Here is a 142,570-nt window from a genome sequence, read left to right as displayed (position 1 = left end):
AGTTTCTGGATGAGATTCAAGATGCTGGTTTTTACTTAGAGCCTGAAACAGTTTAGAACCAAGGTACCTTAGACACCTCTTTCCTGTGCATGAGACTGCCCACCCCACCCTCCAAAGATAATCTGGTGGGCCCCTCTTGCATGCCTCACAGCTGCCTGAGTCTCAGCTGGCAGTGATACACAACAGGGCCTTCTCTACTGTGTGGCTCCCACAATTTGGAACTGCCTCCCACATGAAGAGTGGCTGGCACCCTCTCTGTCAATGCTCTGGCATTTGCTGAAAAACTTAGGCTGAGTCTACATTCCGATTTTTGATCAGATTTTCATTTTCCGCCCCATTTCAAGTGAATGCTTTTTCAAAAATTATCCAGGCCTTAAGGGGAAATTCTCCTGCCCCACCTATTTTAGCTGTAAGCTTTAACTGCTGCAATTATCTCAGAACTGCCAACATTTTGTGTTTTCAATTGTAAATTGCTTTGCCAAAAAAAAACACCACTATTTGAAACACAGTAAATATGTTTGCAGTAAAGACAAAAATGAACCTGGAAAAACCAACTAGCCATTTGTTTTCTTTAGAAAGATGGTTTCTACTCCCATGCAGATGCATTTATGTCCACACACACACACACACACACACACACACACACACACACACACACACACACAGAGTATACAGTTGTGTGCCGCTTAACGGCAGGGATTGGGACCACAATCTCCGTCGTCAAGCAGGGCTTGATGCAATCTGATCAATCCGCAATGCGTAGGGGAGGGTCCTCTGAGCTTCCCAGAGGCAGCGCACAACTGCTCGCTGCCTCTGTAGAGTTCAGACTGAGGGAAATCGTGTCTCTTGTGCGACTTCCGGTTTCACAGACATGCGCTGCCTCTGGGAGGCTCAGACAACCCTCTGGAGGGGAGGGGATCAGAGCTCCCCTTGCTTTTGGTGGGTTGGGGTGTGTGCCCGCCAAAAACCACATGACCACATGTGGTCGTTGGTTATGCGATCTCGGCGTAAACCGGAATGCCGCAAAGTGGTGCACACTTGTATATGGATCACACTTTTTTAAATTAGCACAAACAGCTGGCCCATTTATGAGGTCAACAGAGGCAGCAGGCTGGAGGGGGTGCCCACTTTCAACCGGCCACACTTCCACTGCTTCTTGTTCTCCCACCTGGAAAAAGAAGAGGAGGATGTGGAGGATCCTCCAGAGTGGAAGATGAAGGATGGCGGAAACAAGAATGGTAGACTAAACTGTTGCAGACACCCTCCTCTCCTCCACACATCCCCTCTCTCTCTCTCTCTCTCTCTCTCTCTCTCCCACCCAGAGCATAAGAGAAGCAGAGGTTGGCACATCATCAGGTAAGGGGGCAACACTGAACAAGCTACCTCAGGCACTAAGGTGTCTTGGGCCACTCCTGTCCACTGTTCTGCTCCAGACAGCAGGTGGCAAATTTTATTTCTGAATCCTCAACTTGCTGTTAGTAAACCCAGGAAATAGGAGCGGAGAGAAGGGATTCTCTGTCAAACTGTTCCTCCAATATGCCTATTTACAACACACAGAGGGAATTTTTTTTTTTTGAATAGGGAAAACATTCCAAAATACCACCCTTCAGAGACCAGAATCCTGCCACCCCTGCTGACCTCACTCTAGGCCATGTGCAGACTGGGTCAAACACGCAGTTATTCCTTGACTGATACAACTGATCTGCCAAGATTCCTATCAAGAGCAAGTGTCCAGTGGCAGAAGGCTGATACTTCCACAGTGCTGTAGAGGGATGCCCCCTTGCAGGTTAGCATGCTTGGACTGGCTGGCTGGCCTCACATTGTTTCCTAGTGCAACAGTGCTCCCTGCTGCCTCAGTAGAAGCATGACACAATCAGAAGCCGCGTATAACAACATTCATGTTCATTCTGTACCCTGGTCCTAAACTGACTTCCTAAAAACAAGGCCCTGTCTGCCCTAAAATAATTATTAGATATGATGGAAGAATATTTGTAAGCCTAATGGCTTGCACACCCAAGACACACTGCAGATTTCCACAAGACCCCCAAAAGCTGGGGAAGGCTTATTTTTTCAAAGCAAATGTTACTAAGTGGGGAGGGAGGAGACTGAGAAAAGCAGAACATTAAGAGGCCATTCCATAGTGAGGGTTGAACTAAGGAAGGTAAGTATTGGCATTTAAACAAGGAAACAGAATATAAGAGCCAGAAGGTTCCATGGAAGCCATCTAGTCCAACCCCCTGCTCAGTGTAGGCGACTGTTACAGCATCCCTGACAGGTGGCCGGCCAGCCACAGCTTGGAAGTCTCCAATGAGGACAGTCCAACAATGCACGAGGCAGACTATTCCAGTGCCAGGCAGCTCTGCCTAACAAGGAAATTTTGTCTTATGCCTGGCCTCAACCTCTTTCCCTGTATTTCAACCCACTGGTTCTAGGTCTGCCCTCAACATATCAAGCTCTTTTAACTGTTCCTCGTACAGCCTGCTTTCCAGAGCTCTCCCCATCTTGGCTGCCTGCCTCTGAACCTGCTCCAGCTTAACAATGTCTTTCTTACCGTGGGGCCCAGAACTGGACAGTCTTCCAATGGCACAATCTTATGCATATCTACTCAGAAGTCACTCCCATTGTGTCCAATGAAGCTTAGACCCAGGAAAGCACGTACAGCAGGGGTGCTCAATAGGTGGATCGCGATCTACCGGTAGATCGTGAGGCAAAATGAGTAGATCGCGGAGTGCCGACCCCCCCCTTCAGGTGCCTCTGGGAGGAAACACCGGGAGTAAGGCCCATTGTACTCAATGGGGCTTACTCCCAGGTAAGTGTGGCTAGGATTGCAGCCACACAGCCTAATCCTAGGCATGTCGTCTCAGGAGTAAGTCCTGTTATACTCAGTGGGGCTCAAGGTACACCAACATACATTGTACACATAAATGCTATATGTTATGATGGCGCGAACATTGTAAAAAAAACTCTGGTAGATCTCTGGGCCTTGCTGGGTTTCAAAGTAGCTCTCGAGCCAAAAAAGTGTGAGCACCCCTGACGTACAGGATTTCAGCCCAACTAGTGCAGAACAGAGTGAAACTTTCTGTGACCTAGGCTCTATGCCTCTGTTTATGCAGCCCAACAGCACATTGCCATTTTCACCTGAGGGCTAGAGAGGCAACGTGAAACGTGCACTCAGGCCACACAGCCGCCTGCAAATTAATTAATTTGAAGGATTTAGATACCACTTTTCTGGGACTCGAAGTGGTGCGCCACATACAAGTTAAACATACAAAAGACAAAAACATTTAAATTAAAAACCATTACGATAAAACCATTAAAAACAATACCAGAGAAGATTAAAATATAGAACAGATGCAAAAAGGAAAAGCAGTGGCAGCATCGGCCCCTGCGACTGGACATTTTTCCTGCTGCTCAAACCGCAGCTAGGTCCAACATACCGGCATTAAACTGTGGTTTCCATATATTCATAGGCATCCAGAGAGACAAAGAGGTAAGGAGATCAAGGGTTGCACTTAAGGAGTGACAGTTCATTGGCAGAGATCTGCGCAATTTACGACCGTAGACCCTTCCCTAACCTTGTGGCCCTGGCATGCAGCGACTCTCCAATTCATTCATTAATAATTGATGCCAACTCCCAGAATATTATTTGCAGCAAGTAACGTGAATACCTCAAGAGTAGCCATTGAGCACACTGGTAGGATCTCAGACTTCACAGGGCTCTGGTGGGGAAATTGAGTCCTTGTGTGTGTCCTGGAGCCAGGCAGTGTAATAGGGCAACACAAGGAGGCTTATGTTGGAATGCCTGGGCCAGGAAGGAGATCAGGATTTAGTGGCAGAGCCATCATACATACTGCACCAATACCTAGTTAATGCTTAGGTGTCAGGCTGAGACTTAAATCAGTTGCTCAACATTAGTTAACAGATGTGGTTCGTGTAGTTGGAAAGAAGTAGAAAAAGAATATATGAACAACAACAAAAAATGCTTGCGGACATCTGCAGTAGTGACTGTTTCATTTCTGTTTAGCTCCTTGATGAAGAGTTAATGGCCAACAATGCATTGGGATTTATACTGCTGAGATTAGTAGACTTGTTTGTTTCTGTCACGTGATGCATACACCAGATTTTAAAACTGTCCCAATGATTTCTGGACACCTGGGCTTTGGTGCCCCCTGCCTGAATTTGAGAAAGCATTCAGAAAGCTTCAAACGTACCTCACTGAAGTTCACTGTGGGGAGCTGCCCTGGTCCAGCTTTCAGGGGCCTTGTGGCACTCCTCCAGGTCTTCCCAAAGAAATAGTGGTAGGTGGCATCAAAGAGGGTAAGCCGCAGTTGGAATTCTGCCTCCAACGTATCCTTCAGTACTTTCTGCAAAGTGGAAGATCAAAGCAGTGAGCTGAGTTAGTTTGGTCTGAGACCATCAGCATGAGGGGAGCATGGATAGAGAGACTATACAACCCAAAGCAGCAATTTTCAACCTTTTTCCATCTCACAGCACGTTAACAAGCTGCCAAAATTTTCAAGGCACGCCTTCAGTTTTTTGACAATTGACAAGGCACACTGAGCAGCTAGTGGGAGGTTCACATCCCCCAATGGCCCTACTAATAAATGACCCTCCCCCCCAAACTCCCACTGCACACCTGCAGATCATTCACAGCACATCAATGTGCCACCATACACTGGTTGAAAATTGCTGCCCCAAAGAATCAGAAAATTGCGCAAAACACCTTGCTGTCATTATCCCCATATCTTAAAGAAGACATAGTCCTGGATTCTCGCCCACTCTGATCTAATGAGACAGTTTTGTGTTAGCCCAATGACACACAGTGTAAAACTCAAAGACTTGGATTTCATGATATATGTGCCTGAAGGAAGCATCACCTGGAAAAAAGGGTGCATGCAGTAGGGAGCCCATACAACATCAGAAAGCAGGCCATCAGTATCGCACAAAAAAATGCTACACATTTAATCTCACAAAAAAATGGAAATTTTTGCCTTGTGGGTCTCCAACAATCATAGAAAATTCACAGGAAGGGTCTTTGAACACCCCCCCCCATTGCCCTCTTGCTCCCCAAACTGTCAGCAAGGCCAGAATTAGAACAAGGAAGCATTACCCTAGCAGCAAGGCTATGAAAGATTTAGTTACTCCTGCATTATTTAGCGAGCCAGTGCATCGACCCGTTGCACCACGCCAGCCTCCAGAGTCACCGGATGGGCTGTACACATCTCTGTTTGCAGGCTAGGAGGTGAAATGGAGGGGGGACTACAGAACCTGAAAAGAACAGTCCTAAAATCCTCTCTCAAGATGGTCCAGAGGGAGGGAGGTGCCCCAAATACTCAGGGCTGAGAGTCGGGCGAAAAACACATTAAAAGAACAAGAAAGGAACAGGAGGGACAACGAAAAGTCCAAAGAGCAGGCAAAGGGAATCTCTGCTGTCAGCATGCCCTGATTTTCTTCTATGACTGAATAGAGTCTGGGAGGTCTAGGAAGATACATTCCCTGGCTAGGTTAGGCCCCAGCCTCAGTAGGTTCTCTGTTGGAAGAAGTGTAGAGGAGAGGAAAGTGGTGGGTCAGAGCATCTCAAAGAGACAGTGTGGACTCAGATGTTCTAGCTCAGGGGTGTCAAAGATAAGGCTAGCAGGCTGGATGCAACCTGCAGAAGCTCTTGATCTGGTCTCCTGGCTCTCCCAGCACCACCACCAGCTACTCTCAGCTGCCAAGTTGGGCTGCGGTGTCAATGCTGAAAGGGCAGCCTGCATGATATTAGGCTCTTCCATATCTTAATATGGAATTGGGTTCCAATATATTGGGCTCTTCCATATCTTGAAAATATGATCAAGATTTCTGTATTTTCTCTTCTGTCATTTGCAGCCGAGTTCCTAAACGAGAAAAAGAAGGGCTTACTTCTGGTCATGACTTGCTTAATGACAGCACTTCCTGTTCAGGCTCTCAGCAGGCATCACGAATGCTATTCCGCCCACTGTTTGAAACAAGTTTGACACTCCTATTCTAGCTCACCACTCTCCCACTTCATTCCTCTCTTCCTCTTCAAAGCCCAGGAGAGATGGAGGTGGTCAGTAGCTGCCCCCAGCAGTCCACTTTCTGAAGCCTTGTGGCTTCCATTTGATCTACTGGATGGACCAGCCATAGTCACAAGCACAGCTGTCTCTGAATCCATCTCAAGTCTTAGCCATGAGGTGACCAGGCCCTAACCATTTCTGTTGGCAGAAATATGTCAGAAATACCTACACTGTTAGGCTCTGTAGAAAAGTCTGATTTCAAATGATGGTTTGGGAAGTGATGGCTTCTCTAATGACAGTAGCCATGATTGTAGTTTCAGTGTGCTGGAGAGGTGGGGGAACCCTCAATTGTCAACTATCAAGGACTAGATTAAATAGATTTGGAAGACTGTGTATGCTGGCTTCCCAAGGAATGGATGTCAGAGTTACAGATGGCTGTGTACAGGCATAATACATCCTTCCATGCCTTCACTCAGGTGCAACAGCACTGGGTCAGCAAGGGTCAGCTGTTTCAAGCTACATGTGTCTGAACTTCAGATCTCTGGAATGGAACTGGTCCATGTGAAGGAACTGGGAAAAATTAGTGTATCAAAGGAAGTCAAAGGAAGAGGACACAGAAGATCCACTTGTACAAAACTGGGTTTTACTGCTAAATTATTGGAAGGACAGCTTGGAAGAGAACATTTTCCTACACAAATTATTCTCCCTACTTTGCTGTATACAGGATGATTTAACACAAATAATCCAGCATTAGTTTCAAATTTGTTATTAACAATGTTTGTGTTCTTTGCACCTTGTACTTGCGTATGTATGTGCGCTGTGTGTGTGTAGTTTGCATTTCGAAATAACAAGACCTTCCATGTGCTTTCAGATCAGTGTTACCATCTTGCATTTCTGACTACAAATATTCTCCCACCTTCCAAACTGATATCGTTTCTTGCAAATTGGGACCTGAAAGACTCCCATACCTGCTTCATTAGATTCCCTTCCACACACTTCAGGGAACACTGAAACGGTGTAGATTCCCAGGGTGTCAGGGGCCGTCTCCTCTGGCTGTGCGGTGGCACCGTCAGGCTCTTCACGAAGACCCTCTGCCACTCGCCCATCTTGAGGCATTCAAACATTGATGCTGTTTCAATCCAGCCGCAGAGACGTTTGTCTTGAAAAGGGAGGAAGATAGCCGATCTGAGGCAGACTCAAAATGTCTGAAGGTTGAGGTTAAGGATTGCTAAGCTCACGCTGCAGTCACGTTCTTGGGGCAAAACCCCTTCTGCACCACAGGGGCAGATTTGCAAATACATCCATAGGAAGGGTGGCCATTTGCCTTGAGAGGAGAGTTTGTGCTAAATGTATCTTAGGGTACAATCCTAACCCCTTATGTGAGTACTTTCCAGCACTGGCATAGTGGTGCCAATGGGATGTGTGCTGCATCCTGCAGTTGGGTGGCACTCACAGAGGCCTCCTCAAAGTCAGGGAATGTTTGTTCCCTTACCTCAGAGTTGCATTCTGTCAGTGCTGGAAAGCACTGACATAAGGGGTTGGGATTGCAGCCTTAGCTGCTCTAGCCCACCATTCTCCTCTCTCCACACTTATTCTTCTGTTCCTACATTCTAGCCCACCACTCTCTTTTCCTCCATCTTCATTATGCTGCCCTAGCCCACCAATCTCCACTCCTGGTTCATTTGGATGCTCTACACACGCTCCTCTACTCCACACTTTCTCGTCTGACTATATTTCAACACACGAGCCTACACACACAAGCCTGTCCTCCACACTTCCTCTTCTGACTCCGTTCTGCTGCTCTAGGCTACCACTCACTTTTCCTCCACACTTCCTCTTCCACTCCATTCCCCTCTTCTTTTTTTGAACCAATAGAGAGGGAGGAGAAGTAGTGGTGCTGTGCCACTGTCTATGGGGCTGGCTGGGTGGTATTCATCGCACTATCTAAGAGAAGTGTTGGCTTTATCCTAAAGGCAGAAAGTTTGGAAATAGCTATATTACCTCTTTATCCACACTTTAGCATGGAAGTACATCACTCCTTTCACAGGCTATCCGCTGAACCTGGGAAGAGAAGGAAAATAAGATGTTTGGCTTCAAGGCCCTCAGAAGTCTGTAGGACAGCAAATATTCTCACAATGCTTCTTCAGTTGCTTACACTCTGCTGAAAGTGTTCAGATCATATGAGTAAAACTCTCTTGTATTAATTATTATGGCTACATGACTCTTCTCAGATTTCCTTCATTCTTTATGAATTCTCACACAAAAATACATTCAGAAAAAGAGAGACTGCAAATCAAGCTGAAACATCTTTACTCACAAGTAAGCTGCAAAGAGTTCAGTCTTTCTCCCAAGGTAGCCTGCCTGTCCCGGAGACATGCATCAGAGGCCCAGTTCTCTGGTCTGCCATTGGCAAGAGACCCAGTCGCTGGACACAAGAGGCAGGGCCTTTTCAGTGGTGTCCCTTCCGTTGCAGAAGTCCCTTTCAAATACAGACCCTTGCAGCTCCCCCACTTGCAGTTTTTAAGGAAGATGATAAAGATATTTCATTTGGCAATAACCTTCTCAATTCTGTAATCATGATCTTTTCTTTTTTTAAGCCATTTCTGCTCAACGTTGCATATACACAACAGGGACCAAAAGTGTACACCCATGGGCCGGGCAGAAATGGATTTTTAATGCTAGTTCTCTTAAGCCTTAATAAGCATCATTTTAACTATGTATCTATGATAAACCATGCATCTATTTCCATTCATTCCTTTGGTAAACCGCTTTAACTGTCTTGGAAACAGCAACCCAAATGCCAAGCAAAATAAAAAAAAAAAATATTAATTTAAATTAATCTCATTCCAGGTTTCAATTATGTGTCTGTGTTCTTCCCACCTGCAAACCCGATTCATACACCACATTCAATGCATGCACCATCTACATGAAACTTCTGATCTGTCTATAGCTACAGAGGTTCACGCTATCAGGTTCGACAACATGCATGCAGCAGTCGATTTGCCCAGGGTGCAAAAGGGAGCCTGCTTCCTTTGAACAAACAGGTTTCCTACTCTACATGGCCGAGCACTGAATGGCCAAATGTGGAATCTTAAACAGAGTGTTGGAAAGGGGAGGGAGAGGACTCCACTCTGCACAGGTCCAGAGGCACTCTTTTTATCAGGCACATGGTACTTGCTACCTCTTGAGACCAAAATGACTCCCTCTTGGCCTGTATACCAGAAGCAACCAAGAACCCAATTTATTTCTATCGCATTTGGGGATTGCCTTGGGGTTTTCCTCTTCTCTTCACCATGTTACGCTTATTGCTCTGTACATAAGAGCCCTGCTGCATCAGGCCAGGCCCATCTAGTCCAGTGGCCTGTATCCCACAGCAGCCCACCAGATGCCTCAGGGAGCACACAAGGGAACAAGAGACCTGCATCCTGGTGCCCTCCAGGAGGTTGCACAAGCCCTTCATGGCTTGCAACCTGTGATGGACTTTTCCTCCATGAATCTGTCCAATCCCCTTTTAAAGGCCTCTAGGCCAGACGTCTTCACCACATCCCGTGGCAAGGAGTTTCACAGGCTAATTACAAGCTGGGTAAAGAACTATTTTCTTTTGTCTCTCCTAACTCTTCCCTTCCACAGGCATCAAGGCCTGACTCCATCATCACATCCTGTGGCAAGGAGTTCCACAGGCTAATCACACTGTATTTGGCTTCCTAGGTAGGATGCTACAAAAATGAGTACACTCTGCACATGTTCAAAGGCACAGTTCCTGCCAGGTTTCAGGCACTTCCTTTACAAGGGGGGTTTCAGGCCTGAGGGAAAACCGAAGGGGGGCCAAAGGAACATTCTAGAAGCAGGCAGAACAATGTGGAAGGGGCAGCCCCACATGGCAGTTTAAAAAAAACAGTCAGGTTTATTGAAAATGAAAATATTACCAAAATTAATGTTTTTATTCCAGAATATTCCGATTATTTTGAAGAGAACTTTTTTGAAGAAATGAATAAAATTACTACAAAATTAGTCTGGCAAGGTAAAAAATCGAGAATAAGATGGAAATTACTTCAAGAGGATAAGAAAAAGAGCACGATCTGAATTACCAGGCTGGGAATTATATTATCAAGCGGCAGCCCTAAACTAGATTAAAAATTGGGAGCTCATACCAAATTCTAAAATTTTAATTTTAGAAGCACATGATCTACAAATAGGCTGGCACACATTCCTGTTTAATGATAGTCAAACAGAATGGATATTTTAGACAACACATTTTAAGAAGATCTTTAATTCGGATATGGGAAAAGATAAAATACAAGATATACTCTAAATTACCCAGATGGATAAAACCGCTTGAAATAGCAACTAATTCGAACTGGATTAAAAAAGACCAAAATAAATCATACAACAATCTGTTGAAAATTAAAGGAGAGATCTTAAGTAAGTTTGAGTTAGAAGGGAAAGGAATAAGATTGGACTGGTGGAATGAAATGCAAATAAGAACAAGATTACGAGAAGATCAAAAAACAGGTCTACTCAGCATGTGGTCGATCTGTGGAACTCCTTGCCGCAGGATGTGGTGATGACATCTGGCCTGGATGCCTTTAAAAGGGGATTGGACAAGTTTCTGGAGGAAAAATCCATTATGGGGTACAAGCCATGATGTGTATGCGCAACCTCCTGATTTTAGAAATGGGTTATGTCAGAATGCCAGATGCAAGGGAGGGCACCAGGATGAGGTCTCTTGTTATCTGGTGTGCTCCCTGGGGCATTTGGTGGGCCGCTGTGAGATCCAGGAAGCTGGACTAGATGGGCCTATGGCCTGATCCAGTGGGACTGTTCTGATGTTCTTATGTCTTATGTTCTTATGGGTGATTTGAGCCAGCTACCTTCCTCACAGAGCTATTGTAAGAGTGAAAAATGACAGAACTGAGCATGCTGGGGAGAAAGTGGGACAGAAAGAGATTCCAGCCAGGCTCCGCCTCCAGGACGTCAATAAATAAGAATATGCTTCTTTACCCTGCGTGTCATTAGTCTGTGGAACTCCTTGCAACAGGATGTGGTGGTGGCGTCTGGCCTGGATGCCTTTAAAAGGGGATCAGACAGTTTTCTGGCCTCCAGGGCCACATCCTTATGTGTCACCCATGCAGTACCTGCCAAAGTCTAACCCATTTTCCTCACCTGTATCTGTAATAAATAAATAAAATATGTAATTAAAAAAAAAAGACAGGCAATCAATCAGCGGGCGCTAAGCCTTGCCCAAGGGGCGGGGCAAGCACGGTGGCCCCAAAGTCTATGACGTAAACCGCGTCAGCCAATCACAGGGCACCCATTTTTGGCCTGCGACACTGACCACTCCCTGGTGTGCAGCAGAGTGAAACTGCAAACAAAGCGACTGTATCACACGAAAAAGGAAGGAAGACCTCGCATTGATACCAGCAAGACCCGGGATCAGAGAAAAGTGGAGGAATTTGCACAAGTGCTTGAGGAATCTCTTCCAGGCCCGGCCGACGCAAACGCATCCAACAGATGGGAACATTTCAAGAATACCGTTTACAACACCGCCTTGTCCATATTCGGCAAGAAGACCAACAAGGCGGCAGACTGGTTTGAAGCCCATTCTGAGGAGTTGACACCAGTCATTGAGGAAAAGAGGAGAGCTCAAGCAGCATACAAGGCCTGTCCCAGTGAGCGCAACCTGCAGGTCCTCCGAACTGCTCGCAGCAAAGTCCAACAGACTGCCAGGAGATGTGCTAACGACTACTGGCTCCAGCTCTGTTCCGAGATACAGATAGCAGCTGACACGGGCAACATCAAGGGGATGTATGATGGTATCAAGCAGGCCCTAGGTCCAACACAGAAGAAAATTGCCCCTCTGAAGTCTGCCACAGGCGAGGTCATCCAGGATCGGGCGCAGCAGATGGAACGCTGGGTGCAGCACTACTCTGAGCTATATTCCAGAGAAAATGTAGTCACCGAAGAAGCACTGAACAACATTGAGTGCCTGCCTGTGCTGGAAGAGCTTGACAGTGAACCAACCCTAGAAGAACTTCAGGTGGCCCTGGACTCCCTTGCCTTTGGCAAGGCACCTGGAAAAGACAGCATCCCTGCTGAAGTCCTAAAATGCTGCAAAGAGATCATCGTCACTGAGCTGCATGAAATCCTCTGTCTCTGCTGGAGAGAAGGTGGAGTACCTCAAGACATGAGGGATGCAAACATCATCACGCTGTACAAGAACAAAGGTGACAGGGGTGACTGCAACAACTACCGCGGCATCTCTCTCCTTAGCGTTGTAGGAAAGTTGTTTGCCCGAGTTGTACTAAAGAGGCTCCAGGTACTTGCAGAGAGCGTCTATCCAGAATCGCAGTGTGGATTCCGAGCCAACAGGTCCACCACTGATATGGTATTCTCCCTTAGACAACTGCAGGAGAAATGCAGGGAACAACGACAGCCACTCTTTATAGCCTTCATAGATCTCACAAAGGCTTTCGACCTGGTCAGCAGAGACGGCCTCTTCAAGATTCTCCCCAAGATTGGATGTCCACCCAGGCTCCTCAGCATCATCAGATCTTTCCACAAGGACATGAAGGGCACTGTTGTCTTCGATGGCTCCACATCAGACCCTTTTGACATCCGAAGCGGAGTGAAGCAGGTCTGTGTTCTTGCACCAACCTTGTTTGGGATTTTCTTCGCTGTCCTGCTGAAGCAGGCCTTTGGATCTGCAACAGAAGGCATCTATCTCCGGACCAGATCAGACGGAAAGCTCTTCAACTTCTCCAGACTGAGAGCAAAATCCAAAGTCCAGCTGAAATGTCTGCGTGACTTCCTCTTTGCCGACGATGCAGCTGTCACTACCCACTCTGCCAAAGATCTCCAGCAGCTCATGGATCGTTTTAGCAAGGCCTGCCAAGATTTTGGACTGACAATCAGCCTGAAGAAAACACAGGTCATGGTTCAGGATGTGGACTCACCTCCCTGCATTACAATCTCTGAGCATGAACTGGAGGTTGTCCATGACTTTGTGTACCTTGGCTCAACGATCTCCGACACTCATTCTCTCGATACCGAGCTAAACAAGCGCATCGGTAAAGCAGCTACCACATTTTCCAGACTCACAAAGAGAGTCTGGTCCAACAAGAAGCTGACGGAACATACCAAGATCCAGGTCTACAGAGCTTGCGTCCTGAGTACACTTCTGTACTGCAGCGAGTCATGGACTCTTCGCCCACAACAGGAGAGGAAACTGAGCGCTTTCCACATGCGCTGCCTCCGACGCATCCTCGGCATCACCTGGCAGGACAAAGTTCCAAACAACACAGTCCTGGAACGTGCTGGAATCCCTAGCATGTATTCACTGCTGAAACAGAGACGCCTGCGTTGGCTTGGTCATGTCGTGAGAATGGATGATGGCCGGATCCCAAAGGATCTCCTCTATGGAGAACTCATGCAGGGAAAGCACCCTACAGGTAGACCACAGCTGCGATACAAGGACATCTGCAAGAGGGATCTGAAGGCCTTAGGGATGGACCTCAACAAGTGGGAAACCCTGGCCTCTGAGCGGCCCACTTGGAGGCAGGCTGTGCAGCATGGCCTTTCCCAGTTTGAAGAGACACTTGGCCAACAGTCTGAGGCAAAGAGGCAAAGAAGGAAGGCCCATAGCCAGGGAGACAGACCAGGGACAGACTGCACTTGCTCCCGGTGTGGAAGGGATTGTCACTCCCGAATCGGCCTTTTCAGCCACACTAGACGCTGTGCCAGAACCACCTTTCAGAGCGCGATACCAGAGTCTTTCGAGACTGAAGGTTGCCAATATATATATACATTTTTGGGGGGTCCAAGGGGCGGGGCAACACACAGAATCTACGAGACCAAAGAAAACAACCAGCCAATCGGCAGACGCTAATCCCAACCGAAAAAGGGCGGCGCCAGACCAGGGGCCCCGAAGTTTATGAGGCGATATTCCGGCCAGCCAATCAGCAGGCGCCACCCCCTTTCCCAACGAAAACGGCAGAGGGACCCCAAAGTTGATGCGAGGGAGGGGGGCTCGCCAGCCAATCAGCGCGCTCCTCTTCGCCAGCGACCCAATAGGGTGGAAGAGGGGTGCCGTCCGCTCTCTCCTTCCCGCCTCCCCTTTACTTGCCGCTTTCGCGCTCTCGACTTACCTTTGGTGTACAGCCGCCATCTTGGTCGGGACAAACCATCCCAGAAGTTCATGGGGGGAGAGAGAGAGAGTGTGGCAGAGAAACACGGTCGCTTCAGGCCGCCGCCTCTACGACCCCCACTGCCAGCCTCCCTGCCACTCACGTCTCAGTCCCCCGTTTTCCGCTACGAGTCTTCTCTAGCGCTCTTTCCTCCCCTCTCCCCCTATACCGAATGGTACGACCCAAGCGGGCTCCGTGGCCGTTGTAGCATCGGCGTAGCTGTGGCAACAGGGAGGGGGCGTGGCCTACGCCCAAAGGCCGGGCTTGAGCAGCGGAAAGCCCGCGCGCGAAGAGGCAAAAAGGGGCGGGACCGAGCGCTACCCTGGTAACGAAAGCACCAATCAAGTGCTCCCTCATTTTCCTGTTGCTTTTCATTGAGGGCTGTTCACACCCACCAGGTGTCCTTAAGCGGTTCACCGTCACAGCCCGCACAGAATTGCAACCTCAGTCAGCCTCAGCACAGAACCAGACTACAGTAATTAGCCTGTGGAACTCCTTGCCACTGGATGTGGTGGTGGCACCTGATCAAGATGCCTTTAAAAGGGGGTTGGACTAATTTCTGGAAGAAAAGTTCATCACAGGTTCACAGACCACGTGGTGGGCATGTGAAACCTCCTGGTTCTGAAAGGAGGCTGTCTCAGAAAGGCAGGTACAAGGGAAGGCACCAGGTTGCAGGTCTCTTGTGGTCTTGTGTGCTCCCTGAGGCATCTGGAGGGCCACTTTGGCCAGATGCAGCAGGGCTCTTCTTATGCGCTTATGGACAGAGTGGATAGAGAGATACTCTTTATACTCTCACATAACACCAGAACCATCGGACATCCACTAAAATTGAGTGTTGAGAGAGTTAGAACAGACAAAAGAAAATATTTTTTTACTCAGCATGTGGTTGGTCTGTGGAACTCTTTGCTGCAGGATGTGGTGATGGCGTCTGGCCTGGATGCCTTTTAAAGGGGATTGGACAAGTTTTTGGAGTAAAAATCCATTACGGGTTACAAGCCATGATGATTTAGAAATGGGCAATGTCAGAATGCCTGATGCAAGGGAGGGCACCAGAATGAGTTCTCTTGTTATCTGGTGTGCTCCCTGGAGCATTTGGTGGGCCGCTGTGAGATCCAGGAAGCTGGACTAGATGGGCCTATGGCCTGATCCAGTGGGACTGTTCTGATGTTCTTATGTCTTATGTTCTTATGGGTGATTTGAGCCAGCTACCTTCCTCACAGAGCTATTATAAGAGTGAAAAATGACAGAACTGAGCATGCTGGGGAGAAAGTGGGACAGAAAGTGCATCAAAAGTGGGACAGAAGATAGGGGAAAAGTTGAAAGACTCAACAGACATCATCTGAAGATGCTCAAGATCAAGGAGAATTTCCTGCTACATGCAGAGGGTTGGACTAGATGACCTTGTGTTGGTACCTTCAAGCTCTATGATTCTACAAAATGATGAACTTCCTTGCAGACATGTTGCAAGGACTGCAGCAAAGTTTTTACACATGATTACACTGCTGTTTGTTTTCTGTCTGGTGTGCTGCTGTTAGGAACAGAGGGGCAGTAAAGCAAAATCCAAGCAGGCTATGCTTTTCCCCTGTCATTTGCTGCTAGAGATATATTTCCCTGACACTGGAAGCTCCATTATGCAATCATAAACCTCTCATCCCTTTCTCTGTGAATGTACCCAATCTTGCAACCGTGCAACCTAATCCTTTCTGTATTTGCACCAAAGTAAATCCAAACACGTACACATATGCCCTGGTGTTGCAATGGGATCCACCCAACACACACAGGAAGCCCCGCTGCCAAAGAAGCTCACTCCCAGGCAGTGCGCAGTTGGAATACAGCCATGCATCTAATTTTCTGAGCATTTACTCAAAAGTAAGTTTCACTGTGTTGTATAAGAATCACTCCACAGGACGTGTGCAGAGAATTTCAACCTGATCCTTAGAAGCAAGTACGTACAGGTATGTACCATGGAACTTACACCCAGAGAAACATGCATAGCCTTACAGCCCATCCTGCTCATGGGAGGCTGTTCCATTTTGTTCAGCTAGACTCATTTTCCATGTTCTTTGCAAAATGAGTGTAGGCCAGTCCTATGTATGTGGACTCAAAAGTGGTCAGCTCTATGGCCTGTCCATTGGGGCTTACTCCCAGGAGTCCCTGCCCAAGACTCTCAAGTGTAGCTACTGCCAATTAGGGCAGTGCAAGAAATACTGAGCTAGATGATCTGACTCAGCTGGATTCAAACTACAAGCTGCATCCAGCCTGCCAACACATTTTGATGCGCCTGCCAAGCCCACTGGCATTATAATACTGTGTGCCTCCCATTCTTTCCTTTCCCCCCACCCACCAAAATGCACCTTCTTCCTCCTACTGGATGAAGCAACTCTTGTTGCAAGCCCAGCTGAGTGAGAGAGATCAGCCCTGCAGCTGCAAATATTTTGCAAACGTTTAGGAAACAGTTTTTCTGCCATTATGAAAACTCTTTGGAGTAATGCATCAACTGCATAATTATTTTCCACAATTGATCCGCTCTGACCTACTTAAAAGAGCAAAACTGAGCTAAATATTCCAGAAACTGAAATGCTGAGGGCTCCTGGCCTGACTTGGAAAAAAGTAATTGCTTCAAACATTTTAAGTATTTATACTCCTGAGGCCTGTGCCTGTTTCCTGGGTGTTCCAGTTGGTTCATTAGGCCTTTTTTTTTTTTTTTACTGTATTCTTTATAAGTGCCTAGTTATAAGTGCCTTGTTTTTGTTTTTTTAAGTGCCTTTGTGTTCATTTGAATGATTATTTTGCTGGTCAGAGGATTCTTCTCAAGTGGTGATGGAAGGGAATGTATATACAGGTGTGCACCTCTTAACAATGGGGATATGGTCTCCAATTGGATCCTGTTATATTGTTATTAAGCAAACATTCCACCCAATCTAGTGCCTTTGTTTTGTAAACAGACACACTGCTGCAGGCTATGAGAGACCTGATTGCCTCATTAAGAGCCTCTTGGTTGTGCTTTGACCACCATCATATATGCCAGGGGTGTCAAACTCATTTCAAACCAAGGGCCAAATAGCATTTATGATGCCTACTGAGGACTAGAAGTGATGTCATTAGGCTGTCATTAGTGATGTCATAATGATGTCATTAAACAGGTCATAACCAAAAATAAGCACTTTTTCTCACTTAGGACCTCATTAGCTGCAAATGACAGAAGAGAAATGACAGAAGAGAAAATATGCAAATCTTGATCAAATTTCAAGATATAGGGGAGCCCGATTTTCATGTGGGCTGCCGTTTCAGAAGTAACACCTCAGCACTGCTTAGCGGATAAGCACTGCTTATCTGGCCTGAGGACCAGATAAAAAGCTTCTGCAGGCTGCATCTGGCCCTGGGCCTTAAGTTTGACACCCCTGATATATGTGATCTGTTGTTATGTGGCCCGTTTTTAAGCAGCACACACCTGTGTGTCTGTGTATAAAACAGTGCAAGCCTATGCATGCCTACACAGATGTAAGCCCTATTAATGGGACCTACTTTAAGGTAAATGGATATAAGATTGCAGCCTACCATAAGTAACTACGCAGGGCATGCTTGCCAGGTAAGGGCACCAGAGACTGCAGCCTCAGCCCAGTTCTGGCGTGCAATGGCCACACACACACCCTGTCTCTGCAGGGGGCAGTGCAGTGCAATGCAATGTCATGCAGTGCACGCCTCAACCCATTGCAATGGCCACGGGGCCGCAGGGCTGCAGGGCGGCAATGCAGCGCGCCGGGGCTGATGCTCGCGGGTGGAGGGATGCAAACCACCTGGGTACCAATCAGCCCCGGGAAGGATACTGCTGCGGAGGGGATGCAGGTTGCCAGGTTGGCTTTGGTCCCTCGGCCTGTCGGTCACCAGGCGACGCTCCCCGGGCCAGCCAATCCCCGCCCGCCAGGAGCCCGGGCGATTTGCATGCGCTTGATTGACAGCGCCCAGAGACCAACCAGCCGTTCGGGGGGCGGGTTCCACTTCCACGAGGGCGAAGATGGTGTGAGGTGGCAGGAGGCTGGGCGCTGCTCGTGTTGTTGCCGCTGCAGGTGAGGGGGGGAAGGGGCTGCTGTGGGTGTTGGGGCTGGGGAGGGATTCCGGGGGGGGGGAAAGAGAGGGGTCCTGCCTTGCTCTGCCAAGGAGGCATGGGGGTGTCTGCAACTGGTGGGGAGATCAGTATGGGAAGGCTGCCTCTTGCTTTGCTGGCGTGGGTGGAGGTGCTTTGCTCGCTCCCTCTGCAGGCTGTGCCGGGGATGGGGGCTACCTGGGTGCACCGCAGCAAAGAAACTGCTGCATAGGTGAGGGCTGGAGAGAAAGGCTCCTGGTGTGACATCTCACTTCTTACTCCATTGGTGCTGCAAAGGCAGGAGACCTGTGTGCAAGAGTGTGAGTCGACTGCTAGGGTCTCCTGCCTCCCCCCCAAAAGCTGCATCCTGCCTCCACTGCAGTGCCTCAATGCAGAGGCCACCACGGCTCCAAAAACCAGAGGGGCTCTGCGGAGCGCTGTGACATCACGCCTTGCTTTGGTTGCCTTCCTGGCATTCTACACCTCTGTCTACCCAGTTTTCTTTCTCCTGTCTCATTTGCAGCTTGGAAGGCAACTCTGCTGAGGCTGGAGGGGCTCAGGTTGTGCGTTGCCTCCCCCGTTGCCTCCAGGGACCGCGAAGGTGGCAGAATGGGCATGGTGTACCTGGGCAACTGGCACGGGGTGATGGGTGCGGTGTGAAAGGCCTGTGGTTTCTTGCGGCAGCTGTGGTGATGGTCCCTGGTGTAAATGACACTTTGGGGACAGGACTAGTTGAATAGATGAAGGGTAGGTCTGTGGGAGAGCGGTTGGACATGTACCCCCCATCCCCCTCAAACAGCAGAATGTCTTTGTTTGGCTTACTTTTGTCTGCGAGGTGTTGGACTGACAGCAACATGGGGTGTGTATCACCCGTCGTGTTTGTTCCTGTGTTTTCTGCTTGACCTCTGAAGGGGTACAGAATGGATACAGCCAAGAGATTCTTAAGACTTCTGTGGCTTGGAGGGAGTGGGGGGGGGAGCTGGTTGTATTGCACTGGCGCAGTGATAAAAAATTGCTGGTGGAACCCAGGGATGCTGTTTTTACGGAAGTGTTTTGCGGTGGGGGAGAAGAGAGATGTTGGCATGTTTGGGGTATGTGTCAGGATTCACTGCAGGGCCAAAGAACCCATTCTGCGGTGTTTTCCCCGATTCAGTTGCAAAAACTCTGACCAAAATTCAAACAAGCCAAGGTTATTTAGCAAGCCAAAGCATGTTTGTTCTGGTGTGCGTGCTGCACACAGATACATCCTTCTTGAATGGTGCTACTAGAACTTCTAGATTGGGAAAAACGTATATTGGTTTGTTCAAAGAGATCTAAAGCCCACAGATAATTTTTCAGAGTGTGGAGAGCAACCCAGCACAGTTTCTGGGGCTTGTGCATTGATTGCAGCATTCACAAGCTCACCTATGGAAGCTCAAAGCCAAGACAAGTCACAGAAAGCTTATTGTATTGTTGCCTCGATCATGTGATCATAGTTTCTATGCTGTCCTGGCATCTTGTATAATTTGGAGACCGCACAGAGGCGGTGGGGTGGGGAGGGGAGGGGAGAGGTCTACCAGAGTGCAGTGGAAAGGAGCTGCAAGAGATCTGCCCTTGAGACTGTGGACACAAGCTTTTTTATGGGGTGGTGTATATGCATGTACACATAGCCCTCAATGTTGCAGAACATCGTGAGAGTGTCTCTGCCCTGAGGAGCTTACAGTCAGAGTTGCAGCAGAGAGGGGAAACAACAGAAGGAGCACAGAAAAGGGAGGAACTAGGGCAGCAAAGGGTGAAATACATGTCTCATACCTGTGCTATCCCAGATTAAAGGGAGTTTAACTCTTGAGTGGGATTATTTGTTTGGTAGGCACATCTAAGAAGATTAGCTATACTGATGTGGGATATTGATGGTGTGGGGTAGATAGTCCATGGGGTTAATATTTATCATACCTAAATAAGAGACTCCATGCTCAGAGACACTCTACCTCCAAATGTTGGTACTAAGCAACAGGGCGTTTTGAAAGGCCTTTCTCTTTCAGACCTTGCTTGTCAATTTCCAGAGGACTTTGTAAGATATAACCCACTCCCATACAATACTTATCCAGGCATTGATACCTTTGTCTGAGGCCCTCTTAAGAACAAAGGGAGCTGCTGTGGCAGCCACTCTCCAGAGCTCAAACAGGAGTTTTTTTCTCTGCCTTACTCTGCCTTACCTGGAGATGCTGCTGCGGATTGAACCTGGAACCTTGTGCATACAAAACTGGAGTTCTACCACTGAGCTATGACCCCCCACTACTGAGGGTGCTCCTGCTTTCATAGACAAAGTGGGTGATAACTGGGTCTGCTTTGTTAAGGTTGAAGTGCCCAGTTAAGACCTTCTTTTCCTAAGCTTTTAATAAACAATGAGCTGGGTTAAATCCACTGCAGTTGTAGTGTTGTTTATATGCCACTTTTCAGCAAGCCCGTTTTGACAGGGGAGTTTACACAGGAAAAATAAATGAGACGCCCCTGTTCCAAAAGGGGGTCATAGAAACACAAGGGAGACACTGGGAAGGTTGCTCTGCTAGGGTGCATCAGGACACTTCCTGCCCCACTGGCTAAAGATAAGAGAGTCATCACTGCTCATTAGAAGAGATGTTCAGCTTTTGGTGTTGTTATAAAACTTGTTTATATTTTAAGCAGTGGCTTTAAAAAATGATTTCAGATGAACCCCACTTTGGACGCTCACAGAGTTTTAGAAGCAGGGTATAGACTTGTCAGATTTGAATAGAAAAAAGTATTTCTTCTATTCAAACAGCAGTGTTTCTTTACCCAGTGCATGATCAATCTGTGGAACTCCTTGCCTCAGGATGTTGTGATGGCACCTGGCTTGGTTGCCTTTCAAAGGGGATTGGACAAATTAACAAAGGAAAAGTCCTTCAGGGATTACAGGTCAGGATGACTGCATGCAACCCCTGGGTTTGAGAGGTATTCTGTGACTGCCAGGTGCAAGGGAGGGGGAATAGGATACAGGTATCTTGCTGTCTTGAACGCTCCCTGAAGTATCTGGTGGGCCACTGTGAGATACAGGAAGCTGAACTAGAAGGCTCTTGGCCTGATCCAGCAGGACTTAATGTTCTTTAAGGGTGCAGTCCTAAGCAACTTTCCAGCAGTGAGGTAAGGGCAATGCAACTCTGAGATAAGGGAACAAACATTGCCTTACCTTGAGGAGGCCTCTGTGCCTGCCCCCCAGCTGCAGGATGCTGCACATTACCCACTGGCACAGCTATGGCAGTGCTGGAAAGTTGTTTAGGATTGTGCCCTAAGTCAGTTACAACACAATCCTATGTGTGTCTTCTCAGAACAAAGTCTCATTGTGTTCAGTGAGGCTTATTCCCAGAAAAGTGTGCATTGGATTGCAGCCTTAGCCTGCAAGGCCATGGGATGCAGACCTTTGCTCCGATCCTTCAAGGCTGATCTTGTTCCTGATCCTGACACAAGCGTGCTGCTTTCTTTCCACAAAAGTGTGGCTTATTTCCTGTAAAGCCTCACATGACTTGGAGAAGAGTCTCCTTCAATACCAACCTCTCCTGGACTCTAGCGCGCAATGTAGGAGGCTCTGGACACAATCCTAACCTGGTCTACTCAGAAGTAAGTCCTATTGTGTTCAATGGGACTTAGTCCCAGGAAAGTGAGGTTAGGATTGCAGCCTTTGTTTGATATACTACCTATGACAGGTGCCAGTGGTGGGGGATCCAGCAAGGCCTTCTTAGTGGCACCTCCCTGGCTTGACCCTCTTTCACAGGAAGCTGAGCTGACCCTGTTTTTAGACGAGCAGTTACATTTATTTTATTTGAAAGATTTATACCCCAACTTTCTTAAGTTGGAGCACATGCCCAAGGCATTTAATATAAGCTTTTTCTTGAGCTTTCTTTTTCCTGAATATTGTCTCATTGTCCTGCTTTTGTGCTCTCCTGGTTTCCCCAGTTGTGATTTTGCTGGTATTTTCATTTAAGGTAGCTCTTAGTTAATGTCAGTCACTGCCTAGAAATTAATTTAAATGAAGAAGCCCTTAAACAACAGCAGCAAAATCTTTTTACAACTGATGGTGTCCACATCCTCCCCTTTCCATTCATCTGTGCCCTAGAACCTCAGTTCTTGATGGGAGGGAGCAGAAAGAAAGAGAAAGGGTGAATGCTGTTGTCCTTGAACGACCCTTCCTGCTTTTCTGCCCATATTGGAGTTTCAAGGTTGTCTTTTCTGCATGGAAAAGGATTGTTTTTGGTGCCACGTTTAAAGGTCAAAGTTGCCCAATCTGAAGAGGAACCCTGCTCAGATGCCTAAGTATCTGCTTGCTAGTTACCTGTGGCGATGTGACACTCGCCTCCAGATGACCAAGACTGACCAAAGTTGGATGTATTTTGTGTATTTATTTGCTGCTAGCGGGCGAATACAGATACACATAGGCAGATGCTGTGGGGAGGAAAATGCATGGGCAAGACATAATGTTAAATGGTGTCATCTCAGTTATTTGCAGGATCCTTTCTGTGTATAGAAGGCTTTGCAGAGAGCTAGTGGTTCTGCATTCGCTGCCATCCCCATTAACAGTGGTTTTCCGGCTTGCATTGCCAGTTGCCCTTTTGCACACAGCAGACAGAAGTTGATCTGGCTTTTTTTTTTTTCCCCCACCCCTTACTCAACTTCCGGCTCAAGCATACTCAGTCTTCCTCTCCCTCTCCACCTCTGCCTTCAGCACCATCCTGCTTGTTGCAAAAACAAATTGGCAGGAAACAGGCCTGGTTTCTAGCTGGTGTCACCATGTCAGTTGCCTGCTGCAGCTGGCCCATCTGTGTGCCTTCCTAGGCCCTTGAGTGAATAATTTGAAGTCTGGTGTCACGTAAAAGGAGACAGGTGGGGCGATGGAGGTCATTGGAACAGGGGTGCCTGCTTAAAGGGAGAATGGAGCCAAGAGAGTAGCCTGGGCAGTTGTTCCAGAAATTGCTTGGGGATTGAATTTATACCCTCAATCTTGCATTACTTTTATCTGAAGCAATGCAGGGGGTGTGCCAGGTGCTGAGCACTCATGCTTTGCTTTTGCAGCCTCAGAGATCTGCTTTCTGAGTCAGAATTACTCAGAGGAGGAGTCCACCCCCTGTGTTTCTGAATGAGTCACTGTTTTTTGGGGAGTGCCTCTTAGTAGGAGGCAAAATGAGAACTGTGACTCATGAAGAGGGGCGGCAGCCAGCCTTCTCCACAGGTGGAGAAATCTGCTGTGCCTCGAGTGATTTGGATCATGCCGTTGTGCAGGCTGCAGAATAGCTCTCCCCAGTCTGGGCTGGTTTGCAAGGATGCAGGGACTCATGCAGGGATCCTTAGGGTAACCTCCAAGTTGGTGGGAGTTCTGGGGAACTTTGCAGCCTTTTGTATTTCCCTGGCATGCTCGTGTGCCAGGGCTCACAATCTGGGACTGACTAAAGCCATGCATATTTAAAAACGGAGCCGGTGCCCTCGAACTGTGAGTTGCACTTCGCTAAGGCTCTAAGATGGCTGAAATATCCGACATGCCGAACTCAGGCACGGGAGGGGACTTTGCAGGCATTTCTGCCTTGTAGCCTGATCCGTGCGCTTGCTTGGAGTTAGCTAGGTGCTGGGGTTACCATGTGGCAGTGCACCACCCCGGCCTGGAATTGGAGATGGCTGGGGTGATGTGGCAGCAGTGCCCTGGTGTAGCTGTGAGGCTTCTTGGCCCTTCAGAAGAGACGGTTTGGGGAAGGAGGCTATAGCTGTAGAGCAAGCCTCCTGCTCTTTGGCACATCTCTGCTGGCAGCAGTGAGATTTGCAAAAGGTGGTACTGGGAAAACCAGCCATCAGATGTCATCAGGACCCAAAGCCAGGACATTCTTCAGGGGAAAATGAGTGCTCCACGCTGAGCAATGGCATCTCACCCAAGTCTTCCTACATGGCATGGGACTATCTTGGGTCAGTGTGCTTAGCTCTGGCATCATGGATCTCACTAGGTTGAATATATCATTTTGTTGTAAAGTGAAGGATATTTTCATAACTGTATAAAAAGTGTCCTTGCAAGTGTCCTGATGTTTCAGGGAGAACCCCTAATTTCTGGTGCCTGCCCCAATAAAATGTTGACCCCATTGTGTCTTGTGGGGAGGTGTTGGGACCCCAGGATATGATCTTGTCTCTAGGAGTCTGCAAGGCTCCTAGAAATTAAGGCTGCCATTGTGTACACATATACTGGGGAGTAAGCACTGTTTCCTATAAGTTTCATGATAGGTTTGTGCAAGTTCCTGATTTTAGGGTACCTCAGAATGCCAAATGCAGTGGAGGGCAACCAGAACGCAGGTTGTATCTTGCTGTCTTGTGTACTCCCTGAAGCTTTTGGTGGGCCACTGTGAGATACAGCAAGCTGGCGTAGATGAGCCCTTGACCTGATCCAGTGGGACTCTTCTCATGTTCATGGCCCCATAGCTCTAAACCGAACTCCATGTAGCTTGGAGCTCAGCTCCCCAGAAGCCAGCAACAACAGTGATGTCATTGCCAGCGATCTGGAGGCGGCCCCGCACAGCCACGTAAGGGGTCAGCGCAGTGACACAAAGCATTAGAATCAATAGGGGAACGATATTCCCTGTTAGGTATTGGACCACTTTGCTTGTTGTGGGGCAGGCCGGTTTCTGGTGTTTGGTGGTGATGACATCAGTTCATGGATCGGCTTCAACCTGCTCGGCCGCACCACTGCAGAGTTTACCAGGAACAATGACTAAGTTCTGTTGAATTACATGGGACTTGGTTCTGAGTAGACATGCATAGGCGTGGTCTCTTAGCAGCTGTGTTTTGGATCTGGTGCCAAATGTGGCGTCTGCATCCCATCTATCACCACAGCACCTCTGCTTTGTGTGTGGTGTGTGTACATGCACCGGTGTTCTGGTACCAGTAGACTGCAACGGCAAAACGTTTCAGCGGTTTAGAGGCGGAGCTGTGACCTGAAATTCCCCAGGTCGAATTTCTCTGCCATGAACACACTGGGTGGCCTTGGCCAAGTCTCTCCCTCTTGACCTCAGTCTTCTCCATCTGTGGTATGAGGATAAGGCAGTGGTTTCCAAATTGTGTACCATGGCACCTGAAGGGCACTGTAGTGAACATAGGGGTACTGTGGGATGTCACCGATGGCCTCTACTTCTGGCTATCCTGGACACTGTCATCTTGGATTACATGAGATCTTGCATGATCCAAGATAGTGGTGCTTAGGAGAGCCAGGAAGACGCGGCTGCTGAAGAAGAAGAGTGCTGTGAACACAATAAGTTTGGGAACTACTGGGCATAATACATGTGAAAATTTTGCAGGCTCAGAAGTCACTGTTTAATTGCAGAAGTATTACCATTCGAAAAGAGCCAGTTGAGTGATTAGAGCATCATTTTAGCTATTAATTTTGTGTGTGTTGATGGAGAGCTCCATCACTCAGTCTTCGAGCATGTGCTTTAGGTACAGAAAGTCCAAGGTCTCAGGCATCTTCAAGAAACTGAGCTGAGTCATCTTTTACAGAGTTGATCCTCTTATATTTAGCAGGGGGAGAGCGACTGTTCCCCAGTTTGTCCCAGCCCAGCAGAGCATCTTTCCCAGTGTCTCTTTGCTAATTCCTCTTCTTTTTTGTCCTTTTTCCTTAAATTTTAGTGTTTTACATAAACTAAACAAAAACAAAGAGTATAACATCGATACGTGCTTATGAATTACTTAAAAAAAGGGAAAAAAATATTTATACATATACATGACCAGAGTGTCTACATTTCAACACTTCATGTGGCTTATGTTATGTCAAGGAATGGCCTCCAGATATCATCTCTTTGCTGGTTCCTCCTTTGTGCTTTTGTATAAATTGCAAACCCTTGGAGAAAGAGAATGACCTTCTCAATCCTTTTGCTATATGAACAGTTTTTTGGGGTTGAAAATCTGTATTCTTAATAATAAAGTAGGCCTACAATAAATTCTTTTTTAGTTGCCAAGGATGTTTGAATGAATTTAGGATATTTTTTGGGGTGCTGAATCAAAAAATGGCCTGGCTTCCTCATGAGGAAGCTACTTGAATCAGTATAGAAGGTGGCTATGCCGTACCCCCAAAACTAGAGCCAATTGGGCAAAATCAATGCCATTTTTGGATTCATTTTTGGATTCCCTAGCATGTATGCACTGCTGAAACAGAGACGCCTGCGTTGGCTCGGTCATGTCGTGAGAATGGATGATGGCCAGATCCCAAAGGATCTCCTCTATGGAGAACTCGTGCAAGGAAAGCGCCCTACAGGTAGACCTCAGCTGTGATACAAGGACATCTGCAAGAGGGATCAGAAGGCCTTAGGAGTGGACCTCAACAAGTGGGAAACCCTGGCCTCTGAGCGTCCCGCTTGGAGGCAGGCTGTGCAACATGGCCTTTCCCATTTTGAAGAGACACTTGGCCAACAGTCTGAGGCAAAGAGGCAAAGAAGGAAGGCCCATAGCCAGGGAGATAGACCAGGGACAGACCGCACTTGCTCCCAGTGTGGAAGGGATTGTCACTCCCGAATTGGCCTTTTCAGCCACACTAGACGCTGTTCCAGAACCACCTTTCAGAGCGTGATACCAGAGTCTTTCAAGACTGAAGGTTGCCAACAACATTTTGGATTCAGCACTCCCAAAATACCCAAGAATAGATCTTACTCTTTTAAGATAGCAAAATGTGTAGGCCTTTGTAATGGATGCTGGCAGCACAGCTGAGAGAGATCTTGGGGAACCCTGGCCCATTGGGGTATGCACATAGATAGAAAAAGCAATTGAATATGTGGATCTTTGTGACTCCCATCCCAAGTTCCACATTTTGCATGTGCAGATGTGAAAAACCGGCTGATGGAGATGTTCTGGTGTTGGCTCTGGTGTGACATTTTGCAACCACATAGTCACATAGACAGCAATTCTGTAGTTGCACCGGATTGGGGGTGGAAGACCCGGATACACCTGCTTTCCCAAATCCCCAGCACACTTCATGGGATTGGCAGTGAGCAATGTATGGGCACAGTCTGCCTACACGATGTGCTCTGTGCCACAAGATGCACCCCAGGCCAGGGGTCCTGAGGTTTCTGTCGAAAGTTGCCCTCAGGTGACCTGAGGGGTTTGCCTCCTGGCCATGTAGCAGCCCTGTTTTCTGACTCGGGGTCCTTCCTCCTTTGACTCCACTTCAAGGACACACAGCCACTGTGCGTCAGCTTCATCTCTTTCTTTCCTTGCCCGCCAAGCCAAACGCGGCAGGCTCTTCTGTCACTCTGGTGTGAATCAGCTGCTGCAAATCTTTGTCTCTGCGCGTCTGAAAGCGGAGATGATGCCGGGAAGGTGAAACGAGGTCCTCGGTGATCTGAAATGAAGAGCTCGATACCCTCTGTGTCTGCTGTTCAGATTCTCTGTATCTGCTGATTCAGATTTGTGCCTAGCAGCTAGAGCTAATTGATACCTTCATGGGCAATAGATGTCATGAGAATTCACCTAAACAAACGGTCATCGCCACGTCCTGTGACAGTGTGTTCAAAAGTCATTTGGGCACAGTGTAAGGAAGTTCCTTCTTCCCTCATGCTTGCATGCCTGCTGGTCACTTTGGCTATCCCTCCTTTCCGGTTGCAAGGGTAATCTCCCCAGTTGTTGGTTTGAACTGCTTCTATCACCCAAGTGTGCTTGCGTGAGTGTTGAACTCTTTTGTCCAATCTGCTGGAAAGGACTTGGAAGTAGCACAATGAGAGTTCCTTAGCCCCATAACTGCAAGGCTAAGTGTGGAAGTCACAAGGCAGGGTTTAAAGATTCCAGATAATTCTTCTTTCTAGACCATTGGTTCCCAAAATTTTTAGCACCGGGACCCACTTTTAAAAACAACACTCTATCACAGTGTTTCTCAGACTGTGGGTCGGGATCCACTAGGTGGGTCATTTCAGGTGGGTCCTCATTCATTTCAATTTTATTTTTAATATATTAGACTTGATGCTACCATGGTCTGTGACTGCATTTGGGGAAATGTGACAGACCTGTACTTTTAACAAGCCACTATGTATAATCTTTTAACAATGATAGTAAACGGGATTTAATCCTAGGTAGGATTGCAGCCTAGGATTGTTAAAAAATTTTCTGCCTGATGATGTCACTTCTGGTCATGACATCACTTTGGGTGGCTCCCGACAGATTCTCATTCTAAAAAGTGTGTCCCGATGCTAAATGTTTGAGAACCTTCTCTATCGGCATCCACCCTAGGTTTACAAGACTTGAAAAAAAATCTAGAAACAATATTTTTACTTATTTACACATAATTTTTTTTTGTTATTATCATCTCCCTATATTTATCATGCTTGCAAACTGTAGGAGTTCTTTCCAGGGCAATTCAGATTTTTAAAAAGCCTCAGGGATGGAGGCAATTGGCTATCTGATCCGTCTATCACCTGTGTTTTCATTGGAGGCTCTGCTCAGCTGCTGTGGGACCTACCAAAAATCAGGTCGCGACCCATCAGTGGGCCCCGACCCACAGTTTGGTACCCATTATTCTAGACTATTTCAGAGTGTCTGAAGTGGCTTTGGTGACTTTTTCTTTCCAGCCCAGACAAGCCTATCTGGTTCCCTCGCAGTCATCCAGACAAAATAAAGCTGGAGAGAAAGGGAGCTGCGGGTGACGATCACGGCTTCACACCTCCAGATCTCTGAGCCAATTATAACTGGATAAGGGATGAATGAGATCCCGTTTTGGAGCTGAGTCACTTCCCTTACCTGCTCTGTATCAAAGCAGTTTAGCATTTTGGGTGAGAGGGGTCTAATTGAAGTCCACTCCCCACGTGGGATGAGATTCAGAGGCAAGACAGTGAACATAACTGTGTATGGATGTAACACAAGCCCAGCCTAAGGCTAAATGCTACTAAAGGCTGCCTCCCTCTTATCAAAAGCATGCCTGCTGCCCCCATTTAAAAAAAAGGTGAGAGTTGAAGAGGAAGTGTGGAGCAGATGAGGGTGTAGAACTAGAGCATCTTGCTCTCCTTTCCTCCACACTTACTGTTGCACCCCATTTGCCTTGAACCTAGGAAGTGTGGAAAGGTGGATGTCTCCACCACTCTGCTGCTTGCAGGGTCTCTGGGCAGAGCTTACAGTCGTCCCTCAAGTGTTTCGGGAGGGGAACAAGGTTCTTTTGCGCAGCTGTACTGCACCTCCTTCTCCAGGCTTAGTTGTCTCTTTGCTCTGAATTTGTACCTCCGAAAGCCATTGCCCTTCTTTGCAAAGTCAGTGCCCGGACATCCTAAACATTTGTTTTGCCTCCTGTGCTGTTTTTCCAGGATGGTTAGAATCTTTTTTTTTTTTTCTCTGAGATGCTCTTGACAAATGTTGCTGCTTAAGTGTCAGGGAATTTTTTAGAGGGGGGTTTAAAATAGAAAGTTGGCAGCTCTGAAGCTCAGGAGTGTGGCTTCCGCTGTCTGCCTTCTCCTTCTACCAAAGAAATTCAGGAGTGAATTTTTCCTAACCTGGGGAAAGGACCAAGGAAAAAAGAGTGATTGCAACCTGAGAATGGCAAACTGATCAGGGAGTCCTTGTGCTCAGCAAAGACGTGAGTGCTTTGGAAGGCTCTTGACCCTGGGTGACAGCGGCCAGCCGGGTGACTGCATGAAGGAGCACTCGAGTCACTGTGAAAGATTTGCCCAGAGGCAAGGACGTTGTCTCCAGCCGAGCAAATTAAAGGCCCACGTTGCCTCTGATTGCAATATATTCAAGGAAATGAATAGCCGAGGAGGCTGGCTGTCAAGCAGTGTAGCAGTGAGAGGGCCTTGGACTCTGCTGATCCTTCAAGCTGGAAGGGCATGAAGTTTCCCTGCGCAGGACTTCTTGGGTCAAAGGGCCAGATCCCAACTGGAGGAAATGGGGGTGGAGTTGAACTTGCAGGGGCAGCCTGGGTTATTCCAAACTGGAACAGGTTGTTTTTGTTGTTGTTGTTTTTTGTGGTGGCATCACTGCACAGGGAACTTTACTTAAATCAGTGGTTCCCAAACCTCTTTGACGCGTCCCTTTCACCTACTGGGCCATTGGCTGCGGCTCTCCATTAGGGCTACAGTCCTATATTGTATAGGGCGACTGGTTTTTCATGAGGTTTTTCGCAGCTCCCCTGGCTAGTTTCCGTGACTCCCCAGGGAGCCACGGTTCACAGTTTGGGAACCACTGACTTAAAGGGAAAGACATGGTCTCTGCCCCAAGAGGTGTACCGTCTAGATGTGGACACTGGAAACAGTGCATGGGTCTTTCTCAGCTCTGCTCCTGGAGGTTTTTGTGGGGTACGTAACACAAGAGTTTGAGCCTCGTCCCTTCTGCGTGGACATGTGCACTACCTACCGAGCTACAACCCATTGCTAGGAGAGCGCAATAAAGGAGCGGTGGGCTAGAGTGTTAGGGAAGCAGAGGCTAGCACATCACTGGGTAAAGGGGGCAGCATTTGACACACTGCTCCATGTAGCCGGGAGGTCTTGGCTTGGCCCTGCTTGAGATGGTGCACCAGCTGCTGCTATTCCTCTCTGAATTTAATAAGAGGGTACAAAATGGAAGAGGAAGTATGGAAGAAAGAGTTGCCAGGGGAGGAAGAAGTGTGGAAGAGAGGAGGGTGGTGAGCCAAAGACTCTTAGCCGCCTCTCTTCTCTCCTCCACCTTTCCTCCTCCGCCCTATTTGAATCCAGGAAGTAGAAGGAGGGATAGAGGCAGGCATCCCCTGCCAATCCAGTGCCTGAGGCCAACACCTCAGTTGGCCTCGCAGATAGGCTAGTCTTTCGTCCTAGAAAGTTCAGCATTGCTGCACTTTTTTCCAGAACTCAGGGATTTTCTGGTGAGGTTTTGGAAACTTGGAAGAAGCAAAATGGCTTTGTTGGCTTCTGTGGTCCAAGGAGCCCTGACTCTGCAGTGCCTGCCTCTGTGGCAGAGACATTACCAGACCAAAGGGTTCTCAGAGTGCTGACTGCGATGGGCACTGCTTTCCAGGTACGTGGGTGGGCAGCCAGACAGCGCACCATCAGGGCGCCTTGAGTCTTGATAGATGAGTACACCGGTGTGCCTGTGAAGGCTTGCCAAGTGCTGATGCGATAAGCAATTGGAATCCTGAAAATCTTGGATAATTTTGTGTGTTCCCCTCTCTGACCCCATCACACTTGTTTTTTGAATAAGAGTGTTATGAGAGCCTTGTTGGAGCGGATCAAAATTCAGTGTAGCCTAGTTTCCCATCTTTGGCAGTGGTTTGAAGCCCATAAGCAAGCCATTAAAAAGGACAGCCCTTTCCCTGTTCTGCCCACCTTCCAGCATCCAGGTATACTGTTCCTGGAGAGGGAGGTTCCATTTTCCGATAGAATTCTTATCCATAGGCACATCCCAAATAAAACTACTAGTGAATTCATTGCCACAAGAGGTGGTGATGGCCATTGGTGGCCTTCTCAACTTCTTATTTTTTGAATAGGTCCACAAATCCACAGACTAATTCTATGGAATTGGGATGACTTTGAAAGGGGACTGGACAAAATCATGGAGGGTCACAGGTCTACCAGTGGCTACCAGTCATGATGGCTATGCACCAGCTCCAGGTGCAAGTATGTTCTGTCTCTGAAGAGCGGTTTTAGAGGAGCAGCAGTAGAAGAGGGGTCTACCTTCACCTCCTGCTTTTGGGTTTTCCCATGGAGGCATCGGTGGAAGACAGGATTCTGGGCATGATCCAGCTATGCTCTCCTGAGATTCTGAAGAGAGCCTTGCTGCACCAGCCCAAGGTCTCCATCTAGTCCATCATTCTGTATGCCGGCTAGGGACTTGGGGAAGCTTGCAAACCAAACTCGGGTCACAGTTTAAAAATGCATGATGCAGCCCCCTAAATGAAGCGACACCAGTCAGTGTCTGGGCAGGAGAGCATTTTGGGCACCCCATGGACACTGCTCTCCTTGAGCTCCATTTTGGAAGAAAGATGGGAGAGTAATAATGCAGCAAAAAGTCCTCTGTTGTGTGTTTTCTGGTATTTGGATGTTGCTCTTGGCTATGGAAGTTCCATTGTCTGGTGCAATGTGAGTTTTTGATTTAAAAAAAAGATATTTTAAATAGGTACAGAACAATGGATGGCCATTGGCTACTTCCTTCCTGCCCAAGGAGTCTTTCCATTATCATCTTTTCTTCCTAGGAACCCTTGCCCCTCTGCCCTGGAGCAAAGGATTCTAGGGTATATTCTAGAATGCATTTGGACTTCGCAGGGGATGACCAGCCAGTCTTCTTGGTTCTCATGTGAACGTGAGCTCAAGAGCAGCCCGGCAAATGCAAGAGATTGGGAGTTAATGGCAAATGGTGCTTTTGACCAGACACTTTTGGAAACGGGGTACTGGACTAGGTGAGCCCACTGTGGTCTGATCAAGGAGGGCTCTTCCTAGGTTCTTTAAAGGAAGCTTGTCCATCAGCCTCCTCAATGAGGAGGTCCAAATAAGCTCCTAATGAATCAGGGTCATCAGGCTCCCTATTTGAAAACCCATCAGCATGGAGCTGTCCACATCCAGATTTAGCTGTGCTCTTTGAGGGCTAGCCCACCTTGAGGCCAACTGGTCAGTCAGCATGAGTGCGTCCATTTCTGCTTGCCTTTCTCCCCATCTCCTTCTTGGATTTAGAAAGAGTGATCGGAATGGTGAAAGTGGACATGTGGAGGAGAAGCGAGTGGTCTCCCAAGAGGTGCTCTAGCCCACCATTCTCCTCTCCATACGTCTGCTCCACTCTCATCTTCCTTTTAGAATCCTGGGAGTAGGAGCGGTAGCAGCAAGGCAGCGAAGGGATGGCAGCATTTGGTGCCCTGCTGCAGATACCAGGCTGTCCTGGGCTGGAACAACCCTCCTGAATCAGACCAAAGTGGGCCCACCTAGCCCAGTATCCTGTTTCCAACAGTGCACTGTGCCCTCCATGTACACAAGCTGCCAAGTTCCTTGTGCATTCCAGCACAAAAATCTCTCCTTGACTTCCTTTGAAGCCAGTTATCATTTTGAGTCCAAAGACTAGCTGTTTTGCCAATCCAGTTGGCAAAGGCTTTTCCTCCTTGTTAGGACACTTACTTATTTTTAACTAATCAGAAATAAGTGGAACTGTCAACTGATTTAAACCCCAGTTAAACACTCCATTTTTTTTCAGTGATGAATTCATCAACAAATCAGTCATACACAAGCATCCTGCCTGGCTTTTATCCACCTGGCTGAGCGGGTTTTTAACCTGGGTCTTCCTTCTCCAAGTCCCCCCCCCCCATGCTCCAACCATTACACACATTGCCTCTGTAATGAAACTGATACTCCTTGGCATTGATATAAAGCAGGGGTTTCCAGACCCCAGTCCACGGGCCACATCTGGCCATCCGGAGCATTTTATTTGGCCTGTGAGGTTCCCCAGTGTCTTAGAGCGAAAAATGGCCCCAAAGGTGCGCTTCAGAGTTTCCCAGCATGGGTATATACCGCATTCATCCGCTAGAGGTGTTGAATGTAATGGAATGAAATTACTCCATTCCATTGCTTTACATTCAGCACTTCTGGTGGCTGAATGAGAGAGATGCTGATGCTGGGAGACCTGGAATATAAATATAAATTAATGACCATGTTAAACTTACATGGAGCAGAAATTAAGACAAAAACTAGTTTGTGATTTGTGTCGTAGGTTGCTTGACGCTTTTTCAAAATCCATTCCCCCTCTTCCTCTGCAAGTCAATTTTGCCCTCTGCTCCCCTCATTCTTCCACCCCCACCCACTTAATGTATTCAGTCAAAGACTCAGCAGATCAGTTCTCCATGTATATATTATTTATTTTCCAACCCTCTGACAACAGGTCAGATATATGATGTCGCACTCATGCCGAAACGTTTCGAGACCGCTGATATCAAGCATTGCCTGGGTAATCTTTACAACAACCTTATAGGGCAGGCAAGTGTTGTCATTGGGATTATTTTATGTACCCCTTTTCAACTCTCTAAAAAGTTCACAAATGTTACATAGCATGGTGATGTGGTTCCTTATCCCCAAAGGACTCATAATCTGGAATGAGGCAATTGATAACAGCGACACAGCCCCTGGAAAAGGCATCTCTGGAGAGGGGATGGAAGAAGGACAATCGCTCTCCTCTTGCTAGATATAGGAAATCACCATCTAAAGATGCCTCTTTATCCAGTTGGCAGGCTTAGGCCCATATTGTAGATGGGAAAACTGAGGCAGAGAGGGACTCATTTCTCAAAGGGCACCTGGTAATCTAATGGCAGAAATGAAACTTAAATCTGGAATTTGTGATTGCATTTAAATTTTGGACTGCAGTTTTAAATGTACTTCCTCAGGTGTAAGCCCATGGATCTCAGTGGGACTTGCTTCTGAACGGGCATGCTTAGGCATCTCAGAGGTGGATATAAGCTGGAACCGAGGTGCCTTTTTGAGCCCCCTGAAGAAAGAAGTTAGCACCATCAAGCTGTTGACCAATTTCGAATATAACCAGCCTTTGCTTTTTTTCCCCACATGGAAAAGGGAACTGGCTCCTTCTTTATGGTCTGGCATGATGACAAGCACTGCCAAGAGTCCAAATTGTGTTTGCCAGCTCCATTGATCCATTGGAAGGAAGGCCCAGTTCTCATCTGCAGATTAAGCCTTACAGGAATGACTGGCTGTCTGTGCACAGGCCACTCACCTCAGACAACCCCAGGTGATCAGCACAAAATGCAGGCCAGCTATATCTCTCTTAATGTGCTTCCATGAGGAAGTGGCAGACTTCTGTGAGAACCCTTGGCTGGATTGATCTGTGGTCCAGTCCAGCATGTTTGCTCTTATCTGTTTGCAATGTTGGCATCCCCCTGGGCAGTGGGAAGCAGGGGGTGACTACTTGGAGAGAGAGGCCCATTGGTCTCCTCTGGTGCCTTGCAGACTCTTGACCCGAGCGGCGGTCCCCCGGTCCTCTCCATCGAGCAGTGTGAGCCAGCAGGAAATTAACACAAGCTCTCACCTGATCCCCCAAATCGTAAGTACCAACGGCAAAGTGGCTTTCCGCTGAGTCATCTTGGCGTCAAGGTCCCTGCCTAAGCACATCAGGGAGATTTTTCGCTGAGTCGCTGCATCCACTGTGGGTGCTCATTTTGGAGCACAGCAAAAACGCTTGTCGGAGCAGCCCAGCTGGCGTGATTTGCGAGTGACTGGGTGGAGATATTGGCCGTGTGCATTTTGTGCTGCAGTGATCGCCACATGTTCAGGGGAACTGCTCTGCTGGCCCCTGACTGGTTCAAGGTGCAAGGCTGTCAAGCTGTGTCTGGCACGCACCACACCTCACCCTTTACTTTTTGGAAGGCCCTGAATGTTAGTGCTTTCCATTCCAGCTCATCCCTTGTCGCACCCTGTAGGAGCAGGAAAAGACTTACTGAGTACTTGGAGTCCCAGGTGAACTAGGGAGGGAGCCAGCAGTCCACCAATGTTGGCTTGGCTTCTTAACCAACCACTATTTGTTGTAGCCCCCAAGCCCCTTTTTTTCCTCCATGACATCCTTTGGCATCCTCAGGTGTACTGGAAAGAGAGAGGGGAAGGGCAGGGTTGTCTCTGATATGCTGGTACATGGAGGGAAGTGAGAAATAGCAGCAGTTTCCTGTCTTCCTTGTGGAGACCCCTTCTCCTGTGTCTTCTCCAAAATGGCAGTGGGAGTGAGATTGCTGGGGCGGGGTTCCAGATGCCCACTTGCCAGGGGACATCCACCACTTGTGAGGAGTTGTCGAGGCATGCAGGGAGCCATGCAGCAATTTCAGTTCAAAATGCGCAGTGTACAGGGAAGGCTGCCTCTGTACCCAAGATGGGGTGCCCTGGCCAGAGAAGCAGCAGAAAATTTGGCCCCCGCAGTACAGAGCTGAGCTTATTTTCTCCCAAGAGGAAAAGCATCCATTTGACAATAGCGTTTGTGCAATGGATGTTTCGGTGTGGTTTCCAATAGTCGCGTGCAGAGAACATGTGCTTGCAGTTGCCCTTGGTTTGAAATGTGACCGTCGTGTGTTCCCCAGTTGATCTGGGAGAGCATTGGGGGGCGGGCAGCAAGTGTTGGTTGAGACACTCCTTGAGCCTCAGGTTTGAGATGCACCTCCGCGAGTCTGCTTGATTTGGCTTCCTGAGCGAGAAGGGTTTGGTTGGTGTCCTCCATGGTGGGACAGGTGCCATTCAGGGGACCTGAGTAATGAAGGCCAAATAGGGAGGAGATGAAAGGCTTCTCCTCTCACCTTGTTTTCAGATCGCAAACATGCCTGCTCTCCCTCTTTGGCAATCTTTTCTGGGAGTGGGGAGGAATAAATGGGCTGCTAAACAACAACTCTGATTTCTGCCACTGGTGATTTGACTTCATGGTGATGTCATTTCATCACCTGTACCACTTGATGATCTGATGACAACTCAAGCCAGGAGCTGGCCCAGCCATCTCAATAACCTGAGCTGGAGGGAAAGGCGATAAACCTGTGGGTGACTTCTGAAAGCATGCGGTAAGGCCCTGCTAGTCCAGTCTTCCCAGTCACTCAGCGCAGCCATTGGGGTGAGTGGGATGACACAAAATACCTTAAGCTGGTCCTGACTCCAGGTACAGCATAGAAAACTGCCACCTGCTGAGTAGGGTGTATGGTCTGTCTAGGTTATGATTGCCCACACTGACTGTCCAAGGAGTGTGTTTCCCAGCCTTACCCTTAGTTGCTACCAGAGGTAGTAGCAGGGGTCTACTATGTGCTTATTGGGGTCTCCTCTCCCCACACAGTTGTGGGAAATAGCCCTGCCCCATTTCAAGTCTGTTTTCAATGGGGGGGGGGGTGATGGAGTGGAGCAGCCTGGCAAGCTGTCGACAGGCTGCCGGGTGTTAAATACCATTTTGAATGCTGGGGATTTCCCGGGGTGGAACTCTGAGCCCGTCGCCAAGTAACTGGTGTCCATGGGGGGGTGGGTTTAGAGGCTTGTCCACCATGCTGTAGGAGCCGGCAGGGCTCTGGGGGGGGCACGAAACCACAAAGAAGCGCGACATGGATCAGTGCTTCAGAAAAACGTGTAGTTGTACTGCAGAATGCTCTTTCTGGGACTTAGAGGTCAGGCCCCATGGCCACTGCCTGAAGCAGAAACCTCGGGTCCTCTCTTCTCTGGCAGTGCCTCTTGGAGCAAACTGCATGGCCTGACCTCTCTGCACCGAAAATTTCCCCACCCTTTTATGCAGTAGCCAGTGGGGTGGGGGGACTCCGAAGCACCATGTCAGCCCTGCCCTGTGTTTTTAAAATTTATTTATTATGACATTTGATTTATTTGAAGAAAGGAAAGAGTCTCACGGCTTCTCGCGGCTGATTCAGAGTGGCTTGCGGTAATCTGAATGAAGAACAACAAGATGACAATCATGTGGGGTGGGAGGGGGGGAAGCACAAAATTGCAAATGACAAAATCGGCTCAAGCCCGAGAGTTTGCCAAAAGACATGCCGAGGCCCACTGAGACTAAAAGGCCTTCAGTTGGCGTTGGAATGCTGGCAGGGAGGGTGTCCGCCGCATCCCAAAGGCAGGGGATTCTGCATTTGGGGGGCTGCCACTGAGAAGGCTCTGCACTTAGTATGTTACCAGGTGAGAGGGGGAGAGGATGAGGAGGAAGAGGAAGAAGCAGAAGAAAACATTTTTGACAGCAAGTACATGTCTCTTGGAAAAGGCTCGTTCCCCCTTCTTCCTCGAGAGTTTAAGCCGCTTCTCCAAATTGCTGCGTGCCGATGCCTCCAGCAGAAATAAGCAGCCACACGAACCATAATTGCACAATTATGGGAAGAGGCCATCTCAGCAATTGTGCCAAGGCCCGTGCCAGTTTCCCTCATTGGAAATGGGAGCGTGTCATCGTACAGAGGAGGGGGCCGATAAATTGAAAGAGGACGTGCAGTTGGTGAAGCTGTTGGTGTGTAGGCTTCCCCCCAACTTGTGGGGAAAACAATGATCAAAGTGTGTTAGATGGACAGGCATGCCGTTTTTGGGAATCTCTTGTAGGGGCTTGGGTGTGGCAACGTCTATGACATCACCAGACACAAGCCTTGTCTAGGGGTGTGGGTGGGTGGTTGACCTTTCCTTTTTTCCACACCTGTTCTGTCCTATTGAACATGTATACATTGAGTATTTTAAATGCAGTGCTGTACAGCAGGGCTCCCCAAACTTCAGCAGTCAGAACCCCGTGACTTGGTTATCTTCTTAGGGTGGATCAGAGTGGCTGAGAAAACACTGGGTACTTCATGTGCATAGGACTTTCTAAGGACTTTCACAACAGGAGCAAAATGGTTGCAAAATATTTGCATCCACAGGGTTGTTTGCTGCCATTTTCTCTCTTTCTCAGCTGTGCTTTTGGAGAGAGCAGCTCAGCTCAGCTCAGCAGTCATTTCATTCAACAGGAGGAGGAAGGCCATGGTGGTAGGTGGGGAAGGAGGAGTGGGGGGGCATAATTATAAAACCCCTGGGCTTAGCAAGCTGGTCAGAATGTGGCCACTGCCTAACCTCTGCTCTAGAAAGGAAGTGCAGAGGAGAAAAGAAGGCTTGACTATAGAGTGTCGTCCTCCACTCTAGCCCACCTCTGTCCCCTCTCTTACCTTATTCCCCTTTTTCTTTTGGAATCAACCAGTAGGAGGAGCAACAGAGGCAAGCGCTCCCCGCCAAGCTGCCTCACTCACAAAGTCCTAGCCTGAGCAGGACGCAACATCCAACATCGCGCAATAGGGAGTGTTGCCGTTCTGAGGACACACTGTAAATTCTGTAAAAATTGATGGGTAGGCAAAGACCAAGAGTGTAATGAGCAGGAGACCCTGGACCATCATGGAGGATCATTGTAATTTTACGTTTCCAATATGTCATCACCCGCCCTTCTAAATTTGGAAATGGCAGATGCATTTGCAAGTCAAACTTCAGCCATGAAAATCAGTTAACAAAACTGTGTCAAGTGAAGGTTGTTATCGGTGGGAATGATTCACTGAGCCGGGCTCCTCTTTGGCTTGTCTCCTGGAACAGCCGGATGAAGTTGTCATTTTTGGCTTGTTTGATTTTTTAAAATTAGATTTAAAGTGAGACACGAACACGGTTTGCAAGTCGGTTGTTAAAAGGAAGGTTTGTGAAGAGGTACAGTCATTCAGGCATTGTGGCTTTGTTGGCTATTTGGCCATCTAACCAACCTGCTGAGTTCCTACAACAGGGAAATGCCCAAGGCCACCCTTGCAAGTTGGCGGCAGGGGTGTCTCTTAATCATCCACAATTCTCTGGCCAGGCAGAAAAGGAGAGCTGACCTGAACTCTCGGTTGCTGGTCCCTCTGTGCGCATCCTTGGCTTGGAAGTGTCCACCTTTCATCAACAAACCCTCTACCTCCCTGCCGTGAGATCTACTTTTCTCCTTTACAGTAAAGGAGGTATTGGAACTCTCACCTCTATTTCAAGCGCAATTTAATTATAGGGCCATTTTCGCTCTTCTCTTCCAAACCGCATGGAGCAGCCGCCAATGAGTAAAGAGACACCACTGGTCGCCAGCCTTGCTGCGGAGGGCCTTTGGTGCTTAAGAGAGAAGTTGGCATCAGCCTCCTTCCGTTCGTGGCATGGTAGTTGGCACATGGCCAGATCTGGGTAGCACAGGGTTGCAGAGAGGTGAGGCATGATGTCCTTGGGCAACTGGGAAGAGAGCTGACCTTAGGAGCTGTGGGGCCCAATGCAAAGCATTTTTGCAAGGCCCCCTCCCCTGCAGTGCCCCCAACTCACCAGAATGAGTGGTAGTGACCTGGCAGCAGCACCCCCCAACTGCTTCCCACCAATGTAATATTCTATATATTCCTTGAAGTAATTTTGTGTGTGTGTGTGTGTATTCTAATATTTCTTGAAGGTTCCGCTTTCACAAAAGAGACTTTGGGTCAGTGATAGAGCCCAGGAGCAACCCCTGGTACTATGTCCAGATCCGGCCAGGAAAAACTTGTGAACCTGGAACCCTTGAGAGCTGCTGCCAGTCAGTGTCTGGGCAGTGCTGAGCCAGGGTCCGACTCTGAACTGCTGTGATCATCTTCTTGGCTCCGGCATCCTCCGTTTAGCCGCAATCGAGCACGAGATGGCCCAAGAAGCCGGCCACAGCTGCAGGTGCGGTGGTTGGGCATTTGCTGTTAGGGCTTTTTTCTGCTGAGTCAGGCCTCCGCCGTTGCGGCAAAGAGATCAGAAGAAGCCAGGGAGCGTGGAATTGGTGGGCGGGGGGATTGTGTTTCTCCTGCCCACGCACCATCAAACAGATTTCAGCTCTTCTTTTGGACTACTCTGAACAGTTTTTTTCTTAAAAAATATATATATATATATATATTCTCAGCAGGAATGAAGTAAAAAAAACACCTGCCTGCTGCTCTCCCCCCCCCCACTGCTTGTCTTTCACTCATTCAGCAGTCCAGTTTCAGCAGTCCGGTTTCTCACCATGCCTGCTTGCTAGCTCCTTCATCTCCTCACCTCTCCACTTGACTCGCTACCTTGTGGTGGCATCCAAAAAATCGCTGGATTTTATTTTATTTTTTGCCATGTAAAAGCAAGCAAGCAAACAACCAAGCAGCAAGAGGAGAACCTCAGGTAGGTGCTTCTAAATTTGGCTGTTTGGTTTGGAGCCAACACGTCCCTCGTTGAGGAAGGGCTTTGCTCCACGAGCACTGGGAGGGAATCAGAGCAACCGATTCCCCGGACACTTGCCCGGCTGCAATTGTCGGTGCGCTTGTGAGACAGACTGCCCGAACTAGGGAGATTGACCACCTTGGGAGGCAGAAAATCCCCCCTCCCCCCGGCCTCTATTCTTGCCCCAGATCATTTTTATTTCCTCTGCAACCAGTCCTATAGGGTTTGGAGGTGGGGGGGCACAGTAGCACGAACCGGGCTTGCTTGATGCAGCCCCAGGGATGTAAGTGAGTCTCTGTGGCGAAACATGGCATGCCACTGATTGCAGGGCATAGAATCCGAGATGGTGTGGGTTTCCAGCTTGGCTGGATAATCGGTATTCCTGTTTCCATGGCAGCTGGAGGAATTGCCTGCAAAAACAGGGTTTGCTCCCCCTTTTTCCTATGATGCTAAAAGAATATTGTTTTTCCAAAGGGGGGATTTTAATGCATGGAGCTGTCTCTCTCTTTGTCCTTTGCTTCCTTGTGGTTTCTTCGAGGTGGGATCAAAGCAGTAACTGACTTGGGATGTGGGATCCCTAACCCGGGAGGTTTAGGAAGCAGATGACCTGCAGTGCACTGGGGGGGTAAGACCGCATGTGTTGGATATGGGTGTTGCATTGTGTCTCTGTCCAAATAAACAGCACTTGAAAGGGCCTGGTACAGCTGCGGTCCTCTGGTCTCCCGGAGAGGCGCTTGGAGAGAGCCGACTTGCAGGGGCTGAAGGCTTCCCTGGCCCAGATTGCGGCGGCCACATCTCGTGTGAGGAGGGCTGTGTTGGCAAGTTGGTTGTGGGGCTGACTCTGCGTGGGAACGGGACAGTCCCAGAGTGGCCAAAAGCCTGTGGTGTAGAGAAAGAGGGCATCAATTAGCTATGTATAGATAAGGGCTGCTTGTTTTGCCTGAATTTCTCTTGCAGCAGGACAAAAGCCCTCCTAGGGCCCCCCAGTAGCACACTACGCACCCATGCTTTGACAGCAAGAGCACCTGAGTTGTCTAGCCTCTCCACAGTGCCCAGGAATTGGACAAGAGAGAAAGGCAAATCTACATTTGACAACCGCTGATGGCACTTTTGGCCTCTCTGCAGCCTATACAGTGGAGAGGCTTGTCAGGCAGGGAGCAGGTGGCAGAAGTAGGATTTCCCCTTTCTTCCTCAAGCAATTTTGGGGGACCTGGGAATTGTGGAATGGCAACAGAGGAAGATGAGGATAATGATCTCCTGTTTCCCATTGGCCCTGGGGGTGGAGAGCAGCAACAGACCCTCGCTGCTTTGGGTGGTGGCTGGGCATTCGTGGAGCCCCCCCATACCCCAATTTTCTTCCAGTTCACGAGAAGTCCTAACCCCTAGAATCTGCACTAGTCAGACCTCACTTGGCATCCTGCAACCAATTTGGGGCACTGCATTTTAAGGAGGACGTTGATGAGCTGGAGTGAGTTCAAAGCAGGGCAACGAAGGCTGGGGTCTGGAAACCAAGCCCTGCGGGGAACAGTTGAAAGAACTTGATACATTTAGTGTGGAGAAGAGGAGACTAAGGGGAGACCTGATAGCCAGCCTCAGGTATCTCCGAAGGGCTGTTGCATGGAAGGAGGGGCAGTCTTGCTTTCAAGGGCACCTGACGGCAGGACTAGAACCAGTGGTTTGACGCTGCAGAGAAAGCGATTGATGATAGACGTGAGGAAGAATGCCTTAATGGTAAGAGCTGTCCAACCCTGTGCAACCCTGTGCAGTCATGGGCACCTCCTCATTGGAGGTTTCCAAACAGAGACTGCAGGGCCACCTATCAAGGATGCTGCCGCAGTTGCAAGCATTGTGCAGGGGGTTGGTCTTGATGTCCTCTGAGATCCCTTCCAAATGGGTCTTGGATTCCCAAATGATCTTAACCTCCCTTATGGAGTTGTTGCTCTGGATGTCTCAGTTGCAGAGACTGGAACTTATAACTTTTAGTAATGTATGATTATATTGAAATAATTCTCACCTTTCTTTAAATGCTGTGTAGCTGTCTGCAGAGGGGGTACGGCCTTTGACTTACGGGTAGAGGTGTTTGTTTACAGTAGAGGTGCTTGTTTCTAGTAAGACAGAATTACAGTGGAAGTTTTACTGAATACATTAGGCTTACTTCTGAGTTAAATACATATATCTGTACTTATGGGGTCCTGTAGAATTCCATCTTGTTCTCCATATTTTTTTAACATCTGCATGAAGCCGCTGGGGTAGGGTTTGGAGTTTAATGTTTGCCAGTGCACAGCTGGCACCCAGCATGCTCTCTTTTTCATCCTCATCTGCTCTGAACCAACAGTAATGGGCTGGGAGAGGGCAAGCAAGGCAAAATTAAACCCAGACAAGATGGAAAGGCCATTGGCCAGGAGGGCTGTGGGCCACCAACGGCAAAATCTAGGTCAAGGCCCCCTTTTAAATATCCCAGACAGTCTCCAAGGGCAGCCACCATTAAAACAATGATACAGTAATCTAACCTCAGTGTTAACCAGTGCGTAACACTGGATGTTGAAATTATGATTGCTGGCTGGGTCTGTGCCCCCCCCCCATGCAGAAGTGCAGCTTTGGGGTGCTCTTTGACTTGGAGCTGCTCCAGGATGGCCAGGTGTTGGGGTGTCTTTGCCCAGCTTTGGCTGGTGCATCTGCAGCTCCCAAGCCTGAATCAATCAGACCTGGCTATGGGGAAATTAATTGCACAAAACAAGGCTGGAGATAGAAAATTGTTTCTGAGTTTATTGCTCAGCTGCTTGTTGAGAGGCCTAATGGTGTCTGTCTACGAGGAAAAGATTCAAACAGTTCTTATAGCACCATTTAGCAAAGAGATAGCAACAGGAGAAGCACACTTGTCAATCATCTTAAAAATAAATAAATAAATGGGCTCTGGCTCCAAAACACCTGTTGCCTTAAGGAGGGCTGAGATTATTTTTCCCACATTTCACATCTTTCTCAAGGGTGCCGTTACATGCCAGGCTTGCGCTCTGGGAATGGTGGTCCCCTTTTTCCATGACTGATTTACCTGTGTTGCCAACTGTGCTTGCTTGCACTGATAGCAGGGAGAGGCTTTTGCTTAGTGGTGGGGCCCCTGCTTTGCCTGTGGTTCAGTCTGTGGCAGCATCTCCAGGCAGATCTGGGAATGACCCCAATAGAGCCCCTGGAGAACTGCTGCCCAAGTCCATCAGTGCTGAGCAAAGATGGACCATGGGTCTGTATGACAAATGGTTGGTTGGCAACCTTCAGTCTCGAAAGACTATGGTATAAGCCTACAGCACCCGGTATTCCCAAGCGGTCTCCCATCCAAGTACTAACCGGGCCTGACCCTGCTTAGCTTCCAAGATCAGACGAGATCACAGTTTCCTATGCAATGATGAGTCGTAGCTCAGTGAGCAGTAGATCCCGTGTCCTGCATGCAGAAGGTTCCAGGTTCAATCCCTGGCAACATCTCCAAGTAGGGCTGGGAATGTCTCCTATCTGAATCCCTGGCAGAAGGCTGCCAGTCAGTGTGGGCAGTACAGAATGAGATGGGCTGGTGTACTAACTCCCAGGCTGGCAGCTTCACTTGTTCACTTGCAGGTACATGTATTTCTTTGCATCAGGAGGCAGAATCAAAGAATGGCTAAAGATTTTGGCTGTGAATTGGAGCTTGTGCAGTTTGAATGTTAATAGGGTAGAAAGCAAATCTAGGCACAAATACAAGAAAATAGGAACTTTGTCTGCAAAATAGGGGCAGACAGAAGGTATTTTGTATCTGTTGAGTTTACATAGACTGAAAGCGCAGGTTCTCTTCTCCAAGCGGATTACAGTTTAGGCATATTCTATGTCTGAAAATTTGAAGCACTGCTGCCAGCCTAAGTAGATAATACTGGGCTCAGTGTTTTACCAATCCTGACCTTGTTCCAAAGTCTTTCGACACCACGCCATAGTCTGTTTTTCCCTATGGCCACTCAGTTTAAGTACATGTGTGATCAAAATGATCGTGCATCTGTATCCAACTTAACCCATTTTTGCCCACCCCACAGGTGTAAACTTTTGGTCCCTGTTGCATATATGCTATGCTGAGGAGAAATGGTTTAACCCTCTACCTCCAATTCCCTCCCCTTCTTTATTTCTTTCCCTTGTGTCAGTGCCCAGACTGTAAGCCTCTCAGGGCAGAGACCTGCCTTCTCACTCCTGTGCCTTGACAGTGTATTAATAATATAGTAATACTTAGCAGTTTGTTGTTGCCACCACCCCGACTTCAGGCACGTCCAGTGAGCTTGGGAGACAGGCAGGAGTCTCCTGTCATTTGTACCGTAATATGGAGATTATTTTTATACAAAGGGCGAGTCTTAGCTATTGCTCCAAAGGGACTCCTGCTGTTTTTTTAGCTTATTCGTCCGAGGTGGCAGTGGAAATAAGTCTCTGGGAAGGGAGATCTATATGGCATTGGGTGTCCCGATCACCAGGGGGCTAGGGATACATGCCCTAGACGAGCTAATGAGTGAATCCTTAGCAGGCTAGTTGATCATTTTCTCTTCCCCTGTCCCTATTCCATTAATTCATGAGGATGTCGGCATTACCCCAGCACAAGGCGACTTTCTGTGGACTTCTGTGGTCACCCAGGAGCAACTATGGAGCAGTAGAGAATCAAGGAAAGATTGTGTTGTGTTGCTGAGAGGTGTTTGAGTGTGTGTTCGGGTTTGTTTTTTTTCCCTTCCCACTCATTAAAATTCCTGCTTCTGTGAAATCTCCACTTCTGCTAGATATTTTAGGCGTTTTCTTGACATCCCACCATTTCTCAGCCTGGAGAAAATGCGTCTAGAATGTGAATTCTGTTCACGCAAGACAAATTCTTGCCTAGTGACATTTTCAATTACATGGTTAGCGTCTGAGCCGGAGGGACAGGATAGTTCTGCTGGTTCCCAGTAGATGAGCAGTTCTTTTCTTCCCTTTACCCCAGACCCTGATATGCCCAGAACACACAATAGTGCAGCCTCACTTAGAACACCACTCTCTGGTCGCCACACCTTAAGCAAGGATATTTGTACAGCTGAAAGTGGAACAGAGGAGGGCAGGCCAAACTGTTGTGGGGTGGGAAGGGGGAGGCTGAGACACCTCCCTTGCAAAGAAAGGAGACATGGGGGGGGGGCTTTTTAGCTTTGAAAGAAAGGCCCTTAAGCGGAGGAATGATGGATATTTATGAGATGATGCATAGTGGAGAGAGAAGTTCCCCCCGCTGTTTCACATTGCTAGAATTGGGAATCAGCCAGTGAAACACCACATGATGTGGTGATGGCCACTTGCTTGGGTGACTTGTGGTGATGGCCACTTGCTTGGGTGACTTGGGTGAGTCCCTGGAGGGACCAGAGGTTGATCAATGAGTAATAGTTGTTATGGCTATGTGCTTCCTGCAGGTTCAGCCACAGTCTATCTCTGAATCTCAGGGGAGCAGTGGCAGGCGAGAAGTATGCCTTTCTTTCCAGCTTGCAGAGTGTCCAATGGCACCTGAGGGACACAGGATTCTGGACTGGATCTCGGCTCCCCCAGATGTGCTCCAGCAGAACTCTGTTCTAATCCCAAATTAATGGGGGGTAAAGATAGGGTGCACTGTAGAGGAGAGTGAGCAGGGAAATTATTCCATGGCATGTTAAGACTGTGCAAAGTGAAATTTTAAGCAGAGCCAGTGGCGTTGTTGGGGTGCAGAACACATCAGGGGATGCACTTGGGGGTGGGAGGTGACACCGCTGCTGGCCAAATTGTGAAATCTTGGGGTTTTGAATATGCCATCATGTTACATATCCTTCGTTGTGGAATTTCATGCAGAGTGCAATGAAACAAGCTACATTTTAATATGTGTATTCTATCAAAACCTGTGGCCAAATAACCAGGAAACGAAAACGCAACTGCCTTGTGTAACGAAAAGTGGATTTTTCTTAACCTCAAAACTAACCAGTGAGACTGATTGTTCTGAGAGCCAGTGAGGTATGACACAGGAGGGAACCAATTAAGTGTTAGTATGAGTCAACTCACATTTCCATGTATTAGAGCTAATATTACAGCTCTTATTCGATTGTGTGAATGCCATCAAGTTGGCCACTGGCTTTTTGTAGGTTACTGATGTGTTGAGTGGCCTGTACTGTTCTATATTTAAATTAATAAATGAATGAATAGGAGTTGCACCACCACTAGCAATGCCACTGCATTTGTAATTTATTCTGTATGGTCTGGTACCGGTGGAGGTCCATCATGGGGCGGGAGGTGACACAATGAGCTGTCTCACCGGGTGACACAAACCTAGGCAACACCTCTGAGCAGAGCATTGTACTTGACTGTGCCCAGAAGCACAGTCACAAATCTGCTTTTATTACTTAAGGTTATGGGTCTGTTTGGAGGCACGGAATGCAACCCTAAGTGCACTTATTGGAGAGTCAATCCCATGGAGCTTGACTTACTTCTGAGTAAACATGCATAGGATTGTTTTGGCAGTTGCCTCCAAACAGGTCAGAATGATGCCAGACCAGGCATGGTGTGGCCGTATTCTCGCGCACTTTGCAGCTGGGATGAGGCTGTGCATTTCTGATTGGTTGCTGATGGACAGATGTCACTTCTGTCACCGTAAGGAGACATGACAGCTCGTGCGATGCAGTTTTTTTAGTGAGGCATTCCCTGGAGATAAAAAGAGGAGGAGGAACAAGGGGACTGAAAATTAGGATAGGCCCCAGTAGATAGAGGCAGCTGGAGTGCCTTTTGCCCCCCTGAAGAAAAACATGGAAAAGAGGATGCAGGGCAACTCGGGTTTCCTTTGGCTCTGTGCGTTAATGCTCTTTGTATGTGCTTAAGCAGTGTGCCAGTCTCTGATCTTGCTGGGCGCTGCATCAAGAGCAGTTCCGTTCATTGCGATTACTGTGGCAGAGCCCATGTGTAACACACAAATGAGCTTGTCCACTGTTTTCAGCATCGCTGCCTGCTTGTGTGGGGGAGCCCCGCCCCCCAACTGGACTTTCCAAGCTTGGGCTCGCTGCTGTTCCTAGTTGCTGGAGACACCATGTGTACCGCAGGGTTTCCCCCAAGAGCTACAAACATGTGCAGAGTAGCTGCTTCAAGTTACAGGGCTCTTCCAAGAAGTCTAGGCGCCAAGGGGAACAGAAGTATAGAGGAGAACAGAGCGGATGACTGAGCCTCCTCTCCTCCACACTTCCAGTTCAACTTCTTCCTTCTTTTCTGTGTCAAATCACTCTCGCCATGCTTCTTGGAGTCCCTCCTTTCCCAAGCTCCCCCCACCAATCCTGAAGCCAACCTGAATGCAAAAGAATCTCCTCTTTTTCTCTTACCCATTGCGCCTTTCACCCCAGGGCCTCGCTATCTTTGGCCTGGAGAGTTTGACAGGAGAACTTGAGATGTGGTTGATTTCTCTCTGGCAGAAGTGTTTAGCCTCCTGAAATTAAAGCTGGCTGTTAATGGGCTTGAAATCAGGCCACAGAGAAACCAAACCCTCCTGGGTCAGAAGGGGCAGAGCTTTATCTGACACATGCATTTCATGTACAGGCTGATAACGGAGGCTGCTTGCCGGTTGGGAAGGCTGCATGGCTCACTGATTTACAAGCGCCTGATCACAGGGGTCTAAAATGAGTAACCTGTGGATTTGCACCTGACCCCTGGGCAGTTTGATCTGATCCCTCCAAGGCTTTACCACCTTACTGAGGGAAGAGTAGGGGGGGATTAGCTAAGCTTCACTAGTAAGGAAAAACAGAGCAGGGCTTTTTTTGTGGTGGCACCAATATGGTGGAATTCTCTCCCCAAGGACATCTGCCTTGCAATCCTTCCTTTGTGTCTTTTAGGCAATTGCTCATTGAAGCTACCTTGGCTGTCAACAGATGTCTGTGTTTCGGAGCTGAACATGGAAGCCCAGAGGAGTAGATAATTCCCCTCCTTTCTGTGCTCTTTATGCACTGCTGTGAAACCCAGAAGTGCAGGACTTTCTGCACTTCCAGGTTTTACAGCAGCATTCAAGGAGCACAGTAAAGGCTCTGATTTTTCTTTTTCATAGTGCAGCGATGGCAGACCCACACGATGTTCCAGATCACGCCACCCCTGAGCACTAACATGTGCTTTCCAAAGCATGGAGAGGGGAACTCGCAGGGCTTTTTTCTCAGTCTCCCCAGAATCTAGAGTCTCCACCGTCTCTGTGCATCTTTGGATGGATGTGATGCCCACCTTGTATTGTATTGGCAACCTTCAGTCTCGAAAGACTATGGTATCGCGCTCTGAAAGGTGGTTCTGGCACAGCGTCTAGTGTGGCTGAAAAGGCCAATCCGGGAGTGACAATCCCTTCCACACCGGGAGCAAGTGCAGTCTGTCCCTGGTCTGTCTCCCTGGCTATGGGCCTTCCTTCTTTGCCTCTTAGCCTCAGACTGTTGGCCAAGTGTCTCTTCAAAATGGGAAAGGCCATGCTGCACAGCCTGCCTCCAAGCGGGCCGCTCAGAGGCCAGGGTTTCCCACTTGTTGAGGTCCATCCCTAAGGCCTTCAGATCCCTCTTGCAGATGTCCTTGTATCGCAGCTGTGGTCTACCTGTAGGGCGCTTTCCTTGCACGAGTTCTCCATAGAGGAGATCCTTTGGGATCCGGCCATCATCCATTCTCACATGACCAAGCCAATGCAGGCGTCTTTGTTTCAGCAGTGAATACACGGGCTTCAAATGCAAATTTAGTGGCTTGCTGATATTTTGACAAATTCATGTGTCCTTAGGGTGGGTGCGCATTTCCGCACGCAAATGTATCTTCCATTCATTTTTCCTGCCAGGAGGTACCTTGCGGGTATGTTTGTTGCTCAACTGGAAAGGTGAAGCTGAAATGCAACTGTAAATAAAAGACTTTTCAGAAGGGCAGTGACAAAGGTATTCCACACACAAGAGCGTCATCTCTTTGCTTTTATATGTAATATATCTGTAAACATATGTGTGCAATGTTTGTTGCAGTGCCTTGCTCCGGAACAGGAAAGGCTGCTAAGGCCAGTTGTGTGGCAGATTGATGCGTGGGGGGGGGGGGGGGAGGTTGGCACTGGCATCTGCCGGTCACCATTACCACTAGTTCTGCTCCCTGCCTTTCCAATAGGAAGTGTTCAGGGAACGGAGAATGGAATGGGGAAGACTGGAGGAGTAGAGTGGCAGGGTAGAGTGGGGTGGAACATGATTGGGACTTACAAAATGATGCATGGTGTAGGGGGGAGAGAGGGCGGTTCTCTCTCTTACAATGCTAGAACCAGTGATATCCATTGAAACTGATTGTCAGGGTATTTAGAATAGACAAACGGAGTTAGTTGTTCACATAGCGCATCATTTCATTGGCACATGGTATAGTGGTGACTGGCAGCTTATATAGCTTTAAAAGGGGTCTAGTCAAATTCATGCAGTACTAGTCTTACCATGGCTATTTGTCATGATGGCTCTGTGGAACTTCCAGGATCATATGCTTTCTACCTCCGAATAGTAGTTGTAGGAGAGCAATAGCGGAAGAAGGGTTTTTGCCTTCATCTCCTGCCTGTGGATGCCATTGGGGAACAGGATGCTGGCCTAGATGGAATCCAGCAGGGTCATCCTTGAGCTCTTTTTATCAGAAAGCATCAATGCCCATCTACATAGCACATTTCAAGTGTTCAGAGTGTTTTGACCTGTGCTTGCTTTGCAAGCCTCACAACAACCTTGTAAAGTAGGCTGGTGATTTGTCTATGTGTCAGACCTAATCAAGGCCTCATCTGAGACAGCCTTGAGTTTTTGACAGTGGTTAGTTTTTGTGGCAGGGCTGGATTTGTCCAGGGGGAGGGGGTTGCCTTGACTCACAAGTCCACAGTTTCCCACCACATGGCAACACATGGCCTTCTTTCTGTCTTTTTCTTTTTTAAATGGGGAATGCTGCTGTTGGGGTATTTGGGATGGAAGCTGGAAGAAAGAGAGCTTCCAAAGAGTTTGATATGGTAATTAGAGCTCATTGTAATTAGAACTACTAGAAAGAGGATGATGCAACAGCTTAATCATGTCCCATTTGTGGAAGGCTCTCCCAAGGTAGGAAATACACCAACCCAAAGGGTTAGCCAACAGTACAGTTTGTCTTGCAGTTCTTAAGGGGAAGTCCGGTGCAGACTGGGGAAGTCACCGAAGAAAGAAAAATGAGAAACTCCCTTCCAGGAAGAGGGGAATGGAGCAGAAGGGACAGGGCCGGTCCAGCAGTTAAGCCAACTGAAGCTTCCGCCTCATGCTGCAGATTGGCAAGGAGGTCCTACTTCAGTCCACTCACTCATCTCCACTTCACCACCTCCTCCTTTTGCTCCCTGAATTGGAAAAGGAAGTTTGGAAGAGAGAAGAGTGATGGGCTAGAAAGTCTTCCAGGCTCTCGCTCGGTGGTTCCCAAACTGTGTGCCGCAGTGCACTCTCAGGGGAACTGTGCAGCCTCGTCTTCCCAGCTTGCTTGGCCAAGATTTTGTGCATTTTTTGTGAGTTCTTGCGCAATGGATGATTCAATTCTCTGCGATGTTCTTGCGTGATGGGTGATCCCTCCGATTCTCCACCTGAGGCAAACACCTCATTCAGCCTCTACTAGCTGGCCATGCTTCATCCATCAGTATAGATTTCCAAGAGCCTTGTTGTCTTGGTTGTTGGTTCCTCTACACGTCTCCGGCCTCTGTGTTGGCGACTGATAAGCTAACTGGTCTTCCTCCAAAAGGTTGGATTTGGTCCTGAGGCCTCTAGGTCCTGATCCCAGTGGATGTTACATTCCCTGCACCCATAACATGCCAATCTCTTTATAGGTTAGTTGAAAAGTCCTGCAAAGATGCCCTGAATATTGCTGACCTGCAGATGCCAAGCGGAACAGGAATTTTTCTCTCCCAGACCTGGAGATGCTGCCAGGGATTGAACCTAGACCTTCTGCATGCAAACAGAGGCTCAATTGCTGGGCTGCTTGTTGCTAGGATGTGTGGAGGGCATTGTGCCACCATAATTGAGAGATGGAGTCAACTCTATTTTGCATGCAGAAGGTCCCAGATTCAATCCCTGACAGCAGTGCCAGGTAAGGCTGCGAAAGAAAGAAGATTTGCCTGAAAATTTTGGAGAGCTGCTACCCAAGTCAGAGTCTGACAACACTGAGCTGGATGAACTCAGGTTCTGACTCTGTATGGTAGCTTCATACATTCACTGGAACTTTCTGCACTCTCTCCCATTGCGCATTAACTCGGGCATCCAGTTTCTAGTTTTTAACTTTCCCCATTGGGCAAAAAAAAAAAAAAACATTGGTGATCATAAAAAACCTGACACATCACCTAGCATGTTTATCAGCTGATGTGAAAATGCAAGATTTGAATGTAATACTGCCAGTCTGTGTAGCCAATCCTGAGCTAGAGGGAGACCAACCTCGTGTGGAGACGCGTGTGGCCTCTGGGAACCAAGTGCCTCTGGGAACTAAGTGCCAGGTAAGGCACAAGAGTTTAGCATCTGGGCGAGGAGAAGGCAAGGAGACCTCTGAGTTTTGGAGAAGGAGAGGAAGAGGAGCAGGAGGAGGAGGTAAGTGTACTCATTCTAACGCTTTGTCTTTCTAACTCCCTGTCTTCTAACCTTAATCTTACCTTTAAAGCAACCTTAAATCAAAATTGAAAGTTAGCACCTAAGGGAGGTACATAGGGCTACTCGTGAGCAGGAGCAGAGTCCTACTCGTGAGCAAGAGCAGAGTCCTACTCGTGAGTAAGAGCCCAAGGGTCAGGCATTTAAATCAAAGTTGAAAGTTAGCTGAACCTAAGGTAGCACTTAATCGAAGGAAGGGAGGAGGATAAAGTGGAAAGCAGGTTTTTCTACTTGTTTAAATTAAACCTATACTTAACCCAGGTTAAACCTAATCTAAGTTAGAACATAACCTAAACAGGTCAGTAAATTGGGACACAGGATCTAGAGAGCAAGAAATAATTAAACAAACCCAAATAAAAACTAGCTTGAGGTTACAAAAACAGTCCAGCCTAAGAGAACAGAACTAGGAGGGAAAGGACCTAGGAAGGGCCAATTCCCAACCCATTAAGAGCCCCATTAGGCTAATCCAAGCAGTCCATTCAGGAGCCTGCAGAGTAGGTCACGCCCATCAGCAGCCATTTGCCTTCCTGAGCTTTTGTAAACTCACCTGGGAAGGCCAGCCCCCTTTCAATCAGGAAGAAAGGAGGGGGGAGGAGCCAGCCAGGAGTATAAAGCTAGGCGGGCCATCGCGTGAGGCTCTCTGCAGACGCGTGTGGCCTCTGGGAACCCAGTGCCTCTGGGAACTAAGTGCCAGGTAAGGCACAAGAGTTTAGCATCTGGGCGAGTTCAGCAGCAGGGCGAGGAGGCCAGGGCCCCATACACTGCCCTTCCTCTTCCCTTGAGAAGAGGGCTGCTATCCAGTGTACGGTTTTTAAAAGGACCCCTAAATAAAACAACTACAACAACAACAAAAAAGCTATGCAGTCAGACAGCCAGCAGCAGGGTGGGGGCTATCCAGTGTTCTGCATCGAGTGCCACATGTATGATTATATGCCTCTGGGGCATAAGTCATGGGTGTGTCCTCGGTGCAAGGAGCTCCAGGCTCTCAGGGAACGCGTCCGCTCCCTTGAAGCCTTGGTGGCCGACCTGGAGAAGCGCAGGCAGCCAGAGGAGGACCGTGGGGAGACTTCCGGGGACGATCAGGCTTTGTCCCAACCTCAGGCGTGCAGCTCCTCGGCTGCCCGGGTGGGAAGTCTCGGGACTGGAGGACGTCATCCTGGAGAGGAGGGAAACAATCCCCTAGGGGGGATCCCTTCTCCAGGGGATAGGCCCGTATCCGAGCGCACTCGGGATACTCCTCGGTGGGAGGGGGGTCGGGGGCTTCTTGTAGTGGGGGATTCGATTATTAGAAACATAGAGAGGGGGGTTTGCGACGGATGTGAGGACCGCATGGTGACTTGCCTGCCTGGTGCGAAGGTTGCGGACATCACTTCTCGTCTAGACAGGCTAGTAGACAGTGCTGGGGGAGAGGTAGCGGCTGTGGTGCATGTCGGCACCAACGACGTGGGCAAGTGTAGCTGGGAGGTCCTGGAGGCCAAATTTAGGCTTTTAGGCAGGAAGCTGAAAGCCAGGACCTCAAAGGTAGCGTTCTCTGAAGTGCTACCTGTTCCACGCGCAGGGCCAGCTAGGCAGGCGGAGATCAGGGGTCTCAATGCGTGGATGAGACGGTGGTGTAGGGAGGAGGGGTTTAGATTCGTTAGGCACTGGGGAACGTTTTGGGACAAGCGGGGCCTGTACAAGAGGGACGGGCTCCATTTGAACCAGAATGGAACCAGACTGCTGGCGTATAACATTAAAAAGGTGGCAGAGCAGCTTTTAAACTGATCCCTGGGGGAAGGCCGACAGGAGCCGAGGGGCATCCGGTTCGGGACTCCTCATCCCTATGGGATGAGGATGGGGAGGTTAGAGAACAACAAGACAAAGGCAGGGTAGGAGAAGAAATTGGGAAAGGTAGGGTGATGGGATGTGATAGACGGTTTGGCACAATGAGAGGATGCGGGGACAAAGGAGCAAATAAGCAGCCCATCCTGGGGCATTCCGTGTATAAATGCTTTTATGCGAATGCCCGAAGTCTACGAGCAAAGGTGGGAGAACTGGAATGTCTGGTGACAAGGGAAAATATTGACATAGTGGGCATAACGGAAACCTGGTGGAATGCGGAGAATCAGTGGGATACCGTAATCCCGGGCTATAAACTCTACAGGAGGGACAGGCAGGGGCGTGTTGGAGGTGGGGTGGCCCTTTATGTTAAGGAAGGGATAGAATCCAGCAAAGTAGAGATTGAAGGTGGGTCCGACTCCACCGTAGAATCTCTGTGGGTTAAATTACCAGGCTTGTGCAGCAATGTAATACTGGGGGCGTGCTATCGTCCTCCAGACCAGAAATCTGATGGGGACCTTGAAATGAGGAAACAGATCAGGGAGGTGACAAGGAAGGACAGGGTTGTAATCATGGGGGACTTCAATTATCCTCATATTGACTGGGTCAATTTGTGTTCTGGTCACGATAAGGAAACCGGATTTCTTGACGTGCTAAATGACTGTGGCTTAGATCAGCTAGTCAAGGAGCCCACCAGAGGACAGGTGACTCTGGATTTAATTTTGTGCGGTACGCAGGACCTGGTTAGAGATGTAAACGTTACTGAGCCATTGGGGAACAGTGATCATGCTGCGATCCGTTTTGACGTGCACGTTGGGGGAAGAATACCAGGCAAATCTCTAACAAAAACCCTTGACTTCCGACGGGCGGACTTCCCTCAAATGAGGAGGCTGGTTAGGAGGAGGTTGAAAGGGAGGGTAAAAAGAGTCCAATCTCTCCAGAGTGCATGGAGGCTGCTTAAAACAACAGTAATAGAGGCCCAGCAGAGGTGTATACCGCAAAGAAAGAAGGGTTCCACTAAATCCAGGAGAGTGCCCGCATGGCTAACCAGCCAAGTTAGAGAGGCTGTGAAGGGCAAGGAAGCTTCCTTCCGTAAATGGAAGTCTTGCCCTAATGAAGAGAATAAAAAGGAACATAAACTGTGGCAAAAGAAATGTAAGAAGGTGATAGGGGAGGCCAAGCGAGACTATGAGGAACGCATGGCCAGCAACATTAAGGGGAATAATAAAAGCTTCTTCAAATATGTTAGAAGCAGGAAACCCGCCAGAGAAGCGGTTGGCCCTCTGGATGGTGAGGGAGGGAAAGGGGAGATAAAAGGAGACTTAGAGATAGCAGAAAAATTAAATGAGTTCTTTGCATCTGTCTTCACGGCAGAAGACCTCGGGCAGATACCGCTGCCTGAACGGCCCCTCCTAACCGAGGAGTTAAGTCAGATAGAGGTTAAAAGAGAAGATGTTTCAGACCTCATTGATAAATTAAAGATCAATAAGTCACCGGGCCCTGATGGCATACACCCAAGGGTTATTAAGGAATTGAAGAATGAAGTTGCAGATCTCTTGACTAAGATATGCAACTTGTCCCTCAAAACAGCCACGGTACCAGAAGATTGGAGGATAGCAAATGTCACGCCTATTTTTAAAAAGGGAAAGAGGGGGGACCCGGGAAACTATAGGCCGGTCAGCCTAACATCCATACCGGGTAAGATGGTGGAATGCCTCATCAAAGATAGGATCTCAAAACACATAGACGAACAGGCCTTGCTGAGGGAGAGTCAGCATGGCTTCTGTAAGGGTAAGTCTTGCCTCACGAACCTTATAGAATTCTTTGAAAAGGTCAACAGGCATGTGGATGCGGGAGAACCCGTGGACATTATATATCTGGACTTTCAGAAGGCATTTGACACGGTCCCTCACCAAAGGCTACTGAAAAAACTCCACAGTCAGGGAATTAGAGGACAGGTCCTCTCGTGGATTGAGAACTGGTTGGAGGCCAGGAAGCAGAGAGTGGGTGTCAATGGGCAATTTTCACAATGGAGAGAGGTGAAAAGCGGTGTGCCCCAAGGATCTGTCCTGGGACCGGTGCTTTTCAACCTCTTCATAAATGACCTGGAGACAGGGTTGAGCAGTGAAGTGGCTAAGTTTGCAGACGACACCAAACTTTTCCGAGTGGTAAAGACCAGAAGTGATTGTGAGGAGCTCCAGAAGGATCTCTCCAGACTGGCAGAATGGGCAGCAAAATGGCAGATGCGCTTCAATGTCAGTAAGTGTAAAGTCATGCACATTGGGGCAAAAAATCAAAACTTTAGATATAGGCTGATGGGTTCTGAGCTGTCTGTGACAGATCAGGAGAGAGATCTTGGGGTGGTGGTGGACAGGTCGATGAAAGTGTCGACCCAATGTGCGGCGGCAGTGAAGAAGGCCAATTCTATGCTTGGGATCATTAGGAAGGGTATTGAGAACAAAACGGCTAATATTATAATGCCGTTGTACAAATCGATGGTAAGGCCACACCTGGAGTATTGTGTCCAGTTCTGGTCGCCGCATCTCAAAAAAGACATAGTGGAAATGGAAAAGGTGCAAAAGAGAGCGACTAAGATGATTATGGGGCTGGGGCACCTTCCTTATGAGGAAAGGCTACGGCGTTTGGGCCTCTTCAGCCTAGAAAAGAGACGCTTGAGGGGGGACATGATTGAGACATACAAAATTATGCAGGGGATGGACAGAGTGGATAGGGAGATGCTCTTTACACTCTCACATAATACCAGAACCAGGGGACATCCACTAAAATTGAGTGTTGGGCGGGTTAGGACAGACAAAAGAAAATATTTCTTTACTCAGCGCGTGGTCAGTCTGTGGAACTCCTTGCCACAGGATGTGGTGCTGGCGTCTAGCCTAGACGCCTTTAAAAGGGGATTGGACGAGTTTCTGGAGGAAAAATCCATTATGGGGTACAAGCCATGATGTGTATGCGCAACCTCCTGATTTTAGGAATGGGTTAAGTCAGAATGCCAGATGTAGGGGAGAGCACCAGGACGAGGTCTCTTGTTATCTGGTGTGCTCCCTGGGGCATTTGGTGGGCCGCTGTGAGATACAGGAAGCTGGACTAGATGGGCCTATGGCCTGATCCAGTGGGGCTGTTCTTATGTTCTTATGTTCTTAACCAGTGGTCAGACTCAGTAAATCAGTAATAATGGGCAAAGGGACTTGGCATAAGGCAACAATATGTTTTTCCGACCCCTTATTGAAGGTCTGGAAGTTACTCTTTTAGGCTGCAATCCTAGCCACACTTTCCTAAGAGTTAGCCCCACTGAACACAATAGGACTTACTTCTGAGTAGACATGCATAGGCTTGTGCCCCAAGTCTCACATTCTGGAACAAAATGTCAATTGGGGTTGACTTGTCCCTCTTGCATGACGACTAACGCCCCCTTCCCCCGTGCCCAGTTTCCATGCCCAAATGCGAAAGCAACAGCTCGGTGATTAGGAAAATTCACTGGCTTTCTTTCCTTCTCTTTCCCACATGAAAAAAGGCAGGAGCTCATCCTGTGAGATCACCTTGAAGCCTCCTGGTTTTGGTAGCATCTCTGATGCCCCCTTTGCCCATTACCAAATCCCCTTGCCCAGGGCCATGTGTTCTGCTTCATCTTTTTGCATTTCTTAGTGCAGTTTTTTGCATTTCTTTAATTTTTGCCTGTCATGGAAGGAGAATCTGCACTGTGCTGAGCTGTCAAGAGGACAAGATTCTGTAGGACCAGAAGGTCAAGGGGGTGGCAAAGACCACCAGTGGGTGGCGTGATGGGGTTTTAACAAGACCCAGTGCCGATTTGTGGAGCGCCCAGAAGGGGTGTTGGAGAATTTGCCCGCCCTACTAGGGACTCCCCTAAATTCCAGTTTTATGTTTCCGTAACAATGCAGGATGAAAGTTTTCCACCAGCAGCCTATCTTTTTATTCTTCCCTTCCTGCTGCACTCCTGTCAGGGCTGACCTAATTCCTGCCCTGCTAAGGTCTGTGGTTGTGACACTGCTCTGGAGCAGAAGTGTCAGGCATTTTCTTTGCCGTCTTCTTTCCCAAAAAATCGACACATGCATGGCCGAGCTTTGCCTCGCTGTAGTGGAGGGTGACATGTGGGCACGTCTCCGGCAAAGGTGTGGAAATGTGTTGGATGCTTTGCCACTCAGCCAGTTTCCTAACTGCTTCTCGCGCTCTGTGCGACGCAATAAGGTCACCTAGAATGTGGGCTGAGGGAAGGTACAAGCTCGGTGCAGAAGCACTTCCTGTTTTCAGCTGTTTCCAACACACATTACACCTATATCCATGTTGCCATTCTTTTCCATCACTGTCCATGGCCTCCTTTGCCCTCACTGACCTTTAGTCCAACATACTCTTGCGTCCCACACAATCTTGTCAGTCATCCTGTGATGCTCGGTCAGGCATGGCGATGCCACTGGTGCCTACCCTCAAGCTTGAGTGGGTCACTGCAGTTCACTAGGTTGGGCAGCAGTGTGGGCAAATGAGGCCATGGGCAGTGAAGGCAAAGGGGCAAGAAGGAAACTAATGGGGAGCTATTAATGGGGAGCTGGGGGAGGAAGGGCACCCAATGGCATGGAAACAGCTGAGGTGATCAGCAAGGTGAGTGTCGGGCAGAAAAAAGACTGTTATAAATTATAACATAATTGTATGTACTTACAATTTATATTGTACGTAATATTAATTTAATATTTGTGATTATATTTGAAATATAATGTAGTGATATCATATAATTTAATAATGTAATTATAATATAATCGCATACATTTTGGGGACTGGACTGATAGTTCTGTCAACCTCCAATGCTGCTAAAGAGATGCCAACTTAATGCCTGGCAAACAGTGGGTGGGACTTGACTTTAACCGATCTCCATTGGTGACTTGAAATTTCTGGTAGGCGAGTGGCGGCAGCGAGCCACTTTTTATAGGCTTTTAAAAGATAAAGCACATCTATTTTTCATGTGCAACAGCAGCTTCAGCAACACTTCACATTCTGATTCATGTTCTCCCATCCAATTCCATTTTTTTGATTTCCCTCCCGAATGTGCCGGAAACCAGCTCTGCATCGATGTTGCCCATTTGATCTGTTGCACTGAGCTGACTCCACAGTTCAAAAACAACATGTGTGCTTTTGAAAATCAGCCTCTTGAATTAGTGTAGGAAGGCAGAAATATTTCTAGGAAGAAAGGGACCAATTTAGTGCGTACCTTGAGTTATTACACATGTACATGCCTGTGTGTGCTTCAGTGCAAACACTGTTAAAATGGCCTTGATGATAGCCTCCTTGATTCTGTCCTGTGCATGGTGGTGATGAGAGTGTGTGGAAGCCACAGGTTCAGGATTTTAACGTGGGTGCAGCGTGCCCAATATCTGATGAATCTGCCTGCTTTCTCTTTTTACTTATTGGCATGAACAGACATCCGTCCTTGGCCAACACAGACCTGAAGACCTCTTGCTTTCTCCCATTTGCTCTCCCCCCTCATCTCTGCTTTGGCAGCTCTCCACACTGCTTCTCTTTTCCGACCTGGCGTTTCCAAGATGATGGGTCTCTAGAGGGACCTTTGCACTCGATGGATGCAATTTTATTGTGATTGGGTGGTGTTGGTGCAAGAACCTGGTAGATTGCCTTCTGGGTAGGTTGCATTCTGGAATACTAAATGGGAGGCTCTGGGGGGCACCTGGAGAAGGAGGTGGCTGCAAGTCAGATTGTGAGATTGCAAGAGAGCCCTTGGGTGACGTAGTTGGGCTGATGTCTCTGCATGTTTCCTATCTGTATGTGGGAAGTTCGGTTAGGGTGGAAATGCTTTGAAGGCTTAAAAAATATTTCTAAAATTCTGTCTTTTCACTGTGTGTCTTAAACAACAGAAATCTCTATTGGCACAATAGTCTTGGTTACTACTGTGCTATGAGCCGGCCAATGTGTACACAGTTTGGAGCAGGGAGTCAAGTGCCCATGGACACTTTACTCTTTGTGTATGCTCTTCAATAAGTTACTGTCTTAATCTTGTTGTGTTGTGCACCCTTCCCTGCCCCCGATTTTCAGACTGTTTCCTTTCAGTTGCTTTCTCCTCTCTCAATCACTGTGTTGGCTTTTTGTTTCTATAAAGGGGTTGCATAATCATAAAAAAGGGAAGTACTAAAAAGAGTTGTGTCCATCCGAGATTGCCCAATCAGCAAGATCAAGAATGGGGGGGGGGGAGACTTTTAAAATGCAATCCCTGTTGGTGAAGATGGGAGCAAGGGACCTTGTAGAATCTTAGCACTGGAGAATCAGCAAAAATGTATTTCAGAATGCACTGATAAACAGCCTTAAAATTAATTGCCATGTTACTAGTTCTCATTGAACATATTTTGCATTAGGCATATAGATTTCCTGCTAGCCCATTTCTGTATGCGGTTAAGAGTTTTTTGGGTGCAGTTTAACTATAATCTTCAGGGCCCTTGTTCATCTCGCACTCTCTAGTCATTTGCCTGCCCACTTAGATCAATGGCGATGATGTCATGAGGATTTGTGTCTCATCTTTCAGCAGAAGTCTTCTCAAAAGAGATGTGTGTAACCGAGAAATGAGAAGCTGGTTCTCTGCCCCAGAGGGACTCTCAGACTGACAAGAGAGGCACCAGCAAGCAGCCACTGGGAGGGATGCTCTGCTAGACGGAACTGGGACCGATGCGGTTCCCCTCTGACCTCAACAGGACTGACCCATCCCTGAGGCCAGCTGAGATTATTGCCTCAGGCAGTAGATTAGGGAGGGGGTGCACACCTCCACTGCCCGCTGCTTGATCGGATACGGAAGAGGGAGATGGAGCAGAGGAGGAAGTGTGAGGGAGAGGAGGGTGGTGGGCTAACACATCTCTAACACTCTAGCCCGCCACTCTTCTCTACACTTCCTGCTCTGCTGCTCCTCTTCCTTCCCCAATCCAGGAACTGGGGTGAGCAGAGGCTGGCTAACAGGGCCAGCATTTGGCACATGGTCTTGGGTGCTAATAGGTCTTGGGCCAGCCCTACTGCTAACTATGAGAGAGCTTCTATTTTAAGAGGTTCCTTGTTGCTCAGTTAGCAGGGATGGCCCTATCTCCCCATTACACAGATTGCAGCAGGAGTTCTGGACTAGGCTACTGCAGGTTGAAAGTGGCATGTTTGAGTCATAATTGTGTGATTTTTTTTTTTAACCTGTAAAACACATGCACATGCCTTAGTGTGCGCACAGCCCTTCCCTGCATGGTAATCCTTGCTCATCAGGGAGAAAGATTTACAGTGCAATCTTTCGCAAGTGAGTTCTACCAATTTCAATAGAATTTCCACCATGGTAAATATACCTAATATTGCAGCCTTAGAATAGTCTTCTCCCTGAGGTGCTTGTTTTCTTCATGCAGGGAACTTTGTACTTGAAAAGGGAGGTGAAGGGAAGGTTAAAGGCTAGGAAGAAGTGACCATCTGAGTTACCATCACAAATGGAACTTGATGGTGGAGCTGGGACATGTGCTGGTGTGGTGCAGCTTCTTGTGTGGGCAAAGAGAGGCACATAATGTCATTTTCGACTGCACAGGTGCGTTTGGCCAGTGTATGTGTTGTCTAACTCTTTCTCTTCCTGTTGCCTTCAGTGGGCATTGAAGTTTGACCTGGAATCTGGAGGTTGGCTCCATGTATCCGGAATCCACCACGGACTCTCCGGCTAGATTTTCGAACAGACAGACGGGCTCCCCAGGCATGATCTACAGGTGAGCTTTTCAAAGCATCTTCTGGCTTAGGCATGCGAGCTGAGATTCTGCAGGGGTGCGGGGAAAGTGCCAAATATGCAGGGCTCAGACTTCTGAAAACCTCAGTTGTCATTTAAACAGCTCCTTCCATGTGCTTAGTCCTCATGGCTGTCAAGTTATCAGTTCCTGTTAGTATCTCAGGAAGCCCAGAGGAGTGGCTGAAATGAGATGCCCAGAGGGGCAGGATGCTGGGAGTGGCTCCTGTTGTGACAAGCAAAACCAGAACGTGGTACACAACATAGGAAATGTTGCAGAATAGTCCGGTGGAACTGGAAAAATTCAGCCAACCAGTTAGCAGAATTTACCTTCCTACAGCGCAAGAATACGGATTCCCCAATACAGACTGTAATTTGTTGGTGCATTTTGTGAGAAGGGCTTATGACTCCGGCAGTCCATCACACATCCTGTTATGTGCAGCTCTTGCGGAATCCAGCAGCTTGCTGTGTGCTTTTTGAATGGAATGGCCCAGCCCTTAGCTAGTTGGTACATATCTTCAACCAAATCCTATGGAGATAAATGGTATGCCAGCTTTGAGTAACACGTCAGCTTCAGTTATAATAACAGCTACCTGCACACTTGGATTAGCAAATTAGGAGCCAGCCTTGGGAATGGACACTCCTTTTCTCTCCCCTCTCCAACACAAATTTCCTCTTCCCCTTCCCTTGTTGGCATTCACCATGAAGTTGCACTGTAGCTACACTAGTTCTTCCCAGAGCTTCCATCTTAACGCGGGTTTGAAGCTGGTTGGCAAACCCTGGTTAAGTCAGAACCAGGTTCAGTCCCTGGCAGCATCTCCAGGTAGGGCTGGGCAAGATCCTTATCTGGAAAACTGGAGAGCCATTGCCAGCCTGTGCTTGAAAAGTACATAATGAGGTGAGTCACATTTCTGACTCAGTAAGAAGCTACGTCCTATGGAACCCTTGTCCACACAGTGGAACAGTGTGGGGTGGATTCACCTCAGTCTCTCTCCACTCCCTGGTGATTAGCACCCTGCCAATGGAGTTCCATGTGCATGGGAATGCTCCATATCAGGGGTGTCCAAAGTTTTCGGCAGGAGGGCCACATCATCTCTCTGACACTGGGCTGGGGACAAAAAGAATTAATTTACATTTAAAATTTGAATAAATTTACATAAGTTTACATAAATCAATATACTAGAGTTGGAACTTGTATGAATGAATGAAGGTCTTGCAATAGCTCAAGGCCTATAAAAGGCCTTGCACAAAGCAAGGCTGGCCTTTTCTTTGCTGCCACTGCTGCATCGCAGACATGAAACAGCAAGCAGTGGAGGTAGCCCTCACCCCACAGCTAACGTGAGATGTCAAACAGTCGCCCTCACGCTGAGAGCAGTTGCGTCAGGCCAGTGCGGGCTCCAGCAAGTTTCCGGAGGGCCAGAGGCTCATTGGAGACTGGGGGCTCCCTGAGGGCCGCATTGGGAGTCCTCGAGGGCCACAAGTGGCCGCAGGGCCGGGGTTTGGGCACCCCTGATCCATATGATGGACCCTGTCCACATGACTGTGTTTGCACGTGTCCTCTTTTGGCACCATGTGGAAGAAGCTCTGAAGCTGCTGATGGCATCCACAAAGGGGTGTCTTGGGATTGCTTCCTTCTGGCTGGCTCGATGTTCCTATCTCTAGGCCTTTGTGTTACTCAAAGCGGGCATCTGTACAAATCCGAAATTGAATCGAGATGAGAGATTTGTGTTCCATGCATGTCTTTTTCACTGGATTCAAAAACCTGACACCCTTATCAACACTGTCCATTGTCCTTTTGTTTCCATGCTTGTGCTACTTTTCAACACCATTCCCCCCGCCCTGTGCCCTCATTGGCCTTGCCTTCACTGCCCTTTCATAAGATGAACTGCAGTGAGCCATGTGCTTATTTCTTCGTCAGTGCTGCTGAAATCAGTATTAGCAGCACTAGATCTAACGTGGTAGCATCACAGGTGCCCGTTTTTTAAAAATCATGTGTGTTGCCACTGGCCATCGGATTAAAGGGCAGTGAGGGCAAATGAAAGGAGGTAAAATAGCTCAGAGAAGCAGCAGCCAATGGGTACTGGACAGCATTGAATCCATGCAAATATTTGGTGCACTGAATCTCTCTCCTGCCATTCTGGCTACATTGAAAAGGTCCATTTTGAAGTGACAGCAACTGTTACCCTGCACATGCCCGATCTCGTCTGATTGTGGAAGCTAAGCAGGGTCAGGCCTGGTTAGTACTGGGATGGGAGACTGCCTGGGAATACCAGGTGCTGTAGGCTTATACCATAGTCATTCGAGACTGAAGGTTGCCAACCAAAATTTTGAGGTGAGCATATAGAGTGTGGCGCTGCTTGCAAAGAGTGTGGAACTATGAATGGCGACAACTGTCAGCAAGATTTTGCCTGTCTCGCACAACGGTCACTCCTGTAGCACCTCTATCCCTTCTTCTCATACCGCATGCACGCATAGCTTCAAAATGCGGCAATGCCTGCGCATCTCTGAAGGAAGTGCAGTGGCTGGAATGGGGGCTTCAGTCATCAGGCTTTAGGATGGCAGCAGTTCAGTGGCGCATGGCAAGGCAGGAATGCCCACCCCACCCCTCTTGCCATTCAAGGCTTTGATTTTGTTCTCAGTGTCCACAGGAGAATGGGTGTACAGCTGAAACTAAGGTGTGGAACTCCTGGCACACTGTAACAAGTTGCATGAATGTTGCTCAGTCTCTGGGATGTTGCCCTTGGGGATGTTTGGATACTGGGTGGCCAAGCCTTCCTTGATATAACCACTGCAGGAGAATGCAAGGGGTCTCCTCTGTCTAAAGCATGTGCAGAGGTTCATTGCATCCCCTGTCTCCTCTTGGTGGAGCTTTGCAACCCCCAGCTCCTCCAGCACTTCAGGAATTCTGGTTCATTGTTGGGAGAAGTCCAGGTTAGGTTGTCGGGGTGCTGCTTAATTTCTAGAACATGGGTCAGAATTTCTGAATAATGTTGATCAGAGTGGAGGGGGGAGGCAAAGTGTCGTCTCCATCATTCCAGATTTTGTGGGATCTTTCCTCCTTTCAAGGTCTCCTTTCCCTCAGCACTGAGAGTGCCCTGCCTTTTGAGAGGCCCAACCCTCCCAACCCCCCAATGCACACACAATTCAGCAAGCACAACCAAGTTGTCAAATCCACTACATGCAGGAGCACTAAAAGCCCTCGTGCAAGAGTGACAGTTGTGCAAGCTTCCGTGCATGGGGGTTTATTCACAGAATTGTAGAAATCAGAGTTGAAAGGGGGGTCTTCGATATCATCAAGTCCAGCCCCCTGCCAGTGCGGGCCGTCCGCAAGTACAGCACCCCCAATAGGTAGCAATCCAACTGCTGCTTAGACTCTCCTCCAATGGCGGAGAGTCTGCCAGCTTCCGAGGCTGACCATTCTGCTGCCAAGTGGTTTGTACCCAACATTTAATTGAGCGTTAATTGAGCTGGGGATATGAGGGTTTCCTGATGCTTCTGCATCAGAAACTCAAGGAGTCTGAAAGCCCCTCGCAGTCGCTGCTGTTCAGTACGTGCCAACTCCCAGTTCCCACCCGATCCCTCCTCCCCATCTTTTGGCGCGACAGTAGCCCTCGCTCAGCTGCTACTAACCTGGTTTCCCCCTGAAATGCAAAACCGCTTTCTCCCACTTGGTGGCGATGTTGGGCAGTTTTGAACAAACCCTTCCTCCGCAGAGAGGAAGATGCTGAATGTAGACTCTGCTGTGGAAAGAGCTCCGGGTGAAGATGGAGGTGGGTGGGTGCGATGTCATGTCTTTACCGTGATCTTTGGAACATGTTTCTCCTTTCTTTCCCTTTTGCTGTCGGAAGTGCTCGGTACGGGAGTCCTAAAAGACAACTCCAGTTTTACAGGTAATGGTGGCGCCCTTTTTCTCTCTCTTACCCGCGCACCTTGTTCCAGAGTCACAAACAGGGATGAGTTGCGGACAGGTGACTTTCCCCCGATTGCTGTTTCTCCCCATTTTTTTCCCCCTTTCCTGGCAGGGCCCCTGTGCCTTTACAAGCTGCAGGCAGGTACAAGTCCAACAGGTTTGTCTTTCCCCATCCCAGCATCTCTGTTCCTGCAATTAATGTGCCACTTGAATGAAAACAGTCATAACCTCATCAGCTCCCATTGTTCTTGTGGTGTGGCCAGAAGCAGTGGGTGTACTTCAAAAACTCTTTTGAATTGCTCAAGAAGTGGGAGTGTCTCATTTTGGGGCGCTCTCATGCTGATGTACCTGGTTGGTTTACCAGTCCCTGGTTTTCCAAAGTTGTCTATCAAATGCTTAAAAGGGAGACACACTAGCTAGTCATGAGCTGGACAAAACGGGTTAGTAAAATAAGTAGCAGATCACAGTACTGCAACAACAAGCAAGAGAAGGGTAAAAGTGTTGCAGGAAAGGAACCCTTTGAACCCCTAAGCCCGGCAATGGAAGGTGCTTTAATCAAATGTCAAAATATAAGAAAGAGGGCCAGGCAACTGTACTGGGGCAAGGAGTTCCACAGTCTAGATGTGGCAGCCCCAAGAGCCCCTCTTTGCTAAATGCAGTTCAGCTTTCCACTAATGCCGTGAGTCATTTGAGTGACTCACTCATTCCCAGTTGTCCCAGGGACAACACTGTCCTTCCAGACAGTGGCGTAAAAACTTCAGCGTTTCAAATAGTTGGCTGTTCCCTGGGACAACTCTTTTCAGGGATAGCCGAGACAAGCCCAGAGCAGTTTCGTGTGTATTTAATACAGTGCATCTTATTTAGAATGGGCACCCATGTTCAACTTGTACAGAATTGAGCTTGTTTAGCAAGGCAACACAGGCTACCACTGTGATGGCAACTGAGATGTCTCCCTGTAAATGTATGGGAAGGGATACTTGATCTACTCTCAAGTGGCCAGGAAAAGGTGATTTGTCTTGGGAGACTCCCTTCTAAAGAGGATGCACACTTCAACTTTTTAAAGTCCACTGAATCTGTAAGGGTAAGGGACTTTCATTGTGGCTCTCTCCATGACGCATTGCGTACTTAAGTGTAAAAAGCAGAGGGGGCAGGTTTAGGATTTGTGGTCTGTCAATATGTGCAATGCTCTGTAGAGTAATATGAGCAAAGGGAGAGGGTAAATCCCTACATTGTGGCTGTGTGTCAGGAAGAGAAGAGGCGAAATCAGCACACAACTAACATTGAGAAATTGATTTGAATATATTTATGTTTTAAAGCAACTGGGGATGAGGCCCTTAGTCCTGATGGAGGGTTATGGGATCCAGCCAAGGGCTTTATGAGAGTGGTGGATTTTCAGGTAATTGGGAGAAGCACCATATGTTTGAGACCTGTGAAGACTGAAGGCATAAGGAATGTCAAGGGAGAATCAATATGTTTATTGACACATAATAATATTTTACCGTTATAATAAGTAAAACATAAAAGCAGATGTGAGCATCTGCAATGTTAGTTTAATGCACAAGATCTTTCTGAACATTATGGGTCAGTGTAACATAGTGAACTAAGGGCACAATCCTAACCAGGTCTACTCAGAAGTAAGTTCTGTTTTGTTCAGTGGAGTTTACTCTCAGGAAAGTGTGGTTAGGATTGCAGCCCAAGGCCCAAGTGTGTTCCTAGACACACTTACGTAGGGAGTAATGGCTGGCAACCTTCAGTCTCGAAAGACTATTGTATAAGCCTAAGTGCCCTTGAACTCAGTGGGGCTTGCAGAGGCTTGCTTAGTAAGAGACAAAGTTGCCAGTCAGGACTTCCCTGGTTTGGAATTTGCCTCTGCTGTGAACTCATCAGGTGGCCTTAGGCAAGCCCCTCCCTCTCGGCCTCAGTGTTCCCCATCTGCAGTATGGGAAGAATTACTTGCCATACAGGGTTCTTGCAAGGACAATGTCAAGGTGATACACGTGAAGAACTTGGCACACTCAAAATTGCTGTACAGATGTGGTTATTATTCAAGGAAAATATTCCTGCAAATAATCTGGAAGAGGCAAGCTTTGGGGGCCAAGAGTTCAGACTGAATTTGTGCATCAGAGGGAAGTCACGACTCCCTGTTGTTATCCTCTGGAAACTTCACTTCAGACCCCCTGTTTGGGAGACACCTGGCTGGTTCTGTTGTCCTGGGCCAGGGGTGTGAACAGACATTTCACGTTTTGTCTTTATTTGGTGGGGGCTGGTGATAATTGTGCGGCGCACCCCTTCGAGTGCAGGCTCCGTGCGGCCAGAGACTACCCTGGCAACATTCACTCTGCCTCCTCTGGCCAGGCGTGCGCTGGTATGTCTACGATGATGTGTTGGCAAAATCCAGACCAATTAGCTGGTTCCCCAGAGTGGAACAGGGAGGTGGTCCAGGTCCCAGTTAATCTGGGAATATGCATTAAGAGAGGGATGAAAGGCAAAATTACCTCTCCCTGTTGTTGTTGTTGGTTGTTTTGCCAGCTCGGGCAAAGGAGTCACTTCACCTTGGAAGACTCCACAGTCGGGGCAAAGCCACTGGGAGGGGGTGCTGGGGGAGGAGGGATGCCAGCAGCCGACCCAGTGGAAGGAAGCAGCTGAGGGGAGCAGGGTGTAAAGGCTGAAAGCACTCGGAGCTCATGGGCATGTACATTGAGCACTGTTTCTCCAAGCAATGATCTTATCCGCATACAAAAAACTGCTCCCCGGCCATCTCTCTGCTGATTTTACGGCCCACGGCTCATGATGATAATTGGAAAGCGCTTATTTAAAAGGAAAAAGAGCCATAGAAGCCATTGCCCAATTAAGCTCAGAAATCCTTCTTCAATGGTCAGCACTTTGCTTCATTAAGCTCAGTATTAGGAGCATTTATGACGGTTTGGGCAGGAGGAGTGGTCCAACCCCCTTCTCTCCCCCCCTCCCCCGTTCCTGAGCTCTGGACCTGGGGCTTCCCAAGCCTTCATGAGTTCCCAGCTCGCCTCTGCAGTGCACCAGCTCAGCGGAGGCTGAGATTCTGCATACCTGCTCCTGCTTTGCTTCTGAGAATTGCACCCCCAAGCCGCCTGCAAAGCAGCCATTTTCTACAGCTCCATTCCCAAACGGGACACAGGCGCTGGCTTCCCTCCAGGAAGATCCCGACAGCAGGAATGAATCCCAGGCTGTCCAGACACAAAGGTTGATCTGACGGGATCCCAAATGGATCCTGGGATTCAACCAGGGCTCCAGAATGGAATTCAAAGTGGCTCCCAGGTGCCACTTGGTTGGTTGGCTGACAAATGTCTTTCACAGCTTTCAAAATGGGGGTGTGTGAGATAAAATACCCCATGCTTTTGGGTATGTCAGTGAGAATCTGGAGGCCTTGCAGCAATCACAGAAAGGACATCCACTACCTGGGGGTGTTCCTGCCCTTGTCAGATACAATTAGAGCCCTTCAGTGCCATCTAGGGTCTGATAGTGTCATCAGCTGGAACATAGCTGTCTTATATGTGATCAGACCCTTGGCCTATGTAGTCCAGCATTGCCTGAAGGCACAACACCAATCCCTGCCTTCCTCTCAGACCTATTTGCATGCCTAGCAACTCACTGACAAAGTCTGGAGTGCTGAACACAATGCTCTGGTCCTGAATGAATGAATGTGTGCATGTAGCATCAAGTGACACCCTAACAAGCCAATTGGATATCTTCTGGTGAGCATTCCGCTTGACAGGATTTTCCTGTGGGATTGGGTACTTGGGGTCATCTGGATCATGTGGCCCAGGAACACTGACCCTGCCTGGAACTAATGAGAAGGGGAATTCAGAGGTAAGCTCAAATCTTCCCATTTCCTGCTTTGGGGAAACCAGACGGACTTCATGGCTTTGAACTAGCTTGTTGGACCAAGCCCTTCATTTAGCAGTCGGGTGGGGAAGTTGCTCCAACAGTAGACAGAGTAACAATGGATGCTGCGTCTAGATGACTCAGGAGCTCCTTCAAGATGCCGAGGACCCCCAGATGGCTAGGAGGTGATAAAGAGATCCAAACAGGTGAAAGGCGTACAAAAAAACGGAGAGAGAAATCAAGGGCCTCCACCTTTAGCGAAGCTGTTCCTGGTTCACTGCAGCAAGTCTAGGAAGACGACCTCTGCTCCTGCCAGAGCACTATATATCAACCTGCTTCTGTCTCCGTCGCGGTCCTGACAGCCTGCACAGTTTGGCGAGGCACCTCTTCCCCGCACCTGACAAGTCTGCACTTATAAACGGTGAGCGATTGGTGCCAGTCCTCATCAATCGGTTGCATCTCCAGATGCTTTTAGCGCAGGAGAACAGCCTGAATAATTTAGCTCTCCTCCGCCGGCGGGGAGGGCAGATCTTTAATAGGCCTAATGGATCCGTTGCAAAAAATCTTGGACCCTGGAGGGACTTGCCTCAGTCCGCGATTGCTCTGGAGGGTAGGCTTCGACACTCCCCCTAATGAAAGCCCCGCCTGGGCGCTTGTTAAGAGCCTTCGGTGGAAAGCCTAATAAGCGAGACCTCTTCCGTTAATGAGCAAGGTTCCCAGAAACCGGGTGAGTCGGTGCTGATGGCGGAGCCCTTGAGGTGGTGCTGAGAGCGTCTTAGCAGGCTCAGAAGGTTGCGTTGTTTCAGGGGAGGAATAGCGCAGGGGTCCCCATGGTTTTGAGACCGGCCGTGTCCGATCGGAGGTTTGTTGGAGCACTAGAGGTGTCATAGAGGGGGAGCACTAGAGGTCTTTGGAGACTCCGTCCTCCAGTCAGGTGGAGTCCAGTCTGTTAGAGATCTTTCTAGAACTTTCCTCGCTTGCTATGAGTTTGCAGTGGGCGGTTTTGTGGCTGTGACATTTTTTGGAAAAGAAAAACTTTTGGATGGTTCCGGGAATGGAGTTTTTAACCCTACTTTAGGACGGGGTGCTTGAAAGTGGTCATCGGGCAAACAGTTTCAGCAGTGGTGGGAATTCTTGTGCAGAGAGGGGTGTGCAAGGCACAAAATGCCCTGATGTACCCCCTCCCTCGTTTCGTAGAACAGATGATCCCATGTCCTCTTCCTCACCCGAAGCTGTGAACGTGTGATGATTGAGAAGTCGCCCTGCATTCAGTGGGACTTGCTTCCTTGTAAGCCAGGATTGTCCCAAGGTGTCCACAAAGTTTCTGGAAAAGGAGAGAGCAATTGCCAGGGATTTCCTTCTGGTCATTCTTGAAATAGGAGAGAGTAGTGTGTTTAATTAAATAGGGATATTTGCTTCTTGCTCTCTTTTTCGGAGACGTGTTTTGGAACGAGTGTGTTTGCAAGTGTCTTTGTAACTATGTGAAAATTGTGTGTGTTTACTTTCTTTTTCCAGTCTATGCTTTATGCCTTGTTTTTCCCCCAAAACAGTTCATTTTGCTTACGCAACACACACACCCCTGCCTCTCCTACATTAAGCCATACATCTGTCATGTCTTAAGGTGCAGCCTTTGACCACATACCCAGCTTCAGCAACTGTTAGTGAGTTCCCTCTTTGAGCCCCAGTGTGAAATTATACCTTAGACTACAGTGTTGGGCTGTCAAGAGCCGAGTTCAAATCCCTACCCGGGGTGGGGGGTAAAGCTTGTCCTCTTGTTGGGTGGCCTTGGGCAACTCACCGTCCTACTACAGATTTGTTTTGAGGATAATGGTCTTTCCCTTGGGTGAAGGATGCAGATCAGTAAAAAGGGATTTCTCCTCCTTTTGAGGCACAGACAAGTAGAGTAACCAGTCTGGGGGAGAAGGTGGATTTGCCCCTGCTCCCAAAAAACCTTTGCGTGTCTGCTGTTGGGAGAATTTGAAAGGTGCAAACTGCAGAGCAACAGGAAACAGTAGCCATAAGAACAGCCCCGCTGGATCAGGCCATAGGCCCATCTAGTCCAGCTTCCTGTATCTCACAGTGGCCCACCAAATGCCCCAGGGAGCACAACAGACATAACCTCCCAGTTGGCCCAGCCAATTGATCCACAATAGCTACTTTGTGTTTGTGGAATCTAGAGTTGGGGCCGACCACGGCCGACCCTTTTCCCACCGCGCCATTTGCAATTGGTTTATAGGAAGTGGCCTTCTAGAATATCTGTTCTTGGTCCATGAAGCTCCGAATTCACTTAATGTTGACTGGCAGTGGCGTTCCAGGGTTTCAGACAAAAAAAGAATCTGTCCATACCCTGGAACTGTCTGTGTGCAAACCTCCACCAAGCTATTCTTCCTCTCCATGTTCCCATTTAAATAGCCCACCATGAACACATTGCTGCGGAAGAGAATGATCCTTTTACTCCTGGTATCCATCTGGGGAACAGTGACCAGGAGATGCAATAAGACCAACTCCACTGCTATTCTTGCTGGGGAAGAGAGGGTTCATGAGACCTTTCTCTGCCTCTCAACTGCTGTGGACCACATTTCTGGCCTTTCAGCTTGCGTCCAACAGGCAACGTGCTCCCTTGATAGAAAATGACTCCCTTACCAGTCTCTAAACCACTGGTTCCTAAACTGTGGGTCAGCCAAAGGGTGGTGGGAAGATCAGATGCCTCAAACCCTGAGGCTGTTGAAAAATCTGATACTGTCCCTGCTAATTACCCTGCAAAGCCCTCAGTTCCTGCAGTTTGCAAGAGAGCTGCTAACTGCCCTGCAAGGAACTGAGTTTTGAAGTTCCTGTAAATATAGGGGGATAAATGTTTGAGGGTCTTTTTCTGGTTATTACTACTTATAAACAAGCAAATAAAATCTTTCTAGATTGCCTTTTTTAATGCCTGGTAAATCTAGGTGGGTCCCGATAGAATGTTGTTTTAAAAAGTGGGTCCTGGTGCCAAAAAGTTTGGAAACCACTGCTCCAAACTCTTCAGATGTTGGACAAGCAGAAAATTTCTTTGCTTTGCCACCACTCTGTGACTCACACCCCCTTCCCCGAGACACTCGCGTGGACCTGGGTGGTCTATGTTTAGGAGTGGTGGATATGACCCCTTGGGAGACATCTCTAGCTATGGCTACTGAAGTAATATAATAATAATAATAATATACAGTATTTATATACCGCCTTTCTTGGTCTTTATTCAAGACTTTATTCAAGGCGGTTTACATAGGCAGGCTTATTAAATCCACGCAGGGATTTTTACAAATTGAAAGAAGGTTCTCTCTTTCAAGAACCACTACATTCAAGGTGTTACACTCCGATCTGGTTTGACATTCTGGCCTCCATCCTCCCACGCTCCGAGTAGATGGAACAGCTCAGCTGCAGCTTGTCAGCTGCTTCAAGGTCGCACGGTGCCGGTGGCCTCGAACTGGCGACCTTGTGGATGTTAATCTTCAGGCAAATGGAGGCTCTACCCTCTAGACCAGACCTCCTGCCTCCTGTATGAGAAGCTCACTGTCGGCTGCTCCAGTCATTGAATTGTGGGCTTGTCCGAGTGGCCCACCATTCTCTCCACCTTGCCCAGTAACTAGGAAGGGAAAAACCAGCTTTTCAAAAGCATGTGGTTTGGGATTCCAGCCCTGTTTGTGCTGAAATAATTCTTTTGCAATGATCTGCAAAATCTTTTTTTTTTTAAACAAATGGGGGGGGGGAGAGCAACTATTTTCAGGTGTCCCCTGGTGTCATATCAGGCAGTTAAATAGGATTGAGCAGTTTTCCCCTGGGCAGGATCTGACATGTCAAGGTTCGCTCCATCTCCCTGCAGCGGTCACAGGGGGAAGTACTGAGTTCAAATCATAATACACACCTGCACTGAGAGGCATGTATTACAATTAAAGTGAAAGGAAACGCCCCCCCCCCCAAAAAAACCTGACAGTTCTATTTTACTCCTCCCCCTCCCTATTTTACTCCTCACCTTTCAAGTTGGGTGGGATATAGTCTTCCATCTGAATAAAGGGAACTCTGGAAACTTCACTTTAAAAAAAAAAGCTACATTGAGAAAGAAGCTGCTCTGTGCACTACCTTGGGGCATAAGGAACTGTGATGAGAGAACCTGGGTTGGCCACTTTCTTCACCTACCTGCTCTGAACCTGTTCTCCCAAGGGTGTGAGACACCAGGAAGGATTATGTTTCACCACCAAATAGTCCTGATTTAGCCTGGAGCCTTTGAGAGTCTGCTGTCCCAGGTAGCTGTCAGTCCCTGTTGTCTATAGACTTTGGCCGGCCCTCAATTTAGTCTGAAGTGATGTTTAAATCAGAGAATTCCTGTTGAGGAATCCTACTTGGCTTTCCAGCAGAGAGGAGTCCCCAGACCCAAATAAAAAAAAAAAAATCAGGAGGTGAAGCCAGGAAAGTGTCAGGGTGGGGGTGGGGGGTGGGTTGGATTGGATTGGTGTTAAAATCCTCCTAAGCATTTTAGAGCCAATTGTTCTGCAGATGGACCTGTAAAATTAAATACAAGCAGCCATAATGTTTTTAGTCAGGTCTTTTTGTTGAACAAATGTTTGTGTAACATCTCCAGGCTCAGTTCAGGATGTTGCACAACTTGGGGTCCAGATGCCTGCAGGACTTGCCTTCCTCTGTATGAATCTACCCATTTGCTAAGATCAGGGAGGCAGCCTCCCTTGTGCATCTCACTGCCCCCCGAGACGCCTTCGGCTGTGATGCCCAAGGGAGTCTTCTTAGTGGCAGCCCCCCAGATGCGGAGTTCCCTGTCTCGTGCCAGGCAGCTGTCTTCCCTCCTTGCTGGGTTCCCTCTGGGGGTTGAAAGCCTGGCTTGTTTACATGGTCTCTTCCCCGAGTTCACTGGATTTTTGTGTTTCTGGTTATAATTCTCATGATAATTCTTTTGTAAAGTAGGCTGCATGTTTTTATGTTAACGGTGTTTTGATTGATATCACAAGCTGCCTCAGGTCCCCTACAGGAGGAAAGGCAGCGTAGGATTTTTTGGTTAGTATACTGCGTTAAAGGAGGGTCAAAGGGACCTCCAGCCATGCTTGTGCCACTAGCATCTTTCTCTGTGCCTGGTCACCTGCTTTGTACTCCAAAGGACCAGATTCAGGGCCCAGTCCTATCCAGTTTTCCAGTTCCTGTGCAGCTGCAATACAGCCCTAAGGAAAGGGAGTAAATGTTCCCTTACCTAAAGGAGGCCTCTATGAATGCCCCCTACTGCAGGATGCAGCATATGCCCCACTGGCAAGGCTGCACCAGTGCTGGAAAGTTGGATAGGATTTGGCCCTCAGTCTCTGGCAGCATCCCAAGTAGGACCGGGATTCCCTTTACTTCTTGAAACTCTGCAGAGACACTGGAGTTGGGACAATCCTAAACTCGGGGGAGAGCCATTTCCCATGCTCACGCTCCTGTTTCTCTGCAGCACTGTTCACTTTGCTTTGCAAGGTGTTTTATTGACCATCTTGACATTTCCAGAATTGGGAGAAGGAACCTTTTTCCTTTGGTTCATTTTTCTTTTTAAATAAACTGTAATACTTGTTATGAGATCTCTCCCCCCCCCCCCCAACAAAAAAACAAACACATTATTCCATTATCAGTTTAAATTTGTAGGAAAAAGTCTGGTATGGGGATGTTATATAGTTGCAGCTGAAATTGACATACTGGAGGCAGCAAAATAGGCATGGAGAACTGATTTGTAGTATGCTTGTGCAAATTGAATCCTGTTTTCCCCTCCTTTTCTTCAAGGAAGGCCTCAGAGGAATTACCTCCCCTATGTTTCTGCAAGATCTCAGTGTCCCTCCTTGTGTACAGTTGGGAGTGCTTTGAACATTAGGGTGTGGGTGCTTATATTGTATCCTGGAAAGGCACAAGTGGAGCCCCATGCAAAACAACTGAGCATTTCTATTGAGTCATTACTTTATCTCACAGACACACCTACATGCGTTTGCACACCCACACACAGAGGCCAAAAAAACTTGAAAATACAAGAGAAAATATACCTTTAAGCCAACTTTTAAATTATGTAACAAGCCGTACAGCCCAATCCTATGCATGTCTATTCTGAAGTATTCCTATTATAGGCAAAGGGGCTTACTCCCAGATAAGTGTGGTTAGAATTGCAGCCTAAAACAACAGAAGATCACCACAGTTGTTTGTAACAGTTAACTCTAGCAGAGTTAATGCTGAGCACATTTAGGGTGTAATCCTAACCCCTTATGTTAGTCCTTTCTGGCACTGACATAAGGGCAATGCAACTCCGAGGTAAGGGAACAAACATTCCCTTACTTTCAGGAGGCCTCTGTGAGTGACACCCAACTGCAGGATGCAGCCCATGTCCCCATTGGCACCGCTATGCCAGTGCTGGAAAGCACTGACATAAGAGTTAGGATTGCGCCCTTAGTTAAACCTGTAGTGTGGTTTTTAAACAAAAAAACACCCCTATCTCAACTGAGTCCCGCCAAGGCAGTGTCGTGTCTCCTTATGACTTTTAGTTTGGCTCTAGAGAGGTAGCCTATAGGACCTGCCTTCTGAAGATGTCACTTCATGCCTCACTTCATTGGACTCCCATCTGTGGCCATTTTTGCTGCGATAAAATTGTTTAGTCCTTAAGGTGCCACAGGACTCTTTGTTGTTCTAGTTTAGCCGATTCCCTGTATAAGAATTGTCTTCTGCAGGTCCTTTTAATGCACCCCCTCCTGCGTTGCCTCCCAGGATAATTTTGCTGCTTGGAAGTTGCGATCCTCTTTAACCTTACTGATCCCAAACTGCGGTTGTACCTTTTCCTAGGGATGGAGAATCCCCACAGCCCCAGGGCCTTGTGACTTTAGGAAGAGTCTCAGTGATCAAGCCCCTGTTTACATTCAGAAGGTTCCAGGTTCAATCCTTGCCAGCACTTCCTGGTAAGGCAGAAAAAAAAATCCCTCCCTGGAAGGCTGGAGAGATGCTGCCGGTCAGTGCTGGCTGTGCTAACAGTTCACCCAAGGATCTGACTTTGCCAGAGGCAGTCTTCTGTGTTCCTTTGCGTCGTCCTGGGTTATCCTTTTCAAAACTATGTAGGCTGAACGCATCCTGTCTCTAATTCCCTAAATCGTGTATTTTCTTCTGTAAGTAAGGAGGTGGCCAACTTTTCTGCTGAGTAAGCAAGCTGCTCTCTCTATAAATATTTTCTGCTAATCACTTGGCAGCCCTGAAGCCACATAAGTGCTGTGCTTCTCGGTGAGGAAGCCCAATTCCGAGATTCAAAGCACTCATTTCACAAGAGGGCCACTGAGAAGTGCTGTGCTTTGAGTCAATACCAGCGGGGCAAAATTTCCCTCCCCGGTTTTTTAAGCTGTCGAGGCACATAGAAGAGTAGGAAGCTGCCTGAGCCTGGCCCTCGATCGGTTGGATTCACTGTTGCCAGACACAGGATGGCAGGGGCTCTCCAGGGCAGAGGAATTTTCTCATCCTGCCTGGGGGTGTCGGGCACTGAATGGGGGTCATTCTGCATGCAAAGAGGGGCTCTTCCACTGAACTGTCACTCCATCCCCAGTAAAGGTTATCGGTACACACAAGGGCCACTGAACCACATTGCAGTCGGTGGGCAATGAAAACACACACAAAGAACCAGCCCTCAACAAGCCCACATGAGTCGGTCATGTAGTCAACTTGCAGTGCAATTCTGTCAGGCCTGCTCAGAAGTAAGCCCCTCTTTCTTCAAGGAAGCTTACCCCCAGCTAAGTGGACATAAACTTGCACTGTAAAAAAGCCTAGAGGAGCATAAATGCCTACACTGTTGGTTGAGGCACTCTGGTCTGCCATGTGAAATGAACAGCACAATTGTGTTTTGTGTCTACTCAGAAGTAACTCTCATTAAGTCCAATGAGACTGACAGCCCAATCCTATCCACACTTTCCTGAGAGTGCCCTACCCTGCTTCTGCATTGGGCGGCACTGGTTGATTCAATCACAATTAATGCAGAGCTGTGGCACAAAATTAATTCTCAGTGGAGATTGCCTGTCGTTCCCCTGCATGAGTTACTGCTGTAGCCTTGGCTGCTTCCATACTGCGTTCAAAGCAGGCAGACAGCACTGATCAACACTGCCACTGCAGCGTTGCACTGGTTATTCGTTGATGGTTCAGTGACACCTGCCGGAGGAAGGTAGCGAAACAGCATGAGCTCTGAGGAGGCTGTCTGTGGCATCTCTGCATAACTTATTTCTTGGCAGTGCCTCTTTCCAAGCAGGGGGCAAACCCAGGACATTGAATCATGCAGCAGGTGGGCCTCTCTGTCAAGCTCCAAAATGTAAACCTTTGGGAGGTTTTGATGTGAATGTTTACCTCCATTTTTCATTTGGGGTCGGGGGCAGTGTGTTTTTCAGACATTGGGAAAACACCTGCCCAGGCTGCACATGGGGCTTTTTGGATCACAGACCCAGAGTGGAAGCCATGAATGGCCCCATGTGTCTCTGGCATGGCTCATGGGGGAGGTAGAAGGTGTTGTTGTGTCCCGTCCCATCCCCAGGATTGTGTTACAGAACTTAGGACTGAGTGGTTTCCATGCCGCTTGGCTCCTAGGCCCAAGGGGCGGATAATGGGTGGTAATGTGCTCCATCGCTGGTATCAATGACCCCTGTAAAAGCTGCAGTTGGGGCCTTTATGACCCTAAATGCTAAGATTTCAGGGCAGTTTATTGAAACCAAACCTTCAGGGGATTCTCCATTCCTCTTGCAGCCTAATGGCTATTGATTCAGCCCTGAGCTTTGCATCTCAGCGTTGGGCAAAAGGGAGGCAATGCCAGATATGCCAAGTGGTATCTCTTCAAAAATCACACACCACAGAACTGGCATGCAGATACCTGGGGCAAGATTAGGGCAGGAGCCAAGGGACAGGGCAGGACACTGATAGCAGGGGTGGGGCCATGTTTAGTTAAGGGGGAATGGAGGTGGACTTAACCCTTTTATATTTTTTAAAGCACTTTGCCAAGCTGATACAGGGGTCTGGTGTATTCTTTCCAACTCATCAGGCTGCAAACCTAGACATGCTTTCCTGGGAGTAAGTCCCAGTCAGTGCAGTGCATCTTACTTCTGGGATCTGCTGATGTCAAGGATGTCACCCCCCAGAATCGGCCCCCCTGTGGGCCACTTTCTTCAAGCTGTTGGAGGATTTTGTCCAGCATGTGCCAACTCCCCAACCCATGTTGCTGTGGTACAATGGAGCACTTGCATTGCACCTCGTGTGTGACAGCACGCATAGTTTTGCCGGCATGGGGATAGTCGCCATACGTGCGAGAAACACTGGGTCCGCTTCAGCCCTCTTAGGGCCTAATCCTATCCAACTTTCCAGCACCAATACAACTTTGAACACTTGTTTCCTTACCTTGGGGCTGCATTGCGGCTGCATCAGTACTGGAAAGTTGGTGAGCATCGGGCCCTTAATCTCCTTGTTTCGAAAGCTCCAGAAAGCATCCAGTGACTCAGAGAGCTGCGTTGTGCATCCTCCCCACTGCTGCTTCCACGGGCAGTCCAGGAATAGCCGGCAGGGAGTCCCAGCCACACACCCTGACCTTGTCAGGGAGGGTTATTCTATTCATGCAACCTGCATCAGTTGGAAAATCCATGGCCACAAGCCTGCTGCTGCATCTTTGAGTATTGGCTCAGGAGTGGGAATGCGGCAAGCCTCTGCAAAAAGAGAGAAGGCAGCATTTTTTTTCCTCTTTCTGGGGAGCGAAGCCTGCCAAAGAGTGACGACAAACATGTTTCCTTGGGAGGGAGAGAAGGGCGCACACCAGCTGCCCTCTCTTAGCCTTGGACAAACTCCTGCAGGCCCATCACAACACTGCACTGCTGTATCTCCCTGTGTCACCTCCGTTCCCGCTCCAAGGTTGCTCCCTGTCTGGGCCTCACCCCTTCAACATTTCCAAGACCTCTTTCCTTCAAGAGGTCCTTCAAGATAGCAGCAAGATTAACGCAATAAACTGAGAGGTGAATATTATTTTCCCCATGTTGCAGGGGGGAGGGGGGGACAAAGGCTGAGCAGTGCCTTTAGGCTTTCCAAATGAGTTGCTTGGGTCATTTTTGTCGTGCAGTGCTTCTGAGCATATGTGGAGTGCAGTTCCTGCTGAGTCGCCTGGCAAGTGGGTGATCTGCACTTGGGATGAGCTTCCAGCTCAGAAACAGGGGGTGTCTCAGCCGAATTGTGCATACCTTATTCTTAAGTGCCCCTCAGCCAGGGCTGATGATTGAGTCTTGTCTGGAAGGCGTTTTGAATGAAGTGACATGAGCAGAAGCTGAAGTATCAGAGGCTAAGACTGTAGTGTTAGAATGCTTATCTGGGAGCAAGTCCCATTAAATTCAGTGAGACTTACTTCTGAGCAGACATGCAATTAGTAATTAGTAAGACATAATTATAATAAGGCATGTAATGTAATAAGACATGTAATTAGTTTGTGGAACTCTTTGCCACAAGAAGTAGTTACAGCATCTTGCCTGGATGCCTAAGAGGGGTTTGGACAAATTTCTGGAGGAGAAGTTCATTACGGGTTACAAGCAGGTATGTGCAAGCTCTTGGTTTTAGAGGTAAGCTACCTCTGATTGCCAGATGCAGGGGAGGGCACCAGGACGCAGGTTGTACCTGTTCTCTTGGGTGCTCCCTGGGGCATTTGGTGGGCCTCTGTGAGATACAGGAAGCTGGACTAGATGGGCCTTTGGCCTGATCTAGAAGGGCTCTTCTTATGTTCTTATGCATGGAATTGGGCTATAAAAGGACTAAAATATTTCTGCATGGGGGGGGGGGTTGATGCAAATCCTGCCCCAGTTGTACATCCCTAGCCCGTAGGGTACAGTGCTGCTGAATGTGGAGGCTGCATTTATCTCATGCCTGGTAGCCACCCACAGATCTCTCAACCCCCTCTGTGAATCCCCTTTTCAAACCATCCAAACTATTATCCATCCCAACTTCTTGCGATTCACATAAAACCAGGACCCATGAAGATTTTGTCATTGCCCTGCATTTTCCTTTTGGTAGAAAATTCAGCCACGCAGACCCACGGTGATCAGTCTGCCTTGCTGTGTGTATGTGTGGTTCATTCCTCTGTCCTTTTACACTTTTATTGCTCTTCTTAACCTGACTGTTTTGTTGTCATCTCCCTTCGGTATCCTTTAGCTTCCCTTTCTTGTGCTTTAAAAAAATACAGTTTGCTTTTGTTTGCTACCAGTGATTTTTTTTTTTTTTTTGCTGTCTGGTACATTATTGAGCGACTCCGAAGCCTTGAGTTGGTCATCAGCCGTCAGCTTTGACATTTGTCCGTTGGTCTTTGTCCAAGCTTGGAACGATGATGTGTGGTTGCAGTGCCAACTGAGCCGGCGGGCGGAAATCCTGATTCATCTGCACAGCTTCTCTTGGTAAAAGAATATGCAAGTGACAGAGACCCCAAAATTGCCACTAATGTTTGCTGCTTGTCCTGAGCAAGGTTGTCAAAGTCTGACGACTCAGTTTGTGGGTGGACTCAGCTTGCAGTGTGTGGTGCACATTTCGAGCTGATCTCCTTTGCCTCTGGTTCTGGTCCTCTGATCATCATTTGGATCAAGAACAAATTGAGTTTGGGTTTTTTTTTTTGGCAAAGCGTTGCACAAGAGCTCACAAATCGTCGGTTCCAATTGTAGATTGGAATTGAAGTAATAGCAGGAAATTACACACAATTTCGCACACAAAAATGTAATAATGGCAATCATTTATTTATGCATTTTCTCCCCCAAGTGGAAGTAGTTAGATATGCATTATGCAAGATGCAATTTAAAATTCTCCATAAAAACTCACTTATAATTGGGGAGATTTAAGCAGTGAAACTGTTGAGCTGTTCGGAATTCGAGATGATCTGGAGTCTGTCCATTGCAGCGTATTGCTGGCTGTGTGTACGCATCCTGGAAGGGTGGGAAGGGCAGGGCTTCAGAAAGGCCTGTTTCTGACCCCAGATCCATCTCTGGCAATAAGGTCCGCCAACGTCTTTCCTGTGCCTTTCACAGTTGTGTGGTTTGCAGGTGTTAGCAGGCAAATGTTTTATCTCTGTGCAGTGAAAAAACTTCTCCAGAGTCCTATATATCAAGCTGCCTTGAGATGCACAGGAACAGTGCTCAGTGGGGATTTTCCTGGTCAGCTGGCAATCCCCATAACAATTATCTCTCCTCCAATTCAACTATGCTAACTCCCAACATTCTAATAATCGCACTTTAGAGTGACCAAGAAACAGATTACAGGGTGGGGCTGGGCAGTTTTAATGCCTGGTGGAAGGGAAGAAGTAGATTGCAGCCCATCCTACTGTGCACTTCAGTGTTCCCTCACTTTATTCTCCCCCCCCCCCCAATACATGTATAAGGGAGTGATTTGATTCATTCTTGTGAGGAAGATTAAGAACGTTCAAGAATGTTCTTGGCGTTGGATGATGGAGGGAGAGCTAGAGAAATACTGAAGTGGGGAAGACAGGATTTTTTCCCTAGGTAGTTGCACAATTTCATTCCAGCACCCTGTACCCCAAGTCAAACCCATTTTTTTACCGAGACCTACACGATGTTCTCCCTAGCCCCCCAAATGGTTGGGGTATGGGGTGCTGGAATGAAAATGGGCAACTACCTAGGGGAAAAGCCTGTCTCCCCCACTTCCATATTTCTCTAGCTCTCTCCCGAGACCTACACGATGTTCTCCCTAGCCCCTGTGACCCCCACCCACTTTTTCAGCCTCTCTCCCCCATACCAGCCCTCCTTTTTAAGAGTCACAAATGTTGCCTTCCTGCAGCCCACCTCAAGTCCAGGTGCCCTCCCCACATACTTATAAGGGGATGTGAGTCTCCCCCCCCCCCCAAAAAAAAAAAATCTATCCTATCAGGCCTCTTCATTGCAGGGATTCCCATGGTTGTTCCACCCCTTGACCCCCAAGCCACACATCGCAGCACCTCCACCCCTTTCCGCGCTTGCCCCTTTGGGCACAGGATGTATTTTAAACCATTGTCGGTTATGAGGCTGCTCTGTGTGATGCAAGGATGCTTTACAGGGACTGCACCTTTTGTCGAGGTTTGTCTGGATTGGGTCCAGAAGACCTCCCTTTAACTCCGTAACTGCAACCCTGCCGAGCCAGAGTGACTGCATCTTACATGATCATGAGCTCTGTGTGACTCTCAAGCTTGCATATTCTATTGCCAGCGGAAATTGATCCAGTCCTGGGTGGTATCTTAGCAATGTTCTCCGCCTCCCACACGGTATTAAATTTGTCATCTGTAGAGGAGAGAAGTAGTCTGGGTGTGTGATGTTGTTTGCAGCGGCCAGTTGTACTCTCCTGGTTAGCCCTTTTGAGTGGAAGCAAGTCTTGGGGCCGATTCCTCTAATGTCTGGGAAATCCACAGATCCCCCCGTCGGGCAGCATCATGCTGTCTATGACATACAGCGGGAGCCTCCGGAGTGTTGCCAGCCGGTGCCATTCCGAATGGGGGCTGCATCAGATCCAGCAAACTGATGTGGTGGAGCTGAGGCGGCTCCGGGATGTCCGGGTGGCTGCCCAGGCCAGGATCCGGGAAGAGTTCCTCCGGATGCACGGGCTGTCCCTGGAGGAGTGCACGGCCCGAGTGACCGGCATGAAATATAGGTAGGTAAATTTGTCTTTTCATCCCATCTTTATCCAGCATGTAATTCATCTGTGGAACTCCTTCCCACAGGATGTAGTGACAGTCTGACCTAGATGCCTTTGAAAGGGGATTGGACAGATTTCTAGAAGAAAAATCCATCACAGGTTACAAGCTGTGATGGGTCTGTGCAACTTCCTGGTTTTAGAAGTAAGCTGTCTCTTAATGCCGGGTGCAAGAGAGTGGCAACAGGATGCAAGTATCTTGTTGTCTTGTGTGCTTCCTGAGGCATCTGGTGGGCCTCTGTGAGATACTGGAAGCTGGACTAGATGGGCCCGGGGCCTGATCCAGCGAGGCTGTTCACATGTTCTTGTGAGCAATGGAATGTCTTGGGGAGAGGTGGCAGTGACCAAATTCTGACTTTCTTTAGGAGGAGAGATCACTGGGGGCTTCCAATATTTTTCTAAAATTTGGTTTATTTACAAATGTATTGCTTAAGATCAGTGGCATAGCTAGCAGGGGGCTATGCCTTGGGGGGGACACCACTAGTGACTGATATGGCTAAAATTGCGGTTTGTGAGAATAATACTATAATGTTATATACCTTCTGATGTGTGATTGGATGTAGAATGCAATGAAACAAAACCCGTTGAAATACCTGTGTTCTGTCAAAAGCCATAGGCCAAAAAACCAGTGGGGGGTGGGGCAAGGATACATCACCACACCCACTACCTCTGATGTTGCCCCACCCACTGCGTGGGAGGAGATCCAACATGGGGATGATGCGCTGGCCTCCCGCACCAGGTGACACAAAACCCTAGTGATGCCACTGGCTTTTGTGTCTATTCTTTAGGGGACTCTCGACTTCCTCTCACCTCTTTTCTCTGTACAGTCTGTCCCTTACTTAGATCAGTTCTCCTGTCTCTTCTGAGTCAAAAGGTCCTGGAAAACTCTTGTCTGTAGCTACTTCAAGCAGTGGGCAAGTGGGCTGGGGCGGAGGAGACAGAGTTGAGTTGCCTGACCCTTTCCTGTGCCTCTTCTCCAGCAATACCTTGTCTACTTAACTTTAGTTCCGGTAAGCAATTTTTGAGTAGGTGCAACTGAAACAATTGCATCTGTTTTGCCAGTTTACTCCTGCCTCCAGCCCATTCCCCCCCCCCCCGCCTCATTTGCGTCAATGCCTAGTTTGTAAGCTCCTGGGGGCAAGGACTTCATCCCCCTCCCCCCCGTTGGCCTCTGGAAGCAGGTTATAGGCTGGGATTCTTTCCCATAGGGCTCACCTTGGCTTCCCTGGTAGTAGTCTATGCTTCAATGCAAAATGTAGTCTCTTTAGCAGTGGTAGCCCAGAACCTGGATGGGGGGGGGGGCAGGGCACGTGTTTGCTAAAGTAATACTGTAGATGTTGAAATTAAGAAAAAAAAAAACTTATGGTCCTCATTGGATCATAATAATAATAATAATAATAATAATAATAACAGGTATTTATATACCGCCTTTCTTGGTCTTTATTCAAGACTTTATTCAAGGCGGTTTACATAGGCAGGCTTTATCTAAATCCCTATTTAAATAGGGATTTTTACAATTTCAAAGAAGGTTCTTTCTTTCAAGAACCACTACATTCAAGGTGTTTCATTCCGATCTGGCTTCGCATTCTGGCCTCCATCCTCCCACGCTCAAAACAGATGGAATAGCTCGGCTTCAGCTTGTCAGCTGCTCCAAGGTTGCACGGTGCCGGTGGCCTCGAACTGGCGACCTTGTGGATGTTATCTTCAGGCCGACGGAGGCTCTACCCTCTAGACCAGACCTCCTGCCCATTTTAATATGAGTTTATGCAGCAGTTCAGTTTGTGATAAAACAGAAGTGTGAGAAAGGAAGCAGCTTTGGACTGCGAAACAAACCTTATCCCAGGCTTTGTTTTCTCCCTTGGAAAGCAATTTGGCAGCAACAGCAATTAAAACATTTCAAATGCAGGATATATTTTTGTCCCATTCTCCAGCATGCTCGAGTTGCACTTCCAGCCATGCACCACTAGATGGCAGCTTCATACTTACGGAAAAGCCCACTAGGGATTCACACTACTTTTCTCCCCTTCCCCCCCCCCCACTCTGGCCACCAGGGAAGCTGTTTGCTTGGTACTCCCACCAGTGGTGATGGCATGGGTCTGTTCCAATAAATCTTTACTGATGGGGGGGGGGTGAGGGAGGGGAGACTTGCACAAATAAGTCTTTTGCCAATGGGTTGTCTAAGCATTGCGTTATCTCAGAAGCTTCCCCTGCATCCAGGAGGGATGGAAAGTTTCCTAGGAAGGCATGAACGCTTGCAGTGGTGTTACCTGGGGACAAATAGAGACGCTGTAGCCCAGGGGTGTCAAACTCATTTCATACAGAGGGCCACATAACATTCATGATGGCTGCTGAGGGCCGGAAGTGATGTCATTAGGCAAGAAGTGATGTCATTAAACAGGTCATAACCAACAATAATCACTTTTTGCTCACTTAGGAACTTGTTAGCTGCAAATGACAAAAGAGAAAATATACAAATCTTGATCATATTTCAAGATACGGGAGAACACAATTTTCATGTGGGCTGCCCTTTCAGCAGTAACTCCTTAGCACTACACAGCAGCTGAAAGCCTGAGGGCCGTATAAAAAGTTTCTGCGGGCCACATCAGGCCCCCCGGGCCTTATGTTTGACACCCCTGCTCTAGCCCACTGCTCTCTTCCACACTGTTCAATATAACGAATGAGAGGAGAAGAGGCAGAGATTGGGCAGTGGGTTCCCCCTCACTAATCTGTCTGCAAAGCAACCTCTTCAGTTGGGTTCATGGCTAAATCAGCCCTGGCTGTGGCACTAGGGAAAGGAGCAGACATTTGAAGGGGAGGGATCCAAGATCAGGAGACAGTGCTGAGGCAAAAGGTTTGCCTTCCCCCAGTGCTGTGGCCCAGATCCAATTTGTATCCCTCCCCTCCATGCCTGCTTTTTGTTCTATTTTGGCGCCTTACATTAGCTCCTGTCTGCAAACTGACAAAGCAAGAGCAGAAGCCCTTTACACGTCCAAATTTATGTTTTCTTTAAAAAGGTGCAGTGTGTCAAACAACTCTTCTTCTCGCAAATGGGGAGTGAACTTGTGGAACTAACCGGAGGCAAGCGGCTTCTCTCCCCACCTCTTTGGTTGTCCCCTCTTGCAAACAGATCCCCCAAAATGTGCTGGTTGGTGCAAGTTAAGCCCGCATGGTGCAGGACAGGAGGTTCCATAAAGGGAGGTGTAAACTAAATGGAGTCCATAATAGGGCGCTTCGGTTCAATGCCCTTAACACAGTTGTGGGAAGCTTAGGGTCTTTCGAGCCTTTGTGTTCCGTGGTGGACAGTTGCGGTAAACAGCTTTGAACAGTTGCGGTAAAAAAAAAAAGACTTTGCTTGTGTGTCTGAGAGAGAGTGGAGGTGAAACCAGGAGTTCAGAGCTAGCACTACACTTACCTCTGCCAAGCCCACCCCATTGAGCTTTTCATGGGCTACACAATAACATCTTTAAATAGAAAGATCCAAGTGCCACTGCCTTGGTTATTAAAGATCTGAGATGAAGATTTGTTTCTTGTTGAGAAAGCTCTGCTTTCTCCCCCCCCCCCCCAACCCGGTCTAGGTTAGAGACCTTTTAAATGTGGCTTTTCATTATGAACTGGAAGGGGAGAGGTGGAATATCACTTGAGACCTAGAGTGGGTCAAGACCTTCTGGGCAAACGAGCTCTTCCATTCCTGTCTTGGGAGATTGATATGCCCTGCCAAAAGAGGGCACCTGAGCCATCCAGGTATGTGATGTAGTTTTCATCAGGCCAGTGTGTGTACGTCCTACATTCTAGCTGGGTTTCAGTGCTTTATGATCTTCACAAGGGTCTAGTCCTCAAAGTGTGGTGGTTCATGTGGGCCACATGTTTCCAGTGGACTCTGCAAAGCCAGTACTGAAAATTAGGCAGGACTCCCGATGCTTGGTTGTTTCTTTGGCCTGCAGTTTGGGGCTTTGGAGCTTTTTTCTAAAATTCTTATTAGCAATTATCTTATGACATGAAGCTACCTTTCTTCATGCAATATGGAAGCAGAGACTGTGCCTCTGACTTTGTCTGTGGCCATGTTCCTGTCCCGGACCTTCCTCCAATTTCCATAGCCTTCTCGACTTCATTTCTGCACCACAGTGATGTAAACTCTGTTCCAGTTTGGTGCGTTGCTGAGGCTCTAAGTCAGGGGTGCCCAAACCCCAGCCCTGGGGCCACTTGCGGCCCTCGAGGCCTCTCAGTGTTGCCCTCAGGGAGCCCCCAGTCGCCAATGAACCTCTGGCCCTCCAGAGATTTGTTGCAGCCTGCACTGGCCCGACACAACTGCTCTCAGCGTGAAGGCAACTGTTTGACCTTTTTGCGTGAGCTGTGGAATGAGGGCTTCCTCCACTGCTTGCTGCTTCATGTCTGTGATGCAGTAGTGGCAGCAAAGGAAAGGCTAGCCTTGCTTTGTGCAAAGCCTTTTATAGGCCTCGAGCTATTGCAAGACCTTCATTCATTCATATAAGTTCATCTTTAATATATTAATTTATGTAAACTTATGTAAATATATTCAAATTTTAAATGTAAATTCTTTCTTTCCCCGGCCCCCGACGCAGTGTCAGAGAGATGATGTGGCCCTCCTGCCAAAAACTTTGGACACCCCTGCTCTAAGTCAAAGTAACTGAGCTTACTGCAGACCCTTCCACTGTTTCTGATCACCTTCCCTCTGGCACCTCCCATGCTTTGACCTTTAGATTGGAAACTCCTTGAGGCAGGGATCTGCCTTTCTGTTGTTACTCTGTAAGGCACCCCCAAGTGTTGATGGGGCAGAATGCTTAGTGATGATGATAATTTGTCAAATAATTGGCCTTGTGGCACTCCTGTTCTTGCCTCTCACATTATCATTTAGTGGGACAGCATGGTGGAGTGATGAGAGCATTGGATCTGGACCAGAGGAAGGCCTTTGTAAAAGAAAAGGGAAAGGCAGCATATACATTAAAAATAAAATAAATAAATCCCCACTCAGCTGTGAAGCTTACCTTGGCCTAGTTGTTACCTCTCAGCCCTTGTCTACCTCACAGGGCTGTTGTGAAGGCATAAGGTGGGGAAGGAAGCATGTATACTAGTCTGACCTCTTAGATCAGTGTGCTAAATAAATGAAAACGCATTTCTTAAGTCCGTGTATGTGGAATGAGAGGGCTAATTCCTGCCTTGTCCTTTCTCAGAATGGGCCATTTCCCAGCCTCTCTTTTGAACCTTTTTCTTACTTCTCTCTCCCCTCCACCCTGCCTGCCTCCTCTTCTCCCCAGTGTCCGGAACCCCAGATACCAAGCCTCTCGACAGCCTCTTGCAGCCTTTCAAAGCCTTGTTCCCACCCTCGGATGCTCGCATCGGGGAGGGCTGGTTCAGCTGGGCAAGCATCCTGTACATTAGTCCCAGTGATTTAATTTTGTCTTCCTGTTGAGCGCGGCTTCCGGCATAGAAGACACCCCACCAAGCCACCCCGCGTGGACTCAGAGGACAAAAGCACCTGGCGCTCCATGAATATTGGATTGCCTTCCCCAGCCTGATGCGGAGGGGCCCATGAATATTTCAAGCGGTCTCTGTTGATCGGTTTTGACGGACTGAAGGATGTTTAGAGCGGTGTTGGGTTACAGGAGCCTAATAAGGATGGATGCATTATTCATTTCTCTTGGGGGGGGGGGGGCTTGGGATGCTAGGCGGGGAACTGGAAGTCCACAAGGAGCAGCCAAAGTGCCAATGGAGAATGTAGACACTAGCGATGCCCTTTCCTCGGATGTCATCTCACATTTGCCACTGGGGGGGGGGGGGCACGGCACAAAAGGGTCTGGTTCCAAGAGGAGATGGGTGAGGAAAAGTGTTCTGGGGCTCTGATTCATCAAGTGATCCGCAGCTTCTTTTTTATCTTCCTTTTACATTCCTTAATCCTCATGGATTAAGGAGGCTCATCCGTCTTCCAAGTCAGATGACGCAGAAGATGATCATCCTTCATATCCGTTTAAGTTCTTTCTGCATTCATGGAGTGTTTCATGCGCATTATGCTGCTGTCGTTCTCATTGGTAACATTCTTGTCCCCATTCTGCAGATGGAGAAGACTGAGGCTGAGAGGGGAGGGGCTAGGCTAAGGCCACCTTCATGGGCTCACAGCAGAGGCAAGAGTCGAGCTGGACAAGTCCTGACTTTCAGCTCAGTTTACTAGTCACAATGCTACAGCAGCTTTCAGATTTAAACATACCAAAAAAGTTTTGGAATACAAGACTTTTAGAAAGGAGAGTCTGGAGTCTGATGCGCACAAAGGGGGTTCCAAATTCAGTCCCTGGAAACTCCAGTGAACAGAGCCACCATCCCCACATGCTTCCCCTCCTTGCTTAGTCCTGCATGCGCCCTCCCCTCTCTTATTTCCCTGGTGTTGGGTTAGTGCCACTATCACCATTGCTTCCTACAGCTTCTGTTAAAAGGCAGTAGAGGAAAAGAGAGTGGTGTGGCCTAGATTGTCTCCTGAAAGCCACTCTAGCCCCCCCCCCCCCCACTCTCCTCCTCTCGATCCTCTTCAACTCCCTTCTGCCTTTTGTAAACAGCAGGAGGAGCAGTGGCGGAGTAACGCTCAGGCCCAAATCCTAACCAACATTTCAGCACTGGCATAGCTGTGCCAAGGGGACAGGTACTGCATCCTGCAGTTGTGGGGCACTCATGGGGGTTTCCTCAAAGTAGGGGAATGTTTGTTCCCTTACCTTGGCACTGCATTGCCCTTATGTCGATGCTGGAAAGTGGGTTAGGATTGCACCCTCAGTTACTCAAATTGACTCCCATCTTCGGAGAAGTGATTTTTGGAGTGGAAGAGCTGGCCACAAAGCTCTTGAGCGTGAGTGAGAAAACCTTGTACGGCTTTTGTGGTTGCCAGTTCTTATCTCAGAAAGGTGCTTCCTACTGAGTCGGACCAGTGACCCATCTAGCCCAGTGTTGTCGACACAGACTGGCAGTGGCTCTCTGGTGTTTCAGACGGGGCTTTTTTCTGGGCATGCCTGGAGATGCCTCCAAACCTGGAACCATGAGAAACGGGGGATGTGCTTTTTCTTCACCTCATGGGGCCCAACACGCTTTTTCATAATCCCATCCAGGAAAGTGTAACTCTAGTCCAGGGGTGCCCAAACCCTGTTCCACGGGCCACTTGCGGCCCTCAAGGACTCCCAATCCGGCCTGCGGTTAGCCCCCAGCCTCCAATGAGACTCTGGCCCTCCGGAGACTTGCTGGAGCCCATGCTAGCCCAATACAACCACTATCAGTGTAAAGGGGACTGTATAACGTCCTACATGAGCTGTGGGACAAGGGCTTCCTCCACTGCTTACTGTTTCACATCTGTGATGCAGCAGCAAAGGAAATGTCAGTCTTGCTTTGTGTAAGGCCTTTTATAGGCCTTGAGCTATTGCAAGACCTTCATTCATTCATATAAATTCCTTCTCTAATACCTTCGTTTATGTAAATGTATGTATATTTATTCAAATTTGAAATGTAAATTAATTCATATATATTCCTGGCCTCCCAACACAGTGTCAGAGAGATGATGTGGCCCTCCTGCCAAAAAGTGTGGATACCCCTGCTCTAGTCAATGAGATCATGGGTTATGCATGGTCATGTGAGATCTTCTGAACTCTGCGCCCCTAGTTAGAACATAAAAATAGCCCCGCTGGGTCAGGCCAAAGGTGCATCTAGTCCAGCTTCCTGTATCTCACAGTGGCCCCCCAAATGCCTCAGGGAGCACACAAGACAAGAGACCTGCATCCTGGTGCCTTCCCTTGCATCTGGCATTCTCACATAGCCCATTTCTAAAATCAGGAGGTTGCACATTCCCATCATGGCTTGTAACCCATGATAGCTTTTTCCTCCAGAAATGTGTCCAACCCCCTTTTAAATGCACCTAGGCCCAATGCCATTACCACATACTGTGGTGGAACAGGCCCATTTGCCTTGGTACCTGTGTTACCCCTTGCTCCACAGTACAAGATTGGTCTCTCTGGTGGTAAGCCCTTGCATTTCAAAAACTCCCCTAGCAGGTGCCCTGGGGTTGCCTCCTTTCTGCCCCAGGCAGCAAGGGGATTCCCCAGTTTGTATCAAACGGCATGATCAAGAGCTGAATTAAACAGGATTGCCAGGGCTTGACTGTACAGATTAAGGGGATTGCAGGCACAAGGAGAAAACATCTAGCCCACGCCTGGACTTATGAAACATTTCTTTGAATTTTTTTTTTAATGATGTATTTGACTAGGAGAAAAGGTGATACAGTCCTAGCCAGAGAGGCCAGGGTTTAAACCTGGGACCTGCCTTATGCAAGGTGCATAGTTTACTGGGCTATGGTGCTTCCTCTCCCCCTGTAACACTGCACATGACCTGAACCTCTGGCGGACTTGGCAGAGACCGTCCGTGCATTCAGCGGAATCTCATCATGCACCGTGAAAACGTGGGAAGCGGTCAGACGAACTGCTGCAGCCCTGCTCCTGACACCAACAGTTCGGGAATGCAGGAAGCACCAACAGACTCTGGGAAAACAGCGCAGCGGGGATTCCCTTGACTCCACGCCTACTCACAGTCGTGCTGAACCAGAAGTGCCCAGCGGGAGGGAGAGAATGCATGTACATTTTGTTCCGAGGAATCCCTCCGTGTCAGTGCCCAGAAGCACTTGCCAGTTGGTCTTGGCCTCCAGATGGAGAGGCGGAAAGACTGTCATGGGCGGTGGGGGGTCCCTGTGTTCCTTGGCCGCACATCTGTTAGCCCTCTGGCCTTGCCGCGTGCCGGCTTCCTCAAAAGCCCCATGTTTTGCCTTGAAAATCCCTGATGTTTGCTGTCCTGGTTTTAGTCAGACGCAGTGGGGGATTTTTCAAGACTTATCAATGAGTGACTTGGTCGGGGAGCCTGCAGTGGGGTGGGCAGCCCCCCTTTCCAGGCTCTGAACTCTTTGGAAGCCCCTGCTTCTGTCGCCCCTCCTCTGACTTGCTGGAGGCAGTGGTTCCTTTTGGACCCGGGGCCAATGCGCTCACCAGTGGCAACTGGATTTGCTAAACCATCTAATTAAGACGCAAGCTGGATTGATAAGCAAGCAGACTAATGCAGAGAACCCATGCTGTTTCTGCCACTGACGGGACCGAGAAAATGGGGCGTGAGCTCTGGCAGGCAGTGTGTGCAGCACCTCCCTAAGAGGACTCTCTGATAGAGCACTCTTATAGAAGTAGCCCCCAACTTATGAATGAGGAAGGCATCAGTAAACAGCCACAGGGGCACCTTTGGCATGGAGCACCTCCCTTGTAAGGAAAGGCTGCTGCAGTGTTTGGGGCTCCTTAGTCTGCAGAAAGGGTGTGGGGGGGGACATGATTGACACATACAAAATTATGCAGGGGATGGATAGAGTGAATAAAGAGATTCCCTTTTCCCTCTCACATAACTCCAGAACCAGGGGACATCCACGAACATTGAGTGTTGGGAGAGTTCGGACAGATGAAAGGAAATATTTATTTACCCAGCGTGCAACTAGTTTGTGGAACTCCTTGCCACAGGATGTGGTGATGGCCTCTGGCCTGGATGCCTTTAAAAAGGGGATTAGACAAATTTCTGGAGGAAAAGTCCTTCACAGGTTACAAGCCACGATGGGTATGTACAACCTTCTGATTTTAGAAGTAGCCACCTCATAATACCAGGTGCAAGGGAGGGCACCAGGGTGCAGGTCTCTTGTCTTGTTGCTCCCTGAGGCATCTGGTGGGCCACTGTCAGATACAGGAAGCTGGACTAGATGGGCCTTTGGCCTGATCCAGCGGGGCTTTTCTTATGTTCACAGGGAAGGTGACTCTGCTGGGGTGAAGAGGGACAGTTGGTAAATATCAGAGAACCACCACATAAAAGGTGCCAGTTAAATGGTACATCCATGTTCAGCAGCAGTATACCTCAGCACACCAGAGGTGATGGGGTGCCTGTTGTGAGCAGGCCCAGCCTTGCTTGTGGCTAAACACTGCTGGTAAAACAGTATGGGACTTGGGTGGAGTGGTGATGTTCCTCTGTGAACCATAGACTGCCCCTGAGTGTGGAGGCTCTATGTCTGATGTCCAGACCCTGGGGATAACTGACAGGACATGCTTGTGGGTTTCCTAGAGATACCTGACTTGCTTCTGGGAAAGGGATGTTTCAAAAGAGGGGGCTTTGCTGCCGTCAGGAAGGACTCCAGCAGCAGTCTCCATAATGTATGCTGAGAATCTTGGAGGGGGATCATCCTTTCGGTGCCTGCGCATGCTTGGGTAAACAGGGAGCATGTCAGTGTTGGGATCATCACTGGATTTACAGGCAACATCCGTGAATTAAAAAAATATCCATCACAAGCGTGGTCTTTAAATGGGGAGATGCTGATTTAGTTGGGGGGGGGGATTCCATTTGGCTGGCTTTCCAAATTGCTTTTGCTTTCCTTCTCCCCCCCCCCCCGCACCATGTCAGCCCTTCCAAGAGAAGAATTGCAGCGCCAGAATAAACACTGTGTGACGGCTCATGGCGGGGGGGGGGGAGAGACTGCGGCCGGCCGCTTGCTGGAACAAGTTGCCGTGTGCTAATTCACCCTTGCGTGGGCGTTGCGCATGGCTGGGGAATGCAGCCATGAACGGGAAGGGGGCCAGAGGAGAGCTGCCTCACTCGCCCCAGTGCACAAGAGCTCATTTTACTAACCCGTGATCTTTTGTGTGTGTGTGTACCTCCCCCGCTCCCCCTTGTCTTGCATAAACGCTACATTTCCCCTCAGCCATTGCCTTCTGCCACCCACTCTTTTTCCTCCAGGGCAGCAGCAAAGAGAAGTCAGAGCAAAGTCCCCAAAAGGGAACTTAAAGGCCATCAGGGAGGGTTTTGATGCCGTGTGGGGGCCGGCCCCGGGTCAGTCCCTGGCAGAATTTCCAAGGGAGAGATCAGGACAGAAGCCCTGGGCTGGCCCACTCATGATGTAAAGTGCGAGGGGTGATGCTTCCTGGCCAACCATCGCAACTGCAATGGCCTCACCTTGCTTTGCTATCCTGGCCTGACCCATGTTGCCACACTTAAGTAAGCTCTATCTGTGCCCAGACGGGATATTCTGCCACAGAGTGTGGCTACCTCTGCCACCGCCTCAACCCTGCCTTTTCCCTTCCTTTTCTGGCTGCTAGCGCAATGTTCTGCCCTTCTTTTCCTTTCAGCTGCCCCGGAAGGAGAGGACTAGGGGCAGACAAAGAGCCACACTGGTGTGAGTAGCACAGGGAATTAAGGCAGCTCCCTTGAGACAGGGCAAGAGCGTAGAACAAACCCCTGAGCCTTCCCAGGCTGAGGGTTCGAATTCCTATGAGGGAACACATCAACTGGAAAGAAACTTTTTTGGGGGGGCGGGGTTGTAGCTTGGGTGTAGAGCTTCTGTGGAAAATTCCCTGCAGGAACATCTCCAGCTAGGCAGAGGAAAAATTCCAGCCAATCTGTGCCTGAAACCCTGCAGAGCTGCTGCGTTCAGTGTCCAGAAGCCTGCCAGGCAGTGGCTGGACACCCAGGAGCAGGGCAGGCAAGCAACTGAGCTATTGCTTCAGCTGCTCCTGCCAGCAACAGACAGGCAAGCGTGAGAAAGCGGCCCGAGTCAGGCTTTTGATCCTGCAGCTAGGTGAAGGGCAGAACATCATGCTAGTAGCAGTATAGCTAAAACATCTGACATCCTGGGACACAAAGGACTCCCCCCCCCCCCCCAGTAACACATCCCTCATAAAAATTTTAACACCCATACCTTGGCACTTCCAAAGTGTCTTTTGGAGGCCTCTAAGAACCCCCCATCAAAGGCATGGTACCCAGGGCAATGTATTCTATTGATCCCCCTTAGGTATGCCACTGCATGCTCGTCATTTTTCAGAGTTTAAGGGAGGACTTTTTCTCTGCCCTACCTGAAGATGCTACCAGGATTCGAACCTGGGCTCTTGTTCATGCAAAAAGGGGCTTGTCCACTCCACCACTCATCTTCCCTGCCTTACGTAACTCCCCTTCCCCCCTTCTTTTGCTGACCTCCAACAGCCTCCCCGATCCTCGCTGCTGGCTTTTTTTGCAGAACCTTTTTGCCAAACCTTCCCTAAGTGGAGTGTCTCTCTTTCGTCGTCGTCCCCCCATGATCAGCAGAATCATGAGTCAGCAGAATCCAGCTTTCCCTCTCTCTGCCCCTAAAATTGGCAGGATCCTGCACAAGCCCTGTCATGAAGGCAAAGACATGACAGCCCCTCCCTTCCTTAGCGCTGTCAGTGGGGGGGAATGCTCAGTTCAGTGTTCGGATGAGGACATTGCAGCTTTGTTTGTGCTTCAGTATTCGTACAAGCAAGCATGGGCGCCTGTCTCATGGGCGGGGAGGGGAAAGTAGCATCCTGGTCTTGGCCTCAGGCAGCCAAATGTTGGGGGGAGCAGGTGGATGATCCCTACAAAGACCACTTCCTGGAAATTTGGGGAGCCGCTGTCAGTCAGAGCAGGTGATACTGGGGTCTGTGGATCAAGAGTCTGATTCTTCAGGCAGCAGCTTCCTTTAAGGACCAGTGAGGACAGTGTGTTACAGATTGTGCCAGAAAATTGGGGCAGAGGCGACACTAGGCTTTGCATCACCCAGCGCGAGAGCTCATTGCGTCACCCCTCATGATGGACCTCCTCCTATACCAGACCATACTGAATAATTACAATATCATATGCAAAGCCTAAATGCAGTGGCATCATTAGGGTTGGTGTCACCTCCATTTATTTACTTAATTACTTACTTAAATATATAACAGTACAGGTCACCCAACAAAAAAAACCAGTGGCCAACTTAGGGCCCAATCCTATCCAACTTTCCAGCACTGATGCAGCCCAGTGGCATCACTCAGATTCATGTCACCCGGTGCGGAAGGCCTACGTGTCACCCCATGCAGTGGGCGGGGCAACACCCCAGGTGATGGGCGTGGTGATGTACCATTGCCCCGCCCCCACTGGTTTTTTGGCAGTACCTTTTGATAGACCACAGATATTTCAATGTGGTTTGTTTCATTGCATTCTGCATGAAATTACGCATTGATTGATATATAACATGATGGTATTATTCCTCCAGACTCTGATTTTAGTGATTTTGAAAACTTGTAGGGTCTCTCTCTCTCTCTCTCTCTCTCTCTCTCACACACACACACACACACACACACACACACACACACACACACACACCCGTGTCAACTTACTAACATCTTTGCAGCAGTTCTCATACTTTTAGCACCTGGACCCACCTTTTAGAATGACAGTCTGTCCAGGACCCACTGGAAGTGATGTCATGGCCAGAAGTGACATCATCAAGCAAATTAAAATAAATAATTATAGTTAAATTAAATTGAAAGAAATAATTAAATAAGGGGGAGCCAGCCCTGTTCCGCCAAGTGAGTTTTCTCTGTAGTCTGCCTGCAATAACTGTTGGGGAATAACAACACTGAGTAGTGGTTAATAGTTGAGTATCTGGTTCTTTAATGTTGAAATTGCATAAGAATGGAACATTGCATAAGAATGGTGTTGCATAAGAATGGAACATGCTTTAACTCACTTGCCTCCTGGCAAGAGGGTAATAGGTTGCAAATGGGTTTTTAAGCTTAAACAGGGTGTAAAAGGGGAGGTGCAACGCTACAAGGCTAGGTTAGTTGCTAAAGGCTACTCACAGAAATATGGTGAGGATTATGATCAAACTTTTGCACCTGTTGTGAAATATACAACTATCCAGATGCTGTTGAGTGTCGCTGCATCTAAAGGAGTGTGTGTTAGGCATTTGGATGTAAAAACTGCCTTTTTGCATGGAGAAATAACAGAGCAAATATTTATGAAACAGCCACCTGGTTTTATAGATCAAAAGAGACCAGATTTAGTGTGTAAGCTCCATAAAGGGTTGTATGGATTGAAACAAGCTGCAAAAGCTTGGTATGAAAAACTTCACCAAATGCTGACACAACAGGATTTTAAGCAGGGACAGGCAGATCCATCTTTGTATACAAGATATAGCAATGGTAAATGGATGTATCTTTTGGTCTATGTTGATGATTTACTATTAATTTAAGAGGATGAAAAGGATTATAAAGATATTGTATCTCAACTGAATAGGGAAGTGGAAATTAAAGAATTGGGGGATGCAGCCTTTTATCTTGGCATCCAGATTGAGAAGGATGTGGAGGGAAGTTACTTTCTTAGTCAAAAACCAAAGATTCTAGATTTAATAGAATCTTTGGGACTTGAAGATGCTTATTCTGTTGTTACACCTATGGAAAGTGATTTCTTTAAGCAAGGAAAGACTGAACCTTTGTCTAGTAATGATAAGTATAGAGAAGCTGTGGGAAAATTACTTTATTTATCAACCACAACTAGACCAGACATTGCTAATGCAGTGGGAATTTTGAGTAGAAGAACGCACTCTCCCACACAGTTAGATTGGATTGGCATTCAAAGGGTTGTGAAATATTTGAAAGGAACATTGGATTTTAAGTTAAAGCTTCCAGCTAGAGAGAGCCCAAAGTTGGTAGTATATACAGACTCTGATTGGGCAGAAGATCCTTCAGATCGCAAGTCAACTAGTGGACACTTGTTTATGTATGGTGATGGAGCAGTGAGTTGGGGAAGTAAAAAACAAACTATTGTTGCCTTATCTACTACAGAAGCTGAATTGGTTTCAGCATCTGAAGCATGTAGGGAGGCAACATGGTTTTGTAAATTACTGAATGATATGGGAATGCAAGAAATACTTCCAGTGCAAGTTAAAGAAGATAATCAAGGCTGTATAAAACTGATGCAATCAGAAGGATATAATGCGAGAACAAAGCATATAGATGTAAACTATTATCATGTACATGATTTGGTTATGCAGGGTATTATTAAGATCAATTATTGTCCTACACAAATGATGATAGCTGATTTATTAACAAAACCATTACCAAGAGATAGGTTTCAGAAATTACGAGCAGAAATGAATCTTTTAGATTCACTTACTCAGTGTTGAAAAGGGGTGTTGGGGAATAACAACACTGAGTAGTGGTTATTAGTTGAGTATCTGGTTCTTTAATGTTGAAATTCTATGTGGTCCCTTTAATGGTCTTTTTAAAGGGTGTGTCCCCTTGCTGATTCCTCCTTATGTATATATAGCTTCTTGTTTGCTGACTTTAGTAGAACAGGAGAGTGTATTTTAATCTCTGTTTTGTATTGGCAACCTTCAGTCTCGAAAGACTATGGTATTGCACTCTGAAAGGTGGTTCTGGCACAGCGTCTAGTATGGCTGAAAAGGCCAATCTGGGAGTGACAATCCCTTCCACACCGGGAGCAAGTGCAGTCTGTCCCTGGTCTGTCTCCCTGGCTATGGGCCTTCCTTCTTTGCCTCTTAGCCTCAGACTGTTGGCAAAGTGTCTCTTCAAACTGGGAAAGGCCATGCTGCACAGCCTGCCTCCAAGCGGGCCGCTCAGAGGCCAGGGTTTCCCACTTGTTGAGGTCCATCCCTAAGGCCTTCAGATCCCTCTTGCAGATGTCCTTGTATCGCAGCTGTGGTCTACCTGTAGGACGCTTTCCTTGCACGAGTTCTCCATAGAGGAGATCCTTTGGGATCCGGCCATCATCCATTCTCACGACATGACCGAGCCAACGCAGGCGTCTCTGTTTCAGCAGTGAATACATGCTAGGAATTCCGGCACATTCCAGGACTGTGTTATGTTTTAACTATTTAAATCTCTGTTTTAACTATTGTTTTATTATACTTGCATGCATCCAGGGGCAGCTTTTTAGGGCTCCTGGTCTTCTAGTTTTAAGAACCTTGATGTGAGAAATGTTTGTATAACTCTGCATCAGATTGTAAGTAAACTGCCTTTGTTCTTAACCTTTGGATCTGAGTTTTTGTGCCTTAGCTTGCAAGCAGCCTGGGTAGAAGATTTTAAGAGTTTTTGCCTGAACCAACAATAACACCCCCCCCCCCAAAAGAATCAGTGAGATTTCCAGCCCTCCCCAGTGCCCAGTTTAAAGTCCTTCTATTTCAAGCACATCAGTACAAAGACCCACCTGGCTTTACAAGTCTGAGAGCACAATCCTATGCCTGTCTACTCAGAAGTAAGGGCCATTAGTCAATGGAGTAAGTCAATGGGGCTTACTCCGAGGAAAGCAAGGATAGGAGTCCAGTCTTAGAGCCCAATTCTATGCATGTCTACTCAGAAGTAAGTCCCATTAGAGTCAGTTGGGCTTACTCCCAGGAAAGTGTGGGTAGGATTGGGCTGTGAGGGAAACTGCAAGTGCAAAATAGAAAACTTTCCCCTTACCAGTTCAAGCCTCTTTGTTGGTCCTTTCTGGGGGGGGGGGGGGGGGAGGCTGCCTTCTGGGGCTTTTGTTGTGCTCCAGTACCATCAGATTGGGACCATTCTGGTGTCCTCACATTCCCCTTTGCCTGGCCTGACCACCAGCCAAGGCATGTCTGCCTACTCGTGGGTAAACGCGACCGTGAGGCTGCTTCGCTTCCCATAGGGCTCCATACACTCACCACTGGGGGGGAAGGACTTCCTTCTCTGGTGTTTTTGAGGGCTGCATTCAATGGATCAGGACCATTCAGGTGTCGTTGGATTCCTCTCAGCCTGCCCTTTCTGATACACTAAGGCATGTTCGCCTACTCATGAGTAAATGCACAATACGGCTCACTTTCCATAGGGCTCCATGCATTTTTCCCTTCCGGTTTTTTGGCCATAACTTTTGAAGAAGAGGAGCGATCTCAACAGGGTTTTCTTGCATTGTATTCTGCTGGAAATTCTGCATCCAATGGTATATGGCATGACACGGCAGCTCCTAACTGCGTGATTTTAGCGCGTCACCCCCCCCGGCGCGTCACCCGGTGCAGCCCGCACCCTCCTAGCGCCGCTGCTGCAACCCTAAGGCAAGGAAAAAAAATGCCCTTACCTTGAGGAGTCCTCCATGACTGCTCCCCCCCCCCCAGGATGCAGCACATGCCCCATTGGCATGGCTACACCAGCACTGGAAAGTTGGATAGGATTGGGCCCTTAATGAACTGTTTGTTTCAGTACATTGTGCATGAAATTATGTTCCCAATGATATATAGCATGGTGGTATTATTCATAAATTCAAATTTTCCAAAAGGTTTCCAAAATTTTGGCCACTGGCGATGTCACCTAGGGTGTCATCCTGTACAGTCTACACACAACCCATACCCTCCCCCACTGCTTTGGCATCAAATGCTTTCCAGGGACTCTCTCTCTCTCTCTCACTCTCTCTCTCTCCCCTGTGTGTGTGTGTAACAGTGCATTCTAGTCCACTGATAAAGAGAGATCCTGTATCCTGAACATAGGAAGCTACTACACAGACCTTTGTTCCTCCTAGTTCAGTAACATCTTTCGCTGACTCTGCAGAGATTCAGAGAGGGGCTTTTCCTAGCCCTGCCTGCAGAAGCTTCCTAGGATTGAGCCAGAGACTCTCCCCACCCACCCCCTTGGCAGCTGTACCACTGAGTTATAGCCTCAGTAGTGGGGAAATCCTTCCTGGCTCCCGGTCTGCATGCCTGAGCTCAGTTCTTGTCTCCACTGTCAGGGGGACCAAGTGGCACTCTCCCAACTGGCCCAGCTCTGCTGGAGGAAGGGTGAGAGCACACCCATGCGCTAGGACTATCCTTTTCTGGACATTCTGAATAGGCACCGATTGAGAAAGGAGGGTGCAAAGCTCAGCCCCCACCATGGAGAAAGCTGTCTTCTCTGGTGTCAGCCATGGGACTCTCAAAAGTGGCACCTGTAGGAGGTGGTCACTGGGACTGTGGAACTTGCCACCACCAAGGACAATAACCACAGCCCTCTGGGGTTAGGTCAAGTGGATCCAGGTCTTTTGACCCAGCATTTAACCTATAATCCATCAGGAAACTCATCAGGACGTCATCAGGAAACTCCCAAGCAGGGACATGAAAGAGAGATCCCTCCCTAATTGTTTTGTCCCTGGCACCTGACTTAAAAAGCTACACTGCTCCTGTACAGGGAGGCTCCATTACCTCTTGTACGTAACAGCATGGAGAGACCTCTCCTCTAAGAGGGCTGGAAAAAACTGGGTGAGCTCTCCTAGCCGTGACAGATGATTTGGACCAACACATAAACGTTCAGGGGGATATGTTTGCACACGTGACAATTCCTGTCTGATTTCTCATCTTGGAGATGCAATCTAATCTAATCTAAGCACACCAGTATTTAAAGGATGCTCCATGGACAACTCTGAGAGATGAAGGGAAATCCCTTCCTCTGCGGAGTTCACCGGCTATATTTAGTTTGCATCATCATTTTTCAGGCCTTAGGAGGGGGGCAGGAGGGGAGGTGATGGAGGGAGCAGGAGGGAAGGAAGCAGAGGTGGGGGAGAGATGCTTTCATTGTCCTGCTGCTCAGCACTCCGGAGCAGCCATGCGTGGCAAAGGCATTAGCACCAAAGGCTGCCTCTGAATGGGAACCGCGGTGTTGCCTTTGTTGATGCTGAATGCTCCAGTCAGGCTCTCCCGGGGCGGCTCGTGAGCTGCTCTGTGTCCCTGGCGTCCCAGCAGGGCTGGGGAGGCACTCTTTGCACTGTCGCTACCGAAATCCAACCTTGTGACTGGCAAGGGAGCCAACTGACCAGGAAATCTGAAAGAGAGCGAGAGGGAGCCCCTCCTTCCTCCCCCCATTCCCTCCCAAGAGCAATCAGTATGACTCTTGATAAGGATTTTGCTCCTTCCGCGTCCCTCTGAGTCGGAATGACGCAGCCCTCGAGCATCTGGCATTCAACCTTGGAGAAGAGAAGAGTTGAGGACTAGGAATAGACGGGCATCTTTCACGGAGGGTCCATCTCCTGCAGAAAGACCCTGAAACTGTCCCAGAAATTGTCGGAGCAAGATGCGGTCAGTAAAGCAGCGACGGGATGGTTGAAAGTTGGATTCCCAGCTGGCCTGGCTCTGTTGGTCCTTAATGCTTGCCAAGAGGTCACAGATGGGCTGACTTGGCCACTGGGTTCCATTTTTATTTCGTGCTTCCAACTTGCAAGCCTTCCTAGGATTCGGTGGGGCGACTGTCCTCCTTTCCTGACACCCCCAGGTGTGGACAAGTGGGACAGCCTGGCACGGGTGGATGTGCACAGGGGAAGCTGCTAGGACAGGGAGCATCACCCCAGAGGCGCTGCCATGCAGGTGTCTTTCGTGTGCTCGGACCACAATATCAAGAGCCGGAGCGCCGAAGATCGGCTCAACCGCCAGAATGCCAGCAGCCCTGGTACCCGGGGCCGCTTCAGGGCTGTGGCCATGGTGGCCCGGAGCCTGGGGCAGCTCTCCATGCACAACACACCGTCCTCCAGCGAATCGAGCGTGAAGCAACCGGGCATGAAGTACAGGTATGGAAAGAGAAGAGCGTGTGTGCCTTTGGGAAGAATCCATTCTGTGGGTGCTGATCATGGTATTAGAGAATAGTGCAGCTTCTTAAGAATCTCAGCCTATTCTTTGTTTAAAAAGTCCAAGTTTCTAGCCCTTAAGACTGCAAAGAGGCGTGAACGTGTGTTTTCAATGACTGCTGAAGCCCTGAGTCACCCAAGCAGGGATGGGTGGGGAAGGGGCTTGATGAGTTTTCCAGAGTCGGGAGAATCCTGTGTAGCTCCTTGTCTCTCTCCTACCCAGTCGTCCCCCATGCTGGGCAAATGCGTGCAAATTTGGGACAAACGGCATGCCGATGGCAGGATTTCACTTTTTATGGGGCAGAATTCTGTTACTGTGGCGAGAGGGTTTTGATCATTCCTTATCACCTGTTCAACCTTGTTGCTCCTTCCCCCTTTCTCCTTGCTTATCTTGCTGGTTGGTAATGGTGAGGCTAGCTGACTGGAGTTGGGGCAGAATGGTCCTGAAGACTCTCCTATCCCCACCCCCAGATTCAGCTGTGGTTAGGGTTAATCAGTCCAGAATATAGTGAGACTGATCTGCCTCCTTCCTCCTGCAGTCCATCTTGCTCCAAACTCCAGACGTTCTGGGACAGCTTCATCAGCCACCCACTTCGTTGTCCAAGTTCCTGGAGGATTTGCATGCGCAAATTCTCTTGCATGCAGAGGCAGCAAAGGTCACCATGCGCCGGTGCCAGAGTCTTTCAGCCCTTGGAGGCTTGTCGGTGGGGCAGTGAATTCGACGACATAGTAGCAGCCCCTAGTGTGGCTAGTGCTTATTGGGCAAAAGCTAGCGGAGAACTCGCTGCTTGGCCAGAGAGAGATGAGGGGCTTGATCTCACTGAGTGCTGCTCCTGCGCCCCACCCCCGGGCTGGCCCAAGAGCCCAGGTGCTTTTGCTGCACAAAGGAGAATTCTAGCTGCATGTCTCTCCCCCCCCACCCCTGCACCTACAGCAATACCTATGGCAGCAGTGAGTGGGGAAGGGGCTTCCTTCACAAGCTTGCCTCGATGAATTTCTCAGGCTGCTTCTACTGGGCAACATCACTGGGGGACCCAATTGGAAGGTCTTTCTCCCTCCATATCACTGGTTCCCAACCTATGGTCTGTGGACCACAGGTGATCTGCGATACCCTGAGAAGTGGTCCATGAGGTCTCAGGGGGAAAAAATCACTCTTGATCACTTCCAGTGTCTCGTTGAGTGAGTGCTCCCCCCACAGACCCGCAAAAAGGGTGCAGAATGGACTACTTGCAGCTGGCTGCAGCTGTGGGTGGTCCATTCTCCACCCTCTCTGGTAGTCCGTGGCTGAGTGCTTTCTCGGGAGGCACTTCCTCACGGACCACCTGAGAAGGCAAAAAACAGACTGCCCACAGCCACAGCTGGCAACGAAAGCAGCAACTGACAAATCTTCTATAAAAATAATACACCTAATAAATCTCCACTAAATCTTCTCTGTTACAAATTTATTTGAATTTTTTTGGGCAGGGAGTGTGGAGGTTGCATGTGATTGACAACGATTCCAGGTTTTGCCTCAGTGGTCCGCTGGCCCCTAAGGTTTAGGAACCACTGCTCCATATGAACCAACCCATCCGTTAAGATCCGTTAAGAAGTCTATCCCCCAGGGCCAGCCCAGCCATGAAGCAGGCTGATGTAGCTTGTGTCAGCATTGGATGGTAGGTGCAGAAAATTTGAGGTGCCTTTCACCCCAAGACTGCTACTGTCTCCCTCCAACCCACTATGGATGCGAGCCCTATTAATCCACTTCCCACTTCCTAAAAGCAAGCAGGAAGTTAATCACCTGCTTCCTTACTGTGTTCTGTTGCATGTTTTTTTGCAACCCGGGAGGTGTGAGACTTCTGGTGTTTATTTAAAAGACTCTGCGAACGAAGGAGCACCTTCATTTGTGCTGTCCCTTCAAACAAAACTGGAAGTCCCACACTTCCAGGTTTGCAAAGCCCTACAACAGAACCCAGCGAGTGGCTTTGTGTAAGTACACCAGGGAAGCAGTGGACCCAGGGCAATGTCTGGCAGCATCCCCAGTCGCTCTGCGCCTTTGTCCCAGGGCACTTTCAAGGCTAGGCTGGCATCAGCCTATAAGAGGACTTGTCAGTGGTGTCCCCTGGACTCTGGAACTTCCTGTCTCTTGATATGTGCTTTCCTCTCTAACAGTGTTTCTCTGAAGATTGAAGATCTGGCTTTTTTCTGCAGACATTCCCAGGCTTTTCTTGATCTTAGTTCAAGAATCTTTGCCGAGTTTAAGGTTTTTGGGGTGTTTAGGTTATATAATTTTTAGCAATCATTTTAATTGTGTTTTGCAAGCCACTTTGAGTCCCCTAGTGGGAGAAAACACAGAGTATCCTTTTCAGAACAACAAATAAATAAAAAGCAACGGGTTTTTGCAAGAGAACAGGCACAGGATCTTACACGAGAGGGGGCTGCCCATATGCACCAGGGTGGTGGTGTGGCTGCTGGACTCTACAGCCGCACATCGCTCTGTGTGCAAGTGCGAGAGGGTCCAAAGTTCCCATTTTCCCTCTCCCTTTCTGCAAGAAAATTCTGGAGCAGAATGTGGAGGATTCTGGGCAGGGGATTTTTGGAAGTTGACCTTTGGGCAACCCGTGGGTGGATGAGTAGCTGACATGGAAGGAGAGCTTCTTTCCCTCTGCCTGCCCCGAGCAGGAGACCTTTTGCCTCTTCACGCGGAAGGCCAGAAAGTGCCGGGAGGTGAAGGAGACGCCAGGACGGATTTAGCCCGCCGAGTGCAAAAAAAAGAGTGACAAGCACGTTTGGATTTCACATGGTTCAGGGGGATGTGACACCACCACCACCACCCCCGTCACCGGCGTGGAGCCTTTCTTTGCCTGTCAAGCTTCGGTTTCAGTTTTTGAAACTGGGAGAAATCCCATAAGAATTCTTTATATTTCAATAGAATTTTTTTTCCAGATGTTCTGTGCACGACCTCAGTCATCCTTTAGACTACCATGTATTTATGCCTAATAAAGGTTTGATTGATTGATTGATTGACTACCATGTACAGGGCCGGCCCACCCGTCAGGCCAACTGAGAAAATTGCTGAGGTGGCAGATGGGGTGCTTGTTACCAACTTTCATCTATCCCACTTTCATCTATCCCATCTAGCCTGTCCCACTCCCTCAGTTTGAAGAGTAGAGGGGAACAGAGCCGAAGGGAAGCGTGGAGTAGAGGATACCCTAGACCCATGTCTCTTCTCCTTTTCCACTTTGTTCCTCTCTTCCTTTCTGCATTCCAAGAGGAGGCGAAGGAACAGTGACTGGTGCCCTGTTGAGTAAATGGGGCAACACAGGATGCAGCAAAGGGGGCAGTGGAATTTGGTGCCTCCGACACTGATTGGTCTTGGGCTGGTGTTGTAAGATGTGTTCTGATTATTATCTCCATAGCACCTGGGTTGGGGTGAAGGACAGTGCTGAGATTCCCCCCCCCCACACACACACACACACACACACACACACACACCAGGATCTTGACTGTGGCAGCATTTGGAACCGGGTGCTTCCTGGCTCACAGCTCATGTTTGTAACCAGCTGCTCTATCAATGACAGATAGACCAAGCATCAAACTAGACACATCATCAGGAAATGCAAAATTGCTTCAAGATCCTATTTTATTTTAGCAAACCCTCGTTCAGTCTCACCCTCAATCTGATTTGAGGCTTTCACGGCTGCTTCAGGAGACCCAGGCAGGGAATCTCCTCTCGGGCCTTGTTGCAGCTTGAGTGAGTTTCTTTGGTCTGACGCATCCGGTCATGAGCATGTATGCCTGCACCCATTCATCTCCACAGATACAAGGAAAACTGTTTTCCTTATAGCTGTAGCTTGGAAGCCCTTGGAGTCCTTATCAGGTGGTCTCTGCACAATGAATTAACTCTTGCCATCCCTGCAGTTCACAGCAGTTTCAGGCACACACACACATACACACACACCCAATGTTTCACAGGTGAAAAAATGGGAACACTCTCTTCTGTGCTTGTAAACAGCGCAGGAGGACAAGCGCACCTTAAGTTAAGCAAATGTTTTAATGGAAACATTGGGGGGGGGGGTCTCCCATTGATAGAGATACATCTTCCCTACTCCACCCCAGCAGTTGATATTTTCCCTAGGATAAAAGGTTCCAGATCAAGCTTATGGTGAGCAGAGGATTAAAGCCCCCCTCCCCTCACGCCGTCGTCCTAATCTATACAGGTGGCGCAATCCAGCCACTGTTTAGCTGAAAGAGGGAACACACAGTTTTCTGTGGATTTGCTTTGACTTGACTCCCGTCTGGCATGTAGCCTGACATAGATCTTCAACTTTGCTCATATAAAGCTGTCATCCTTTACCCACTTACCGGGGTTCAAGTCCATGGAACTCAATGAGGCTTACTTCCAAATACACATGGATAGGATTGTGCTATAATTTTTGATTGCACAATTGTGCATTTTTTCCCTTTTATTTCTGTTTTCTGCCCGGTAAGGAACCCTTGTGCTTTTGCTAGCTCTGGGGGAGGGAACAGAGAAACCACTGAATTTTGGATTCTGTAAAGGTGGGGGAACAACCATGATTGTCTCTGAATTATCCCAGAAGCACTGGGGCACAGCCAGAGATGAGTGAGGATGATCCACACTTTAAAACTCTGTACCCCATATTTAACCATAAATTGCAGACATTGGAGGGAGGCTGTGTCCAGCCGCTCCCCCCTTCCTTCCTCCTCACTTTGCTTGACACTCAGTCAGGGGAAGCGTTCTGGAGAACTTGAAAACTGCATAAATGTTTGTGTCCTTTTCAGTAAAAGCATCACTGAATTGTATATCTTTTTTTAGAGATTGTAGAGGTTTTCTTAGTTGTTTTTTTTAACCCAAAGGATCAAACTTTTCCCAGCCATTTTTAAAACAATTCTGTTGACCGTGGGGATGTGTGTCTCCTGCATGTCGTTGCACCCTAATCCTTATTCGACGCCCCAGAGAACTGATACTGAAATTCTAAAATTGCGAGAAGCTCTTGTCTGCTCTCCTGGGTATACACTGTATTTCTTTGACGTCAGACTGCCTGTGCAGGCTTTTGAAATGAGGTTTGTTTGAAAAAATGACTGTAGTGGTTCCCAAACTCAGAAGTAAGCCCCACCAAATTCAGTGGGGCTTGCTCCCACAAAAGTGTAAGATTGCACCCCACCAAATTCAGTGGGGCTTGCTCCCCCAGAAGTGTAAGATTGCACCCTAAGACCTTTCATTAGAATATGTAATCTTCACACTGGATCTTGGATGTGCTCTTTACAGAACAGGGAATTTGCTAACGTTTAATGTCCAGAGTTGGGTCTCATCTGCTCCCCACTCAGAAGTTTAACTTCTACAGGCATGGGATGCAGAAGTTGCTACCTGCTGAGTCCTGCATTGGTCCGCCTTGTTCAGTGTTGACCAGCAGAATGCTTGTGCCCCCTTGTGCAAGCAGAGGTGCTCCCCCAAAGGCAAAATAAGGCCCAAATGCATGAGCACATATGCAGAGTTCCCCTGAATACCAGAGATCAACTGGGAGAGGTTCATTCCCCATATCTCATTCTGCAAGGTGATGAGAAGCACCAAGCACTTCCTCTCCTTGCCTCCCTTTATGTAATTTTTTTTTTTTTTGGGGGGGGGGGTGATGAACGCTGATAGAAGCTGAGATGACATCTGCTTCCCGTAAAGCTTCAGTGCAAACACGCCACAGGCCAGCATCTGTTTCTGACATTTGCAGCTGCCTGTTTAAAGAGTTCTGTGTCCTTTTTTTCCCCCCCAGAAACCTCGGGAAGTCGGGATTGCGGGTTTCCTGCCTTGGCTTAGGTGAGTAAACACTTGCCTTTCCAGTCCAATCGCAGGAGTAGCAGCCTTGGTCTGGGGTACGAGTAGCCTGTGCCCCCCCCCCCAGAATGTGATAAAGAATCTAGAGCAAAATCAAGAACTGAGAGCATCCACATTCTGTTCCCGTGTCTTTGGTTGCCTTGTTTTCCCCTTTACAAGATTCCCACACCCATTGTGTCCACCAGACAAGACTATCTGTGTTGCCAGAACATCTGTGTTGCATAAAACACCCCCTGGTGGCTCGCAATGAGTCTGCATGCATTGCCTTTCAATGCACCTCAACGCTGTTCAATGACCTGTAGTGTGTTTTCTTGTGATGGATGTTAGACTGCTCTGGAGGGATGTGATAGCAGCTTCCAGCAAAACCTTTCTTTGCCATTCTCATTGATTCCTAAAAGAAGGAGGTTCTTTTAGATCCATTTGTTTTCTGACCTTCCCAGTTTTATTGTTGTCAGTATGGATTTCCAAGAGAAAAACAAACGTGTTGGGTCTCGTGTTGTTATATCTTTGTAAGCGACTTTGCACAATTTGAAAGGGTTGGGCAACATATTTTAAATAAATAAATGAAAGGGCTTCCAAGACATTACAGATGCAGGGAGAGGGTTTACTCTATTTTTCATTATTCAGAACATAAGAAGGGCAATATATTTCCCCAATTTTATGTCCCTGGCATCTGGCACTCCATGGTAGACTGCCATGGAATGTGGAGGTTATGTACCTCATTGTCATAGCTACTAAGGGACCCTTGAAGTAACCCTGCTGGATCCATAATAGGCAAGCAGGCAACCCTGGAAAACCCACAAGCCTGTTCCTCCCTTGCTGTTTGCCCTGCAGTCTGATGCTCAAAGATATACTGCTCTGGAACATGGAGCCAAATGGATTAAGGAGGAGGAAGAGGAGCTGTCGATAGCTAGTAGTCACGACAATAGCTAGTAGTCACGACATCGCTATGGAAGTGGCCTACCTCCGAGTATCAGTTGCTGGAGAGTCAACTGGGAAGGGCTACTACCTTCGTGCTTTGCTTGGGTGCTTGCCAGAGGCTTTTGGTTGACTAAGAGGCTGGTGCATTTTGGTGTGAGCTAGCATGGGCCTTCCTAGTTCTTCTGCATATTCCTAGAGGTTCAATTTGTTTCTCTGCCATTTTATTGTTTGTCCCATTTCAATAATCTACATTTCCCCACCTCTCATCCACTTGTCTTCCCTTCTATCTTATAGGAACATGGGTGACGTTTGGAGGGCAGATCACAGACGAGGTAAAAATTATTTCCTTTCCTCATTTTCCTGCCCACTTTGAGAGAGAGAGAGAGAGAGAGAGTGCACTTGTGTGTCAAGAGGTCATCCATTTCTGTCCCTGAACTGAGCATTAGCTCTGAGGTGCAGGCAAGGAAAACTGCTAACCAGAGATCCTGCCCAAATTCACCAGCCCATAATGCTCAGCTATATCACAATCTGAGTGTGCATTTCTCAAAATCGTTCTCCAGTTTGGATCATGACCCAAAGGGAGCCCTGTTCCCTTCTCACTGGCCTTCCTGGCACCCAGAATGTTAGTGCCCTAGGCACCAGGAAACATGGGAAATGTAGTTTTCCCAGGCCAGGAGCCTGCTGAGACCACACTCAGTCAAGGTGCGTAATTGTGTATTGTTAGCAACCTAACCTTCAGCGTGAATTGCAGCACTGGCCAAATTTGTAATCTCAGTTTAAGCAATTGAATTTACCATCCTTTATAATCCACCTCATTTTTGTGCTCCATCGAAGTGGTCTAAAAAATGTATGCGCTTCCCAATTAGGTCATCACTCACGTGAGGCTTTTGACTGCCTCATTGCATCACCGCCTGTAGTTTGGGTTGATGTCTCACCTTGGGAATCCACCTCAAGATATCCATGGTATCCTCCTCACAAGCATGTGGGCTGGCTTCCTCTGGCGAGGGCCGTGACAAAGTTGTAGCCGCACCAAGCAGAGGCCCCTGTATGCCCTGACCCCCAAACACAGCAGGATAGCCCAGCCAGAATAGAGAGGCAAGGGAAGAACAGGGACTGTTATGGACTCCCACCCCACTACATGAGAAAGCTAGAGGAGGAATGAATGGATATGCTTCTTCAGCACCATGGCCAGCAACCAAAAGGCGAGAGTTTGCAGGCCTCCAGGGGTCTGAGTTACAGTAATGTGAGGGGAAAGAATTTTGGCAACTGAAGGCTTCCAATGGTGACCTTGGCCATGCTTGTCTTCCAGATGGCGGAGCAGCTGATGACTCTGGCCTATGACAATGGGATTAACCTCTTCGACACGGCCGAGGTCTATGCAGCGGGAAAGTAGGTGCCCTCTGACATTTCCACACATAGGGGGCTGCATCTCCATGCCTACCTATCCTTATCATGTGTTTCCAAATGCATCACATGCATTGCCTCTGTAATCCTTACAATCCTTACATTGTCTCTGTATTCCTTGCAGTCTTTATGTTGTCTTTGTGACCCAAGTAAATGTCTGCATCCACTTTTTTGTCTTGGGGAGCAGTCTTGGGGAGCGGTCAGGAAACACCTCCGGCCATGGTGTTTCCAGCTCCTTAAAAACAGGCCAAGCTTCTTCCCTTTAACGCTGTGTTTGCTGGCTGGACGACCTTGGCGTATGTGTTGCTTAGATAAACTCTTCGGAAACCATGCGCTAGGACGTACCTCTGGCATCTCTCAGAACTTACCAGCAGATGTTAGACTTTGAACTCTTCTAATCATTCTCATTGTGGCAGATATTCCTCGGTGTCTTCTTGACTCCAATAATTTTCACCTTAGCATATGGTGGTGGGGGTATTCTATGTGCAGAAACACCCACCCTCTTCTCTTTTTGGTGGGAGTTCAGGGTGTCCAAAACAGGACATCGTTTCTGCCTGGAAGTCCTTAATGTGATAGGTCAGTGGTCCCCCTGGTGGGAGCAGCCGGCGGCTGTGCTTCTGTGCCCAGCACCAGCCCACCAGGTTGCCCACCTCCGGCGTCGTCAGCTAGAGACAGCCCAGAAGGCCCCAGGGTTCCCCAGCACTTCCCCGCCAGAGCGGTGGGGCTGGACAAGTTGTGGGGAGGCCAGATACTCACTCCCCAGCAGCCACCCCCTGTGCTCTCTAACCCTCCTCCTACTGTGTCTCCTCTGCTGAGGCCAGTCTCAGGGGTAAGTTAGGGTCCAGAGCTTCACCTGGACCCCAGCAGCTTCTCTCGCTTGCTCACTGCTCACCTGATATACAGCCTAGTTCCTAACAGGCCACGGACCAGTGCCGGTCCACGGTCTGGGGATTGGGGACCCTTGTGATAGATTATGCCGGCTGCCCAGAGGGAACTGGGTATCTTGAGCTAGTGAAGTCTGAAGGCTTTTCTGCTCCGGTCATACGCAGAGTGGGTACCGCCAGGAAATTAATTCAAGAGCAAAAGCTTGTCAGAAGCCCAAATAACCAGCTGCAGAGGAGTTTGCCCATTGCATCTCTGCATGGTTTCCTGGTCTGTCTCAGCCTCTTTCCCATCATGGGGGTGGTTTGTTTTTTCTGGTTCTCCGCATCCATTAGGATTGCATCTGACGCTGATACAGCAGAGTCACCCTCCTTCTAGAAAGAGGCTGCCTCCTATGTTGGTGCATGAGTCACTATGTTGGTGCATCTCGCACACTCAGAACAATGACTTGTGCAGGAGGTATGGGGCGAAATTCCATTCCCTCACCCCCGCCCCACTGTACCAATGATAACAAGGTTGGCTTTGTTTCAGCACGTGAACAATGACCAGGTTTTTTCCCCCCTCATTTCTCTGACTTTTTTTGTCTCACAGGGCTGAAGTTGTGGTAGGAAACATCATCAAGAAGAAAGGATGGAGGTAATCATTCTTCTTGGCCGTTGGGGAAGTGCTTACCCACAATGCTGCTCTGCTGAACACAAAACACTGCACTAGAAGGACAGGAAGGCACAGCTAGAAATGAGGAGACAGAACCGGCCCATCAGTGAGGCTGAATGAGGTGGTTGCCTCAGGTGAATTGTTAGGGGCACCCCCATCTCCCGGGATTAAAAAGGAAGAAGGGAATGAGCAGAACAGGAAGTGTGGAGGAAAATACAAGGTACACTAGCCCATTACTCTTCTCTCCTTCATGCTTTTTTCTGCTCCCCCTTGGTTTTTGAATTCAGGGAGCATGAAGAAGAGCAGTGGTGATGCTCCACCTCAGGCACTGGGAGATCTTGGGCCAGCGCTCTTTGGAGACCTGACTCTGGCCAACGAATCTGGATTTCCACCAAAGAGCTGGATATTAGTAGGAGTGGCATCACCCTTCTCGGCCATCTACCCCCATTCACCCTCCTCGGGCATTGCAAGAAGGAACCTCAACTCTGCACCTCAGAGCACCTCAACTCTGTGGGGCTCATTCATAGCACCCCAAAAAACACATTGTTTCCACCCTGACCTCCCCCTCCAAAAAATAATCACCCACGTTCATTAGCAACTTAGCAGGCACTCATTGAGCATCTCCAAGCACTCAAGCAGACTTGCCATGAAGTTGATTTTTGTCGCCCTTACGTTGCTGAGATGGCATCATTGCATTAATGAAGCTTGTGCCTCGTTTGGAACAGGGCTTGGCAATTAATTGACTTGTTACCTAATCCCGTGTGCCCCACAGGATTGTGATTGCTGGCACCCTGGTGGTAAATCAGTTGTTTGCATTTTAAATAAGCAGCCATAGCCAGCCACAGCAATAGGCGTGGAAGACTTGTTCTTGCAATAGAACAATGCAAAGGCTTGTTCCTGCAATGGCAGATTTGTTCCAGGATACCCGTCATTGGAGGGGGGTGTCTGTGTACGTGGTCTGCAATGTCGCAATAATCCTCATGCTCCTTTTGGTTTCTCACCTGCTATGTGGGCACCACGGTTCTGCCAAAGCCCCAGAATTCATTATTAGGTGCAGAATTCAGCTACTGAAGCATTTTAGCTTTTGTTAATTTGAAGGGGGAAAGAGCAAGTTTCTAGCTTTCATTGGGGCAGAAGTTGCTGGTAATATCTCAGAAGCCAGAGCAATGACCAAATCAGGTTTCCAGCTGTTAGGGGTGTGACATTTTGCCCCCATAGAGCCCATCTCCCCATCTCATGACTTTCAGGAGCCAAATAAATGAAACAAATTAGGGCCAAATCCTATCCAATTTCCCAGTGCCGGTGCTGCTGTGCCAATGGGGCATTTGCTGCATCCTGTGGTGGGAAAGCAATCACAGAGGCCTCCTCAAGGTAAGGGAACATTTGTTTCCTTACCTTGGGACTGCATTGCGGCTACACTGGTGCAGGAAATTTGGATAGGACTGGGCCCTTAGTCGTTGCAGAATTGCAGCCATTGAGATCCATCCCCAAGGCCCTGCTTTCTGACCTACCATTAGTAGAGATCCATTTGGAGGAAACAAGGGCTGGGGTCTTCTTGGCAGAAGTCCCATGTCTATGGAACCCCCCAGGTGATCCAATTGGCTCTTTCACTCACTGTTTTTAAAAGAGTCTTCTCCCTGTTGAATTGTGTTTTTGAGCTGCTGGTTTCTGTATTTATTAGCTACTGTGATCTTATCTAAGTTTTTAAAGATCAGATTTTATGACAGTCTTTTGTTGTGAATGCTGTTTCTGCGCTTTGGTTGCAAAGCCACTCTGAGTTTTAATAAAAAGCTAGGTGGAAATTCATTGAGTAAATAACTAATATCCTGCAAATGGGAGGGGGGGGGGAAACATGGATGTTTATTTTACCTGTACAGATTTCAGAATTGAGCCTTTCTTGGGCTCTTTGTTGGACGTGAATCTTAGCAAGGTTACAGTGCATCTGGGAATGTGCCATCAAGCCCTCCTGCCTCCATGCTGCTTAGCTCTGCCCCTGCTATCTGTGAGGAGAGTGTCTGCCTAAAGAGATGAATGCTCTCCCCAAGGAGAGATGATCACTGCCATAGATCGCTGGGGCACCAGCCCATTAAAGGGTCAGCATCTCTGTGGAGAGAGCAAGGGATGGAGCTTGCCATTGGTGGCAAGAGTGGGGCTTGCCAGCGCACTCCCATGTACACTGTATCCCCCGATAGACCTGCAGTTGGGGAGTTGAGGAGAGGCCAAGAGGCAACAGACATGCTTATTGAGCCATCCCTGGATGCTGTGGTTTTTGCAAAGATGGACCTCACCAGTGATGTTGGAATAAGTTCTCATCCCCCCCAAATTAAAATGGAATTGACAGGTGCAGAGAGGGTGCCAAAAGGGTTGGCCTTTATCGCATCCCAGCATGTGTGTTTTGTCTTCTCTCTCTCTCTCTCTCCTTGCAGACGCTCCAGCCTGGTGATAACAACCAAAATCTTCTGGGGAGGAAAGTACGTACCACTTGGCAACCTATGTGCCGTTTGAGCCGGGGTAGCCAGCCAGGCTTCCCTTTCAGAAAAGGAACACTGGCAACTGAAACTGGGTCTTCCCCATCCATTAACCAACTATGTGCAATGTCCTTGGGGGTTTGCTGGCAGGAAGAGAGCCACTGAACATGTACCGAGTGTAGTTCCCTCCCCACCCTTACTCAGCCAGCCTGTGTGCTGGGATGAGAGAGCCACATTTGCTGGGTGACCCAGAAAGAGCTCTACTATCTCTTTTGTTTCATACCCACCTCTGTGCATCAGGAATAATAGTTTATGCTCAATATGTTAATTTTGAGTCTCTCTTGTTTTCAGAGCTGAAACAGAAAGAGGACTCTCGAGAAAGCACATTATAGAAGGTAAGGAGGAAGGGGAAATGCCAGGAAAATCTAGGCCTGTTGCCTGCCTTTCTTACCTGGGGGCAACCAAGGGGTCTCATCTTCCTACTCCCTGCCAGTCCATCTTCTGGATGGATGCCTTAGGCTGCAGTTCCATTCATATTTACTAGGAAGTAAGCCCCATCCATTGAACTCACTGGGACTTCCTTCTGAATAAGCACATGGGGAATTGCACTGTTAGGATGGTTATCGGATTTGCCTCTTAGGGCAACTGTCACCCTCAAGTTACAATTGGCAGACACACACCCCACCCACCCACCCTCGAAATAAATGACAAGACTGAAGCAATAAGGTTGGCCCAACCAGGCTTACTCTTGCTGGTCGTTCATCAGCTAGGGCAGACACATACCACAAAACATGACCCCAACTTGAACTACCATGTCTTCCATTTAAGGGAGTTGGAAATTGGTTTGTTACAACCTCTGTGCCACCAGCAGAAGTCCTCTCTTCAGCACACAGTGGGAATTGTAGTTCAACTTCAGGAATCTGGACAAACTACAATTCCCAGGGCTCTCCAAAGGGAAGCCGTGACAGCTGAAGTGGTCTCAAGCACAGATTGAAGCATGGATCAGCCCTCAGTACTGGTGTTTGCCTCCCTCACTTCCCATTTGAGTCTCTGCCTGAGAAGAGGTCCCAGATGTGTACAGGAAGATGTGCACATGCACCCCCGAGCAGGGGCCCACATCTGCCACTGTTACTATGAGGGCCTGACCATGTGGGCCCCTGGAGGGTGTGAGCCTTTGGGCAGTGCCCAGCGTGGCCAGCCACTGATGCCACTCTGAGCACATATGATTTTTAAGAGGCTCTGCAATGAGAGGGAGAAATTAATCCCTTTAATCTAAATTAAGCATGCTTATCCCATCAGGGCTGATCGAAACATGATAGTCAGGATTTGATGTGGAAGACCTGAGATTAAATAGAACCTCAAATGATGTCAGTTTTGGGTTTGAACCCAAACAATGTTGTCTGTCATTGACTGATGGATTATAGAAGTTACTGAAATGTAGGTTTATAAGCGATGTCAGAAGGGGACCTAGTGCAAGACTCCCCCACCCCCCCGGACATCAGTACAAGTCCCTCAAGAAGAATTTTCCATGCGTACACACCCCAGCTCTTCTGGAACTCTCACCCTGTGCCATAGCCAGCACTGGGCCTGTCAGAAAGGGAGCCACAGAGGGGAGTTGTATGGGGCGGGGAGGCAGAGCCTTGGTGAGTTTGGTGACCCCCACAGGCACTTTGGGAGCAGGAATCCACTCCTCAAGGCAGGGGCATCCCTGACTTTTTTTTTGCTCTCTGCCCTAGGTCTGAAAGCATCATTAGAGCGGCTGCAGTTGGAGTACGTGGACGTGGTTTTCGCGAATCGGCCAGATCCTAACACACCCATGGAAGGTACGTCCGACAGCCTGTGTTGGTTTTCTCTCTCAAAGTTGTCTTTGGCTGGTGGGATTCTTCAGGCTTGCCAGTGTGGCAGGGAAATTGATCTGTGTTTTTCCAGGCTTCTGATCCACATGTCACTCTTCCCCCCCCCCACTCCCTTACAGTTCTGTTTGAGTCACTATTCAAGGTGTGTCCAAAGGAGTCCAGAACAGTGGTTCATGCAGTCTCTTTTGAGGGCAAGTCACCTGTCTTGTATCTCTGCACTGAAAGTGACTGTTTGATTCAGAGTCTGCAGAGTGGGGAGATCACTTCCACAGAGTCAGGATGCTCAACTTTCTCTGAGGGCCAGTCTCTCCACTGAACCTCTGCACATGAAGCATTTGAATAATCCAGTCACGCCCAGCAGTATTACAGCAGAGGCAGCTTGGTGGGCAGAGAGGCCAGAGCAGTGAGTCAAGCAGAGAAACAGTGGGCAGCCTCTTTAGTGGACGAGCCCTTGTGGCTCACAGGGACCTTGGATCGTTTCTTGCATCTACGAAAGACGCTCTTCTTCTTCGTCTAACCAGCAGCAGCACCTCTGGTGTTCTAACAGTGTTCAAGCAGGTGCAGGGAGCTCCGTCTAAAATGGTGAGCCGTGTGGATTTCACAAGGAAGAGTTGCAAGAAGTACACTCTCTCTCAGCTACCTTTCACCCATCAATTTGTCCTACTTAAAACAGTGGTTGTAAACAAAGATGAAATTGGAGGTGGGCGAGGCTGCCTCAAGACCTCCAGGTGCCAAAGGTCACCGATCCCCACCTTTACTTGGCCCTGCACGAGCTGATGCCCCTCCCCTCCTCCTTTTGCTCTCTGCATGGAAAAAGAAGAGAACAAAACAGGGCAGAAGAGTGTTGGGCTAAATCGTCTCTGACATTCAGATCCTCCACTCTCCTCCACACTTCCGCTCTATTTTCCTCTTCCTTTTCCAACCCAGGGCAAGGGGAGAGTACTGCTGGGCAGGGATGAGAGTTCCCCGCCAGCCCATCGTCTGAGGTGATCACCTCAGTTGGTCTCATGGGCGAGATGATCCTGGAGGCTGAAAAATCTCCTCCTAGAAGTCTTGGCCTGGAAGCTGCTGCTTTGTCCTTCGTGTTCAGATTGACCCTCATGCCCTGTACCAAATCAGGCCTCTGTCCCCCAGGAGTCCTTCCAAAAGGGCACCTAAGGTACTACCTAATAGACTGCACAGGTCTACAACAGGAGACATTTCTGAGAAGGAGGCCAGGCTGATCAGAAAATCCACATAGGTCAGGGGGAGAGGCAAGGTCTGGGGGCTGACTTTGACTGTCCCCTTATTCTCTCGAATTGGATGACAGTTCCCTTCAGTGCAGCAAAATCTTGTTGGTGCATGTGTCTCAGTAATGGATTTGTGCATCATCCCTCATCTTGTCTTCTCAAAGGTGTGGGGCAGAGAGAAGTGTCCCCCTTCCGTTGGCTCCATTTGGGGAATAGAACAGGGGAAAAGGAGCAGGCCCTGTAGAGGACATGAAATTACCCACATACAGCAAGTTGCCTGGAGGGGACTAATTTTTGCAGCAAAGGGAAAAATGGACTCAGCTGGCCCCATCTCCCTCTGTCCAAAATCCCTGGTCGGGTGCACAGCGTGGTTTTTTCTCTCCATCTCCATTCCCCCGAGACCTGTATGTATATCCCCCCCCGCCACACTCCCTTTCCTGTCATGCTCTGTGTGTCCATCCCTTTGGATGCTGCAAGCAAGGCCACAACATTGCACCTCTCGCCCTGCGCAGCCCCCACCCCTTCCATCCTGCTTCCTCCCCTAGAGTCATAGTTGCCCTCCTCTCCTGGCCAGGAAAGACAGAAGAGGAGGACTAGCGTTTCAGAGTCTGCCCAAGACTGGCAAAGGAAGAGGTGGGTGGAGCAAAAGAGGAAGTGCAGAGGAGAGTGGGCGGAGACATGCAGGCTGAAGTTGCTTTTGCAAACCAATGACTTACTGATTTATTACCAGTTATTGGTAATAACTGGTCACTTATTTGGCCAGCCGAACCCCAACCAATTGTGTGTGCCGAATCAGCCAGGGATGTTTCTGTTCTGAGGCTAATTTCATGGGGTCCGATGCATGGAGGGAAGGGAGGAGTGCTTCCCCTGTCGTCATCCCCCACCTTGCCAGATGACGTGGAGGGCACAAAACTGCAGCCTTCTTTGATGCCACAGAGGATTTAAGGCTTCTCTAGGGAAGGATCTGGAAACTTGTTGCCGAAAAAAGAAGCCTTCCCTCATGCAAAGAGAGGGCTTTTGGGGAGGAGGGGAAAGGAGTCTTGTTTTCCGCCGAGATCCCTCGAAATTTACCATGCCTTTGGGTAAGCCGGCAGCTGTAAACTCTGGTCTCTCTTAAATCTTTCTTTTATCACCAGGAAACCCATTTAGCTCTTCCAAGTCGCGAACATTCATCATCGAAGGTACACTGTATCTCCCCCCATCTTGGTTCTCTGCATCCGAGTGGCATTTTATGGACCCAGAATCCCCCCCTGCGCTTTGGGCTTGGACTCCCTATTGGCAATCTCATTCCCCTTGACTCGGATGGCAAAAATTCTCCATAAAATGCCCAGAGGAAGCAAAAAAGAAAGAAAAAAAAAAGATTTTTTTACCAAAATCCTTTTGCCCTTTTAGTAACATCTTGCAAGTAAAAAATTGAAAAGCAAAAAACATTTTATTACTTTCCTCTTTCCTTTCATCCCTGATGTCTTCTTTGGAATCCATGTCCTTCCATGTTCTTTTTGTTCTTAAATGCATGTCTCACCCATGCTTGGTCCATGGAGCTCTTTTGCATTTGTTTGAAATTTGTTCACCATACCGTGGTTGCTGGTGGGCTTGGCTCCCCTGTCTTCACACATGCCCTCCTCCTTTTCACACCATGCTTGTGATTTTGGAAAAGCCAGATATTTGGGGTTCAGCTACATCTCTGAAACCCATGACTAAGAGTGCAGGAAATGGCAGGTATCTTTCTCTTTTATTTTCTTTTTCATATTTTTATACCAGCCTCCCTCAAAGGAGATCAGGGAGATGTACAGAGTTCCTTCCTTCCATTTGTCCTCACAACAATCCTGTGAGGTAGAAGAGGCCGAGGGAGAGTGACTGACCCAAGGTCACCAAGGAAGCTTTGTGCTGAGCAGGATTTGAACCTGGATCTTCTAGGTCTCAATCCAATTTCAGAATCATTATGCCATCCTGGCTCTCCCTTTTTGCCGGAAACATCTCTAGGTTGACTGCACAAGTCACCATCCTGACAGAAAAGAACCCCTTCCGGAGCACTGACTCATGCAGGTGTGGGCAGGTGTGCAGGAAAAGCCTGCACAGGAAGTGGTGGTGTCTTTTCACCACAGGTGTCTCCAGGCTGACTGCATGAGTCCCTGTCCTGGGCATGACAGAACACAGACTCATGCAGACGCACATCTCAGGCGCAGGTAATTCTGCTCCATTTCTGCTTCAGGTGTGCTTGGCCCATGTAGGAGTTTGCGGTGCAAAGACAGAGCAGCACTATCTGTTTTATACATAAATATATTTACTCGAGCCTTCAGCCTGAGCCATGAGTGTGAGAATGAGTCAGCGCTCCGATCAAGTGTGAGAATGAGTCAGCACTCTGATCGGCAGCCAGTTCTCTGCCAGAGAGGGGTTTTCCTCACCCAGTTACCTAAGCCAGAGGGGCCAGGGATTGAACTTGGGGCCTTTGACCTGCAAAGCAGGTGCTCTGTCCCTGAGCATAACTGCAGGTTATCCACATTGGCTTCTGAAGATGTCACATGCTGAGGCAGAGAGCACCTCTTTAAAGCCTTAAGCACAGAGAGATCTTCACCTGCCCACACACACACACACACTTGAAGAGTCTCAGTCTGCAAGGCCAGGGTGCTGCAGATCAAACCTAGGAACCTTCTGCTTACAGAGGATGCCCTGGACCTCTGAGCATTGGCCCCCAGAGGAGGCTGAAGGAGGCATGCCCAGAGCTTTCTACTGCTTTGGAGCTCACCGAAGCCTTTAACACAGTGTCTCTTAAACTTACCTAGGTCATGATGTACCTGCAGCCTCTTCTTTCTGGCTCTGCCAGGCATTGTCATCTTGGATCTCGTGAAATCTTGCAAGACCTAAGATGGCAGCACTGAGTCTCACGAGATTTCATAAGATCCAAGATGGCAGTGCCTGGGGGAGCAGATAGGAGGGGCCACCAGGGACTTCCCACAGCGCCCTGTGAGTGTGTCATGGAGCCTGAAGGCATCACTATGCACACTTGGGAACCCGTCCTCTCACAGTTTAATTTTTCTTGGCTCTGGCACGGGGTCTGGGAATAGTACTGCTCCAGGCATCTCTCAAAGGACCTACATTAAGTGTCAGGACGAGGATGTGATTTTTGTCATTCTTTTAACTTCCTGCTTTGCTTCTTGGCATGGACTTTTTTGCTTTGGCTTGAAAGGATCTGGAGGTCTTTTGCATTGCATGTTCCCAGTGGCTGGTGGTGATACCTCAGAGAATTTCAGAAATCAGAAAGGTGCAGGGATAAGCACCGCATGGCATCATAATGTTGAATTAGTTCCAGCATGAACTTTCAGAGCTCCTCCCTCAGACACTTCCAAGCATAGCTTTCTGACCTTAAGGGCTAGAAACTTGATTTTTTTTTCCCCTAACCAAAACCGTTTTCAGGACCCCAAATTCTCTATCCAGGCCCAGCTTCCACTTTCAAAGAGCACAGCTAGGAATGCTCACAGCTGCAAGTGTAGACTGGCACAACTTTGGCAAGAAATAGACTTCCAGTTAATATGTAAGAAAGTAGAATCATAGAGTTGGAAGGTACCCACAAGATCATCTAGGCAGGCCGTGCTCCAGAATGCCTTGCAAGGACCAGCAAGGCAGGAAGGGAGGTAGCTAGTTGGCTGTGAAAGCCCATAAAATAGCTAGTTTTTGGTCATCAATTCATCTATGAACCAGTGACTGAAAACCAGCACAGTAAAAAAGCTGAAACATAATGTGGACAGTGATCAATCACCCAGAATTTCTCAGCACACTTCTGGTGCAAAACAGTGCAAAGGCAGAGTCTTCTGTTCCTCAAACAGATAAAAAGAGAAAACACTGTGATGAATACATGAAGTCTAGGAGGAGATGAGGGCCTGTATAATTACAAACGTTTTGCTAATATGAAGGGTACAATTGATGGAAATGGGCTGCCAGGGAATATGCAAGTGAAAAAGGTTGGGAACCACTGCAGGAGATCCATGAATCAAATCCACCTTTAAGGTGGACATGAGGAAAACCATGAATCAAAGACACTTTTAGGGTGTCTGGTGTGTTAAGCCAGAAGCTCTACATACAACATACAACCCATAACTGAGAGTGTGCAATTCAATTCACAGCAGAGAGATGAGATATTTGCAACCCTTTTTACTCAGAAGTAGACCCACTGCTTTCCAAGGGTGTTCTTCCATGGGTGTCCATGGTGCACTGAATTGTAGCCTGGGAAGGAGGGTCCCATCCTGGTGTTTCCAAAAACAGACCTGCTTTGCAAGCATTTGCCAAGCAGAACCAGGCTGCAGCAGAAGGAAGGAGAAGAAAAGGTTAACTTTGGCTGGAATGTCCCTGGAAAGCAACTGTAGCAACTAAGGAGGTGTCTGCCTGAGCTGAGCAACAGCTCAGAGTGGAAAGGCTCTGCCCTCTGATTGACCCGGAGATCAGGCGAAGTGAGAATTGGAGCTGGATTACTTGGCAAAAATTTCACGTACTATACATGAGTATCTACGGTAATTGTAAAATAAATGAATTAAAAATAGGTCTGATCACATTACAGAGGGGATGAGCAAAATTTCTCCAAAAGACTCTAGGGCGGTGATTCTCAAACTGTGGGTGGGAACGTTTCACGTTCCACTCAGAGAGGCAGTTGAGAACAAATTTGTTCCATATAACATAAGAAGAACCCTGTGGGATCAGGCTAAGGGCCACCCATCTCGTCTAGCTTTCTGCATCTCCCAGTGTCCCACCAGATGCCTCCGGGGAGCACTCAAGACCACAGGATACCCATAGCCTGTTGTCATTCCCTTGCACCTGGCCTTCAGAGATGTAATCGAGGTGTTTAGGGGTTCTGTAGGTGGTCTTGTGTGAAAATCTGTTAGGACACAATTTTCTTTGCCACAAAAACCTGAAGGAGTCAGGTTGGTCCTTTTGGGGAGAAAAAAACTCTAAAATTCAAAAGGAGATAATGCCTTTATTAGGACCAAATGAAATATCACAAAGTTTGTGTCCGGGTCCCGGCTGGGCACTCAGCTGACCGGAGGCACCCCGGGGGCAGCGATTCCCCTCCTGGCTGGCAGCCACTTTTGACCAATCCACAGGGCCCTGCCACAGGGCCCACAGCCTGGAGAGCTTGAACATGGTGAAACCGCTTTGGCTGTTTCCAAGGCTTTGGAAGACGGAGGTGACATGGGCAGAGTACAAAGAGGAGTAGAGGCACTGAGGGAGCAAGGGGGAGTAGGGGGGTACAATCCCGCAACAGACCTTCTCATACTAGGGAGGGAGGAAGGGTCAGGTCGAGAGGGGAGCAGCAAACCATTTATAAGGCAGGAGCAGGCCAGGGATGAAAGTTAGTGGTGGTGAAGAGGCTGGCTGGTGAGGAAGCTGGCTGGCCTGTGAGCCTACAAGGAGCCACGAATAGGGAGAAGGATAAGGGTGAAGCCACTCCTTTCCCCCATAGCCTGCAAAGGGGGAGCCTGACCCCCTTTGCCTGACAGCCATGACCCATCATGGGCCCCATTGAGCATGACACCCCTGGGGTGGCAAGCACCCCACCTGAGGCCAGACAGTATGAAAGCCCGCTTTTGAGTTATACGGATTAAAGGGGTGGGGGTGGAGAGGCATAGTGGAACGTGATGCAAGGTTTCCTCACCCTCTCTAGCTAAGGGTGCTTCCACATCATGCGCCTTAGTCTAGGATAGTCACAGATAGGTCAGCTAATCTAGGATAGGTCCGTCTGCTGTGTCCTCTCCATCCCATGCCATCCATTATGACCTAGAAGGAACGTTGCACCCCCATGTGCCCGTGAGTGGAATAGCAGCGATGGGCTGGCACCACAAGGGGATCACCCATAAGTGCCATTGTTTGGTTGAGCATGCATGTAAAACATTTAGGCTTTTGCCAACTGCAGAGTTGGATGGGCTTGTCTGTCATGCTCGACTTTTATTGAGAGGTGGGCCAGAAACAGAGCTAGGGGCATAGAGGTAGCAGCCCAGAGTCTTCCGTTAACCAAAAAAGCTGCCTCTTCTGTGGGCAGTGGCGGCTCTCCTAGAATGCACCAGAAACTGGAAGGCCAGTAGCATTTCTAGGGCTGCAGTCGCTGCTTGTGTTACAAACACCTTTTTCTGATAAGGAAATTCCACATCTTTGGGCTACCCATCTCCCTAAGTCTTGGGGGGGGGGGGGAAGAGGAATTGCACAAAATGAGGGGGACTTTTGATTCTTTTTCTAAGCTCCCCAGTGCCAAAAACGGTCAGAAGTGCCAGCCCTCCTTACGACACCCCAATTCCCATCCCAAGAGTCACTGCCCGAGCCCCCCACCCCATTCTTGCCTGCTGTGCTCCATTTCTGCCCCCATTGGGAGCACATCCTCCAACAGGTGACCTTCTTATAACAAATACACCCCAGCAGCTCCCCAGTGCGTTTGTGTGCACACATGGGTTCGAGACCAGATGCCTGCATCTCCTGTTCAGAGGCTTGGTTTTGGGCATCTCAGGAAAGGGAGCCAAATCATGACAGCTCTTGCATAGTTAAGTGAGCCCATAAATTTTTGCCATCCTTGTTTCTGTGGCAGGGGGCAGACGTAGGTGGGTCACAATGTGTGCCAGTGCAATAGGGAATGGGTGCAAAAATGTTAGAAGTGGTCTTTTCCTTGTCACGACAAGGGCTTGAAGATGTGCGTGGTCCCCCTCCCCCATAAAAACCATTCTCGTGCCAAAATAAGTTCAGAGGGTTACATGCTTCCAGACCATGATAGCTAGATAGAACCACCATCTCCAGGTGCAGTTTACTGGAAGAAGCCATGGAAAGGCTTAGTAATAATAATAATAATACAGGTATTTATATACCGCCTTTCTTGGTTTTTATTCAAGACTTTATTCAAGGCGGTTTACATAGGCAGGCTTATTAAATCTCTGTAGGGATTTTTACAGTTGAAAGAAGGTTCTATCTTACAAGAACCACAACATTCAGATGTTTCTTTCTGATCTGGTTTCACATTCTGGCCTCCATCCTCCCACGCTCAGAGCAGATGGAATAACTCGGCTCAGCTTGTCAGCTGCTTCAAGGTCGCACGATGCCGGTGGCCTCGAACTGGCGACCTTGTGGATGTTATCTTCAGGCAGACGGAGGCTCTACCCTCTAGACCAGACTTCCTGCCCCGATATTTGAGTTCCCTGCTTCTTTTCTTTGCCACACACAAGGCTATTATTTCTTCTCCTTCCCGTCCCCCCGTTGCCAACTGTGAACTGGTGCAACTCTCTTATGCTGGCCAGTCTTGGAAACAGGAGCCTGTGTTCTGATCCAGTATGACTGCTTTTTATTATTAATTTCTCATGTTCTCAGAAGACAAAGAAAAACCCCAAGTTTTTATTTGCATAATGTCCAGTTGACCTATGGAACTCGTGTCCTCAAGATAGCGTGATGACCATTTGGCAGAGGGCAGGAGAGCAGACCTCGTGGCAGCTTGGTAGACCTGAAAACAAGTGCTATAGTGGAAACTTTCAGAGGCAGGATACCTTTTGATTTTGTAGTTCCTGATTGGACTGATGGTTGGCCATACAGTGTGGCTATTGTGCCAGGCTTATGGGACCTCCAGTGGTGGGCAGAGACTCCCACTTGAGATGTGAGGTTGGCTACCCAAGCATGTACCCCTCTTGTCCCAGCATCTCAATGCCCTGCCACTCTCCCACCCCCTAGAAAAAGAAGAGGGGAGCAGAGCAGAAGTGGGCCGCCCCTGCACTGGCCATCTCCAGGCCGTCGTTGGCATCTCACCAGTCAGCCCTTCTGTCATGTCTCCTCATCCAGCCGCCAAGCCCTCATCCTTCCATCCTTGTCTGTCTGTGTCATTCTTTGTTTGTTTTGTCTGCTGGTTCCTTTCCTCCCCCTCCCGTTCAGAAAGGTTCACACAAGCGCGCGCACAGAGGCAGACCATCCCCCTGGAGCTCCAGTTCGGTGTTTTTTTGCTCTCCGAAAAGCTGCCCTGCCCGGCTCCTTCCTCCACCTTTTTGGGGCCTGGAGCAACACGCTGCTTGCAAGATGTCTGAATTAGATGCTCCCCCCTCCTTTTCCTTTTAGTTTTGTTTTTTGGTGTCGTGGACTTGATTCGACCGGACAGCCTGGCCCATCGCTCTGGGGTCTGACACGTCTCTCTTTCTCTCTCTCTCTCTCTTTTCCATAGAGACAGTGCGGGCAATGACCCACGTCATCAACCAAGGGATGGCCATGTATTGGGGGACCTCCCGCTGGAGCTCCATGGAAATTATGGTACCGTGGGCAGGGGCTGCGGGGAAAATTGGCTGTCACGCTCTCTCACGCATTTACACGCCTTTTGACTAGTTACATGCACCGGGCATTCATTAACGCAGGGGTGCCCAAACCCCGGCCCTGGGGCCACTTGTGGCCCTCAAGGCCTCTCAATGCGACCCTCAGGGAGCCCCCAGTCTCCAATGAGCCTCTGGCCCTCCGGTGATTTGTTGGAGCACACACTGGCCCGACGCAACTGCTCTCAGCGTGAGGGCGACTGTTCGACCTCTCGCATAAGCTGTGGGATGAAGGGCTCCCTCCACTGCTTGTTGTTTCACGTCTGTGATGCAGCAGCGGCAACAAAGGAAAGGCCAACCTTGCTTTGTGCAAGGCCTTTTATAGGCCCTGAGCTATTGAAAGACCTTCATTCATGTAAGTTCATCTTTAATATATTCATTTATGTAAACTTATGTGAATTTGTTCAAATTTTAAATGTAAATTAATTCTTTTTTTCCCCTGGCCCCCAACACAGTGTCAGAGAGGCAATGCGGCCCTCCTGCCAAAAACTTTGGACACCCCTGCATTAACGCGTTGTCCAGGAAATTGCCTACCATGGCCTCCCTCTAAAGCCATTTTCAACCACTGTGCCGTGGCACACTGGTGTGCTGCAAATGGTCCCCAGGTGTACCGGGGGAATTTGGGAGAGGGTCATTTATCAATAGGACCATTCGGGGATGTGAGCCCCCGCTGACATCACAGTGTGCCTTGTCAATTGTCAAAAAGCTGATGGTGTGCCTTGACCATTTTAGTGCCTTGCCAGTGTGCCGAGAGATGAAAAAGGTTGAAAATCACTGCTCTAAAGGCACATGCAACACAGTGGAAATCAAGATGACCCAGAGGAACTCACCGACACTAGGTTCCCCTAGAGGGGTTGTCAGCAAGATATCTAAGGCACGATCCTAACCAGCTTTTCAGCACTGATATAGCTGTGCCAATGTGGTGTGCCCTGCATTCTGCAGTGGGAGGCATTCAAGGGGGCCTCCTCAAGGTAAGGGTATGTTTGTTACTTTACCTTGGAGCTGCATTGTGGCTAGGCCAGCGCTAGAAAGTTGGTTAGGATTGTGCCTTAAGCGGTTTGCAAACTGACGACCATTGCCTAAGCTCAGTGCAAAGCTCGCAGTTGTATTTTTGTTCAGTGAGCCATCCCTCAACCTGTGAATATATTATTTTTTTCATCTTTTATTAGTGAATAATAACCCAAAAAATTAAAAAATGCAAAACGTAAATGAATTACTTAAAAGCTCCAAGAGTATTAGTAAAGAATCAGCAATCTATACTATAAAAATTCTGAGCATAAACGTTCTATGCATAGATCTCCAAAAATAAAGGCTTCCAATTATCCAGAAAATTCTGTTCATACATAGGGGGTTGTCTAAGCCATACCCTCACCTGAGGGTGGTGGAGAGGGAGGTGGAGGGTGCTGGCTTGCCCTGCAGAAGGGAGGAATTTTGGACTAACCAGGATGACGGCTGCCCCAGGAAAGTAGCAGGGCAGATGGGTGAAGCTTCAAACCCTCTTATGGTTGGGACAGCCCCTTCCCCATTCTAGGACCTTGGAGAGGTGCTGCCTCGGATTAAATCTTTTTGGAATGAAAGATCCCACACACACCTCGCCATCCTTCCAGATCCCCCAATTCATTTATTTGCTCTTTGGACCATTTCCTAGAGTCCTGGTGTTGCAGGCTGGAACATGGTGCTGTGGCCGGAGCAAGGGGGCCCCTTTCACCCTCCTACCCTAACCCTGCTCTTGATGGCTCCAGGGGGAGCTCCCCACCTGACAGTTGCCCTGGGAGCAAAGCTACCTGTGATGCCCAAAGACCAGAGTTTTGATACTGGGTGCTCTGGTTGAAAAGATCCCAGACCACGGCCTGACCCCTTGGAAGACGGCTGCTCCAAGGAGAGAGAGTGCTCTAATTATCTGACTCAAGAGGAGAGGGCTGCCTTTTTGCCTTTTGCTTTCCCAGTGTTCAGCTATCTCGTTCCTGACAGGCATCCATTGGGAAGACCTCTCTTCCCCCCCCCCCCACAGGATGTCTGTTTCTACCATCTGTTCTGCCTCTCCTCGTTGCATCTCTGACGCTGCACGGAATCCCCTCCAGATTCCTCTGCCCCCGTTTTAGAGGTTGGGAACCTGCCAAGGAAGCTACCTAGATGGGCTCAAAGATGCGCAGTTGCTGTCTGTAGTGACTTAGCGATGAGAGAACCCAAACGTAGCATGTTGTCAGGAACTGTGTGGCCCAGCCCAACCCCCAAGGCCTCTCAAGAGGTGTCCCCCTCCCATGCAAATGCCTTGATGCTCCAAACGATGCCCCTCCCTTACCCAGAGGCCATTGGAATGAAGAGGAAATGTAGAGGAAAGGAGAGTTGAGGACTCCAAAAGGAAGGGAGGTCGGAGCAAAGCAGGAAGTGTGGAAGCTGGTGACTCTCTAGCCCCCCACTCTCTTTGCCTCCACACTTCTTGTTCCTCTCCGTCCCCCTCTTCCCTTTCCAAACCAGAGAGTGGGAGGTGTAACAGCAGCTGCACCGGTTTTAGCCCTGGGGGAGGAGGTGTTAACCATGCCACTGTGGGCCGAAGAGCAACGCCGGCCTCCCTGTGGCGCTGCAGATGGTTCCTCTGACTTTGTCTCTCCCCCCCCCCCCTCCACAGGAAGCCTACTCGGTGGCACGGCAGTTTAATCTCATCCCCCCTATCTGCGAGCAAGCCGAGTACCACGTCTTTCAGAGGGAAAAAGTAGAGGTGCAACTGCCTGAGCTTTTCCACAAGATTGGTGAGTGCTTTGCACGTTGCACCTGGCGCCCTAATTTGTTTTCTACGTGTTGGAACAGATACTGTGTCGGGGAGGAAGGAATGTGCTCCATTTTTCCATCAGATGGAGCTCTTTGGTCCAATATTGACTCCTGAATACCAGCTCATTGACTCAGAGGAGGCATTTTCAGATGAAAGCAGCATTTCCTTCCCCAGCAGGAATGCCTCTTCTTGAGCAGGAATGCATCTTCCAAGATGGCCCCATTCCCTGCATGGGCGGGGGAGGGGGGAGGTGAGAGATGTCTTGAAGAAAAAGCATACACCTGTGCACCATCTTAGGAAAGTATCACAGTAGGCATGGTCTTAAAGGCTTTCCCTCCTGTTTGAGATTGGGGCATGTGGATCACATTGCACCGATATGTCACTCACTGCTGATGCTGGCTTCCCAGTGCAGGGAAGGGATGAGGGTCCAGCATTCTTTCCCTGGTGCCACTGTTGTGACCCGGGTCAGCACTATCCCAGACTGCTTTCAAGCATAAAAATATCTATCCACCATCACCCCACCCAGCCAAAAGCAGAGACACTTCCACTAATCGTTTTCCATTAACCTTCCCTGCTGCTGGCAGGAAAGGGGATTAGAACACACTTAGAGCATTAACTATCATTCATGCCAGTAACAGAAGGAAAGGAGGGGCTGGACATGGCGACCTGTGGTCAGAATATTTAATCCTGAGCAAGCAGTGGTTGAACTTTTGCCTCTTCCCACTCCCCCCGTCACTCAGCATCCCCTGCTTGTCTTCATGTCTTTGGAGTTGGCTGGTAAAATTTTTGTTCACCCCGGGCCCATCCAAGACCTCTCAGGTAAGGTGGCATGCCAATTATTTTCCATTCCCCCCATTCGTTGGTACACCAGCTTCCCCCACCCCATTCTTCCTTTCTGAATCCAGGGGCAGGAGAACAAGTGATGTTGGAAACCAAGTGTGCCTCTTCCAGTCAACTACCTAAGGTAGTTATCTTAGTTGGCCACAAGGGCGGGTCGACCTGAGTGAGAAATGAATCCAAGACCATCTCATCCCTAGTGTAGCCTGATTGCTAAAAGGTATAATTCCTTTCTGGATTAAAACTGAAGGTGCTCCTTCACTCTTGTGCACTCCCTTGCGCACAGATTCCTTTGGGTGACTGGAAGATGAAGAGCTACCCCCTTGTGTTCCTGAGTGAGTCAGCTTCTGGGTGCTTTCTCATCAAAAGAGGCAAGCCCAGAACAGTGACTCATTTAGGCTTCCATCCTATGCATGCTTAACTGGGAGTAAATCCCACTTAGCTCAATGGAATTTGCTTCTGAATAGACACTCATAGGATGGCACTGTTAGAGAAGCAATGACAATCTCTGCTGGTGATGCTGTGAGAGGAGGAGGAGGAAGGAGGATGCAGAATGAAGTGAAGGCTGTCACCCCACCAACCCTGGCGTTGGGTTTGGAACAAAATCTGGGGATGTTGTGGCTCTGGGACTCAACCAAATCTTAAACAGAGGGAGGGGTCAAGACTGCACTGCATGATCAACTGCTCCTGTGGTCTCATCCTGGAAGGCTGCTAGTTGGGTTCTCCAGTGCTCAGGAATGGCAAGGATGGGGGGATCGCACTTTGCTTCTGACAGACAATATGGAGTAGTGGTTAGAGCACTGGGCTTAGACCAGGAAGGTCCACTCAGTCCCAACGCTTAGTGGGTGACTGGACCAGTTGCTACCTCCAAGCCTGACGTGCCTTGTGGGGTTGCTGTGAGGATAACATGAAGGCGGGAGGGGGTCAAAACATGCAAACCGCATGGAGGAAAATCAGTGAAGATTAAATCACTGAATAAGGCAGCACCTGGAAGGGAATAACCACTTATATATGTTCTGCTTTATTGTATAATTAAATGCTGAAGGCATACAAGAGAGGAGACTTTTAGTCTTGCTGAGAATGTTGTCCCCCTGCCAAATGAAATCTCACACCCACCTACTCTGTCCATGGGAAGGGGATAGCTCAGGGGTCAGCTCCATGTAGGAGACCCTGTCTCCATGTAGGAGACATGTCTCCATGTAGGAGACCCTGCTCTGCCTGAAGCCCTGGAGAGCTGTTGCCTGTCAGAGTCAGACAATGCTGAGCTGGAGAGACCAAGGGTCAGGCTCAGGTATGAGGCAGCTTCCGATGCGATCCACACAGTGATGCCTCCGGTTCTTCCCTTGAAACGTTGTCGCTTTCTCCCCATGTCATTACTGCAGGTTGGGAACGAGGATGGAGGAAGATATATGCCCTCCTGGACTCATTCACAAGAATGGCCACAACCTTGTTGTAAACAGAAGGTCTTTCCTCTCCCTATTACCTCAACGCTTCTCTTTTCTCTTCCCAGGTGTGGGCGCCATGACGTGGTCCCCATTAGCCTGTGGAATTGTGTCGGGGAAATACGACGGGGGGATCCCACCCTACTCCCGAGCATCACTAAAAGTGAGTGGGGAGCGGGACTCATTCTTTGCAGTTCGAACGGGGTTGGAAGCGGTTCAGAGTCCATCGCGTAGCTGAGCCCCGTATCGCTGTCTCCTCTCTCCCTGCTCCTCAATCTTCAGGGTTACCAGTGGCTGAAAGACAAAATCCTGAGCGAGGAAGGGAGGCGGCAACAAGCCAAGCTGAAGGAGCTGCAGGCCATCGCGGAGCGGCTGGGCTGCACCCTACCCCAGCTCGCCATCGGTAAGTGGAAATGGTTTCACCCCTGACTTTTCTCCTTGGAGGAGTCTGTGCCCTCCTCCCACTGCCTCTTAAGAATAGAGTTCCTCTGCTCATGTTCTGGCTTCCCCCCCCCAGCCTGGTGTTTGAGGAACGAAGGGGTCAGCTCAGTTCTGCTGGGGGCTTCCAATGCGGACCAGCTAATGGAAAATATTGGAGCAATACAGGTGAGCCTCCCTCCCCGTCCCAGTTTTGACCATTGTGATGTTTTCTGGTCTTGTGCGGAAACAAAGTGTTCTTCAGGACTGTCTTCAGGCCCCCAGCCAGAGGTCTCCAGGAACGGCATGAACAGGGCACTGTGACAAATTGCCCCTCCCCTTTACCAAATGCTCTGTCAAACCCAGAAATTTGGAGGAACCCAAAGTGCAAAGTACCAAAAGCCTGTGAATAGATCACCAGACTTAGAGCAGGAGGGTGCAAGTTCAGATCCCCCTGTGAGTGCAAAGCTCACATGGGTGGGAAGGCTGGCCCATCCACTACTAGACAATCACCGCAGGCAACTCTTCCTCCTCCTCCCTGGAATAGAGCGAAAGAGGAAGAGAGGAGAATGGTGACCTAAAGTGTCTGCCCTTCTAGCCTGCCACTCTCCTCCCTCTGTTCCTATCCAAGTCCAGGGAGTGGGAGGAGGAATGGCTGTGTCTGGTGCACTGATAGGTAGGGGGGTCCACGTTTCAGCTTGAAACTGCGTGCTAATGTTTGTATCCACCTGCGATCAGACTAACATTTCCCAGCACCTGAGATAGAACTCCAGATGCTGTTCCTTACACAGCCTGTCACCTTAGGGACAGCCACTGTCCCTTCTGAAATGCTGATTTTACAGCTAGACCGTATTACCTGATGTCGCAGGACCAGAAACCTTTGTCTCTGTTCAAGCCGGAACAAACAGGATCAAATTTCCTGATCCATTCAAGTTCTGCCGTTTCTCCCAGGAGAAATCACCATCTTAACTTGGAGTTCCTTTTTGTTCTCTTTCTCTTCTCCATCTTTCTGTCCAACAGGTTCTTCCGAAACTATCCTCTTCTATTATCCATGAGATTGATAGTATTTTGGGTAATAAACCCTACAGCAAAAAAGACTACCGGTCCTAATCGAGAATCCCGTCCGCCTGGACTTGTCCTCCTCAACTCCTAGCCTTTTCCCGTTCGCTTGCTTAAAGCTATATCGAAGCCAAGTCGAGAGTCTGGTGCGCAGCCAAGAATTACTACCACACGTCCGAAGACGTTCAAGAGAAACCGTTTTTCAATCGTCGCGAGACTGCGTAGGCTTCTTAACTTTTAATTTTTATTTTATTACTTAGTTTTTTCTTCTTTTTTTAAGAAATGCTGCAGGTTGGGAAAGGGCATGTGGAAGGTTAGGTCGATCTTGGCGACATGCTTCTCTCTTTCCGGAAGGGAGAAGCAATCCTTCCTTTTCTGTTTTCCGTTGCGGTGCTGGTTCTTTAATTCCAACCAACAACTCGTACGCACAGAGAGTGCCGCGGGGCCTGGAGTCATCCAAGTTGTCTTCCAGTGGCTCGACCAGCCAGAGCTGGCACTGATTTTTAATTTTCTTTCCTTTTAATTTTCTGATGGGCAGAGTTAAGGTGACGGTTAAATACACTGTCCATGTTTATAGGAGCTTGGCTAGAAGAGCTTCGAGGAATGTGCCTTGGCCGCCCTCCTAGGCGTGTTAGAAGCCGCTTTTTGGGACGTTCGCATGTGTCCTTCCCAACCATCTCCTCTTCTCTGATTTCTGTTTCTTGTTTTCTTTAAGTTTGCAAATGAGACAGATTCCAAGTGAATCGGTGGAGCCGCTGGGGAGGAGTGGCGGAAAGTTGCTCCCCACCCCGGACTCTATACGAGGTCCCGTGGACCATGCGTCGTGGGGCATCCTGTAGACCTGTCAGCAAAAGCCATTGCTCTTTCTGTAGTTTTGGGGGTGGGGGAGGCCTTCTCATCCATTGAGATGAGATCAGCAGCCGCCGGAAGCTGTAGTTCAGCTGCCCTCGCTGTTCGGCAGGGGGCCCGTGACCAGTGCTGGGGAGGCGCGAGATATTTTGGCCGTGCATCAGAGCAATGCTGGTCAGAAAGAAGGGAGCCCCTCAGTATGACTCACCCTATCATTCTTTCTCAATCAGTCCTCAGTCTCCCAACAGTGACATTCCCACTCAGCCCAGACAAGAACCCCCTGTCCATGTCGGGGCTGGCTGGGGTCCTCCTGTCAGGCCCAACCCATTTGTGGCCTTTGCGCTTTTCAGAACAGCTCAGAATCAAGCGGCCAGGTTGACACCCTTTGCAGCTCTCTTGCAAAAGACAGGCGGGGAGGAGGAATTCCAGGGAGAGCCAACATTTGCCCTTTTCCCTGAACCTCGAGGTGCGTGTGTCCCCATCAGCCCCCCTTCCAAGAATCGGCTCCGGCCCGATTCACAATGGAAAAGCAAACCTCTTCTGTCCCACGCTGCGCCAGTAACGTCCTGATGGAGGGCCCTGTGGGCAGATAATGGCATGAATGTCCCCCTAGTCCTCCTCCCAGGAAAGCAGCGCCACAGGGGTAAGGAGCCCAACATGTCAAACTTCTTGTCCAGTCTTGCCACCTCTGGAACAAAGTGGGACAAAACAGCCACCGAGCACAGTGTGTCTCCTTCGCTGATTCAGCCACCCTGTGTGAATCGTGCCTTAGCAGGATACTGGACTGAATAGCTCTCGGTGAAATAAAAATCAATATTCAACCCCCCCCCCCCACACACACACCCAACAGATCTGAAACCCTGGAAGTTCTGATCCAAAGCGTTGCATCTTGTCCAACATTTTTGGACGGTTGTTCGTTCATTCCTTTCTTTATGGGGGCCTGTAGAACCAAGATGGAGGAGGATGGAATGGGGGGGACAATTCAGTTTGCTTTTTGTCAGCTTTAGAATGAAGGCTGCAGTCCTAAACGTGCTTACTTGGACATAAGCCCCATGGCACTTAGTATAACTTACTTCTGTGAGTATACGTGTATAGGATTCGGGTTCAGGAGCTCATCCACACTTCCATGTTTCCTGAAGTTTCAAGTGGGTTCTGAAGCAAGTTAACTGTAGTTCCACAGGCCAATTCCCAATTTGCACGGCCAGCAAACCAGTTTGGGGCATGCTGTTAAAACTGAAATTTGGGTGTTTTTCCCCCCTTTTCCTATGACGCATCCCTAACAATTAAAAGCAAAGAGGTCCAGTGAAAAAAAGACTACCGAGTTTGGAAATAATTCTTGAAACGGTGATCCAGAAATTGTGATCCCGAGGACAGCTGGAGACAGGTTTTGTCCATAGAACCAGAGGCCATGAGAAGGCCTCTTTCACTCTTCCCACTTTTGTCCTGTGTCAAAGAGGTTCAGTAGGTTTTCCTCGGTTCAGCAACCTGCTGGACCTGTTTCACTCAAAGCGACCAGGAAGTGAAATAGATGCAGAAATGTTACATGGGAAGTGATGCCTCTCTGAGACCCATTCTCCTTACCTCCAGCATTTTTGGAGTGCCTGAAACTGCAAGGGCAGAAAATGCAGTGAGATCTACCTAGCAACTCCTCATTAATGTGTGCCAGCCCCTGAACACGGATTTAGCCAAAAGAGGTGTTGAGATGACCATGTGCTGGATCAGTGCTCTACCTCCAGGTTCAGCAGCAGTTTATTTCTGAATGCCATTTGCAGGGGAGTAACCGTGCGAGAGGTCTCTGCCTTCATTCCCTGCTTGTGGGCTTCCCATTCAGGCATAAGAAGAGCCCCAGTGGATCAGGCCAAAGGCCCATCTAGTCCAGCTTCCTGTATCTCACAGTGGCCCACCAGATGCTTCAGGAAGCATACAAGACAACAAGATACAACCTGCGTCCTGGTGCCCTCCCCAGTATCTGGTATTCTGAGGGCATCTGCTTGGCAACCTCAGGAAATGGGGTGCTGGACTAAGTGGACCTTTGGCATGACCCAGCAGAGCTGCTCTGAATTTATTAGCCATGTTGGTTAAGAATGGACCCTTGATCATGGAAAGCCATGGGCTGAGGAGTGGCTGCGAGAGAGGGCTCTTCCTTTTAGATCTCCTGCCTGTGGGCTTCCCGGAGGCATTTATTTGATCATTGGGAGAAAGAGGGATGCTGTATGGATCCGTGGGCCCAATCCTGCAGCCAGAACTTTTGGATGTTTTGAGGTTGTTCTTGGGTGGAACATGGCTGCACGGGAAGTGCCCAGCTAGGGCCCATCAGAGTGTCTGGTTCACCCTGCATCCCCTTGGTCGATCAGATGCCCCAATGAGAAGCTGACAAGCAGGAGGTGAAGGCAGAAACCCTCAGACCTCAAATCCGTTCCAGGTGGAGGAGTGACATGATGTCCATGAGCTTGCTTCCCTTCTGCTTGTCCATTACCAACTTGTGAATTTGTGGTCTCCTTCCTTGGATGGCCGGACTATGGATTCATTTCCTTTGTCGGTAATCAGATTCTGCTTGCCAAGCCCGTTGCATTTATGATCCCTGTTTTAGATCTCCCTCTCCGTACTGTAACGTAGACGCTCTTGGTGAAACTTTCCAGGTATTGGTGCAAAACAATGAGTTGGGCAGCCAAGGTGGGTTGCAATAATGTTCTCATCGCTCTTGCCCTCCGTGGCCGTTGGCCTCCCATTCCGGGCTGGGGGGTTCATTAGCTGCATGCAGTTTGCGATGACGATCCATGGGAAAAAAACACCCACAACTGGGGGGGGAGGGGTGTCCTTGTTCCTTTCAGTTGATTCTTTTTCCCTTTGGGAGGACAATCAGGGTGCAGCTGCCCGCTGCACACACAAGAGGAGCTCAGGGGCTGCCCGTTTGGGAGCAATCTAAAAGCACCGGACCGGGTCTCCAGTCCAAAGTGGGTTCCTTCAGTGGTGTGTTTACTCTTTTTTGCATCACATAGCAAGGCTGAGCCGCACAAGGCTTTGTGTTGTTTTTAAACAAACTTCTTCCCATGTGGATGGGAACTATTTTCGTATGTGTGTCTTTCCCTCCCCAAATTGTTTCCAAGAGGAGCTTCCATCAAAAGCATTTCCTTACCCCTCCCTCCTGCACATGCATGCTTGGGTTGCCCCCCCCTCAAGAAAACAGCCATGTGATCAATTCCATGTCTCCACTGCAATGGAAGACCCTTTCAGTGGGCAGTTGGAGAACTCCATCCCCTTGAGAAATCTGCAGCCATCCTCAACTGAAGGTTGGGCCAACCGTGTTAGCAAAAAGTGAACACAGACTTTTTTAAAGCAAGAGAAGAAATGCCCAGACTGTATATGGAGTTGAAAGAGATATTAGAGAGGATAATGAACTGGTCTGCTTCAGACAGCAGGTGGGCAAATCATGTTTTGTCTGTTTTCCCACGTTTTGTTTTAACTCCCTGCAGGTAGAAAATGAACATGTTATGCTAATTTAGCTCATCCTTGTCATGCTAGTTTTCTGCTTGCAGGGAGTATTTAAAACTGGGATTCTCACATCTGCAGCCTGAAGTAAGGGAGCAACCAGCAGTTTGAACTCTTCAGCAGTATATCGAAAGCCAACCCACAGTCAAGGGAGTTACTTGGCAAATGGCACTGCTCAATTCAGATATTGGAAGATGTTTTGACAGGTGACAGGCTTAAAGAGTTCAAACTGCAAGAGCGCCCTGTAACAAGTAAGCCATCTTTTGTTTGAAGTCTCTGTCGTACCTTTCTTCTCCGTTCTTTATGTAGCCCCCAAGTTTTCACAGAGTTAGAAATAACAAGAGCAAAAGAGAGGGGTCCCTGCCCCAAGAAGCACAACCGTCTTAAGGTCCTCCAAGCAGAATTGAGCAACTTGAGTGACTGGATTCAGAGAGGAATGGAGTAGAAAAGGGTATGGGGGAGAGAAGAGTGGTGGGCTAGAGTGTCCAGTTCCAGCAACGGCTCTGACACTCTAGCCCATTGCTCTCGCCTCCTCCGCGCTTTGGGACATCAGGCAGCAGGAGGTATGCCCAATCTCAAGGAGGGGTGGTATTTAGTGCCAGAGGGTCCTAAACCAGACGTCCTTGCAACTCTCAGTGGGGGCGGAGGGATAGTTTCCAACCTCAAGTGGGTCACCCAGTCCTTATAAGCAGAAGTGCAATAAATAAGAGCCCTTCCTCGTTTTTCCATTCCACACTTTCATTCAATCTCCGGACACCTCTGTGGTCTGTCCCTTTTTCAGATATGTCCACATGTATGTGCTGGGTGTACGTGTGTGTACGTGAGGCTTTCACACACACCCCACCCAACTTTCCCCGTCTCATCCCCCTGTTGTCTGTATTAGCTGTTCTCAACAATGTTCGAGAGTCCTCTTGAGCATGGAAAAGCCATTGCAGCCGGAGGGGGACGCGGGTGGGATCTCTGACTCCACCACTGTTAAACGCCCAGCGTCTTTCTGTTAGATTCCATGTATGTAAATAAAAAAGCAAGTCCTTTTTTTATACGTCCCAAAAGAGGAAACACACAATCCCCCCTTCGTGACCCCACCCCACTTCTCCAGAAACGACATATATGACTGTGAAATCCAAAGCTCCCTGCGTCCCCCTTCTAGGCTACAGCTGTTGGCCCACCCATCAATCATGCTTCTCAACGACGATTCGGACTGATAAGACAGCTTCTGTATTTACGGAATGAACAACTAATAATAATAATAATAATAATAATAATAATAAAAAGATCAAGCCTTATTTGACTGCCACAAGAGAAAGCGACTCTCTTTCTTTGCCTGTCTTCGTCTTTCGGTTTCCTCAGCAGAAAGTGAGCCATCAAGATTTGACTTGCTGGATAGGAAACCACCACCCAAAGCATAAAGCTTGGCCAGCAGGGTTTGGAGTTGCCCCTGGATTGCAGATTCAAATCCCCACACATGCATGAGGCTTGCCAGGGAGACATGGAACCCATCACTCCCCCCTACATCACAATGTTGTTCTGTGGATAAAATGTCCATGCAATTTTTTAAAAAAAATTTTAGGGTCTAGGGGCATTCTGTGCAAAAAAAAATGGCAGCCAAATGGATACCGATGGGTAGTTGTTAATGAGACTTAGTGTTCGTATTTCACTTTTCAGAGTCTGCAAAGCCCTACACCTGTAGGATCTTTATGGAATTTTTCCAACAGCCCTGTCAAGTAAGGAAGTGACATTCTCCCCATATTGCAGATGGGGAAGACTGAGGCCAGCGACAGGACCATTGGACAACTGCTACAAAGAGGTCCACTTTATTGGCAGGCTCCAAAACTGCCAGAGGGCCTCACATGACCTCTTTGACGCAACTAGAAGCGCCTTCCAGTCATATATGGAGGCTTTCTGAAGCCCAGGGAAGCTGTGCTCAGCCTCGCCTTAGAAGGGCACTTCTGGTTTCTCAAGCCAAGTAAAATCTGCATCATGAAAAAAGGACGTTTTCGGGCACCTGATTAGTTAGCTTCTCTCCATGGCTCCATCAGATTTCTCCGTCAGAGCTGGCTGAGAATATTTTGGTCAGCTTTTATCTGTTAATTCTTGGGCCCAATTCTTGTGTCAGTGGCACTGCCATTCTCAGGCCAGCTTTGCCCTATGGAAGGAGAAGAAATTGGAAAGGGGATCCATGCTGATGCCTCCAAGATCCATCCCCTCCCCCCTTTCTCTGAGCTAGGATACCTCCATTACAAGACTGATGCTGGCCAGCCCCTGGAGCTTCTTCCAGCTTCATCTTTTAATCTGAGCTGCACTGGGCTCCTTCGCCTGTATTCTCTACAGTAGCTCCCCAGACTGTGGAACTCCCTCCCATGGGAGCTTCAGCGTGCCTCTTCCCTTTCAGATTTTAAGCGGACTTCAAAATCCCCACCTATGCCATTTTTCTTGGAGAACGATATAATAATAATAATAATAATAATAATAATAATAATAATAATAATAATAGTAGTAGTAGTAGTAGTAGTAGTAGTAGTAGTAGTAGTAGTAGTAGTAGTAATAATAATAATAATAAATGTCTCTTAGTATCACTGACGAGGATGCTGCAGTTTCCTCTTCTCTTAATCAAATGTTAATTCACATGCATGCACATTAGTTACCTGGCTAGAATACTGTTAAACATCTTTATGAAGTTGTTTTGAAGAGGCCTTGGAACTCCTTGACAGCCAGGACATACATGAATTAAAACACACATAACATATGTTTGAGAACAGGTTTTGCAAGAACCGGCATGACATAAGTGGCTCTTTGTGGAAATATAGCATGTGGGAAATGTAGTTTTCCCAAGGGCCGCTGGCTACTGAGGACAACAGGGTGAAAAAGGGAGAGAACTGCGAAAAACCATTGCTCTACGAGAAGAGGTGTACATGTGGGGTCGGTTTAAATGGTTTTCTGCATCAGAATATCGTCAAACCAGCATGGGGCATTGTGGCGACATTGTGGGATTCTGCCCAGCCCCCCCTGCTTTACACTCTGGCCTTCATGGTGCCAGAAGTTCCACAGGACTGGATTTAAAAAAAAAAAAAAAACCAAGTGCACCAAAGTTCCTTTTCAAAATGATTTATTAAAACACAAAATCAGAAAGCAAAAACAAACAAAAGCCCCTTTTCCAACATCCACAGAATTATGAAGGAAAACCACAGGTTGGAACACCTTCTAGAAAAACTGTCATTGCTTTGCTGTCCCACTTGCTGGTAATCACTGGATGAAAAGGGGGGAAAGCGAGGAGGCAAACAGGAGCTTCAGACATTCTTCTGAACAGCCACTCCAAAAGTGCTGCTGCCCTCACCAATGAAACACTTGGCACTGGTCCAATTGCTCCCATTCTGAAAGCTTCGTGTCCAACACGGATCTGTTCTGTTTATAAACACAGAGGTAAGGGGGAACCTGCCAAAAGAGTAGCCAATTTCGGATTTCAGTTCACCAGCACCTTAGGGTAGGGCCACAAGGGCACAGCTATGGTCGGGCTGCACCTTGTGGATCAAGGGCGGAGCCTGCAGCTGAGGGGTGGAGCCTGCTTGCCAATCAGGAGGCTGAGCCAGGGTCCAAACCAGGTAAGGGCATAGAAGCACAAGGGTGGCGCCAGGCAAAAGCTAATGTTGACTGGTTGGGGGGGGCTCTTACCTGACAGATAGTGTTCAATAAAATACCAGCTGGTTATCAGCCCTTGAACTACAGTATCCCAGGTCTCTAAAGCAGTGTTTCTCAAACTGCGTATCAGGACCCACTAGGTGGGTCGCGAGCTGATTTCAGGTGGGTCCCCATTCATTTCAATGTTTTATTTTTAATATGTTAGACTTGATGCTACCATGGGATGTGACTGCATTTGGGGAAATGTTACAGACCTGTACTTTGAACAGGCTACTATGTATATTCTTTTAACAATGATAGTCAATGGGACTTACTCCTGGGTTACCCAGGAGTTACCCACTTAGTGTGGGTAGGGTTGCAGCCCAGGACTGCTAAAAATTTTCCTGCTTGATGATGTCACTTCCGGTCATGACTATCATTTCTAGTGGGTCCCAACAAATGCTCATTCTAAAAAGTGGGTCTCAGTGCTAAATGTGTGAAAAATGTGTCCTTTAGGACTCTTATAATGATCTCGGACCCATATTAATTAACCGCCCCACACACATTTTGGTGCCTTAAAAGTTTGACCTGTTCTTGGATGTATTTGGAGTGCTGATACCAAAAATGGCATCAGTTTTACCCTATCAGCTCTAGTTTCACCCTATCACCTTATATGCTGATTCAACCGGTCTTCTGCACATCAGTATCTAAGGTGGGCATGCCCTATCTCAAAAACGACAGCTGACACAGCCAACCAAAAACCGTTTTTTGAATCCCCACACATATCCAAGAATAGGTCTAAGTTGCTAAGCACCAAAACAACAAAAACTGTTGGGCAGTTTTAAGGGTACTTGTACTAAACCTATATTTCTCACCACCATTTGTCAGATGGGCAGACTTGGGTAGAATGGCAAAGCCATTTTGCTCAGTGAAAGGGCACTTGTGGAGGAGGGGCATCAAGGTAGCAGCTTCCCACATGCCCCATTTAGCTAGAGCATCTAGCTAGCAGCCATGGACATCACTCAACAAAAGCTTCCTTGCAGGGCCTCCTCTTCTTCCCATTCTCTCTCCCCAGCTTCAACTTAGTTTGGCTTGAGGAATCCAGGCAGAGAAACGTGCAAGCTCTTTCAAAGGGGGTGGATGAACAGTGGGGTGAGGAGTAGGCAGAGCCCCCCCCCCCCCCCACACACACACACATTGGCAGGAACTAGAGGCACTGAAACAGTGTTTCCAAATCAGCAGACTCTGAACAGTCTGGCACTCCTCTCCAACGTCCTGTGTGATAGTCACAGGAAAACTTCTGAGGTCCTCTCCTGATACTGCCCTTCTCTTGCATGCATGCACATGTACAGCTGTATGAATGTGAGCTGCAAGAAGCAAATCTCTATTCCTCCATAACTGGAAAGAGCAGGACTAGCCTGGCAGCAGGAGTTAGTCCCAGTTTTTGATGATGGTTAGGTTTTTTAAAAAAAATTGACAGGGCAGAAGCATGCATGTGAGCATTGGATAGGATGCGCTCACAACCTCCAATCACAAAAGTGGAGGAAGATATTAACCAGAAGAAACATTGA

At 48.6% G+C, this 142,570-nt stretch overlaps 2 protein-coding genes across 7 annotated transcripts in view; one reads left to right on the top strand and one right to left on the bottom strand.

Annotated features, from left to right (window-relative positions):
- Positions 1–8,080, bottom strand: part of NPHP4 (nephrocystin 4) — a 156,310-nt gene extending 148,230 nt beyond the window's left edge. The window contains exons 1-3 of the mRNA XM_066637431.1: positions 8,019–8,080; positions 6,986–7,176; positions 4,212–4,364 (exon numbers count right to left, since the gene is read on the bottom strand). Of these exons, the coding sequence (XP_066493528.1) occupies positions 4,212–4,364; positions 6,986–7,141 (309 nt within the window). The 5' untranslated portion in view covers positions 7,142–7,176; positions 8,019–8,080. The remainder of the gene's footprint in view (positions 1–4,211; positions 4,365–6,985; positions 7,177–8,018) is intronic.
- Positions 8,081–61,995: 53,915 nt separating this feature from the next.
- On the top strand, positions 61,996–133,180 carry KCNAB2 (potassium voltage-gated channel subfamily A regulatory beta subunit 2). Of its 6 annotated transcripts, none has more exons than XM_066636875.1 (15): positions 61,996–62,072; positions 65,935–65,976; positions 108,734–108,777; positions 110,011–110,048; positions 111,026–111,105; positions 112,594–112,638; positions 115,083–115,127; positions 115,476–115,519; positions 116,861–116,947; positions 126,380–126,465; positions 129,151–129,271; positions 131,639–131,733; positions 131,853–131,973; positions 132,088–132,176; positions 133,008–133,180. In XM_066636875.1, exons 1-15 carry the CDS (start codon positions 61,996–61,998, stop codon positions 133,095–133,097), a joined length of 1,104 nt encoding a protein of 367 aa, XP_066492972.1. In that variant the 3' UTR covers positions 133,098–133,180. The 6 variants fall into 6 exon arrangements, with proteins under 6 accessions (XP_066492972.1, XP_066492974.1, XP_066492969.1 ...); XM_066636872.1 differs by lacking the exons at positions 61,996–62,072; positions 65,935–65,976 and adding exons at positions 83,290–83,507; positions 119,346–119,390; XM_066636877.1 differs by lacking the exon at positions 65,935–65,976.
- The last annotated feature ends 9,390 nt before the right edge of the window (positions 133,181–142,570 follow it).

This window comes from Tiliqua scincoides, chromosome 9 (genome assembly GCF_035046505.1).
Source record: "Tiliqua scincoides isolate rTilSci1 chromosome 9, rTilSci1.hap2, whole genome shotgun sequence".
Lineage (NCBI taxonomy): Eukaryota > Metazoa > Chordata > Lepidosauria > Squamata > Scincidae > Tiliqua > Tiliqua scincoides.
Note: the sequence above shows the minus strand (reverse complement) of the source record. Positions and strands in the feature narration are given on the sequence as shown.

What these genes read in the sequence shown, in the direction of transcription:
- KCNAB2 (XM_066636872.1), top strand. Translation starts at nt 83,290, where the DNA reads ATGCTGTCTATGACATACAGCGGGAGCCTCCGGAGTGTTGCCAGCCGG. An exon ending in GGTTTCCTGCCTTGGCTTAG is followed by an intron (nt 108,778 to 110,010) that starts GTGAGTAAACAC and finishes TCTATCTTATAG; the next exon opens with GAACATGGGTGACGTTTGGA. An exon ending in GAGAAAGCACATTATAGAAG is followed by an intron (nt 115,520 to 116,860) that starts GTAAGGAGGAAG and finishes TCTCTGCCCTAG; the next exon opens with GTCTGAAAGCATCATTAGAG.